We start from the raw sequence: 144,179 nt of genomic DNA, 5'->3' as shown, positions 1-144,179 counted from the left end.
CCAACAACACAACACACACTCCTTGAGAACTCTGTGGGAAAGCCTGGTCTCCGCCGTGGCCTTTCTTAGGGACTCTGGGCTGTTCGGCCAGACTACCTAGGGAACGACTACTACTACTATTACTGTGGATGCGCTCCACCTAGCACAGGTTCAGATACATTACCTGTGTAGGTACTTCCAGTGCCTACAATACTGTCGCAACACTCAGTGAAGGCCGTGGACCATAAGAGGAAGTTTTGGTCACCAAGAAGTGTGTCAACTACATCAGCAAGAGGATGGGTGCCAGGATGAGGAAACTGAAGAAAGAAGTGAGTGAGCCAGTGCCTACAAAAACGGGGAAGATCATCCGGAAAAGTATCCTTAGTGGCCAACGAAAACTAACTGAAGATGTTATCAACAGTCTGCAGAGTTACTTCGGGAAGGCCATACGTGATAACACTGGCAAAGACGTTTAGATACTTCAAAGAGCTGTGTGGGTCAACTTTTTCCACCTGACCTCCTCTGACAGCCAACAGGAAAGAAGTGGTAGGAGGAGATACAGAGATGAAGACGAGGGGAAGAGAGAGGTGGTGAAGACAAATGCCGAAAGGGTTAAGTAAGAAGAAGAGGTGAAGGAGAAAACGAGGAGCAGAGAACGTAAGAGAAGGGGACGAGTGTAGAAAAAAAGAGTTTTAGAATATGTGCGGAAAGGGTCGGGGTGTGACAGAAAGGAGGGAGGAGGTGGAGTGCGGTGAATAGACAAAGAGAAGATGAAAAAAGCGTTAGAGAAAGAGTAGATGGGATGATGGGGTGAGTGAGAGAAACGATGAGAGAGCGAGAAAACGGAGGGGAAGGGTAGAGGAACTGAGGGGGAGACGAGGAAAGAAGCAAGGAAGTTGAGGCAAAAGACTAGGGAGGAGGCAGATGTAGATGGAAAGGGGAGAGAGAGAGAGAGGGAGAGAGAACATCCACCAGCACAAAAACCCAATGATAAAATCCAACCGCAAGGGGAAAGTGAAGGAGAAACACCACCAGCATTCACTCACTCACCTGCTCATAAAACTTGCACCACAAAACAGCTCGTGTCTTCAATGCGCGAGTCACATATTTTCCATTCAGTTTAATGAAGGCTTGCAGGAGACGGTGAGCTCTAGCAGGATAGTGAAAATAATTCTCCTTACTGAAGATGAAGGGACGGACGAAGAATGCCTATTTCTAATTAAGACTTGCTTATGGTATCATGCATTTTTTCTGGTGGATGGAACTTCTCACGATCTTTGTGCATTCATATTTCAACACGAACTGCGTCAGCAAATATATGACAAGACCAGGAAAAATGAACGAATTCACTTTTTCCAAGAACAACGTAACTAGGTGTTGCAATTAATAATGATAGTGTGTTCATTGTTCTGCATAACACATGTACAGGACTCACCAACCGGCTGGGAGAGGAGATAAGAGTGTCCTCCTTGCAGGAATTAGTCTGCTGGATGAAGTAGTAATCATATAGTTTTCGAAAGGCAGCTTGGCAGCAAAGGATATCTGTGCCAGCCTTCCATTGTACATAAAACTTCTCAAGTCGTATTTGGGTTAATGGGCTTGTATAAAACAGTAATAGACAAGCAGAAAGTCAAACACGAGTATTGGTTATCAAAAAGTTTAAAAAAAATACTTGCATAAAGGAAAATGATTCCATTCTTTCAGATCACAAAGAAACAATGCCACTCTCACACCGCAGGCATGAAAAGAAAAAAGTTCTGTTATATGTGTGGTAACGTGTGTGGATAAACTATACAATAGAGCAACACGACAAACGATCTCATTTATGGTTGATATATTACATGCTACGTACAGGCAACATGACAACAAGAAAATATAAAGAATAAAAAACACACTGTGTGCCAGGAAGAAGGGTATTAAACTTATGGAGGCGGGGGTTCGGACGTTAATCTTTCAGGTTGTAACGTTACCAGAAACTTGGTCTTAAAGTCTCTCTCTCTCTTTCTCTTTATCTCTCTGTCTGTCTGTCTGTCTCTCTCTCTATCTATCTCTCTGTCTGTCTGTCTCTCTCTCTCTCTCGACCAATAATCTGAGATACTGTTAGACAAAGACAGGGAAACGAACCAAACTGGATGTTTTTATCTTGGGTTTTCTTTGATGGCCACATTCGCTGTCCGACTGACGGTCCCGTTTTATGGTGTGTGTGTGTGTGTGTGTGTGTGTGTGTGTGTGTGTGTGTGTGTGTGTGTGTGTGTGTGTGAATGAGATGGGCTGAAAAAATATGTATGTGTTTGTTTACGCATGCGAGAGAGAGAGAGAGAGAGAGAGAGAGAGAGAGAGAGAGAGAGAGAGAGAGAGAGAGAGAGACTTGAGAGGATGGGAAGAGATCCGGATAAAATTACTTGGATGGCATGGGAAGGAGAGAAGTGGGAAGGGTGCGGGGAGTGGATAGATGGGAGAGCTCAGGGAGTCGAGAGGGATAACGATGATGAGGAAGAAGAAGGATTTAGAGGGTAAGAAGCTGAGTAGGGTGGGCAAGAGGATGGGTGAAGTGGGTGGGTTAGGTGAGGGATGGGGAGCAGTAGGGCACAGGGGAGAGATGAAGAATGAGAGATGAAGTGTTGTGAGGTAATAGAGACATGGAAAGGAGTGGGGCACTGCTTCGTGAGGATGGATGGGGAAGGTATTAGGCTGGGAAGAAAGAGACAGAGGTACAGAGGATGTGAAAATGGAAAGGGTAGGGCTGAATATGAGGTAGTTGGTAGGAAGTTGAAGGGGTTGGAAGGGGATGACAAAAGCAAACTAACGGGGAGGGAAAGACGTTGGGGGAAGGATGTGAGGTGTGGGATGTGTGTGTGTGTGTGAGAGAGAGAGAGAGAGAGAGAGAGAGAGAGATTAGGAGACTATGCAAAATAAGCAAAGAAAACTAGTAGGGATTATGCAGAGAAGAGAAGGGAATGAAGAGAGAGAGAATGGGAAGGACAAACACACTTGACATGAGTGAAATCTGGACAATGATGGAGGATGGAAATGAGAGAGATGAAAAGGAGAGAGGAAATATAAAAGAAAGAAAGTGGACAGTGAAGAAAATACAGACAGAGGACGTAAGGAATGGATGTATTAAGTAAGAACTAAATGCAGGGTAAAACCAAATAACAGAAGAAAGGAAACATTGAGAGAAGACACGACGAAAACGGAGAATGGAGTATAAAAAGGCGTTGAGAGCCACATAAAAATGATATAAGAAAAGAGAGAGAGAGAGAGAAGAGAGAGAGAGAGAGAGAGAGAGAGAGAGAGAGAGAGAGAGAATGGGGGGATGGTAACATCCAGCAGCACAAAAGCCCAGTGAAGAAATTCAGGTGCAAGGAAGAAAGTGACGGGGGAGACCGCCTGCATCCACTCCCTCACTGACTCATAAAACTAGCAACACAAAACCGTTCTTCCTTCAATGCGCGAGCCCCATTTTTCCCATCTAGCTTACGGAAGTTTTGCAGGAAACTGGGTGCTCTAGGTGGAGAGTGAAAATACATTCCCTCAGTGAATATCACTCGATGCAGAAACAATGTCGAACTCATATTAAGATGTGTTTACGATTTCATCCCATTATTATGGTGGATGGAATTTCTGCTGACTTTTAAGGTTTCTTATTTCAGTACGAATTGCGTCAGCAGTTACACAATAACAACAGGTAATATGATTAAAAAACAATTACCTTTTCCGAAGAAGAACGTTATTACTTCCGTCAAGGAGGCTATGTCTTCGCGGGCGTTGGTTTATTTGTTTGTCTGTCTGATAGCATCATTATTCGAAAAGTTCTGAAAGAATTAAATGAAATTTTGTGGAGGGGTGGGTCATGGGCCACGAAAGAAATTATTAAATTTGGGGGCGAATCCGGATCCGGATCCGAAGTATCCCGCACAATATCTCCAAAAGTTCTCAATGAATTTCAATTATATTTTGTGGAAAGGTGGACCATGGACCAAGAGAGAATTGTTCAAGTTCTGGGGCGGATCCATATCAGGATCCAAATCCTATATGCATGGGTCAGGACCAGGATTCTTTTTAATGGCAATAGCATTGGCGGAGGTATGCGCTTTGTGAGTGCTTTCTAGCTAGGTTATATAATTAGTATCGCAAATAAAAAGGATAGTATATCAATTTCTTTCAGTAACACTTGTGACATAAAAACAAGCTTGGTAGTCAGATAGGGTATCTTCTATGCGTGAGTTGATATGCAATGTGATGTTTTATTAAAATGGTTTAATAAAGGTAACTTGGGAGTAATGGATATCTATATTAGGTTTTCTATGCACACAAATCGTCAGAAAAATAAGGGTAATGTCAAATATGAGAAAAGGCACTCATCAAGCAAAATACTACATGAATATAGAAAAGATCTGTTTCTGTCCCATGACAGATATAGAAAGAAACTAGAGGGGCACTCAGTGGAGCACATCTGTCCGACAAAGGCAACGTAATTTCCAAACCACTCTTCATAGTGAGTTAAGCTATGTTTTCCGGATCCAGAAACTGTAATACGATTTGAATCGGTCCCCAAAGTTAATCGATTATTCCCTTCGACATGGGCTATCTACCCACCAAATTTTGTCCAAATCTCTCTTTTTGTTTTGCGAAGTCCTGCAAGCAGACAAACAAACTAACAAGTAACAAACATACAGGGGTGAAAACATACTCTCCTTGTCGGAAAGAATAATGCCACAGTCTCATACCGCAGACATATAAGAAATAATGCAACACTGCCATAATGCAAAATGTAGTTTGATGGGTAGCTGGTTTAGTCACTATGATATACGTAAGGCAGACCAACCCCTGGAGAAGGAACTTGTCTTGTTCAACAGGCGCCTTAGTTGACATGGGTAAACATACAACTGTAAAGAAAATGTCATGGAACGTGTGTGGATAATGTAAAATGCAGAACAACACAATAAACAATCTAAATTAAGGTAGATATATTAGATGCTATGTCTACGCAGGTGGACAGCAGGAAGACGTAAAGAATCCAAAAATCCATCAGCTGCCTGGAAGGAGGGGATTAACCTTATGGGAGGGGGGGGGTCTGGTCATTAATCTTTCAGACCGTAACTTTACCAGTGCAATGCTCTTAAAGGGTCTCTCTCTCTCTCTCTCTCTCTCTCTCTCTCTCTCTCTCTCATAAAAGCGACCAACAATATGGGCTGCTGCTGGGAAGCGACGCGGAAACGTACAGAAGTGGTTGTATTTTTTCCCCTGGCTTGGGTTTGCTTTGATGGGCACATTCGCTGTCCGACTGGCTGTCCTACTTTATAGGGTCTGCCGTGTGTGGGGGGGGAGGTGGATGGGTTTCGGTGGAGGGGCTGAAAAATATATATGTTTGCTTTTATGCATGAGAGAGAGAGAGAGAGAGAGAGAGAGGGAGGGAGAAGAAGCAAAAGTTATACGACAGAAAATTTTTAATCTTTTTCTTTCTCACCTTGCTATGTATTACAGAAAGTGTAGGATTTGAGACCAAAATATAGTTTCCTTAGAAACGATAGGTGTGCCTGCTTGTCTGTCTTTTTTTTTTTTAATGTGGTTTGTAATCTCATTTTTTTTTTTTTTTTTTTTACTGCCACAGCTTAGGGAAACCTCTTATGAAGGGTGAACAGAGGCAACATTTAACTTTTCCATACCGAAAATCTCTGAATTGATGGTACATAGGCCAAAGACGCAACTGTCGAATATAAAATACAAGAACAGCACGCTGTAATATAGTTCATCTATGTTTTCTTTCATCTACTCGTTCAATTTCACCAAAAATTTACACCATAACTTTAATGCAGACTTTCCTTCCTCACTTTCATCGCCTTTTTATACTTATAACTTTAGCTTGAGCTTCAGCTTCACTGATATTTTTACATCTTAGTTTACCTCTACTGTGGTAGGTGGTGACGATCATCATCCACTCACTTAATGTAGTGCTGCCTACTTCTTCCTTAGCTTTTATCATTCTTTTGCTGTGCCTGTCCTCTTCTCTTCCTATTTCTCCCATCTTTCCTGTCACTTCTTATTGTTTTTCTTTCCTTTACAGGTGGTTTTACGTTGAGTGACAAGCCAAATGGTTTCCTGTAAGTCAAGAAACCATTTACAACGCTCGGTGGTAACCATGTAACCAAACCATACGTGCTCTCTATGTGTCAACAAGTGGATTGATGGAGGGTTAGTGCCCCTCCCCGTGAAACAAATAACTCAAAGTCAAATGGCCACCCCTTACGGGATGATGGCGTCTGGCAATAGGTAGGTAGGTTGGTAGGTTTACCTCTAGCTTCACCTTCACGGCCAGTTTTACCTTCAACTTGACCTTCACTTTCACCATCACAGTTACTTCACCTTCGCCCTTTGGCTACCATGACCTTCATCTTCATCTTCGCCGCCACTTTTGCCCTTGCTCACACCTTCACCGGTACTTATACTTTTATCCTTACTTCACCTTCACCATTACCCTTACCTTCTCCTACACCTTAACCGTTACCATTACAATTACCTTCACCTTCACCATTACCCTTACCTTCTCCTAGACCTAAACCGTTACCGTTGCAATTACTTTCACCTTCACTATTACCTTTACCTTCTCCTTTACCTTAACAGTTACGATTACAGTTACCTACACCTTGACCTTCACCATTACCTTTACCTTCTCCAACACCTTAACCGTTATCATTACAATTACCTTCACCTTCACCATTATTTTACCATCTTCTACACCTTAACCGTTACCATTACAATTACCTTCACCTTCACCATTATTTTAACTTCTTCTGCACCTTAACTGTTACCATTACAATTACCTTCACCTTCACCATTATTTTACCTTCTTCTACACCTTAACCGTTACCATTACAATTACCTTCACCTTCACCATTATTTTACCTTCTTCTACACCTTAACCATTACCATTACAATTACTTACACCTTCACCTTCAATTTCACCATTACCATTACCTTCTACACCTTAACCGTAATCATTACAATTACCTACACATTAACCTTTATTTTTCTCCTTATGTTTACCTTCACCTACCCCTTCATATTCGCCTACAACTCGATATTTACCTTCTCCATTACCTTTACCCAGACCTTCTTCTCCAGCTTCACCATTACGTTTGAACCAGAAACGGCTCAAATTTGAGCAAGTGCTGATGAAACTTTGGCAGGATGGTTGGAAGTGGTTCCCAGATTGGTCAGGTTAAGTTCCACGCCAATTAATATTTTGTGATGGGGTGTTTTGACATTTAATTATTAACCTCACTGGTGTTATATTACAAGATATTTCCGTGGAGTTTCGTATTTCACCACGGCAAGAACTCTCACTTGGACAAGCGCTTCGAGGCATAAATCGTTGGTTGATTGGATGGCTAAGCACAGCCTAGAAACAGCTCACGTGTAAACAAGTGCTCAGCATCGAATCAGCTGTCTGTATTAGTTGGTTTCGAGCAACAAAGGGCGCAGTTGACAGGAACATCATTTAAACACACTGTGCCTGTCCTACGTGTATAGGGTTCTAAACTGTGTGTGTGTGTGTGTGTGTGTGTGTGTGTGTGTGTGTGTGTGTGTGTGTGTGTGTGTGTGTGTGTGTGTGTGTGTGTGTGTGTGTGTGTGTGTGTGTGTGTGTGTGTGTTTAGTGCAGCCACAAATGGATAACGAGTTTTCATGCAACTTGGAAGGATGATTAACATAATGATATTGACTCTCAGGTGGAAAAGTTTCAATTTCATGTCGATTCATATTTCCTGCAGGAGTGTTTTGGACTCAAATAGTGGTCTCCATTGGTGTTACAATATGCTCACGTGGAAAAAGCAGCGGGGCATTTCCATGGAGTGTCATGCATCTTTGGCGAGAGAGAGAGAGAGAGAGAGAGAGACGGGGGGCGGATGGGATAGGGAGTGGAGAGCCATACATCTTCAGTCTAATGTCTGTTACTTCAATGATGCTGCGACCAGACGATTTCATTCAGCAGAAAATGGTTGTGAAAAATTTTTATAGTTCTGGTAAACAAATCGGGGCCCTCTTTTGGGGGCACCATAATGTGAAAAATATTTAATGTATACAAGTCGGTATCCCTGCCAGGTCACCGCTATGTAAGAAATTTCTGGTATTTCCTAATAAACAACTCGTAGGTCGTTACTCGTCCATAAAGTTGTCCTTAAGTAATTCAAACAAGTCTCATAGAGTTAGGTGAAACGTAACTTAACCTTAACTCACCTACAATAACTATTTCTCTTCTATCTCATTGTTAATCCCCCCTTGAATTGGCCAATTGGTAAAGGTTACCTAGCAAGTGAAGAGGGAGTGATCGATAACCGATGACGATGGGCTGCTTAGTGTAAGTTGCTTGAGTTATCAAGCGTCCTGTAGGTGCTTATATACAACTTGCTAGCTTAACTATGTCTAGGAACAGAGTGAGTGAACACGGCAAGCCCCAGCTCCTCATAGAATTGTGGGTTGCCAACTATTAATTAATTACAGTACAAAATACAGTTAGATTACATCATGATATGTACAGGGTGAATCTAACAAATTAATCTTAGTTTTAATTAAACTAAAGTTAAACCAAATATTCCCTTTAACTATGTAATTTCTTAATTCCACATCTGCTTTACACGAAGATCCTTTTCATCCTCGCCACGTCATCTAATGCACAGACGCAGTTTAGGTCAGTGGAAAATTCCACATAATTACATGTATTAACAATGTATAGTTGTCCATGGAGGTTAAAAGCAGTAGCATTTAATTTATCAATAACAAAAATTATTAGAGAATGTAATTTCTGGGTTATTAAAACCGCTTGAACAATTAACAACGGTCTCAAATTTTCCTCTGCTTTCAACCAAGGGCAACTATGATAAAAGTAGGGAGCGCAACTGCTCTAGGGGAAAATATTTCCCACAGTTTTGGGGCCAATAGAAAATGATTCTCTGTATCATGTAACATGACCCTTAGCCAAGAGTTCCCTCGATAGATCTCGAGAACCCTGTGCTGCGGCCCTTCTAGGTCGCGCTTCTTGACTCGTTTGATCTTCACCATCCCCTAGGTCCGGAGTGGCTGCTAACTCAAGGCGTACCAGTTTATCAATAGTTTTTATACTGGTATATCCCCTTCATTTTATTTTTACGAGTCTCAGCACGCCCTCAGAATCTGGGTGTGTGGAGATCACTTTAGTTAATGGCCACTGGGATCTTGGCTGTTCGGTCTTTGCTAAGACCACATCTCCTATGTAAATAACTGATTTGTTGCTGGCAGCCTGAGCTCCATAAAACCTCTCGCGTAGGCTTAAAAGATACTCCTCGCTCCAATGTCTATTCCAAGTATCCAACACCCTTTTCAGACGTTGATATCCCTCCCGAAGATGTTGTCCTAAATCATTTTTTTCTATGTTAGGATCATCAACTTCTTCCTGGATATCCACGGAAGGCATCGTATGGAGCTTCCTGCCATATAACATATGAGCCGGTGTTAACGACTCTAGCGAGACACTAGTGTCACCTTGATAAGTCAGAGGTCTATTATTAATCCTGGTTTCAATTTCAGTTATTACTGTTCTTAAATCTTCTCTTGTGATCTTAGTTCTATGTAATGTTTTCCTCAGGCAGTTCTTGGCAATACCAATCATTCTTTCGGTAAATCCATTTTCCCATGGAGCTCTTGGAGCTGTGAACTGCCAAATACAATTTCGGATTCCCAGCGCCGACTTAACCCTTGGGTCGTTCATCATGTTCAACAGTAAAGGTGTTGCTCCAACGAAATTAGTTCCGTTGTCGCTTATTAACTTGCCAGGACAAGACCTTCTAGCAGCAAATCTGTGAAAAGACATTGAGGAATGTCTCTGAGCTTAGGTCTTCCACTAATTCTAGATGGACTGCCCTTGTGTAGGCACAAGTAAATAAACAAATATAAACTTTATGGGGAGTTTCCTCACCCGTAACAGTTATAGCCCCTGTGTAGTCCACTCCTGTTATATGGAAGGGCCGACTTATGTTCACCCTATCCTTCGGTAGGGCTGGTGGTCCTGGGTAGATATAAGGTCGCTGCTCATACCTCCTACAAATGATGCAGTTTTTGAGATATTTTTTAATAACCTGTACCCTAATGAATCCAGTACCTTTCCCGAATTTTGGCTAAGGTCTGCGGTACACCTTCATGGAGAGTGGAATCATGGGCTTCTTTTATAATAAGTTGTACAAAGCATCCAGTCTTGGGTAATAAAATGGGGTGTTTGGTTTGGATGGGCAAGTCAGCTTTTACCAATCGGCCTCGACATCTTATCAGACCTTTTCCGTCTAAGAACAAGCCTAAATTCTTCATCAGCTTATTCCCTTTCCCAGTGTCTTGGCCTAATAGTTTATATATTTCCCCGTAAGAATTCCTTTGTACTCTTTTCAGCCAGTATTCTAGGGGATCTAATTTCTGAAACCCCACCTTCTTATTCAAAAATTCAACAACCAATTTAGTAGTATTTAGAAGTTGTCTTATTGACGAGAATCGGCTGATGTCAGTTACTTCTGGCTCAGGTACTACAGGATCCAAGTTCACTACACTAACCTCAGCAATACTGTACTGTGTCTGTTCAGGCCAATCCTTAGTGAGTAACCATTTAGGACCTTTAAACCACAAATTATCTTTGATCAGTCTCCTTACGGTCGAACCTCTCGAGAGCAGATCAGCTGGATTTTGTTTGGAGGACACATGCATGAAATTAAATTTGGAAGACAGCTCTTTACTAGTTTTCACTCTATTATGGACGAAAGGAATTTTACTGTCTTCCTTCCCTATCCAGTAAAGACAAATCTCACTGTCAGTCCATATGTAAATATCCTCAAACTGAGTATCAAGAGTAGTGGTTATATATCTACTTCTATGGAAGCTAATTCCATTTGAGGTAGGGTTCTTCCTTTAATTGGCGCAACTCTGGCTTTGGACATAATAATCTTACTGTCCTCTCCTGTTGCGCAATAAGCTACTGCTCCATAGGCCCTTTGAGAAGCATCACAAAATATGTGTAAGTGCGACTTCTCATTACTGTTTATTTTCCTGGGAATACGTATGCTTGATGTGGTTTCAAACTCCTTTCTAATCTGTTCCCATTGTTCCACATATGTCTCACCTAATTCAGTGTCCCAGTCTAACTTTTCTCGCCAAGCCTTCTGTACTAAACATTTGCCCTTAATAACTATAGGACTGACGAACCCTAATGGGTGAAATAGCGTGGAAACTTGACTTAACAAGGACCTCTTGGTGAGAGTGACATCAGAGAACTTAATTGGTTTCAAACTTATTACATCAGCTATTGTATCCCAGTTAAGACCTAACACATTTTGAGTTTTAGGAATGTCAGAATCTGGATAGTCCTGTTGTATTTTATTCCTCGAAAGCGTTGAATTTGTATTCTAGCTCTGTAACGGCAAATTTGCCTTCCCACATTCGGAATTGCCTACTTCATAAGCCTTCAATGCTACCGACTCTGTATCAGCAACACCTTGCAAATTATTCATGTAAAAAGCTTGCCCTATTTCTGGGTATTTGGCATTTTCAAAATGATGCTTTAAAGTGTTGCAAAGTAGGAAAGGACTAGCACAAGAGCCAAAGAGCATCGATCGGAAACAGTAAGTTTTCAATGGACTATCCTCATTTTGAGGATCATGAGGCCAGAGTAATTTTGTAAATTTCCTATCCTCCTCTCTCAGTCCTGTTCTGAGAAAAACCTTACTAATGTCTGCTTTGTAAGCATAATGTTTCATTCTAAATCTTAGTAACACATTCCCTAACTTCTCTGTTAGTGTAGGTCCAGAGTATAGGCAATCGTTCAAGCTAGCTGATCCCTTGGACGCTTTACTACTACAGTTGAATACTGTCTATGGGAGTAGTTACTGAATCCTTGCTTACAGCATGATGTGGTAACTAGTGTCCTTCTTTGTGGCTGACAGAGAATTCTACCTCTTATATAAATTTATTCTTCAATTGATCCTTTATAATATTATCATATATAATCAGATGTTCTGGTTTATCTCTCAACTTTCTTAGAAGAGAATTTAACTGAGCCTTAGCTGCTTGGTAATTTGTTGGTAACTCTGAATGGTTTAGTTTCCATGGTAATCCTACCCAATACTGTCCATCCTTAAATTCCACAGACTGGTTATACAAGTCCAAAGTTATTTTATCTTCAGGGGTTGGTTCCTCAGAGTGTATACCTACACTGTCTAGGTCCCACAATTTGTGTACAGGTTCAATATTTTCATCCAACTAGTCATTTATCTGAGTAGGTTCTAATTCTGCACCTATTCTAGCTACCATCAATGACTGTGTGGGGGTAACAAAGACTGAGTCTACTAGTTTGGCCTCTCCTTTAACTTGTTTTGGAAAAGGCAACTGACCCATAATAAGGTTACCTCCTGGGCTTTTGAACAACTGTACCTTATTCCTTTTGAAAGTCCTATGTAGGAATCTTCCACAATAATCAGAACCAATTATCATTTTTATGGGACCCACAGTATCTGATTCCACATTCCGTTTAGCAAACTTTATCCCTGAGCTTTGTAGATGATCAGAGGTTTCCTTCAGTCCCTTTATGTATATACTAGTCTCCATATTATCAAGCACAGCTGCTGTTATACGGCATTTATATCTGCCTAATTGTATTACAGGTCTAACTAAATCAAAAGACTGAGCTTTCTTAGTTGTTAAGAATCTTGTAATGGCTAGATTTACCTTGCCAATAATAGGTAACTTTAATTTCTTCACAATGTCTGCAGAAATGAAGGTTTTCTGAGCACCCGCATCAAACAGGGTACATACTAAGAGGTTTCTATTCTCAAACAATACTTTCACATCTGCTATTGGTACTGCAGCTGGCATTACTAATGGAGCATTCCCTTTTGTGTCATATTGACGCTTGCAGGTTTAGGAACCTCAATTTTCATCCTAGGGCATAAAGCACTATGATGATGATCTTTTTTGCATTTAAAACAAAGATTTAATTTAGTCTTACAGTCCGCAGCAGTATGTTCCGAGTTCATACAGATTATACAACATCCCAGTTCCTGAAGCTTTCCTACTCTAGAAGCATAATCAGGATACCGTTGACAAGATGCTCACTACAAAATACACAAACTTTCCTTTCTTTTACCATGGAAGGTTTTACTTCCTTAATATCCTCAGCATGTCTATTCCTTGGCTTTAATACTTTATCCTCAGCCTTTAAGGAGCTAAGGAAAGTACCTATCTCTTCTTTAGGCACATACTTAGTCTTCTCTGACTTAGTTTTCCCAACTAGTTGGTTAGTGGATTTTTTCATTATTTCAGTCTTCTATTTGACCTCAGTAGTTTTTACTGTTCCTTGCAAATGTTTACAGAGTTGCATCAAGCCTTCCTCAATCTCTTCGCAGGAGAAATTATCCTTTTGGTACCTACCATACAAAGCATCCTTGGTTTTCGGTGGCAGCTTTAAGGACACAATTCTTGAAGGCACCCAATATGATGCCTTAATATCTTCGTAAGTACATAAGGCCCTTAAGTTACAACTTACTGGAATTCTAAACTTTTGCAAGGAATCAAAATCGTGCCTAGGTACGGGTAATTCTACTAGAGCCTTCAGTAACTGAGTAATAACTTGCTCCCTGTCTTCATAGTTTTGTTTAAGGATAGTCAAGGCCATCTCATAATTGTTATCTTCTACTGGTAATTTTTTTATCAGTTGATATGGTGTTCCTTTGACCTGTCCTAACAGATACGTAAGTTTGCTGATTTTAGGGAGATCTGTTCTATCGTGTACCAAATATTTCCAGTTCTGCTTCCCATCAAACTCCGGAAGCGCTATTTGTGGTAACACAGCTCTACTCTGCTGTGCCACAACTTGTGTTTCCGCGGCAGTGTCAGCTAATTTTGACTCTAGTGTCTTTACTACAGTTCAGTATTCTTCTAATTTGCTTTCAAACTTCGTAGTTTCTGACTCTAAGAGTTCCTTATTCTCAGCCTTTACTATAGCTGCCTCTAAAGTTATGTAACTTTCTTCATACTTTTTCCATCGATCTTTCAGGATATTTAGGAGACTATTTATTTTCTCCTTGGACAGAGGTATTTGGTCCAACGACTGGTTACAATCATTTATGGCTCTAGTTACCCATCCTGCCTTACCACTAGAAGATCTTTGCAATAAAGAAACAGACATGTTGACGGAGTTCTAATTTAATAATTTAATTATGAATTCCAACCACAAATTTACCCCAGCTTAGTAATGATCTTATTATTATAAAATTTGAAGAGGGTAGGGATTAGATCCTCTTTGTGCAAACTGTCCCCCTGGGTTATTAAACCTCTAAGGTTGCATTTATCCCCCCTCTCATTTTCGAAATATTCATTACAGCTCAGCTAATTATTCATTTAATTTTGAGGAGTGTAGGGATTAGGTCTATATTTCAACCTATCCCCCAGGGTTATTCAACCTCTAGGGTTCTATTTCATCCCCACACTCAATTGCCAAAACACCCATATTCCCCGAGCTCAGAATTAATTACCTCAATACTCCATAGGCCCACCCATAGCTTATACAGCATAGAACTCTCCTTTCTTATGTTCTACATAATTTATAAATTTCTGCAGAACCGCTTCCTTACCATGATGGTTCCAATGAATACCATCAGCTTTCAACATTGCTTGAAAGGGCTTGGCATTAAAATGTATGAAATCCCTCCCCTTCCTGATCCGTTGCAACTTCCTGTTTACAGCTCTGCCAATTAATTTATATGTTCCATAACAAACTGGAGAGCCATATGGCAGGTTCCTTGGCTCGAGGAAAGTTATGGCTACTGAGGATTTACAAGAGCCCTCTATGGCTTCCACCACTGCTAAAATATTCTCCACCACATCATTGACCTCCACGTCCTCATGGTGTTAGGACTCCATACAAAGTCTTTATGACAATGGATGTCATTTTCTCCAAGGAACAGGACAGTACGGTCATGCTCCCAATCTAGTATTGCATTCAGCCTTTCATCTTCAGAGAAAGCGCTTGCCTTTCCTCCCGAAGCTCTATAGACACGTACGTCCACGTCTTCCACTTCAACCGAACGTGGTAGTACACTATGTCCCACAAAAGCAACTTTAAACACATTCAGCGCCTCTGCACACATCGGCTCTCCTCACTCGGTCGGAGCACCAAAAAATTTTGAAAATTTTTAGTTCTGGTAAACAAATCGGGGCCCTCTTTTGGGGGCACCAAAATGTGAAAAATATTTAATGTATACAAGTCGGTATCCCTGCCGGGGCACCGCTATGTAAGAAATTTCTGGTATTTCCTAATAAACAACTCGTAGGTCGTTACTTGTCCATAAAGTTGTCCTTAAGTAATTCAAACAAGTCTCATAGAGTTAGGTGAAACGTAACTTAACCTTAACTCACCTACAATAACTATTTCTCTTCTATCTCATAGTTAATCCCCCCTTGAATTGGCCAATTGGTAAAGGTTACCTGGCAAGTGAGGAGGGAGTGATCGATAACCGATGACGATGGGCTGCTTAGTGTAAGTTGCTTGAGTTATCAAGCGTCCTGTAGGTGCTTATATACAACTTGCTAGCTTAACTATGTCTAGGAACAGAGTGAGTGAACACGGCAAGCCCCAGCTCCTCATAGAATTGTGGGTTGCCAACTATTAATTAATTAATTACAGTACTAAATACAGTTAGTTTGCATTGGTGATTTTAATGCGATTGTTGGCAGTAGTAGGGATGGCTTTGAAGATTGTATGGGTAAGGAGGGTGTTGGTATAAGAAACGAAAATGGGGTGCGACTTGGAAGCTTTTGTTTGGCAAATGACCTTATAATTGGTGGAACTATCTTTGAGCATAGAAAAATACATAAGACTACTTGGATTTCACCATGTGGTAAATATTGTAACCAGATTGACCACATTGCAATTAGCAGAAGGCATAGGAGTTATTTGCAAGATGTATGCGTAAGGAGGGGGGCAGATATAGGTAGTGATCATCAACTTGTTGTGTCAAAGATTAAAATAAAACTTAAGAGAAACGTTAATGGTAATTGTACAGGAGGTAATAATTATGATTTGGATGAGCTGAGAAGTGATGAGAGCACGAGGGAAAAGTTTCGTTGAGAATGTAGGAACAGGTTTCTAGTCCTGCAGACTTTGATGGAATCTGAAGACAATGATATTAATCAAATGTGGAGAGAGGTAAAAGAGGTTTTGCATAAGAGTGCTAAGGTTACTATTAAGAAAAAGGGAAAAGCGAGAAGGAAAAAGTGGATGTCAGATGAAACATGGAATGCAATTCAGAAAAGAAAAGAGGCTAAGTTAAGAAGTGAAGAACAACATGTTGATGGCCAGCTAGTTGAAGTACTTAGAGCAAGGTACTGGAGCTTACATTCTGAAGTAAAAAGACTCGTTAGACGTGATAAGAGGAGACTGTATGATGAAAAGGCGAAAGAGACAGAAATTAAATTAAGTAAAAATGACGGTCAGAGCACAAGAGCAGCGTATCAGGCCATAAAGGAGTTAACTGGGACTGAAAAGAGAAGGAAGGAAATACCTGTACGAGATAGAAATGGTAATTTGATGACTAAAGATTTGGATATAGAAGGAAGGTGGAAAGAGCACTTTGGATCTGTTCTAAATAGACCAATCCCAGCTGAAGAGGACATTTTGCCAGCCGAGAGAGATTTGCAGATAGAAACAGGGGATATAACTTTGGAAGAGGTAGCAAAATCTATAAAGGAGTTAAAGAATTTTAAGGCCCCAGGAGAGGATGGAATATTCCCTGAAATGATTAAGGTGGAAAATGATGAGTTGATGAATGCGCTTTTGAAACTTTTTAATGTGGCTTGGGATAATGGTGGAATTCCAGAAGAGTGGAAAAATGGAGTGATTATAAAAATACCAAAAAAGGGAGATTTAAGTGTGTGTGGCAATTGGAGGGGGATAACTTTGACACCTGTAGTTGCAAAAGTCTTTTCCAAAATCTTGTTGAACAGAATAGAGCCAGTAATTGAAAAAATTTTAAGAGAAGAACAAGCGGGATTTAGAAAGGGTCGAGGTTGTAATGATCAGATTTTTATTGTAAGGCATCTAATGCAACAAGCTAATGATATGAAAATGCCACTTAGTATGTGTTTTGTGGATTTTGAAAAGGCGTTTGATAGAATTTCACATGGAGCTATGTTGATAATTATGAGATTCTATGGTATACCAGAAAAGTTTGTAAATATTATTAGAAGCCTGCATGAAGGTACCTTTTGTAAGGTAATGATGGGTGGTTCTTTGAGTGAACCATTTCAAGTTAGGTCAGGAGTGATTCAAGGAGGAGTTCTTTCGCCATTGTTGTTTGTTTTGGTTATGGATTATGTTATGAAAAACGTTGTAAGGAGAACAGGTGCTGGAATTAACTGGAAAGAAAATAAGAAGCTGATGGATTTGGACTATGCTGATGATAATGTACTGATTTGCGGAAGTATTTACGAGATGCAGAGGGTGCTTGATTGTCTGGTGGAGGAAGGAGAAAAAGTGGGATTGGTAATAAATTGTGGAAAGACTGAAATTATTAATATGAACGTGGAGAACCAAATCGATTATGTAATTGGGAATAATGTGGTGAAGAATGTAGAAAGCTTTAAATATCTGGTAACGATTGTATCATCTAATGGATCATTAAACAATGAAATTGATGAGAGGATTAGACAGGCTTGGCGAGCTGTTGGAATGTTGAAATATGTTTGGAATAAAAATATGCTTTCGGTACATACTAAAGTGAAAATTTATAAGTCCATGGTTAAACCAATTTTAATTTACGGGCATGAGTCATGGTACAGTACAATTGCAACAGATCAGAAAGTATTAGGATTTGAGAATAAAATACTGAGAAGGATTCTTGGGGTAAAGTGGCAAGACAGAGTTACAAATGCAAGAGTAAGCGATATTACGAGAGTGGAACCAGTTAATGAATATGTGAGACTGTCTCGCTGGAAGTGGCTGGGGCACATATACAGAAAAGAAGGTAGTTTAATACAGGATGTGCCAGAGTGGACTGCTAGAGGAAGAAGAGGTAGAGGTAGGCCGAGGAAAACCTGGTTGAGGACAATGAAAAAAGAAACAGGAGAGGAGTGTTGGTGGGACCTGAAGGAGATGGCAAGAGACAAATATTGGTGGAGAGAGTTCATTGAGGCCCTATGCATCCCGTGGGGTGCCACAGGAAATGATTGATTGATTGATTGATTGACTAAATACAGTTAGTTTACATCATGATATGTACAGGGCGAATCTAACAAATTAATCTTAGTTTTGATTAAACTAAAGTTAAACCAAATATTCCCTTTAACAATGCAATTTCTTAAGTCCACATCTGCTTTACAGGAAGATCCTTTTCATCCTCGCCACGTCATCTAACGCGCACACGCAGTTTAGGCCAGTGGAAAATTCCACATAATTACATGTATTTACAATGTATAGTTGTCCACGGGCATTTAATTTATCAGTAACAAGAATTATTAAAGAGAACGTAATTTCTGGGTTATTAAAATCGCTTGAACAATTAACAACTGTCTCAAGTTTTCCTCTGCTTTCAACCAAGGGCAACTATGATAAAAGTAGGAAGCGCAACTGTTCTGGGGGAAAATATTTCCCACAATGGTGGTACACGTTGTGGAGGTGGTGAGAGTAGCTACAGTATGATGGTGACTGTGGTGGCGATGGTAGGTATGGTGGTGGTGGTCGTTGTGATAATAGCTGTGATGATGACTGTGGTGGTAGCTGTTATGGTGGTGGTTGTAACTGTGATGATGAAGGTAATGGTGTTGTAGGTGTGATAGTTACGGCGTTGGTGGTGGTAGCTGTGTTTCTGATGGTGTAGGTGGTAGCTGTGATGATGGTGGTGGTGTTGGTGGCAGCTGTGATGATTATTGTAGTGGTGGTAGCTGTGGTTAATGTGGAGGGGATGGTGGTAGTTGTGGCGGTGGTGGCTGTTCAGAACTGGCTCTCATTTAGGTAAGTGTTTTGTGACAGAAATTGCTGCAAAGCGAAGCGTGGTTACCAGCCGCGATAACGAAGTTGGTATTGCTTTCACTTTTTTAGTCTGTGTGTCTGTTAGCACGATAACTTCGCAGCCGCTCAAGATATCATAACAAAATTTTACAGGTATGTAGTAGGGATGAATATCTCTTACGAATTTAAAAATGTTGAAAGAAGGTCAAGGTCTGTGTGTCTCTTCCCACGATAACTTCGCAACCCCTTAAGATATCACCACAATATTTTATATGCGTGTAGTAGGGATGAAAATCACCTACTAGTTCGAAATTGGATAAAGTAGGTTAAGGTCAAATTCCAAGCCGCGCTAAATATGAATCGGCTCGTGGCTGGTGTGATTCCCCCGCTTGGGGGGGGGGGCTTAAGTTCACAGATGGTTCTGTTTTAGACAAGTGCTGGGTGGTTCAACAAGGCCGCGAGGGTCCGTTCACACACACACACACACACACACACACACATACACACACACACACATATATATATATATATATATATATATATATACACACACACACACACACACACAAACACACCCTGCCTGTCCTACGGGTAATGGATTGTGTGTGTGTGTGTGTGTGTGTCTTACGTTCCTCTCATCACACCACAGACCAATCTTTCTGCCATAATGCCACAACTCTGCGTTCCTACGACAACACCACAATGCTTCGTCCCATCTTTATGTTCTTCTCAGTCACGACACAATCTTACGATTATGCAAGCCACACCACAGTCATACTTTTTCTGCCTTGCGCACCTCTCATCCACTTTTCTCACCGCTACGTTTCTATCGGCCATTGTCTAATGCTCCTCCCTTCGCCAAACTCTGCTTACTCTATCGCCCCTTATTTCTGCCTCTCTCGATAATTACAGTATACTGGATTCCTCGGCTACTTCCTATATGATATCCACGTTCCTGACCCTTCCTTTTTTTTTTTTTTTTTTTTTTTTTTTTTGTACTTGCCTGCCCACTTTTGCCTGTCTGTGTGCCATGTTTTCACCTGCCTGAACCGCATTTATACCCGTCTGTGTGCCTGCCTAAGTTTACTGATAGTGAGCCTGCCTGATTACTTATTAGTGTCTGCTTGTACACCTGCTTCTGTGTCTCTCTGATTACCTGCCTGTGCTTACTGACTACTACCTTTCTGGGTGCCTGTGTGATTACCTTTCTGTGCCTGCTTACCTTCACCTTTCTAGGTGCCTGTCTAATTACCTTTATGTGATGTTTGTATGCCTGTCTCTGTTCATTCATAAATTAAACTGGTTGTGTCTGAGGATCTATCTCTGCATGTTCTTATGTCTACCTACCTTTACATGTGTGTATACCTACTTGACTTCTTCCTTGCGTCTGCTTTAAGGCCTGTGCATATTCCTGAGCACGTAGGTGTATGCATGAATGAATTCCTGCTTGAGCCCGCTTGTATATATGTTTCATTGCCCGTTGATGCTGCTTTTGTGCCTGATCATCTACCTGTCTTTTTAGCTCTTCATGTGTCTGGTTGTACATATGTCTATTTGCCTACCTCAGTATCAGCATGTTTGCTGTTTTCTTCATCTATCTTTCTTCCCGTGAGCCCATCATTGCTCTGTCCCTCAGACTGCGGGCATACGGTGGCAACCACGTTCCCTAAGGCTTAGTACGCTTATGCACCAAAGCAGCTGTACAGACGCAGGCATTAGTTCCTTTACATCGTTTCTAAGCTGTGCTGAGGCCTCCTGAGTTTTACAGTAGAAGTCATTAATTCCTTTACACAATCTCTAATCTGTGCCAAAGCCTAATTAATTTTAATGTCGCAGTCATTAATGCCTTTACACCGTCGCCAATCTGTGTCAAACCCTAATGAGTTGTACAGTCGATGTGATTAGTCCCTTTACACAGTCGCTAGTCTGTGTCAAACCCTAATGAGTCGTAAAGTCCTCGTGATTAGTTTGTTTACACAGTCGCCAATCTGTGTCATTGCCTTATTAGCTGTTGCTAATTTGTGTCAAAACCGAACCAGCTATAAAACTGAAGTTAATGGTTCCCTTATACCATCGCTAATCTGTGTCAAAGCCTAATGACTTTTTGGTATACTATTCAACAATATTCATGTAAGTTGAGACCTTGCCTCATCAGTTGAGGACCTCAAATGTGTAAAGTATTTACTGACCACGACTGAACCACATGCCCTCACTCATCATTCATTAAACACAATTACCGGGTTATAGTAGATATATGTTGGAGCTTCTCTATTATAATGGAACGCATGAGAGAGCAATGAAAATTGTTGGAAAAAATCTAAATCCTCCAAGAATTCACTGCAACGTCTGGAACAGGACATGGCTGCCTACACACCACAGTACACACATTCACTCAGCTCCAGAATTTAAACAATATCAGGCACGGATTGACCGGAGGAGGATAATCCCTCCCCAATATTTTTTCACAGATCAGTGATTACTAGTAAGAAAAAGAACTGTATTATTGTCAAAATATATTTAATCAGTATCTAACATAAATGATATCATAAAATCATTTAAATGAAAGGAGAGATTTGGTAATATGAGGAATTGGTAATAAGAAAGCATGATATATATATATATATATATATATATATATTTTTTTTTTTTTTTTTTTTCACTGGACTGAACGTCCCAAATTCTCGAAATTATTGGATGCCCCCCGTGGAGGACTTACATCTCTCTCTCTCTCTTTCTCTCTCTCTGCGTTCTGCTCTATATGCTCCTATTCTGCCTACGTAGATCTTATCTTCATAAATGTCCCACTTACTCCCAACTTGCTCCTTTATCAGTTGACGTCTACTAATTTGTTTATAACCTATACCATGTTAAATCTACCATCATTTTCCTCTGTCTACCCACATACTCTATCTACCTCGTTCTGTATCTGACTCATCGATCCCATGATTATCCCATTGACTAAATACTTCTCTTCCTTCCTCCGTCTCTCCTCATACCGCTTCAAACCTTCTTTCTTTACCCCCATTTGTTCTCCTTCTCTGCCTTCATATTGGTCAGGCTGCCTTCCTACCCCCTTCCTGCCTTCCCACCTGTCACAAGTCGGCTCGTGACATCATTTGGTGGGAAACCGCGAACTCTAGTGGAAACCCGGTGTTTATCGTTCAGTTTAATCGCTACGTATTTACCCGGTCGGGAGTGTTTTCAGAACATTTTTCACTGTCATAAATGATCGTCTTTGTGGGAGACATTAGCACTTCCGCTGAACGATTTATTATGGGCGTGTTTCGCTCATTCTAGCCGTTAGTAATGCGGTTGGACGCTCTCCTCTTTCCCACGATTTGAAGTCAGTAAAGGTTTGTACGCCACGAAAGCAGGTTGGGCCCAGAGCATAGCAGTGCCGCCGTTGTCCAGTTCCTGAATTTCCACCTACAGTAGTGTGATTGGCAAGAGACTTAGTGAGTGCAGTGTCCTTCCAGTAACGACGCCAAGTCATCCGCTTAGTCCACTCTTTGACCAGTATTTCTTTTCATTTTTTCCCTAGATTTAAGAGTTAACTTTCGAGTGAGCGAGTGTGTGCGATCTCCTTACTTTGAATTCATTTTTAAATGTAACATAAATTTATTTCTTTGTAATCAATAAATTTAACAGTTCTTTTTCTCGAGCTTAATGTACAGTAATGTAAACTTGTGTTTTATTTTCCATATTAAGCTTATTCTAGTTGTAGCTCCTAGCTTGCATAAACGCTTTGCTATTCATAACTGGTACTTGGGCCAGTCTTTTTGTATTAAGCTTAAAATCCGTTGTGCCATCTAGGAGTTAATGCATCAGCAAGAATCTGTTATCATTAATAGCATTAGTTATTGATTGTCAGGGGTGAAGTCACTTTCTCCAGAGGCTAACAGTACTAACAAACAGCAATTGTGAGGAATTAGTCTCTGCTGTGTACTGTTGAGAAAGTTTATAAATTCTCGTTCTTAGAGAATCGGCGAAGCAAGCCAGAATAAAGTAATCATTGCTTGATTTTTAGCAAGACAATTCATTGTCCCTGCTATCAGTATTATTAAATATTATCCTTTAATATTATATAATCTTAAAAAACCCCGTGACACTACCTGCCTGTCTGCCTGCTGACCTCATACTTCATCCTTTTCTGTCTACCCACTACTTGTCCTTTTTACCTGTTTTTTCTTGGCGCTGACGAGCTGCCAACATGTGGTGATGCTGTATGTCATGTGTGGAGCAGCAGAGTGTCCACCTAGGAGTTAAACTCCTCATATTTCCCTGCACTTCGCTGTGGGAAGGACCTTGACCTGACTGTATGGAGGCGCATTGCTGCCTAAAAGACAAGACACGCCGGATTCCTGCATGTTGTAAATACTGTACGATAACTCTAGGACGGCTCCACAGAAGCAGTTGCTTATCTTGAGTCGATGGATCAGCTGGGCTAGACAGACCTGAGTTAGGAAATATCAGCACTCTGTGTTTTACCTACTTTTTTCCCTAGAAGTCTTCCTAAAAATGTAGTTACCTGTCAAATATCCCTCATCTTATAAAAACCCCTGCTCTTTTGTTTGCTTACCCTGCTACCATTCTTCCTGCATGTCTACCTCCCTACCTATCGAACACCACATCCTAGTTGCCAGCTTGTTTACCTCCCTTTCTTTCAATTTATCGCCAACCTACCCCTACCTGCGTAGCTGTTCACCTCGTTCCTGATTTGCTACTTGCTTGCGTACCATCTACTGCTTGTTTCTCTCGTTACCTCTATAGATACCTTAGCTCCTGTCCCTGTTCCTGCTCACCTTTCCATTTTTCTGCTTCTCCGTGTATCTAAGTCAGTCCTCTGTTCCTTCGGGTGTACCCGTGAAGTTCTCCGCTTCTCTTTATAATTACGTCACTGTCTAAATGTCAACTTGACACCCAAATTCCTGCCTCTCCTCACATGTCAGGTTGTCTGCCTACCCACCAATCAAAATCTCTGCGTAACTTTCTGACTTTTTACCTCTTTAGATGCCTTCCTCGCTGCTGACATGTTTTTGTCTCTTCCTGTCTTTCTATCTGTCTATTTATTCAGCTCCCTACCTATCTACTACCTTAGTGTTTTTATGTTCTTCTTACTTGTCAAACTGTCTACCCGTCAACCATCCCAGCTTTCTGCGTCTCTAACCTCTACCTTCCTTAGTTCCTGCCTGTCTTCCTCGCTGCCTACCTGCAATTCTGTGGCGTGGCACAAGTGAGCCACGGCTGCAGGGGGTAAGGGAAAACTGTGGGGGTTACCTGCCGATAAAATTACACAGATGAAGGACTCAGAGATGACCCACAGAGAAAAAGATAGAGATTGGTGACAGTGATGGTCGTGGTATTTCATACAGTCTCTTATTTTCTCTCCAAGGTGTTTTTGGTTCCTCCTGCGGGCTCCTTTGATACGTATTTTTGGCTTGGTTTGTTCCTGTCTGTTCTCCCATGTCTGCATTTAGTATTGTGGATCTGTTACGTTATTTGTTTGTCTTCCTGTCTCTTACAGGTGTATAATCATCGTCATAATCAACCTCACTTTTTATCCAAACTAACGATGGAAACAGGATAAGCATATAGACGGATATATAGAGTAGATTAGTAGATAGACAGATATTTGTACATAAATTCCATAAACAATTACAGTGAATTGAATTAGTTCCTACACATATACTAACGACATATTTTTATTTATCTGCATTACTGTCCGTCCTATTTTGTCTCTTCCCTCCCCTGTCTCACTGATTTTACGTGCGTTCTGTTTACCCCAATTATCTTTTGTCTTCCTGTATGTTTAGTTTATTTTTCAGTTTCTTCCGCCTCGCTCTCATTCTGAATACGGTCTATTTGCCTCCATTATTTTTTCCTCGTTATTTATTCTTCTTTCTCATTCTCAACCATAAGCTTTATTTACCTTCATTATCTCTTATTCTCTCCGACAAGGAAAGTATGTTTTCACCCCTGTTTGTTTGTTTGTCTGTTAGCAGGATTACACAAAAACTAAAAGAGATTTGGACCAAATTTGGTGGGAAGTTAGCCCATGCCCCAGGGAACAATCGCCTTTTGGGACAGACCCGGATCATATTACAGATTCTGGATCTGGAAAACACTTTGTGCGGAACCTTAATCAGTGATGAGAAACCCTAACCCATTTTGAAGAGTGGTTTGGAAATTACATTGCCCTTGTCTGGGAGATGCGCTCCAATGAGTGCCCCTCCAGATTTGTTCCTGTATTTTAACTCCTACGCCATAAGGACGTATTTTAAATTTTATTTTTGATAACTCCAGAAACCTTCCTTTAGTGAACACCTCTCAAATCTATCCGTTTGATGAAGCCTATGTCTGATACCCTTCGTTAGGTGGGGACGCTCACCATCCACTCACTCGATGTAGTGCTGCTGTCGGGTGTCTGCCCTTTCCTCTCCTCCATCCTTCTTTCCTTCCATCCTCTTCTGTCTTCCTTTCCTTCACTCGTTCTTTGTCCTTCTGCCTACGGGGAACTTTACACTCCCTCTTCTGTCTTTCTTTCCTTCATTCTTTCCTCTTCCTTCTGCCTGTGGGTGACTCTACACAGAGTGACAAGCCAAATGGTTTCCTGTACACCAGAAAACCGTTTAATACGCTGGGTGGTGACCATATAACCAAATTTTGGCGCCTGGTTGTTTAGTGGGTAATCATTGCCCTCCAATCGGATTGAACCGGTGAAGGTTTATATCCAAGGGATGGTTGGGGTTGATTGCTCATGCAATGCCACTCAGGGATGAGTGAGGCTGGTCACTCTCATCTTAAATGTCAGGACCAACTGCCTAGCCCCAGGCTCCTACGCTCCTCATGGGGCAGTGTAGGATTGGATGATGGATGGATGGAGAAAAATCTGTCCTAAGTCGAGTGAAATTACATGCAGATAGAAGTATAATACCGGTATGTAAATGACGTCTTAGAGCAGAAACGGTTAAGTTAGGGCAATACAACATTTTAAGCAGATAATATTTGCAGCCATAATATATTTATCCTCTGTGAATAGTTGGTATTTATCATCAAATTATTCGTGAAAAACTTAGTCTTGTTTACTCACTTTCGCTTAGGATTACACACACACACACACACACACACACACACACACACACACACACACATGGCTTTCATTATGTATTCATACCCATAAAGACCTAAGCATGTAGCTTATACCCGCTCCCATCTCACTGGCACTCATATTTATTTATTTTTTTTTTTTTAAATAATTGAACGGAGGAAGGAAAAACAAATGAGTAAAAAAAAAAAAAATCCATACACCAGATTACTGGTGTCCTCTGTTCATAAAATATCTGTAACAGTTAGACTTGAAAAGCTGTGGGTTGAAATTTGGATAGAAACAACTCTGGGGAAGCGAGTTCCAGAGAGATGCAGTTCGGGGAATGAAAGAACTCTGATAGGCAGAAGTTCTGCAACATGGTTGAGTGACATTCCATTCATAAGCCCTACCAGATGCCCGTGTTGCACGAAGGAAGGCATGGAGAGGTGGCACCATGGACGCAATTCATCTGAGCATTTGCCATAAAAATATATGTAAAATAATGCAAGGGAGGCAACATTCCTTCTTACTTGCAGGGGAGGTAGTTTATTTGTAATGGCAGGGTTGTTAATAATTCTAACAATTTTGTTCTAAATTTTGTCTAGGTATTTTAATGCAACCTTTCCACATCCATTCCACAAGGGTGAGCAATATTCAAGCTGAGAGTGCACATGACTCTTACAAATTATAGCTAACTGCTCGTCAGTGAAGAAATTACGGACTCTGTACAGTAATCCAAGTTTTTTTGAGGCGATTTTAGCAAGTGATCTAACATGAGAGGTCCAGCTGAGGGCATTGTTAAGTGAGACGCCAAGAATTTCAATACTTTTGGAGATGGGAATATTAGTAGCACTGAAGGTAATGTACGAATCTGGCAATATCTGTCTATTAGTAAATTGTATATATTTAGTTTTACTATGTTTAAATGAGACAAGGTTGTTTTGTCCCCATTCACTGATCGTAGATAGGTCTTGATTTATGGAGATGGCTGTCCTGAGTTGAGAGGTAGAGATATTAGACTTTGTAAATGGGTGTCTGAGTGTGAATGAACTATGTAATGATGAGTCATCTGCATATGAGTGGATGGGATTGTGAGTGACAGATAAAAGATCATTAATATGAACCAGGAAAGGGGTTGGCACCAACACAGACCCCTGCAGCACGCCAGCGTAAATTGAGTGAAAATTGAAATATACATCATCTACTTTTACTCTTATTTTCCTGTCACTAAGATACGAAGAAATCAAAGGAACAAAAGACGTTAGTCCATAGCAAGGGAGTTTGGACAGCAGGGAACGGTGCCATACTCTGTCGAAAGCTTTAGAAATATCAAGAGCTCTTGAAATATTAAGAGCATGAGTTTATCCATGTAGATCAATTGATTGATGGATGGTATGAGTTAGGGGATTGAGTATGTCAATGGTGGATCTTTCGTGGCGAAAACCATATTGTCTATCACTAATTAAGTTGTTGGATTCAAGATGTTTAACAATGTGCTTATTAATTAAAGTTTCAAATACCTTACCAAGAGATGTTGTGACAGCTATTGGTCTGTAATCAGAGGGGTCAGAAGAACTTCTTTTCTTCGGAATTGGGTGGATACTGGCTTCTTTCCATGAATTTGGGAATAAAGAAATTCGCATGGATAGTCTGAATAATTTAGCTAGAACAGAGGCAATTTCAGGGGAACACTTTTTCAACACAACGCATGCATGTAACCACATCATGTACATCCACCTAAAATGCGCGCGCACACACACACACACACACACACACACACACACACACACACACACACACACACACAAACCTTTTTCCAACTTATTCAGAACCTTCCACCATAGACGCGAATAAAAAAATTTTCCTACAGCAGTACTGGGTTTCTCAGTTTGTGAATTTCAAAAGAAAATAGCATCATACAAAAACTTTCTGGAATACTGTAAAAGGTCGAAAGAAGACAACAAGATGGCTGAAGAGAGTATGCTGTTTTATTGAGATAAAATCATGTACTCTTCTTTGAGGCAGGGTGGGCGGGAAAATAATAGTGTTTAGTGGACGGCTGGATGTGTGGAAGAAGTGTGTGTATTTTGGGAAAGTAGAAGTTAGATTGCGGTTTGATATGGAAGAAATAACAGCAATTTGGCCTCGTTATGGTAGGAATAATTTATTGTGATGGCTAATAACACTGCTATTTACTTAATTCAAAATAAAAGAGAATATGCTCAGAGAAATTAATCAGGAGAGAAAATAAACAAAGGCTTTAAGATGAAAGTATATGTTATTTTACATATATACTAAAATAATGGCTGAATTAGCTAATTTTCAAGATGGTTATTAAGTATATTATGAAAGATGATTTTTTTGTTTTTTATTTCGGACTCTGAATCTAGAGTAGAAAGTCAGCTACTTGAGGCCAAACAGTTCTTATGGGTGTTATGTAGATTTGTCAGCACTTAAGTAATTTTCACTCCTAATGAACATATGGTTGTCTTGTGTCCCCTGCACTGTTATAATGATAATACCTGTGTGTTTATGTGGTATATCGGTGCCTTTGTTGTAAGACCTATTAGGTCTGGCGTAACGATTTCTGATCCACACGTTGATCCTTGCCTAGGACCGGGATTTATCTCGCGGTATTACAGCACCCGGGATGAAATTTTGGAATTCAGTATTAATAAAGGGTGAGCAGAAAAGCAATATATGGAGAACATTTCGTCGCTGATATGACATTATTTATAAATGAGTTTTTATCACGTGCTTAAGGCAAAATCAGCTTATCTATGAATCGCGTGCTATTAAGTGATTTATTAGCATATAAATGTAAGTATATGAATATACATATATTATATTTATATATACATGAATTTATTTGTAAAAAATATGATTATCAGATAGATAGATAAATAGACAGATAGGTAAATAGATAGATAGATAGATAGATAGATAGAGATAGATGACAAGACAGATTGATAGATAGATAGATGGATGGATGGATGGATGGATAGATAGATAGATAGATAGACTGATAGACAGATAGACTGATAGATAGACTGACAGATAGATAGATATAATTTGGCGAAGATATCTGATCCTAACTTATACAGTCCATTTGTATCCTATTTATATGACGCTAAGCTCGTAATAGCTATAGCACTCAACTTTTTTCACTGGAGTCAGGTCAGTGTCAACACACTGGTCTAGCGATCTGCTTCTGCCCCGAGTCTTGGATTAGTATACACTAACCTGAAACCTCGGAGTGGGTTGCAGATTTGCAATTTTTGACGATGATTTCTTAATCTGACTAGGCTGGAACTTGTTTGGCCTTCCCATCTGGATGTTCAATGCACTCAGTAGTACGGGATGGAGGCTGACAGTACGTAATAACCAAAAGTGTTCCGTAAGTGACCGCCAAAAAATTGCGGTTTGCACTCCACTTTGCGATTTATTATTTAGGCATACGATCATATGACTCGAATCCCAAGTGCTGGTAGATTTTTATTGGGTGCTGGAGTGTATCCTTCCTTAGCACTGCACATGTTTGCACTTTGCCCACTCGGTCCACTGGTATATACAGATTCTAACACTAATATGGCCATGATAACACTTCGACTGGACTTGCATGACAGTCACTGCAAATATTCTTACCTTTTCCATATATCGTCGTCATTAAAAAATTTTACTTCTGGCTACAACCCTCCATCTGTGATTTTTTTTTTTTCTCCAGCAGCGTACCTTATATGGATTGGTACAATAACAGTAACAAATAGCTTAGTACGATGAGTTCATTTATTTTATGCTACAATTCAGATGGTGAATTTCAGCTGATGGATCACTTGCAGTGGAGGCAGAGAAGAGTTTCCATTAATATTTTCAGTACATCGACGTTTTATATGTTTTATGCCTGCTGAAAATGAAAATAATGTACTCCGCTTGCAAGAGGCCTGTCATGATGTAATAGTTTAAATAAGGCAAGTGATAAAGATAACTATAGTGTGATCTCACATTGATCGGGATGTAATGGTGATGCCGGATAAAACGTGAAAGATGAAGTCGAGCGAAGGAATAAGGAAGTATGAGAGGGGGAGGAGGTGAGAGATATCGAAGGAAGTGGGAGGGGGAGGGATTGTCGAAGGAAGAGCGAGAGTGGAAGAATGTCGTGAGACTTGGGTCGTAACGTGGGAGAAAAGGTTTGGTAGAGGAGGACACGAATAATAGATGAAGTCGAACGCAATAGGTGGAAGGAACAAGCGGGAGAAATGCCAAAACAAGAGGCGTACAGAATAGAAGGAAATTTTAGCAGACGCAGGGATCGAGTGAAAGGATAGGTTGAGTGGAAGATGATAGAGGAACGAGAGCGAGAATTGTCGAGAGAAAAAGAATGATAGGGGAAGGGAAAGTGAATGGTGTTTTGAAAGGTTAACTGGTACTATTTTCTGACTCATCTTTTCTTCACTGCAACATTCGCGGACTTTCCTTTAACTTTCCCTCTGTTGAACACCACCTCTCCTCCTCTAAACCTCACCTTCTCTTCCTCACAGAGACTCAACTATCTGAGGCAACTGACAGTGAGCCCTTCTTTGTATATTCTTACTTTCACTAGAATTCGCGGTTTCCCACCAAAGTTCAATGTCACGAGTTTATTTAGATAGAAAATCGCGCCAACTCGTGACATTACGCCCCATCAAAATCATTTTTTTTTTTTTCCCTCAGGAAAAAAAAAAATTTCAACATAAATACATATAAATCCTAACTCAGTCACACAAGATTCACACTGTGGTGTGTGTGTGTGGTATCCTGCTACAGGAGAAAGTCACTGTCGCCAGTGAGCGAAAAAACCTCGTATTTACGTTAACAGAAGCAAGCTTGAGGAAAAAACTCCATGACAATGGTGAAAAATCCTGTACTCAGGTCAAAGTGAGCAAAAAGTTTGCTACATTTACATTAACAACTAATTGTTATGTAGTGTGATGTATGTAATACATGGTGTAGGTGTAACAGTTATTGTGTAACTGTACCTACGTGTAAAATTACATAATGCAAATCAATAGTAAATGATGATGACGAGGCAGAAGAGAAAGAGGCGGCAGCATGCGTCAGAGACGATCAGCTGTTCTGCATGGCAATGCTGCACCCGCGAGCTGCACCTGCGAAAGCAATCAAGGTGGAGCATCAAAAGTGTCATTTCTTTTTCTCTACCTAGCAATCAGTACTTATGTTATAAAAAGTACACTATTTACATTATTAACCAGGAAACATAGTCAAGGCGTCTCTGCAGGACATCAAACGCTGACCCAGTTTACTGGTTAAACCCTATACCTAATTAGTGAAAAGACTGGGCGTTTGTGCAGTACATCAATGCTGCAGTTTGCTAAATTAACCAGGGAACGTGGTCATGAGCGAAAAGACCGGGCATCTGTGCAGGACATCAAACGCTGCGATTCGCCGATGGAACCCAGTTTACTGGTTAAACTAACTCTACACTTACGATTAGTGTTAGGAAGCTGAGAATCCCTATGCAATCTCGGGCAGGTCACATTTTGATACCCACTGTGGGTGTGAACACTCATGTGGATAATGTGCATTCTCCGGGAATCCTCTGAGAGGCCCACAGCTCGAGACGTTCCACAAGGTAATTCATACACAGCCTCAGACTATCTCTGCAGGGTTCTCAAACTTCCCCCTTAACTTACTTTACATATATATGTACAGGCCTTCGACATACTGTGTCCTGTGGGGCCAACGGGTGAGACGTCAGGTCTGCACCCACATTACCACTGCCCTCTCTTTCAACTGACTCAGATATTTCGGGTGTGGTTTCAAACGGCACAGGAAGGACATGTCCCTGATTAGTGGTACATGGACACATTGCAGGAACGCACGAAACTATCTATCTCTCATCCCATCCCTGGCCAGAAAAAGTCAGCTCAGATACAGCCCTGGGTCTTCCTTTTGCCCAGGTGACCTCCTGACACTGAACAATGACCCCATTCTAACACTGCTTGGCAGTACTTGGCGGGAACGACAAACTGCAGTCGAACCTCGCCCTGGGGTGTTTGTGACTCACGGTACAGCCTTCCTTGTTTACGAAGGAACTTGGCTTGACCTCCCATGAATACTTTATCACTCTACCTTGTTGTTTCTTCCACACGGCAGCAAGTGTCGGGTCAGAGTGTTGTTCTTGAACAACAACTTGGCTACACATCAGATCTTGTGGCGATTCAGTGGTCACCGGGGTGACACGATTTGGAGCCTCAGCCATGGCTTGTGTTACTGTAGCCGAAGTCTGAGTAGCGTCATCTTCAGTGCAACTATCCTTGGCACCGGGAATATTGCCTATGATTAGGTCAAATAAAGGTTCTGGCATGACAACTGCGAGTGTCATACCAGTGTAAAATGGAGATGCCACCTGGATACGTGCCTCAGGGAACAATCTCACTGATCCATCAATAAGGTTAACTTGGATCTGTCGACCTGTGTACTCCTCAGGCCGAACTAGACTCTGCCTGACAGAGCAACCTGAGGACCCATTGTCTCTCAGGACCTTCACAGGAATGGCTCCCACAAAGCCTGGCTGAACAAGGAAGGCACTATCACCTGTGGAAGGACCTGTGGAGGAAGCAGCTAGCCACTGATTAGGCTGCTGAATAAATGTTGCAGCAAACATGGTGCTCTGAGAATTAGATACTTGAGGGGTCGTACTCACTGTCGGGGGAGATGAAGCATTGACCTCCTGTGGCAGAGTGTTCACTGTCACTGTGGGACTAGAGAACTGTGGGGGAGTACCCATACTGGTAGGGACGTGACCACCGTGCTGCTGCTGAGAAATGAAGGCTGCGTTCACCTCCTGCCTCCTGTTCACTTGAGCTGGTGCTGAAAATGACAGTTCTGACCGTCGGTTTCGTGGCTGATACTACTGCTGGTTAGGGTACCTGTTGTACCTCTTCCATTCAGGTTTCTGAGTGTTTTGCCCCTGGTCCTTCCTCTGCGATTTTGGACCTTGGCCATTATTCTGAGAACGGCCTTGTTGCTGGGGTTCAGTCTGAGACGGTTTCCCAGATTTATCATCTTTCCTGTTCCAGGTATGCTGCTTACGAGTTTGATACCCGTATGCTGTGAAGAATGCATCAGCCTTCTCCACCATTAGGCTGGCATCCTTTATCTGGCAGATCTTAAGCTGAGCCATAAGTTCAGTAGGCCACGACTTTTCTAGCTGTGTGCGCAGCATAAGGTCAATTATCCCCTCATGCGTGGAAGGAGTTTCATCTTTCTCCATCCACTCATCTAAGTAAGCAGTAAGCCGGTCAAGAAATTGAACGGCAATCTCTTCCCTGTAAACGCGCCCTCATGAACTGACTCTTGCCGTCATCAACTGTGAGACCATATGCTTTGACGAGTGCAGCCTTCATCATCTCATACGTGAGATTGTCTCCACGAATTCTGTGGGGAATATTGAGGGCAGGGCCCTCACACAGGCTAAGAAACTGAAGCTGCTTAGCTGCCTCATCCAGCTGGTAAAGCTGAGCCATGTCTTCAAAACGAGCTATGTATGGCTCAATTCGCTCGCCTTCCTTGTATGGAGGAAGCTTGATGTGTTGGGCCACCAGAACATGTGCAGGGAGAGCGCTCGTGGAGCTTGGGCCAGCTGCACCAGATGTGTCTGAAGCCAGGGAATCTCGCTTGAGCTTCAACATTTCAAGTTCATGTTTTTCGTGTGCTTCTTGCTGGGCAAATTCATGTTCTCGTTGTTCACGCTCGTATTCACGTTCTCTCTCAAGTTGTTGTAACTCGTGTTGACGTTCTCTCTCGCGTTGTTCTAACTCGAGTTCGCGTTGTTTTTGCTCGTGTTCGCGTTCTCTCTCACGTTCCTCACACTGAATTCGACGCTCTTCGCAAGCATCATTCTCACATTGCTGCCCGTAATTAAACCAAGAGAGGACGTACTCCTTTACTTCTTTGGGGTCTGTAAGCCCCATATCTTTAGCTTCCTGTACATAGACGCTGGTAGACATGATGCTAAGTCAATCTAAGTGAACTAGGGACTAAGCACTGACTGCTATTTTGCAGAGAAAGATGCCAATAATCGAGAATAAAGAATATAGGCACAGGTTAGTGGTGACCAGGTTTATATAGTTAAACTGATAAAGAGAAAAAATTAAACAAATAACTGAGTATGAAAACTATTATGTAAAATTAATAGAACTGAATCAATAATCACCAGTAAGATAGTGCCTATAGACTTTAATGATAAATACCTAAGTATGCATGAGTGAGTATTATCTCGTTAATAACTTCAGAGCTAGGAGTTAATATCCTGGAATGAGGTCGCCAGATGTCACGCGGTTTTTGAAAATATACAATATTAAAGAATAATATTCAATAGTACTTGAGAACAGGGACAAAGAACTGACTTGTGAAAATCAAGCACTGATTACTTTATTTCGGCTTATTTCGCCGATTCTCTAAGGACGAGAATTTATAAACTTCTCGACAGTACACAGCAGAGACTAATTACTCACACGAGCTGTTTATTAATACTGTTAGCCTCTGGAGAAAGTGACTCCACCCCTCACAATCAATATCTAATACTATTAATGATAAGCAGGTTCTTGCTGGTGCATTAACTCCAAGTTGCACAACGGATTTAAGTTAATAATAGTGACTGACCTAAGTACCAGTTATGAACAATGCAAAGCGTTTATGCAAACTAAGAGCCATAAGTGAAATAAGCTTAATGTGGAGAAATAAAACACGAGTTTACATTACATTAAGCTCAAGAAAAGAACTGTTAATTTATTGATTACAATGAGTTAAATTTACGTTACATGTTTCAAAATGAATTCAAAATAAGGAGAACACACTCACTCGCTCACTCAAAAGCTAAACTCTTAAACCTAGGAAAAACGAAATGAAATACTGTCAGTAAAGTGGGCTAAGTGGGATGAACTGGGCGTCGTTGCTAAGGAAGGACGCTGCCACACGCTGAACCTCTTGCCGGATCACACTGAGTGGAGACTTCAGGAACCCGCTGAAGAACGACCTGGTCTCACGGCCCTTCAATCCTAACTGAATTCAAATTGTGAGAGAGGGGCGAGTGTCTGCCACGCTCTTGCTAACAGAATTAATGCGAGCGATCATGCCCATAACAAATCACTCAGCGAAAGCGCTAATGTCGCACGCAAGGACGATCACTTATGAATGAGTGAAAAATGTTCTGAAAACTCTCCCGATCGGGTGAATACATGGCGGTTGACTGAGTGATACTTATTGGAATTCATTAGGATTCGCGGTTTCCCACCAAAATTCAATGTCAAGAGTTTATTTAGATAGAAAATCGCGCCAACTTGTGACACTACTGACTATAAAAAATTCTTCAACCATCTTACTTCTAAGATGGAACACATTCTATCAATTTCTACTTTCTTTGAAATCGCCATTCTAGGAGATTTCAATGTTCACCACTACCTTTGGTTCTCCTCTCCTTTCACTGATCCACTTAGTGAACAAGCTTACATCTTTTCTGTCCTTAATGACCTAGAGCAGCTTGTATAGCGTGCTACCTGTATCCCTGACCACCTTGGAGAGAGTTCCAACATACTTACTTTCTTTGAAATCACCATTCTAGGAGATTTCAATGTTCATCACTACCTTTGGTTCTCCTCTCTTTTCACTGATCTACCTAGTGAACATGCTTATATCTTTTCTGTCCTTAATGACCTAGAGCAGCTTGTATAGCGCCCTACCCGCATCCCTTACCGCCTTGGAAAGAGTTCCAACATACTTAACCTCTTCCTTACAATTAATCTTTCTGCTTATGCTGTTAATTTTTCTCTCCCTTGGGCTCCTCCAGTCATAACCTTATCACCTTAACTTGTTCTGTCGCTCCAGTAAGGCCTGCGGATCTCCCATGAAGCAGTGGGTGTGGCATTTTTGGGCTACAGATTGGAAGGCCTTCAGTCAGTACTTTTTTTTTTTTTCCCTGGAATGATCATCGCCTACATGGTCAAAAGCCATCTGAGTGTGCCATGTGCATTACGGAGGTTATTCTCTCGGGCATGGAAGCACACATTCCATTTTCATATCCTATGACTAATGCAAAAAAAAAACTTGGTTTAATCACGCTTGTTCTAATGCTGTCCACCAGGATAGGGTCTACAAAAGGTACCAGAGCCGACCCAACCCTGAATATCATCTCCTTTCACGTTGTGCCCAGAACCGTGCTAAGTCTGTTCCTCACTCTGCTAAAAATATTTTCATTCGTACTAAATCCTCTTAACTCTTCAACTCAAATTCTTCCCATTCCTTCTGGCACCTTGCCAAATATCATTCTAACAACTTTACCTCATCATCCTTCTCTTGTCTTTTCCACTCTGATATTTCTGTAACTGTTTTATCTACTGCTAATGCAGAACTCTTCACTGAGATTTTCTCCTCCTGTTCCATCTTAGACGATTCTGGTGCTGCTCCTTCAACACTTTCCCCTTCCGACTTCCTCATGGCTGACATTAAAATTTCATCAATCAAATTATCAATCAATCAATCAATCAGTCATTTCCTGTGGCACCCCACGGGATCCATACGGCCTCGATGAACTCTCTCCACCAATATTTGTCTCTTGCCATCTCCTTCAGGTCCCACCAACACTCCTCTCCTGCTTCCCTTTTCATTGTCCTCAACCAGGATTTCCTCGGTCTACCTCTACCTCTTCTTCCTCTAGCAGTCCACTCTGGTACATCCTGTATTAAACTGCCTTCTTTTCTGAATATGTGCTCCAGCCATTTCCAGCGAAACAGTCTCACATATTCATTAACTGGTTCCACTCTCGTAATATCCCTTACTCTTTCATTTGAAACTCTGTCTTGCCACTTTACCCCAAGAATACTTCTCAGTATTTTATTCTCAAATCCTAATACTTTCTGATCTGTTGCAATTGTACTGTACCATGACTCATGCCCATAAATTAAAATTGGTCTAACCATGGACTTGTAAATTTTCACTTTAGTATGTACCGAAAGCATATTATTATTCCAAACATATTTCAACATTCCAACAGCTCGCCAAGCCTGTCTAATCCTCTCATCAATATCATTGTTTAATGATCCATTAGATGATACAATCGTTCCCAGATATTTAAAGTTTTCTACATTCTTCACCACACTATTCCCAATTACACAACCGATTTGGTTCTCCACGTTCATATTAATAATTTCAGACTTTCCACAATTTATTACCAATCCCACTTTTTCTCCTTCCTCCACCAGACAATCAAGCACCCTCTGCATCTCGTAAATACTTCCGCAGATCAGTACAATTTCATCAACATAGTCCAAATCCATCAGCTTCTTATTTTCTTTCCAGTTAATTCCTGCACTGTTCTCCTTACAACGTTTCTCATAACATAATCCATAACCAAAACAAACAGCAATGGCGAAAGAACTCCTCCTTGAATCACGCCTGACCTAACTTAAAATGGATCACTCAAAGAACCACTCACCTTTACATTACAAAAAGTACCTTCATGCAGGCTTCTAATAATATTTACAAACGTTTCTGGTATACCATAGAATCTCATAATTTTCAACATAGCTTCACGTGAAACACTATCAAACGCCTTTTCAAAATCCACAAAACACATACTACGTGGCATTTTTCTCTCATTAGCTTGTTGCATTAGATGCCTTACAATAAAAATCTGATCATTACAACCTCGACCCTTACTAAATCCCGTTTGTTCTCTTAGAATTTTATCAATTACTGGCTCTAATCTTTTCACCAAGATTTTGGAAAAGACTTTTGCAACTACAGGTGTCAAAGTTATCCCCCTCCAATTGCCACACACACTTAAATCTCCCTTTTCTGGTATTTTTATAATCACTCCATTTTTCCACTCTTCGGGAATTCAACCATTATCCCATACCATATTAAAAAGTTTCAAAAGCGCATTCATCAACTCATAATTTTCCACCTTAAGCATTTCAGGAAATATTCCATCCTCTCCTGGGGCCTTAAAATTCTTTAACTCCTATATAGATTTTGCTACCTCTTCCAAGGTTATATCTCCTGTTTCTATCTGCAAATCTCTCTCGGCTGGCAAAATGTCCTCTTCAGCTGGGATTGGCCTTTTTAGAACAGATTCAAAATGCTCTTTCCACCTTCCTTTTATGTCCAAATCTTTAGTCATCAAATTACCATTTCTATCTCGTACAGGTATTTCCTTCCTTCTCTTTTCAGTCCCAGTTAACTCCTTTATGGCCTGATACGCTGCTCTTGTGTTCTGACCGTTATTTTTACTTAATTTAATTTCTGTGCTGTTGCCTTTTCATCATATAGCCTCCTCTTATCACGTCTAACGAGTCTTTTTACTTCAGAATGTAAACTCAAGTACTTTGTTCTAAGTACTTCAACTACTTGGCCATCAACATGTTGTTCTTCACTTCTTAACTTCGCCTTTTTCCTTTTCTGAATTGCATTCCATGTTTCATCTGACATCCACTTTTTCCTTCTCGCTGTTCCCTTTTTCTTAATAGTAACCTTAGCACTCTCATGCAAAACCTCTTTTACCTCCACATTTCATTAATATCATTGTCTTCACATTCCATCAACGTCTGCAGGACTAGAAACCTGTTCCTACATTCCTACCGAAACTTTTCCCTCGTGTTCTCATCACTTCTCAGCTCATCAAAATCATAATTATTACCTCCTGTACAATTACCATTAACGTTTTCATCAACTGATGTATTTTCTGCCATCCATGGCTTCAGTACTAACAAGGCTTATGGGCTGATGGGGTCCTTCGTGTTGTCCTCTAAGACTGTGCTATCTGTGTTAACACCCTGCCTAGGCAAACTAATTCGCCTTTGTCAATATTTTCCTTTCCATCTTGCTGGTAGTTTGCTCTCATTCAGCATGTCCCAAAGAAGGGTGACAATTCAATGCCGTCTAACCATCGCCCAATTGCTCAAACAGAGTATATTAATAAAATGAATTTTTAACAAAAAAATTTAAACTACCTTTGCTATCATTATCTTCATTCTGATCGCCAGTATGGGTTCCGCCAGCGACGCTCCACTGGCGATCTTCTCACCTACCTTTCAGACTAGGTCATCCTCTTTTCGGGACTTTGGCAAGAGTTTATCATTGTACTTGACATCTCAAATGCTTTCGATCAAGTCTGGCATATATCTGTAATTTCCAAACTGCCCTCATACGGTTTCTATCCTTTTTATCTGTGCCTTTATTTTCCTTTCTGTTCGGTCTATAGCTCTTGTTGTAGGCAGACACGGTTCTTCTCCTAGACCCGTCAGTAGTGGTGTTTCTCAGGGTTCCGTCCTATCACCAACTCTCTTTCATTTTATTCATCAGTGACCTTTTTAGCTTTATATCTAACCCTATCCACTCAAAAGCTGATGGCTCCACCTTCACCTTCCGTTTGCATCCAGCAGTATCGATCTCAGCAGTTACTTCAACGAACAAGGGATGAGACTATGGCACACCTACTGTAATGTCTGACTTGGTTTATATTTCTGATTTGGGTAAAAGTAATCTTGTTATTTGTAATGCATTAAAAACTCAGTTCTTACATCTTTCAGCTCTTCAAAATCTTCTGCAGACATATCCTCGAATTTTAACAATATTCAACCCAATCCTGCATCATCTTTAAACATACTTGCGGATTCAGTCTTTCGGGATTTATCTTGGAAAGATCATATTAACGCACTTGTAAAATCTGCTTCCAAGAGATTAAGTGTAATAAGCCGACTCATTCTTCTTTACCCTCGCACAGTTGTTGACTTTATACACAGGTTTTATTCGCCCCCGTGTGGGAGAAGGCTTCCCACAAATAGCTCTTCTGAACAAGGTGGAGTCAAAAGCTTTTCATCTCATCAACTCTTCTCCTCCTACTGGCTTGCTTCAAGCTCTCTCTCATTGCCGGACTATCGCATCTTTATCTCTTCTCTGTCGATACTCCAATGATCACTGCCCCTCAGAACGGTCTGCTTGCATCCCTCCACCACTACTGCGGTCGTGTAGCACCCGTCTAGCAACAAACTCTCATCCCTTTTCTGCCCAACACTCTAATGCAAGAGTTAACCGTTACTCCCAGTCCTCCATGTATGCAAAAGGTCATCTCTGGAACTATCTTTGTCCATCTGTATTTTCTACTGTCTATGATCTCCAGCCTTTCAAACGCACTGTGTCCAGGTATCCCGAACAGATCTTGAATTTGGCTCTCTGTCATCTTGTTTTTGTTTTTTTTCTTGGAGGGGACAATCTTACGTGCGTCTGGCCATTGGTTCGTTCTTCCACTCATTAAAGAAAAAAAAAAAAAAAAACGCCGACGAAGGAACAGAAGGAATGGCTGAAGGACAGAGTTGCTGAGTTAAAGAAAGATACAAACAATGGAACTATCGGTATTAATAAACCGATCGAGAAACGCAGAGGTACTCGTAGGTGAGAAAAAGGGAAAGAGAAGGACAGGAAAAGTAAGGTAAGCGAGTAGAAGAGTCAAAAGAGAACTACAACTGAGAAGAGACGAAGCAAATCAGAAGGGATTAGAGAAAATAGCACTACAGAGAGACAGGTAAAAAGAAGAGATACTGTGAAGTACTGAAAAGAGGCGAGGAAAAGAAAAGTTGAAGAGAAATAGCGCGGGAAAGACAAAGCAGGGGTGTGGCAGGACAATGAGTGGGTAAGGACAACGTGGAAACAGGATGAGATGTACAGTACAGGAAGACAGGGTAGTGCAGATATTGAGGAGAGAGAGAGAGAGAGAGAGAGAGAGAGAGAGAGAGAGAGGCAGTAAACTGAAAGGGAGGAAAAATAAGCTTGTATGATTGCGCAAGAAAGGGAGTTTATTTCCACTGAAGGGAATATTCTTCCTGAACGGCACTGAAGATTATAATGGTACCACTAAGAACATGCCTTCGCTCTAGTACTGGAATGTTTCTTCATCTCTTCAGTCAGAGAACTATGTAGCCTAAGTAAAACCTCTGTAGTCAATATAACATAAATATGACATCACGGAATTGAAGGGGTGAAAAGGTACAGAGGTATCGAGGGGAGGAGATGAGAAGGAAGACGAAACAGAGTGGGCAACAAATGAAGAAATGGTGAAGACGTCAGGCGAGAAGGGTGTGTGCGAAGGGAATGGAATGGATGTAGGTAGAGGGCTGGGTCTGAGGCATAATGAGAGTATTAGGGTGCATAATGTACGAAGGCACGATTTTAGCGCATCCTGATTACATGTTTGGAGCGTTTACAAGAAGTCGAGCTGTTGCACCATAAGTAAGAACTTAGAGACAGATCTGCCCAACAGCGGAAGATGAACCATATATACATGAGATAAAAAGGCTGACACAGGAGGACAGGATGGACTAGTTACATTTAGGTGAGGCAAGGCTATAATTAACACGGAGATGGACGGTTGATATACCTTGTGACATCTACAAAAGTGAAGCATGCTATTGTTAGTACCTAAATGTGCGGGGGAGATAAGTAACCTGGACGGAGTTAACTGATTGTTTCTGGTGATTTAGAAAGGATGTGTCTTTTCAGCACAATAAATTGCTCTCGAGTGGAGGAGAACCAAAAATACAAAGAACTTGGTGGATAATATGTATTTATTTCCTCGATCGTTCTAGGTAACGTGATCGTTGGTACGAGTAAAAGTAAGATGTAATTAGTCGGTATTTGGAGGTTGGACGTTGATAGCCTAACATAGTTATCTCAAATCTGTGTGTTTGGTTTTAGAAGGTGTCAAGAATGTGACTAAGGGAGAAAATTATGTTACTTCAAAGTAGAATAGTGATTTGGGGATGGAATAAAATAGAAAATTGACAAAAAAACAAAAAAAAACAAAAAAACTAGAGAACGCATACTTCTGCAGACGCCGATAAAATTAATTATTTATTCCTGCATATTTATCTGAACCCACCTCAAAATATAACCAGACGAATCCTCTTAGTCTCAATATATTCACTTAATTCTATTGTCTTGCTCTTTCACGTTACACAACCTCAGGGAGCGCATACCTACACCCACGCTAATACAAATTATAATTCATCCCGTAATCCAGAAGCAGACCTGCCCTAAAACTTAATCAACACTTCTGTAACCTATTATCCACATAGCGATTACATCTCGCTGAAATTCATGACAATGTTCAGAGATATTTTGTGCACAAACAGATAACCAGAGACACTAGCGTAAACATAGCTTCCTCCAACTTCGTTGGTGGAGGCAATAAAATTGGAAGTGCACAGATTTTTTTTTTATTTTCGTACTCTTCAGACGTCACAGAAAATGTAAAGAATCATATCCACACTTAGTAACTGTACTCGCTGAGGAGATACAAGAGAATTGACCAATACTGAACTCGAGAAAAGAGCGTCCAGTTACGGCATATGCTGCTGTATCTTCCCAATAAAGTCTTTGCTAAGTGGGTTTATCACTCATCGTATTGAACAAATTATGGCATTATGACAGTGAAATCATAGAAAATGTAAAAAGTACATATGAAAATTTCAAAAAAACAACAACAACAAAACAATAACCCAAAAGCAAAGCAGTCTGATATACCTTCAAAAGCAGAATCATAGAATAGACTACAGTAGAAGTAAATAACATTAACACATACTCGTATATCCCCAGCAACACATAATGAAAATAAACAATATCATTTGTATTTGTTCTGTTGCTTGTCGTGCTGAGTGTCATTGGTGAGTGAATTTTTTTGCAGGAACTGTGGATAACGTGTTACACGGCGTTTCATTATTAAATTCGGGTTGCGGTGCGGTGTTGCAGCCAAGGGCATGGAAGGAAGAGAGTTTTTTTTTTTTTTCTTTTTTTTTCATAATCCAGCCAGGCAAAGCACTATTTCATGTTGACACTGGTGGTGTTGCGGTGTAGCTTAAACTCTTTAGATGTTGCGTTGGTGGAGGTTGGCGGTGGTTAGAGAGAGAGAGAGAGAGAGAGAGAGCATCTGTGTGTGTGTGTGTGTGTGTGTGTGTGTGTGTGTGTGTGTGTGTGTGTCCTGCATAACCATACAGAGAGTTTATATATGTTTCTATATAAGAATTCTTCCTTTAACCCTTGTAGTACAATGAAGCCTTTGGCTCTGTTAATACTTCTTGTACCTGTATTCAACTTTGGAAGATATCCTTCGATTCAGCGGAATAATAATCATCATCATCATCATCATCATCATCATCATCATCATCTGGATCTCCTTTCCCACCCTGTGGCAGGGTGAGGAGTAGCAATGTCCAGAAAGCTCAAAAACGCCCAGTCCATTGGGCCACGCTTCCATTCACTAATCATTCAAGCCCCCGGAATCCAGGCTCTATCGGATGTGCCATAAACATTCACCACGTTTTGTAGCTTCACGTAAACGTATCCGACAGAATCAATCCGGACCCTGTCACGTTAAAAAGGGGTACCTAGCCTCACCGACTTCCAAACCTCTCTTCCTCACGCACTCGTCCACCATATCTCTGCACCTTCTCCTTGGCCTACCACGCCTCCTTCCTCCTTCATATTCTCTCAGATATACCTTTTTCACCACTCTATTGTTATCCATTCTATCCACATGACCATACCATCTCAATATACTCTCTTCGATTCTGGTGTCCACTGACTTCCTCACTCCACATCCTTCACGAATCACATTATTTCGTATCCTATCCACCCTCTGTACTCCACATACATTCCTTAGCAGTTCCATCTCCATTGCTCTTACTCTTGACTTATCATTTTCATGACACACCATAGTCTCACATCCATATGTTAAAGTTGGCACTAACACTCCTTTGTGTTAGCCTCGTGCAGCACTACACTCAAGCCTCTGTTTCTTATCAAGGCTTCATTGCACCAGCCACTTTTCTTCCATGTGTCACTCTACTTCCAACTTCTTTTGCACAGTCTTCTCTCTTTTCTATTACTGTACCCAGATATTTGAACTCTTACCAATTCCAGTCTCTCTCCATTGACTGTAACATCTCACTTGGAGTCACCTTCTCTCTCAGTAACCATCACTTTACTCTTTTCTACATTTACTTTCAAGGCACAACACTCATAGACATCAGCAAAACTCTGCACTAGCCTTCCAAGTTCTTGTCCGGTATTTGCAAGCAGAACTGCATCATTAGCATACAACAAATTTGATATATTCCATCCATCACCATTCATTACCAATGCCAGACCTCTCTCCATTACTCGTGTTTTTACTTCTCACATCACCCCATCTATAGGTATATTGAACAACCATGGGGACATTGCACAACCTTGTCGCACACCCACACCGATTGTGAACCATTCACTTAGGCTAGATGCCCTATAACCCTTATACATGTTTCACTACCATCATAAAAACACTTAACGGCACCTAGCAGCTTACCATCTACACTGTATGTGCGCAAAACTTTCCACAATCCTTCTATGTCCACTTTGTCATATGCATTTTCCAAGTCCATGAAAGCCATTAACACCTTATGGTCCTTCTCACAAGCCTTCTCTGCTATCTGTCTCACTGCAATTATTTGATCCACGCATCCTCTGCCACTCCTAAAGGCACCCTGTTCGTCACTCACTAGGACTTATCTCTCTTCTAATATGCTATATCACTAGCCGTATGTGTGTGTGTGTGTGTGTGTGTGTGTGTGTGTGTGTGTGTGTATTTTGGGCAGCCGAAACTACACGTTCAGATCGCACCAAAATCGGCACAAAAATCGCAAAAAATTCGCTGATGTGAAAAAACTTGGTCCCATCACGATTGAAAAACTTCTACTATATTTAATGAGCAATCAAAGTTTGACCAAAAAACGCCGCTCCCAGCATGAGTGAGTGAAATTGGGGTTGCATTCACCGTAGAGTTTTTGATGGCTTTATATAAACGTGACTCGGATTACCTGAAATGATTGCAACGCTCGTGTGAAGTGCGAGGAAACGAGTGAGAAGCATGAGGAAATAAGTACGATGCACGAGAAAGTGAGCACGCAGCGCGAGAACCCTCTGCAGGAGCAAGTGCGAGAGGGCCTGAAGGGCCCACGAGCGCTTGTACTTTCTCTTTAATAATTCTTCTATATACCTTCCCTACCACACTCAATAAATTTATGCCACGATAATTCTTGCACTCACATCGGTCATCTGTATTTTTGTACAGGGGTACAATCACAGCATTTTTCCACTCTGCTGGCACAGTTTCACTCATTCATGCCTTCCTACATATCTCCAACAAGCACTTCATTCCACTCTCTCCACTACACTTATGCATCTCTGCATACACCTCATCAACCCCAGCTTCTTTCCCATTTTTCAGCTGCTTCACAGCATTCTTCACCTGCGCGAGTGTCACGTCACTAGGCATTGCATTCCTTCTCTGCACGCCCCCCCAAACTCATCAAGTTTACGGCTGCTCTGCTCTCTCTATTCCCATTCATCAGGCTTTCAAAGTATTCTTTCCATCTGGACCTTACTTCATCCCCATGGGTTAATAATCTACCACCTACATCCTTCACACCATCACATTTCTTTCTGCTTTCACTTCTACATTTCAGCACCTCTTTCCAGAAAAACTTCCTATTTTCAGAGTAGTTTGCATTCATTTTTCCTCCTAGATTATCATTTACCTCTTCCTTTTTCCTCTTCACTATTCTCTTTACGTGTTTCTTTCTCTCAGTATATTCAGTTCTGATTTCAACTGAATCCCTGTCCTGTAACCATTTTAACCACTTCTTCCTCTTTTCCTCCACCGCTCACTTAACCTCATCATCACACAATGCTGTACCTTTCTTCTTTATTGTTACTATTGCCACACCACACACCGCTTTATCATTCCTAACTAAGCAATCCCTATATGCATTCCACAGGCTGTCCAGATCCTTTTAATTCCAATTCACTGATTCTAACTCCTCCTCAACTTTGGTCCTGTAATCATCTGCCATTTCGTTGATCTTCAGCTTCTCAACTTTCAGTCTTTCTCCCTGCCTACTCCTCTCTCTCTTTCCTGATCCACCTCACCCCTCTCAGCTTGCTCTTGCATACCACAATCATATGATCTGACAGACTTCCACATCGTCCTCTCACGGCCCTCGTATCAGCAACCATTCCCATCATCGACCTCCCTACGAGCATGTAATCAATCAGGCTTCTTTCAATACGATCCCTGTTCCGTCTATACCATGTATATTTATGTGCATCTTTGTGTTTGAAACACGAGTTACAAATGCACAACTTCCTCTCCTGACACATATCCTTTAGTCACTTCCCAGTATCATTTTCTCCTAATACTCCATTGCAACCCATTATTTCATTCTCAGGACCAGTGCCTACTCTTCCATTCATTTCCTCCATTACGATCACATTATAGCTTCTAGACATTTCTCCCACTACTGCATCCAGCTCATCCTAAAACCTGTCTTTCCCTCTCTCTCACTCGTCCTCACACGGTGCATACGCTACAATCACCGCCAATTTCACCTTCTCAAACTTGAACTTGACATACATGCACCTCGAGCTGACACGTTTGTAGTCTCTCATTCCACTCTGCCACACTTCATTCATCAACAAAGCAACTCCTTCCTTGCATCTTCCTCGCCCATTCATTCCCGATCTTACATATTTCACACCCTCCCACTCCTCCACTTCACACCCTTTCATCTTCGTTTCACACAGTGCCGTTACGGCACATCTCTCACTCTTGAACACATTCACCACTTCCACCCTCTTGCTCTCCTCAATCGCAACTCTCACATTCCACATGGCCATGAGAATCTGCCCATTTGGTTGGGGCCCAGGGCAGGTATTGGCCTGTCTGAGGCTCTCTGAAGCGACTGCCATGATTAAGTGATTTTGGATAGACGAAAATGAGGGACACTTAACCCTGCCAGAAACCCCGGTTATATGTGCAGTAAATGATTTCCTGGGTACAGGAAACCATTTGGCTTGTCACTCAGCATAGAGATCATATGGCATCTCTACGCTGAGTGAGTGGATGATGGGCGCCCCCACCCACCATAAATATAATAATACGATATTAAAAATATCTAGCTAGAGAAGAATAAGGCAAGGATACCATGGAAAGTGTATTCCTCTTGGCACTTTCCGAATTATCGGGCTTGGATATAGCATCCATTGATCCCGTGATAATGAAACGTCATCCGTAATATTAATTGAATAATCTCGATTAAGCAAAACGTTACCTTAGAATCCGTCATCTGTTTTAATTATTGTAGATCTGTATCGTAGATCTCTTCCTTACAACTAATCCTTCTGCTTACACTGTTAATCTTTTTTCTCCGTTGGGCTCCTCCGATCACAACCTTATCACCTTAACCTGTCCTATCACTCCGGTACGGCCTGCGGACTCTCCAAAAAAACGTCGTCTCTGGCACTTTGGAGCTGCGGATTGGGAAGCCCTCAGGCAGTACTTCTTTGATTTTCCCTGGAATGATTATTGCTTCCATGGCTGGGAGCCATCTGGGTGTGCCTTGCGCATTACGGAGGTTATTCTCTCGGGCATGGAAGCATACATTCCTTTCTCATATCCTTTGACTAATGCACGAAAGCCTTGGTTTAATCACGCTTGTTCTAATGCTGTCTGCAACAAGGAGAGGGCCTATAAAAGGTACTGGAGCCAACCCACCCCTGAATCACATCTTTTATACATTTCTGCCCGGAATCGTGCTAAGTCTGTTCTTCGCTCTGCTAAAAATAATTTCATCTGTACAAAATGCTCTCAACTCTCTAACTCGAACTCTTCCCGCTCCTTCTGGCACCTTGCCAAAAACCTTTCTAACAACTTTCCTCATCATCCTTCCCTTCTCTTTTCTGCTCTGATGGCTCTGTAGCTATATCTTCTACTGATAAAGCAGATCTCTTCGCTCAGACTTTCTCCTCCAACTCCACCTTAGACGAGTCCGGTGCTGTTCCTCCCTCACTTCCCCCCTCTGACTTCCTCATGGCTAACATTAAAATTTCTTCAGCTGATGTATTTTCTGCCATTGCTGGCTTCAGTACTAATAAGGCATATGGGCCTCATGGAGTCCCTCCTGTTGTTCTCAAGAACTGTGCTTCTGTGCTTACTCCCTGCCTAGGGAAACTCTTTCGCCTTTGTCTGTCAACTTGTACCTTTCCTTCTTGCTGGAAGTTAGCTCTCATTCAGCCAGTCCCGAAGAAGGGTGACCATTCCCAACCCTCTAACTATCGTCCAATTGCTTTAATATCCTGTATCTCAAAAGTTTTCGAGTCAATTCTTAATAGAAAAATTTTAAAGCGTCTTTCCTATCACAACCTTCTTTCTGATCGTCAGTATGGGTTCCGTCAGGGACGCTCCACAGGCGATCTTCTCACCTACCTTTCAGACTCCTGGTCATCCTCCTTTCGGGACTTTGGCGAAAGCTTTGCCATTGCACTTGACATCTCTAAGGCTTTCGATCGAGACTGGCATATATCTTTAATTTCCAAACTGCCCTCTTACGGTTTCTATCCTTCTATCTGTGCCTTCATCTCTAGCTTCCTTTCTGGTCGTTCTATAGCCGCTGTTGTAGACGGCTATCGTTCTTCTCCTAGATCTATTAACAGTGGTGTTCCTCAGGGCTCTGTCCTATCACCAACTCTCTTCCTTTTATTCATCAATGACCTTCTAAGCTGTACATCTAACCCTATCCACTCATACGCTGGTGACTCCACCCTTCACCTTTCCATTCGATTCCCACAATGTCCATCTCAGCAGTTACTTCAACAGGCAAGGGATGAGGTTATGGCACACCTAATGTCTGACTTGGCTCGTATCTCTGACTGGGGTAAAAATAATCTGGATGTATTTAATGCATCAAAGACTCAGTTTTTGCACCTATCAACCCTACAAAATCTTCCACAGGTATACCCACTTATGTTTAATAATACTCAACTTGATTCTGCATCATCGTTGAACATGCTTGGGGTTTCATTTGCTCGGGACTTGTCTTGGAAAGATCATATTACATCTTTTGTAAAATCTGCTTCCAAGCGATTGGGTGTGCTAAGCCGACTCCGTTCCTTCTTTACTCCTGCACGATTGCTGACTCTATACAGGAGTTTTATCCGCCCCTGTGTGGAATACAACTCTCATGTATGGGGAGGCTCCCCACATACAGCTCTTCTCAATAGGGTGGAGTCAAAGGCTTTTCGTCTCATTAACTCTCCCCCTCTTACTGAATCCCTTCAATCTCTGTCTCTTCGTTGCAGTGTTGCATCTTTATCTCTTTTCTATCGCTACTTCAATGGTCACTGTTCCTCTGAACTGTCTGCATGCATTCCTCCACTTCTACGACGGGTGGTAGCACCCATTCTAACAGCAAACTCTCACCCCTTTTCTGTCCAACTCTCTAATGCAAGAGTCAACCGTTACTCCCAGTCCTTCATTTATGCAACAGGTCAACTCTGGAACTGTCTCCCTCTGTCTGTATTTCCTGCTTCCTATGATCTCCAGTCTTTCAAACGCAGTGTATCCAGGCATCTCGAAACGAATGGATCTTGAATTTGGCTCTCTCTTGTATTTGTTTTTCTCTTGGAGGGAACAGTATTGCGGGCTCATTGCCTTTGGTTCCTTCTCCCTCACATTAAAAAAAAAAAAAAAATAGGAGTAAGAAACTCTATATGAGTTGGAAAGCTGGACAAGAAGATATATACAGTATACGATGATGGTTTGATGGGCAGGTTGGGAGAAGGAATGATGAATGCATGAACACAGGGTAGATTAGGGAATAAGAAGACCTTGAACGGGTTACAAGTAGGAGAAATGTATGAGGGATAATTTATTAACGTTGACAGAATTGCTTGAATGATATTGCGCGATAATTGACACAATACTTCCTTCGATTATTACATTTAATCTTGTTTTTGCTGGGACTGTTCTATTTTAATAGAAAATATTCTTAAATGAAGTTTACTTCGAAATACAAATGCCAACATTTCCCCTCTCTTAATCTTTCTGTAATAAGTTTACATAAACTATCCACGTCAGGTAGCTAAGAATAATATATCCATTGATTCTCTGACATTCAGGTGGGATCTGCCGTGTTACCAAATGCGAGAAATGAATGAACGAACTTTGCCAACATCAGTAATGGGTACACATTATATCTCCTCTTAGCTGAAATAAAGAGCCACAATTTTTTTTTTCATTTTATAAATTCTAGACCTCCCACACTATACAAGACTTAAAGGAAATCTTACATAGTCGTTTGCTTGAGATAATTATATGGAGAGAAGGACAGGAAGAGAACCTGGCTTTCCGCCATTATTATGGGTGGGTCAGCTCCTCACCAAATTAAAGATTCTGAGTAGCTAAAAGAAGGCGAATATGGCGTTGATATTTTACCACAAGTTGTAACATTGGTTTATCATCCGTAATGCGATACAGGATACTTGGTGAGCTTGATCACTCTCAGTACTTCGTGGGGAGTCCACCTCCACCTAAAAATAAAAATAATTAGAAATGAGAAAAAGATTTAAATGAAACTTACCAGGTTAGTTCGTCTGGTTACTTCGACCGTCTGCCATTATATGCACTTTTCCAACTACGTTCTTCAGGGGGCCTAGCCCCCCTCCTTACCAAATTTAGCATTCCATGAATGAGAGAAAAGAGGGCAGATATAACTCTGATATCTTAGAACATGGTGTATAATGGACCCTCACACATAATGCCATATTTGCTGAATGTGACACCCCAAAGATTCTTATGAAGTCAACCCCCCTCCTCAAAATATAAATTATTAGAATTAAGGGGATGTGAGCACATGGATTTCAGAGAAATTGGCATGGATATCGCAAGATTGGTTATACAGTCTCCATGTTTTCTCTAAATGCACAGGAAAAACTGCACATCTGTATTATTCATTTCCTTTTGTGTTTGTGTGTATATTGTATTACTTATAATTAAGTACCAAAGAGATACTAGGAAGCTGGAGTTCAAATACTGGCTAATAAGAAGTAGTGAAAAAAAAGGCCGATGAAATATATATGTCCTTTCTCACCTACACAACTGTCACCTGTACACGTCAGTCTTCACTTCCAGCGTTGGTAGTTGTCAGAGCTCACGCACCCATTACTAAGACATTGCAGTCGATGTTTATTAATGTCACTCGCTCCCCCTTAGCCCTAGCTTGAGGTGCACGGAGCTGTTGGAACGTGGCAAACTAATTTATATGTCGTCCTACAGGAATAAGTGGCAGAGTATTATAGTATTATTAGTATTATAGGCTTTCAGCAGACTAGAACCATCAGCGCAGTGTGCCACCATGTTTCTTTATCTAATACAGAGCCATGGAGAAAATTGCAAGCATAGTTTTCAATAATGTAAATTAATCATTAGATAGAAAAGTCTAAATTTAATTGAACAGTTTTGCATTTTTATTATCAGCACGTCTTTTGAACTGTAGCAGAAAATGTTTACTCTTAGGTAGAATAAATGTTAATATCTATCAGAAACTCAGAAAATTTGATAATGAATTAGGAATGTTTTTGAAAAATTAGGCATCAGTAAAAGCCTAATTCATGATCAAAAGACATTATTGACAATGTATGTTACTTAATATTTCATTAAATATGTGCTCTACATTTCTCATAGACAACAGAAGATATTCATACAGAGGTATCGCATCCTTACAATATCAATATCAAATTCAATATATATATATATATATATATATATATATATATATATATATATAATGAAGTTTATACCCTCATTAAACGTTACTAACTTATGAATTCCGTTGACATGTACACGATAAATAAAAATAAAAAGATAATTCCTGAAGACATGTGAGATCATTGCCCTTCTACGGGCATGTTTCTAAGCACCTAATTTTCACCGAATATGGTGACGAGAGAAAAGTTACAAAGATTTTTATTATTCCCTTGAAAATTACTAATATTGGATATTATGTGCTAGGTGATCCTATTTCTCCATATCCATGAACGTACCACCTGAGTTCAGTGATATGATCAACATAATTTCAGTCTAGCACCCACTAATCCACTTTACTACTCGTATGAAGAAATGCATGGAAGTTAAAGGTATGAGAGGTGATTGCCACCCTAGTACAGTGTTAACTTTGGGCACAGTCAAATCTCCATACGATAAGAGAGAAAAATTAATACATAAATAATTTAATACAGTTACGCCTAATTCATGATTAAAAAGTTATTCGTTCTCTTCTTATAATCTGTTGTGGGTTATATCACTGAGTCAACCACCAGACGACATACTCTACTGGGGAATGCCCCTCCATCTCAAAGAGTTGAGTCATTGTCTTCGAATTTGTAGATAAAATGCTTGAAATATTTACATAAACTGGCTCTAAGCAGAACCACCAAAAAGAGTAGCATAGTGCTTATCCATTTCATCATATAGCATGATATTCCGACTTCCTCTCAATTTCCCCTCTTCTTCATTTATTCACCAACAAGAATCAGACCAACAGAGCCAGAAATATGAAGCGAAGATTAATTCGTTACATGTGCATCGCGGTCTATAATATCAAAACAATCATGAGAAAGCCAGAGGTCATATAATTTGGTATGAGAATCACATAGTCACTTCTGATTCCGACAGCATGCAGATTAAAGTTCTCATTTCATGTTCTGTGTGAGCCATTACTGGTAGACCTAAGTGTGAACTAACGTAGGCCACAACCACGTACAAATTAATGCAGAATATACGCCAAATTACATCAAAAGGCAATCAGAAGGAAAATAAAGCCTAAAATAGAAACACCACAAAACTACGACAGGGACGCAAAGACTTATTTAAATTTCGGACATATCAACAATAAGCAAATCGAAAGCTAATCCATATCTATCATATGTGTCAGCGATTCAAAAGTCAAAGCAAGTTTATCGTAAGAAAACTAAGAACTATATCAGATCCACCACAGGAAAAGAAGCCACATATGGTTTTCTTACTTGCTGGTCGTACACAGGGTGAAGTCCCTTCCCTCGCTCCTGTGTGTGCCATTAGCTCCAGCGGCATCCTGCGTGACTGCGTTATGGGGGCCTAAATGAGATCGGCATTTTTCTCGTGGGATGAGAGTCTCATCTCGTTACACTTATCCAAATTGCTCTCCATTATAAGATTGCACAGAAACCACAGACTTTCCGGGGAGTCCTAACGGAACTCAGACAAAGGCATAATCATTAGTGCAATTAAGACCGATTTTGACGCATTCTAGGGGACGCTAGTTGAAACACATATAGTATCCGATGGGTGTTGAGTATAATTTGTCCTATGAGTCCTCGTGTCTGCTAGGGAGTGATAAAGAATGTTTGGTCACGTTAACAAGTCCTTGCCGCGAGCTCAGTGAAAACTGATAGAGCACCTCATTCCCTGATGATGTGGTCATTCCTTTGCAGTTCTAAGAAATACAACCTGAATGTGCCACAGCTCCAAGCACCCACCACTAATAGACTTTTGGCACCTGTATTTCACCCTTGACTTCATTCCTACACCTTCACAACCGCTTTTTCTCTCTATGCCAACCTGACAGTCATAAATTAAGTCCAACACAAAGGCTACATCCACTATGAACTTACCCATCGGTCATAGGAACTTGACACACTCAACTGCAGAGCGGCATTGGTAAAGATGTCATAGACATATGACACACTGATCAAAAGTATCTTCTGTTTCTTTCTTTCGTATCATTAAATGACACTAAAATCGAAACTAGCCCCTGGTTGAGCCTCACCTCATCCACTAAATTCAATCCATTTCATAGCATAACGCCTTTAGTTATCTTGTTCAAACACAGACACAAGGATCAAACTTTGCCCTTGCCGTATGACATTGACCTTTAAGTGATTGTTCTCAAGGATGAAATCTTTTCGTCTTGCATGACCCTTACTCATTCCCTAAGCTTGGTTCCAATAACAACAAAACAGTTTGAGTTGAACTTGTTCTCTGACCTCGGCATTAGACATTTCCCTGTGACTAATTTAAAGTACTGTTCTCATATATATATATATATATATATATATATATATATATATATATATATATATATATATATATATATATATATATATATATATATATATATTGTAATGCTAGGTGAAAAAGGTCCGACTTCTCGGTCCTAGAACACCTAACGTGTAGCGGGGTCCTCTTTCGAGACCGGGGATTAGTGCAACAAAGAGAGGTAGGACACAAAAACTCCAGGCAATAACCCTTACACGTATATTACCTCAGTCAGACACAGGACAAAACAGCAGATATTACGACACAGTATGTGGTAGAGAAATAAAACCTTAACTAGGATATTAGTATCTCGCAGGATACTGGCTTAACAGATACTGACGCCAACGCAGTAATTCTAGTGCACAGGCGTACTGGGAATACAGGTGCGCGTGGGAGCGCGGGGAGTGGGTCTCACATGGGGGGGGGAGGGGCGAGGGGAGTGACTCGCTGCGGGTCAGAACAGAGTTATAGTAATACTGGGAGGGAGTAAATATTATTGATTCAAACTTAGAATTTTTTGATAGCAAAGGGGTTCTGACAATTGATTCTATTCCTCGTTTACGTTCACATTAGCTGCTGGGAGGAGATTCTTAAAGAGAGGGTGGAGGACACTGGGAATTCACTGTATTTACGGTAATACGGTTGGAAGGACACAAGTCAAGAGTGAGAGCAGTGGAAATGAGTTATTTAAGAGGAGCCTGTGGAGTCACGTGGAGAGACAGGCTGACGAATGAGGATATAAAGGAGCGTTGTGGTGTGGATGTGGATGTGATAGGAAGCGTTATGAGGAACACACTGAGGTGGTTTGGCCATGTGGAGAGGATGGAGGGTGAAAGACTGACGAAGAGAGTGTATGTGAGTGAGGTGGAGGGGGAAAGAGGGAGGGGGAGGCCGAGGATGAGATGGAGGGATGGGGTGGAGAGGTATATGAGAGAGGGGGGTGTGAGTTGGGAGCAGGGCAGTGAAATGGCGGGGGACAGGGCGACTTGGAGGCGATTTGTTTGTGGCCACCCCAAACGGGATTGAGGCGTCTGGCAATAGATAGATAGATAGACAAGCGGGAGAATATTATTAACACTTTTCTCTACTGTTTCCTGTAACAAAGGACATTGGCGTATTTTACTACAGAGGATTTCTTGGGGTAGTAGTCTTACTGGTTTTCTGCAAGGGCGTCACTCATGAGTCTGATTCACCAGAACTTAGTTTCTGCACTCGTCCTTACTCATCCACCCGTGATTTCACTCGCCCCAATATTCAACGTACATTAAGTCACCGTATCACTGTTACACTAATTCTGGGGCAAAGCCACTCTTAGCATAAGTCACTTAACTAATTCTGGGGCAACACCACACTTAACATGATTCACTCATATAGTCAGGGCGGCAGGGAGACACGCCGGCGACAACTCTGCCGGAATAGGGGCACCGCCAGGGGAGGGCATGCCGAGAGGGCACAGGCCGAATCGCAGGGGCTTCCTCTCTCGTCCAGGGTTGCAGGTGGCGAGGGGACCTGTAGTCTCCGGGCTAGGTTCAGGAGTGTGGCCCTCAGGACTGGGGCCAAACAGGTCCAGGAATCTCTGGTTCAGGTCTCGGCCGGAGGTGGAGGTCTTATGCCATCTGGGGCGTGGAGAGATCACACCCGGGCATCCTGGGGAGGGTCTGGAGTGACTGAGGGGGTCCCGAGTCAAGGGGCGCTGTCAGGGAGGGGCTGCGGCACCGACTTGAACTAGGGTCCGTCAGGTGGGTCTTCTCCAGGGCCAGGTGTAGGAAGCGGAGGCCAGGGGAAGCCGTAAGGCCTCGCTGGGGTTCTCCAATGCTGGAGGTCCGGGCTCTCATCTCCCGCTTGGGTAATGACACTGCCGACACCTCTCTCTGGTCGTGGGGCCCGGCAATCGGCCGTGGTTGCCCAAGGGCGCAACTATGAGGCGCCAAGGCCCTGCTACTGGCCGTGGCCTGAGTGGGGGAATCAGCGCGCCTCTGGACACCTTCAGAGCGGCAAGCACCTTCGGAGCAGCAAGCACCTTCGAAGCGCCAACCAGCCGTCTGACGAAGGCGGGAGCAGCCACAGGCCTTCTCCTTCTGCCGGAGGGAGGAGTGGCAATAGGCCGACTCGGGGGCAGCACCTTCGGAGCAGCAATCGGCCATCTGACGAAGGCGAGAGCGGCTACAGGCACACTCCTGAGGGGCGCTGTTTGGAGCTGGATAGGCAGCTCCACCCCAATCTGATCTGGCGGTCCCACCCCCCGAAGGTAGTGTCATCTTCCTGCTAGGGCGACGGTGCGACGGCTGGGTGCTATAGGGGCGCACGGCCCAGGCTGACTTATGCTGTTGTCGCACGGGATCCCATGGTTCAGCTGCGACTACTCCATGGGGTCCGGGTGGGGTGTCGGTGAGTTTCTGGGGGCACTGTGCTGTACATCACGCATTTCACCACTCTCCCTCTGGAAAAAGTCATGTCCCTGTGGCTGGAGGTGGTATACGTGAGTGTCGTGTGTGGCATACACAGGCTGGAGGTGTTGTCGTAGGGCCTGTCAGGCAGCAGTGTAGTGGTTTTTTTCCTGCTCCGCGTCGCAGGTGAGGAAGAGCATGGAGGTGGTGAGGACGGATCGGAGGAGGGTCAGCAGGTGGTGTGGTCCACAGAGCCGGCAGTTCCTGCCGAGGGTAGGCGCCCATATGGCCCGTTACACTGTCATCTTGCTCGGTGTTGGTGCTGGTGTGGTAGGGTGCTGTATGCTGGACACCGAGGGTCGGGGTCGGGTTTTGTGCCGTGGTAATGGGGCATTGAGTCTCTGGGGAGTGTAGGTGGAGGGGATTTGGGCTTGGTGTATCATGACAGTGTGAAGTCGTGGGAAGGCGGGTGATGTAGGAGAATGGGTGTATCGGGTGTGTGGGCGTGAGAGGCTGCCTGAGTGGGTGGTGGTGGTTCTGAGGGTAGGAGTGGGTGGGGAAATGGGCGTGCGGGGTGGGTGGGGTTGGGTAGTATGGGCTGCTGTGCAAATGGGAGGTGCGGTGGGGGATCAGGCCGTCAGAGTGGGCGTACGCAAGGGTGGTGGGCAGAGGGCAGTGGTAGTGGGTTGTGGTGAGGGTATGGCGGCAAGGACGGGACAAGTGGGGTTGGGCGGTGAGGGTGGGGCGGCGGAGGGAAGGGGTGAGGGAGAGCAAGGGGAGGTTGGTATGGCGGGTGAGATGTCAGGTGAGGTGCGGGGGGTGGTGGCGGCTGGGGAGGCTGAGGCGGTAGGGGGGGTGGAGGGGGAGGGTGAGGAGGAAATGTAGCACTCGTATGTGGAAGTGGAGGGCGGCGTGGAAGTAGGGGGAGGTTGGGGGGTGTAGGGTCGGGGTGGCAGAGGCGGGCGTGCGGAAATGGCACATGTGGCGGTTTCGGAGGGTGCGCGGGGTGCCGAGATAATCTACGACAACCTGGTAAGGGTTGGGGACGTGGGTGATTGTTTGGGGCCCCATGAAGCAGGAGGGAAGTTGGGGGATGACGATGGTGTCCCCCGGGCTGAAGGGGTTGGAGGCTGTGTAGGGGCCGAGGTCTAGAGTTTTTGTAGGTGGTGCAGTCGGCCCTTCAGAAGGTGCAATGGGTCTGTAGTGGAAGCGGAGGAGTGTGGTTGCAGGTGTTGGTGCAGTGGTAATAGAAGGGGGGCTTCGCCGAATATCCCTTCATGTGGGGAACCCCGTCTTCTCGGGGGCAGGAATTCATGCCCCATTGAACTATCTTCACATGAGCCGGCCAGTCGTCGTTTTTTGTAGCCTCGATGCGTGTGCGTAATTGATTCATGATAATACGATGGCTACGTTCACATACTGCGTTCCCCTGTGGCCAGTAAGGAGAGGAGCAGGAGATTTTATACCCAAAGGTTCTGGTGAGTTCCTCCCAGATTTTCCCGGAGAATTCAGGGGCATTATCAGAATGGATGGCTTGAGGGATGCCAAAATAAGGGAACACGTGTCGGAGAAGGGCATCGGCGATGGTGACGGCATAATGCTGTTTTGCTGGACAGGCTACTACAAATTTCGAATATGTGTCCACAAAGGTGATCACATATTTATATCCAGATTTGGGAGGGAGGGGGGCCTACTACATCTATCGCCAGGACTAGCCAGGGCTTGTGGGCGGTGATGTGGCCCAAGGGTCCGGCGGTCCGGGTGAAATCTTTTCCAAGTGCACAGGCGTGGCAAGTTTGAATGATTTCCTTGGCAAGGGTGGAGGGGTTTGGCGCCCAGTAGGTGTCATTGAACACTTGTAATAATTTCTTGGTGCCTAGGTGGATGCCGTTATGGGCATGAAGGTGGCGCAGGGTGTCACGCACCATATCGGGGGTCAGGAGGATATGCCCGAACGGGGTTAGAAGGTGGTCACCCTGTCGGCATAGTTTGGTGAACAGGTAGGTGGAAATCCAGGGGGGTCATTCCTTGTGATGCCATAGTTGTAGGAGGTCTGGATCTGGCTGTACCGCATGGATGGGGAGGTGGGAGAGGGCAGCTGCATTGATGTGGAGCTTTCCGGGCCTGTAGGAAATTTCATACTGAAATTCCTCCAGGGTTTCGCGCCACCTGACGAGTTGGGCGTTATGTGAGTCACACTGGCGTAACCAAGTGGAGTGACTGATGGTCAGTGGTAATCGTGACCTGGGTCCAGGAAAGGTAAGCCCTATAATGTTGGAGGGCCCAAATTATGCCGAGGCATTCTCGCTTGGTTGCGGCACAATTCTTCTTGGCTGGATTCAAGGTGCGACTGGCACAAGCGATGATGTGCTCCCAACCGGCTTGTACCTGGGCTAGTATGGCGCCTATGGCGGTGAGGGAAACATTGGTGTAGAGGCGAAAAGGGAGGGCATAATCGGGAAAAGCCACGATCGGGGCAGAGACGAGCTTGTCTTTTAGCTGTCGGACGGCAGCTTGCCTTTCTTCAGTCCAGACGAACGGCTCCCCCTTCCTGGTCAGGTCATTGGTTTCCAACGTTGCCACGCTTGTAAGGGTAGAGGGACTGTGTTAATCCAGATCATTTCCACTCTGGCCGCCACCTGAGATGGATGCTCTTACTCCTGCTACTCGGTCTCGTGTGCTCCACAGTAGAGAAAAAGAACTTATTTACAACATAAATAAGTATTTTTAGGAAGAGAAGGCAAACAGAGGACCTATAATTGTTCCCTCAAAAGCTGTTGATTAGGCCTCCTGGGGAAAACCTCTATAAAAAAAAAACGCGCCTTGACTTTTACCTCAAAGGTGGTGTGGAAAAAAGGGAAATTATAGAGAACAAATAGAACAAGAAAAACATAATGTTGACAGACAGTCAGAGAGAGAGAGAGAGAGAGAGAGAGAGAGAGGAGGAAAAGGGAATGGAGATAAGGGGGATAGGCGGACAGCGAGGAAGGGAGGTTGGTGAGGCCGGAGATAAGGGAGGAAAGGCAAGACGGAGGTAGGGAGGGAGGGAATGTGGTGGAAATTGAATAGGAGCGCAACAAGACAGTCAGAAGGCTTTTCCTCAACCTCAAAAGTGGCGTGGAAAATAAATCGAAATTATAAACCACAAATAAACCTCACACTTTAAGGAGAAAATCACAGTCATAATAAAAAATAATGTTAGAGAGACAGACAGACAGACAGACAGAAACAGAGAGTAGGGGAAAAGGTCATAGAGAAAGGGAATGAATAAGAGCGCAACAAGACAGACAGACAGTCAGTTTGGAGGATTTTCCTCATATTCTAAAAATTCATAAAGTGTATAGACTTTTTATAGAAATAAATCTATAAAAAATGCAATTTCTATATGCAGAGAGAGAGAGAGAGAGAGGAGAGACAGTGGTTTGCTGGGGGGGGAGAGTTGTCATTAGCGCCTTGTTCCTAATCCGATTAAGTTGCCCAGTACAAAGTATTGGAACACCGTGGGCCAGGGACTCCCCAAGAGGGACAACGCCCAAACGCTCTTCATAAAATAGACGGACCATACCTTCCTGTATGACGCAGTTAGTGAGTAATTAAGGCGCTCCAGTTGGACTGAGCGGGTGCAGGTTTACATCCAGAGGGTGGGTGGGGCTTATTGTTCACGTAATGCCACTTACAGATGAGTGAGGCTGGTCACTCTCGTCTGAAATGTCAGGACCAACTTGCCTAGCCCCGGGCTCCTATGCTCCTCATGGGACAATATAGGATTGGATGGTGGATAGATGGAATATAAGCTTTTGAAAGTCTTCAGGTCTTTCAAACAGGCATACATATCCTAAAACTCGGTATACACTTTTCATGATTTCTCTTAATGCACAGAAAGAAACTGCACATCTAAGTAATTGTATTTTTGCTACCTTCCCGAAATTATAATACAACTAAGTTAAGATTTTTCGAGCAAGGGTTGGTTACAATAGTATTAACCTCTGACTTCCGAAAGGTTTTTCTATGTTTAAAGGAAAAGGATCTGAAAGTAACATGTCCAGACTAATAGAATATGGCACCTGAGTAAACAATCTTCTCAGTCCATCACGTTCATCCTTTTCCCTTTTATATTCTTTATCTTCTTTATCCCAACTTTGTTTCTCACCTTGGATTTTATGCAAGTTTTTCCTTCTTACTCCCTTTTCTCTTTTCCTTCTCTCTTTCCTTACTACTTCAATACCTCAGTTTTTCTGCCCAAAAACAACATTCTTCCTTTTGAATTTTTCTCTGTGTTTCTCTTCCTTGCCTTCTCGTTTTCTCTTTCCTCTTTCCAGTCCGGCGTTCCTTTCTTCCCCCTTTTGTCCACCCTTCCTCTCTTCCTGCTCTCCCTTCTCTTTCACTTCTTTTTCCGTACTAGTTCAGTTGACTGTCTCCATTGCCCTTTTCTATTTCTGTTTATCTCTGCTTATTCCCTTTTCGTGTTTATTTGCTCCTTTCCTTTCGCTTTTCCAATTTACTCTCTCTCTCTCTCTCTCTCTCTCTCTCTCTCTCTCTCTCTCTCTCTCTCTTTCTCTTTCTCTCTCCTTGCAATGGCTTGGGGAAGTAGAGAGAGGCCAGATGAGTGATAGGTGTCCACAAGACTGGCACAAGACTGAAGTGAAAAGTGTCTAAAAGGGTGATCAGATCAGCGATGTTTTACAGTGCGGAGATTTTGGCACTGACAAGGTAGGAAGAAAGATTAACAGGAGGGACAGAGACGTGGATATTGAGATGGGCACAGAGAACGGCGCTGCTGAGACATTTAACAGAGAGGTAAGAAGAATAGGAGGATGAGATAGAAGGATAAGGCAGTTTGGAGTAGAGTCACTAGTGTGGAGAATGGAACAGCATGGACTAACAGAGAAGGACGCTTTGGACAGGGTGAGATGGAGACGATGTATAGAGCTACCAACCCATGAAGAGAAACAACGAAGATTATAGTCTTTCATCAGTTAAAGTTTTCCTTCCCTATCTCTCAGAATTTTACCACGATTTATAAGTCTGTTCTTATTTTTCCTGCTATTTCTTCAAGTTAAATTTTTACTTCTTTCTGTTGTCTTTATTTTCTGGTCGGTTCATTTTTCCTTATCTCAAATTTTCTCTCACTACCCCTTGACAACATTTCCCAACCCTCTTCATTGATCAATATTCTCCACTGCTCTGCTGAATATCCCTCTTTCTCTCTCTCTCTCTCTCTCGTTAACCGGATCACGTCATAGCAGACTGCAGGCTCTATAGTCACAAGTAAACTTTAGCCGACACTTCACTGGAAAGGGATTCGTGAATTATTTTTAAGCCATAGCAATATGACTCGCACAAAAGAGTAACAGAAGGATGGATACTCTTCATTATTTTTCAAGCAGTCAAAAAAATATTAAAGGCAGTACACTATCTTGGCAAAGGATTGTCAGTAGTTGTAGTTGAATGTGAATGCGCCATAAAACCAAACGAGCACCGCTAAAATCCTTGCCATAAACGACTATGAATGTCGCCGCTCAATAACCCTGCCCCGACCCAAGCTATTAGGTTGATTTGCCATTACCACTGTTATTTATGTGTGAAGAGACGCAGAAGCACTAACTGTAAATTAGCAACTCTCTGCGTAATATATCTTAGATGACAGTTTTAAGATCCATCCACTTCCAGATGTTAGAACACACTAGTTTTAAAATACTGGAGTTCATAAGCAAAAGGTAATGTAAACTGTGGAAGAAAGCTCTGTAGTCGAGTTTATAAATTCCAATTCCAACTCAGAAAACCAATTCGTTTGAAGCATGTACTTTATGAGCTGTTTAAGAATAAAATAATGCATCCTACACACAAGGCAACAAGTCCTTCATTTTGACAAGAATTCCTAATTAAGTACTAGAAGAGTATTAAAAATAAGTCTCTTACATCCCTTAACTAACGAGCAATGTATCAAAATACTATGGCATAACAGAATACTCGTATATCACGCAGTACGTTGACCGTAATGATCCGGTAATTAGTGGATCGTAAAGAATTAAAAGCCATAATATACTTACAGTTCATTTGTGTATCACTGCAGAATCTTCCAGAACATAGTGGCATAACTTTCTGAAACTGCTCTACAGTTTCCACTAACTGGTGTTTAACAATTCTTTTTACCAGCTCTTTTTCTTCCTTAAGTAAAGCAGGTACATTGATTTGTGGCCATCCACCAGGAATCTACATCTTAGTAATTGCTTCCACACACTCTCCTTCCCCTCTTCTTTGCGCCAATAATAATACATAATTGCATAATTATTAGACCTCCTACTAACAAGAATAGGGTGGGCGTCTGGCCAAAGAAGTGAGTGTCGGGTGGTGAATATAAGGGCGTGGGTGTGGTGTTAGTTGTTCAAGTTCTCTTTCCCGTATCCCTTCGCTCGCTTTGGCTGTGAAGGTTAGTGTGGGACGTGTTATTCTGATGCAGACATTTTTAGTGGAATGTAAGAATTGAATGACGATGAGATGGCAATGAAGAGTGATTAATTCAGCTGTGAAGGCGATGACGATGAAAAAGAATGTTGATATGTAAGCTTTGGATGAGATGATGATGATTACAGTACTGGGATTATGTTTGGGACAGCAGTGCTTATGAAGCTGGCAGCGATGACAGAGAAGAATATAATAAATGTTTGTGTAAAAAATGGTGTTAGAAATATCGATGACGATAACTTTGGCGATACGAAAGCAATGAATGACTGGGAAAAAGAGCAGGAATTCCAAAAAATGACAAAGAATACTGGGAAATAGGATGATGATGATAACTGTGATGATGAAAGTGTGAAATAATGTTTGTGATGATCATGAATGTTGGGAAGTAGGACTGAGATGACGCTAATCATATTTACAGTGAAAACAATATTGATGATGATGGACTCTGAAAGAACAATAATGGCCCCCAGTCCCGAGCAGCCCTTAAATGGGCAGGGGGTGCTAAGAATCTCACGGTTGTCTCAATTACAATCTAATTCCTTTGTTAATGCAAAAAATACAATTAAAATTGGTAACTGGAATGTGAGAAAGCTAAATCATGACAGTAAAATCGATGAGTTAGTGAAGGTTTTTCAAAATTACGGACTTGATATTTGTGCTCTGACAGAAACTAGATTAACTGGAGTCGATAAGTTGGATTTGGAGGATGGTATACGTTTATTGATATCTGGCCGACAGGACGGAATGCATTATCAGGGAGTAGGATTGTTGCTGGGTTGTAAGGCAAATAAGGCTTTATGTGAGTGGGATCCTATAGATGAGCGATTGTTATACGCACGGTTTAAATCAAATCATGGCAACATCAGTCTGTTTGTGTGTTATGCACCTACTAATGATGCACTCGATGAAAGGAAAGACACATTTTATGAAAAGTTGTAAGAAGGAGTAGGAAGGGTATCTAGACACGATGTTTTGATCTGCGTTGGAGACTTTAATGCAGTAATGGGCTGTTCAAATGAGGGATTTGAGGCATGTATGGGTAAGATGGGAGTTGGTAGTAGGATGAGTGAAAACGGAGTGAGGTTTGGAAGCTTCTGTCTAGCAAATGACTTAGTCATCGGGGGCACACTCTTTCAGCATTGCAATATACACAAGACAACTTGGGTGTCGCCGTGTGGAAAATATAAAAATCAGATTGATCACATCGCTATCAGTAGGAGGCATAGAAGTTCTCTGCTAGATGTTCATGTTAAACGCGGAGCGGATATTGGTAGTGACCATCAACTCAGCATTGCAAAAATAAGGTTTAAACTTAAATATCAGAAGAAGGAAAAATCTGGTGTTGGTAGATACGATATTGTTAAGCTTAGAAGGGAAGGAGAAGAAAAGGAGGAATTCAGATTAGAATGCAGAAATAGGTTTTTGGTGTTGGAAATGTTGGAAGAGGGGGAGAGAAGTGTAGATGAGATGTGGGAGGATGTGAACAAAGTTTTGCACGAGACTGCTGAATGTACGATTGGAAGGAGACATAGATTCAGGAGAAAGAAATGGATATCAGAGGAAACGTGGGATATGATAAAAATGAAAGGTGAGGCTAAATTGAGGAGTGAGATGCAATGCGTTGATGAACGAGAGATTGAATTAGCAAGAGCTGCGTACTGGAATTTGAATTCAGAAGTAAGAAGGTTAGCTAGGAGAGATAAAAGAAGATGTGAGGATGAAAAGGTTGCAGAGACTGAAATCTTAATAAACAAAAATGATGGACAGAGTCAAAGAATAGCATATGAATCGATTAGAGAACTGAGTGGTAATGCAGGTAAACGCAAGGAAATACCAGTTAGAGACAGGGAAGGAAATTTATTGACCAAAGATGGAGATATTAAAAATATATGGAAAGAGCATTTTGAGACAGTTCTTAATAGACCAATACCACCAGAAGAGGATATACCGTCTGCTCAGGAAGATTTAAATATAGAAACAGGAGAGTTGAGGCTTGCAGAAGTGGAGAAAGCAGTAAAACAGTTAAAGAATAATAAGGCACCAGGGGAGGATGGTTTATTTCAGGAAATGTTTAAAGTGGAGGGGGATAGATTAATAATGATCTTGACCAAGCTATTCAATAAGATATGGGTGACGGGGTTACTACCATCAGTTTGGAAGAATGGTGTAATTGTTAAAGTTCCGAAGAAGGGAGACCTGAGTGAATGTGGTAATTGGAGGGGAATCTCTTTGTCACCGATAGCTTTGAAAGTTTTCAGTAGAGTGTTGTTAAATAGGTTGGAGCCGGTGGTTGAGGGTATTCTGAGGGATGAACGGCTGGTTTTAGAAAGGGACGTGGTTGCAATGATCAGATCTTTATAGTTAGGCATTTGATGCAGCAAGTTAATGAAATGAGAGTACCGTTAAGTCTTTGTTTTGTTGATTTTGAAAAGGCTTTTGATAGTGTTTCGAGAGAGACTATGGGGAAGATCATGAGAAATTATGGAATACCAGAGGAGTTTGTGAGGGTCATTATGAACATGCATGAGGACACATTTTGTAAAGTGATCGTTGATGGTTGTCTGAGTGATTCGTTTGAAGTCAAGTCCGGAGTAATTCAAGGTGGTGTTCTATCGCCTTTACTATTTATATTGGTCATTGATTACATTATGAAACGCGTTGGAACAGAAACCGGTGCAGGTATACTTTGGGGAGAGAACAGGAAACTTTTGGATTTAGATTATGCAGATGATATAGTTTTGATTTGTGATGGGCCAGAAGAGATGCAGAGAGTGTTGGACTGTTTGGTGAGTGAAGGTCGCAAGGTGGGTTTGGTTATTAATTGTGGAAAAACTGAAATAATCAATATGAATATGGAAAATGCGCAGGAATGTGTAATTGGAGGTATGGTTGTAAAGCAAGTTGATAGGTTTAAATATTTAGGTACTTATTTATCCAAGGATGGTTCTTTGAACTTTGAATTCGAGGAAAGGTTAAAGAAGGCTAATCAGGCAATGGGAATGCTTAAAAATATTTGGAATAATAACATTTTTTTCTGTGCATACAAAAATCAAACTTTATAAGGTAATGGTTAGTAGTATCTTAATTTATGGCCACGAGTCTTGGTACAGCACAGTGACTATGGAAAATAAATTCTTGGTGTTTGAAAACAAAGCACTTAGAAGAATATTAGGAGTTAAGTGGTGGGAAAGGATACCAAATAGTAGAATTAGAGAAATAACGGGAGTGCAGCCGGTCGATGAATATGTTAGGTTCTCACAATGGAAGTGGCTAGGACATGTGTATAGGAGACAGGGAATAGTACGAGGTACACCAGGGTGGGTGGCACTTGGTAGGAGAGGTAGAGGAAGGCCAAAAGAGACGTGGGTGAGGACAATGAGACGGGAAGCTGGAGATGAGTGTTGGGGAGATCTTGAGGGGTTAGCACAAGATAGGATGTGGTGGTGTGAGTTCATCGAGGCCCTATGCATCCCCGAGGGTGCCATAGGAAATGATTGATTGTTAACAAGCGTATAATAAGTAAACGCAGGTGACATTGTTACGCATAAATTATACAGAAGTAGGAGAAAGTAAATTAATGTTTTCATATTTTCAAATCTCCCTCTCTCTCTGTTTCTCTTTGTCTGTGTATTCACCTCTCTGTGTGTCGGTCTGTTTATCTGTCTGCCTTTATTTACAGATCCATCTAGCTATATATATGTCCATCTATTGTATGTCTATTATTCATTTTGTATCTACGCAGTTAATAATCCATCAAGATAACTCGACCTGTTTTTATAGCTGTCTGTATTTTTCAGTATATATCTCTTCTGAACCACTGATTCGTTCGTCTGGGCAACAATTACTCATAAAACTTGTTGTCGTTACCGATCCTTTGAAAAATTAGCTCATGGAAAATTAAACGGTGTCATTAATTATTAAATGTTTGGCCGGATACAGACTCGTCAGTCACTAGGTCCAGCCAAAAACCAATGCACAATCATTTAACCACTCCCAAAAAAGAAATCACCAAACAATTTAAGACACCGAAACAAAGCAGTCAGCCATTTCTCATGCCGAATAAAAATCAAGAAATATTACTTGCATAGATAAATCATTACTGACACATTTCGGTTAGCAAATACTACTGGAATATCAGCACGCAGAAAAATTTGTCAGCTATGAGGAAGATGAACCAATAATTAGATAGAAAAATAGTTATCAGCCATTGATTGCAGGCAAATATATTCATTGTCCAGCAACTGCAAAGGAAGATATTCCTCAACTATTAACTCGGCCATTAAATACATACAAAAATAACAGTCAACCAAAAATGCTCTCATGGTCAAGACAATTCTAGTACTGTATTCCAGGTAAAGCCAAACGATTTGTTGATCTCCGAAAGCGAAAGACTAAATTAGCCCGAAAGTATTAATCCCTATTGAAAAATAGTATTTTTCATCATACTCTTACTCATTTAAGCCAGGGAGTTAACTTCTATTAAATTTGTGTTGCTGCTACAGTATTTAGCCCAGATTAAAAGAGCACCGTAGTACCCACTGTAGGCTATATCTAACCCGTGTACACACACACACACACACACACACACACACACACACACACACACACATTCTTGAGATTAAGGAAATCGTTTCAATATAGCAAGAACAAACATTTGTCCTCGTCAGAAAAGACGATAAGCATCAACCATGAAACGCAGAGAAAAGGAGTCATGAACCCTAAGTCGCCACCTCCATAAATGATAATAATAATAATAATAATAATAATAATAATAATAATATACTAGTTCTACTACTACTGCTGCTGCTGCTACTACTACTACTACTACTACTACTACTACTACTAATAATAATAATAATAATAATAATAATAATGAAAGAAAAGCTCTCGGGAACCGAATGCTAATTGCCCGCCAGAATATGCTGTTGGTCAAGTCCAAGATTTTTGTCATATCTTGATACCCTGAAGGTTTCATGTTGATAGCACAAGCAGTGCATGAGATATAATGGTGCTAAACGCGGGCGATAAAAACTAGTTTACCTTTGGCAACCATTTTGGTGACCTCGACTTTGATCTCAAGTCTCCATTTTCGAACTTGGTCAAGATTTTGGCCAGATCTTGATACCCTAAAAGTTTCGTGTTGGTAGTTCAAGTAGTTCATGAGATATAATGGAAGCAGATACACACACACACACACACACACACACACACACACACACACACACACACACACACACAGAGGCAGGGAAAAACATCGTCGATCTGCCTTCTAGAGAAGGGTGATAATAATAATAATAATAATAATAATAATAATAATAATAATAATAATATATTAGATTTGCATGAGACAGCCAGGAATCAACAATTGCGCGCCGAAAAAAATACTCACCTGAAAAAAAAAAAAAAAAATTAAATACGCCGAAGTAAATAATTATTAAATTAAACAAACTCCCCAACCATAATCATCACCCACTAAACTATATAATAGACACCATGAGCACAAAAATGAAATTATTAGTTTTATACTCCTGTGAAGCACGAGAACGTCATAATGATCTTTTTAAGGCTGCATTCACACGATTGAATTCAGCTTAGGAGAGTCCGTCATGGAAATGGTTAATAGAGGCAAAATGTAACTCCCCCAGTTAGAAGAGTCTATCTTAAGGTGAATAAGATCACCTGAGTTTTTTAGGAATAAAAAGAAAACACATCATCAGATTAATGGGCATAAAGTTACCGAAAGGGGAAGTTATCAGTTAGGAATAGGGAACAAACTGGCAGATAGGCTTTAAGGCTATTAGTAAACCAGTCAGCAGCAGTTAAATGCACTTCTACACACACACAAAAAAAAAAAAAAAAAAATCGTTAAATAAATAAACTCGGAGAAGCAAACATAATCCATTAACTCTCTCAAAGTGGTGTCTTGTTAATTATTAATTGTTATAATTCAACTATCGCCGCGTGACCCATATTTATCTGACAGTGAAAATAGAGGCATGAGTATGCACATAATGCCCACAATAATCATCGCATTATTGCTTTTTCTCTAATATTATGTTCTAGATATCGTCTAGTGATTATAATCTTCTGAGTGAGTCTTTGGGTTCTAAGAGTGATAGTTTTCAGGGTGAAATAATAATAATAATAATAATAATAATAATAATAATAATAATAATAAACAGCAGTTAATAACATAGCCCACCGAAAAAAAAAGAAGAATAATTTCAACAATTTGTTTTACCAAAAAGAGTAAGGAGTAACTTAGCCAATCGAAAAAGTAGTCATCAACAGCTTACCCAAGAAGGAAATATTGTAAATGAATATACCGGTACAACATTCGTCAACAATTAAACGTTTCGTAACTTTAATCACCAACAACTTGGCTCACACACACACACAAACACACACACACACACACGACCATCAAGTGATCCTGACCGACCCGGTGAATTACACACACACACACACACACACACACACTTAAGAACAGGAAAAAAAAAAAAACTGCAATCAAGAGTTTAATGCCAAGAAAGCAGGAGAGGCCATCAAGTCCTTTATCGATGGAAGACAGTTGAAGCAAGAAGGATAAGAACTGGTTCGCTCCATGCGGATAATGAGAATTGATACCACACCTTTTGTCTACAGTACTGGGTACACAGATTTTGTTCGCACTGAAATTTTTTAATGGCTCCTTTTTCTTTAATACTGAGCGTTGTTATTGGTGTTTTTCGTCATGTTTCTGTAAATGCTAAGGGTTGCTGTTCGTCTTCCATTTTTTTTTTTTTTTCACCTCGGCCGGACGGAGTCCGGCGGGGTATTGTTTTCTGTAGTTTCTTTGTTTCTTTGTTAGCAACATCACGGAAAAACGGCGTAATGAAATTACATGAAACTTTCAGGATATGTGGGCACTGGTCCCAAAAGAAAGTGATAAAATTTTGGAGGTAATTCAGTGGCCCTGAAAGGTCAAAATCGAGGTCATGGATTTTCAGAGGGCTATACCTTGAAACCTATGGAAGATAGGGATATTTACTGTCCTCGGCATACAGGAACTCCCATCTAGGCTTTCATTTCGAACCAAGACCTTTGACCTTGAGTGACCTGGAAGGTCAAACTCTAGGTCATGGATATTCGGGAGGCTATAACACGAAACTGATTGCAGATAGATATTTACTGTTACCAACATGGAGGGAGTCTCATATGGACTTTTAATTATTGATACCATGACCTTTGACTTTCAGTGACTCAGAAAGGTCAAACTCAAGGTCACGGTTATTCAGAGGGCTACAGTTCGAAATTGGATGAAGATAGATATTTACTAAAATCAACATACAGGAATTCCCATATGGATTTTTAATCGGTATCATGACTTCTGACCTTAAGTGCCTTGAAAGGTCGAACTCAAAGTCACGGATATTCAGGGGCTATAACTGAATACTGGTTGAAGATAGTGATATTTACTGTTACGAACTTATGGAAAGTCTCATGGGCTTTCCTTTGGCACCATCATTTTGACCTTGAGTGATCTTGAAAGGTCAGAAGCAAAGATCACGGGAATTCAGAGGCCCATAACTTGAAAACTATTGAAAAAAATAAAAAATAAGAGTTGTTGGGCGAGGTTTGTTGTGCCTGGCACCACTTGTTAAGACTAAGATTTGTATGGTATTAATTGTTGGAAAGCTACAATGAAGTTGGCCTATTTCATACATAATGCTGTTGATAAATTATTATTACTGAATCTGGATCCTGTCATTTTTACTTCCTTAAATGCACTCCAGCCCGTGGATGATTTTTTTTTAATTCTTGTAGCTAACCCTAGAGCTGAGTAAGACTTGCTCACGCTATACTGATAAACAGTCCTGCTAGCAAACCTCTAGGCTATTGGAACCACAGCTGTATTTTAAGGTTGTTTTTCTGAACAGAGCTGTTTCTAAATATTCTATTGATTCTCTATCAACTTTGGAATCTCTTGCCTTAATCTCGGGCAAAAAATACTGATAATGAGCTCCGTTGCAGTATATCTTGACTGTTGATTCGAAATTCTTTGTTAGTGATGAGATTTTCTTTGATATGCACTGTTGCAAAGCTTCTTAATATTATACTGTATCGTCATTGATTCATAATCACTGAGTACCACAAAGATAAATAATATCATCCGGCAGTGCTACGAGTAAGCTGGGCAACGTATCAGGACAGTGATTCTCAGTCATTCTTCTGTCATTTACCCTCAGGGCTTGATGTTACCAGACCTTAACCTCCACCCCCAGAGGTAAATAGGCCTAATGGCACCTAATACGAAGATAGAGAAATATCTTTAATTCAAGGTCCCATAAGAAAAACTTACCTTTGACAAAGGAAGACAAAATTCGGTTCACTTATATCATTCAGAATGAAACACAATTACCAGAAATAGTATAAGCGGAAAGGTCTTTGTTGCGGTGTCTCAGTTTACTTATTTAATAAACATTTCAGAAAAATTACTTCATTTCTGGATTGATATGTTTATCCCCAGCTGTAGGATTTTTTACCACTTGGAGGTAAATTTAGCCCTAGTCGACAATCATTGTGACAGGCTATAGGTAATGAGAAGTACAAGTCCAGGCTTTGACTGTTGATTTAGGTGTGTGTGTGTGTGTGTGTGTGTGTGTGTGTGTGTGTGTGTGTGTGTGTGTGTGTGTGTTCTGCAGCTTCTTAGAAAGGTGCATCCTGTGTGCTGTTATTGTTTGATACTTATTCATTATGTTGTTAGTAAACAATTATTATTGGTTCTGCGTCCTGGCATTTTTGCTTGATTTTGTTCCATAAATGCACTTCAGCCTATGGATGTATATTTCTTTTCTTCTAGCTACCAAATAAGAACTCTAATGCAGATTTGGTAATTGGGCTGACAGATGCTGTATCTGACCTCTCCTATTAGAAAACTTTCAACAAGAATGAATGGTGTAAGCTCGTAGTCGAAGACAAAAGAACTTGCCTTAGTCAGGTATCAGCACAGAAACACAATTCTTAAGAACAACAGGGGTTGCCCTGTGAGGACGGTTGGTATTGTAAAAGCTCAGACCAATGCAGGCCGAAAGTATAAGCTGAACAAAACAATGCCGGAACCTTGGTGAACCGAGGAAGGGGATATTTGAGGAATAGCACTGTGATTACATAGATTATAATAAGACTCGAATGTCTGAACAAAATATTCAAGTTTTCTATTTGATTATTTGGTTACCGCCTACCTTAATAAAAGGTGTCCAGGATAACAGGAAATAATTTGACTTGTCGCTCATTACCAAGTAACTTAAAGGCAGAATTTACAGCAAGTGATCATCCACTCACTCGATGTAGTGCTGCTCTCGGGTGTCTGCCCTTTCCTCTCCATCCTTCTTTCCTTCCATTTTCTTCTGTCTTTCTTTCCTTCATGCTTTCCTTGTCCTTCTGCCTACGGGTGACTTTACACTCCCTCGTCTGTCTTTCTTTCCTTCATTCTTTCCATTTCCTTCAGCCTGTGGGTGACTCTACACTGAGTGACAAGCCAAATGGTTTCCTGTGCACCAGGAAACCATTTACTACGCTGGGTGGTAACCATATAACCAAATTTTGGCGCCTGGTGGTTTAGTGGGTAATTATTGCGCTCTAATCGGACTGAGCCGGTGAAAGTTTATATCCAAGGGGTGGTTGGGGTTGATTGCTCATGTAATGCCATTCAAGGATGAGTGAGGCTGGTCACTCTCATCTTAAATGTCGGGACCAACCGCCTAGCCCCTGGCTCATACGCTCCTCATGGGGCAATGTAGGATTGGATGATGGATGGATGGATGGAGTGGATGTTTAGTTCCTCCACCTACCAATAACAGAAATATTATGAAGAGCATCTAAGTGTTAACAAACATAATAATAGAGGTAGTTTTTATTTATGTGGAAGAAAAATCATTTAGCGAGTGTAACACCCTCGCCCTGCAATGGCCGAACCTTTTAATCTCCTCTGTGTCCTTGACCTAAGACTGATTGCTTCAGTAATCAGCGTAGATCCACGAGATCCGGTCCAGATCAGATAAAAAAGACTTCCATATCGATCTGACCTATTGGCCTCAAAAAATAGGGTTATTTCATATTTTGCTAACAAAAATATTCCACTAAGCTTAATCTTAAACAATCTATCTATCTATCTATATACCTAGGCTGCTTCCCCCAAGGAAAGGGAGGTAGCCGAGACAGGACGACTCACTCTCCATTTACTCATCTCCATTTACTCAAACAAATCAGGACTATATAATGAACAAAAATTTTTACTTTGCCTCCAACCAATTGCTTTCAAAATGGACTAATTTCATTCTGTTATGGCCCTCAATCTTCCTCCCATGTTTGGTTAAGATCGGAACAAAGTTGAAAAGTTTACATTATTTTTCGCCCATGACCTTCAAATTTTCTCAGCAAAAATTAATCACATGCTCATTTCATGCTGATCAATCAAGCAAGCAGATTTGGTATAAATCAAAGTTATTTTTTCCCCATAATCTTGCCAATGGACAGAACGACAAGCAGGTAAAGAACCGAAAGCAAACACATAACCCTCTCGTACTTCCACGCGGGACTGTAATAATATGAATGGTCACCCCGTTTGGGATACATGGCGTCTGGCAATGATGATGATGATCATACAACTGACTGTTGCGTCCTCGTCCCACACTGCCACAGGCTCCAACAGCAGTAGTCCAGTGTAGGAAGGACGTTGCCCAGTGAGTTGTTCTTGCTATGGTCAGCCTTTAGGTGTACAGTACACAAGATCAGCTGAGGCGAAAATAAACACTGGCTCCTTAAAGTTGACTGTCTATATTTTCCAAATAATTCCACTTAATGCTTTCCAACTTTACTGTTCTCACAAGCATTGGAGTTATACACACTTTATTAACTGCTATTACACTTAATGCTCAACAACACTTCACATTTATTACACTTAATGCTTGACACATCACTGTTTTCTCAAGTTCCAATGATATACAAACTTCAGTAACAGGTCAGTGTCTGCCACTGTTTTCACAAGTACCAAAAATTATACAATCTTCACTGACACTTCACTGACACTGCACTACACTCAAACCGAACCAAAACCGATTGAACTTCACTCAGACTGACCTTAAACTCGACTGAATTCGTCCTAGTCTCTTATCCATCCTTATATAAACTTGCAATTTACTAGAAACATCTACATTCATCGAGAACAACAGTTACCAATTCAGAGACATCCAAAACATGCAAAAGCTGTCTTACATTACATAACACTCTAAATCATTTACCAAACGAACTTAAATTACATAATTTAACAATCAATCACTTAAATAAAACATTATAGAGAAAAAGAGCAAAAAATTAATGTACAACTTACGAAATAACTACGCTCACAAACAGCAGGCAAACTGGCAACTCTGACTCGTACCCGAACCTACGGTAAATATCGGGAAACGTCGAGAAAAAGCTCCGCTACCTAACTGGCAAATCTCGCTTCTTAACACTACCCCCTCCCTAGTTCTCTGTCGTTCCGACAAAATCACACAGTATATACAAAAATAAACCTTTATCCTAATGAAACATCTAACTATAAAGAAAATAATCCTTCAACTTATCAGGTTTTCTTCTGTGCTGCTTCCGACGATGTCCTTGCTCCTCCACACAGTTCACTCCTTCTGGAAGGTCTTGGTCCTCTTCCTGATTCACTTCTTCCCTTGGGGAACTGTGAGCATCATTTTGCACTTCACCTCCTTGGTCCTCCTTAACATTCTCAGCTGCAGGTGAGCACAGTTCCTCGGAGACATCCCAGCTGTACCGTCCTGGCCCATGGTACTGCCACAGACGGTTCAAGTGCACCACCATTGGGCAAGATTTCCTGCCTCCCCGAATCCGATACGTTACATCTGATAGGTGGTCCAGCACAGTGTAAGGCCCATCCCATGGGCTTTGCATCTTCGGTGACTGTCCCTTCTTTTGCTGAGGATTGTATAACCAAACTTGATCACCATACTTGAAGCTCACTTCACTTGCCTTGGCATCATACTTGCACTTCATCACTTTTGAAAACATGAGGGCTCCTCACACTTGATGATGTACCTCAGCCAGCCTTTCCTGAAGGTGCATCACATAGCCGGTGGTGTCTGTAGGCAACTCGTGGCCCAACATCAGTTGTGCAGGAGTGTAGCCGGTAGACTCACTGGATGCAGACAGGTATGCCATCAACATCACAGGTAATTTCTGGTCCCATTCTGTTTACCCATCACTGCAGTGCTTGGCCAGTTTTTGTTACAGTGTCCAGTTGAATTTCTCCACCATCCCATCTGACTGTGGCCTTAGTGGGGTCGCCCTGGTCTTCTTGATCCCAATAACTTGCAGCACTCACGGAACACAACAGACTCGAAGTTTCTACCCTGGTCTGAATGTAGCTCTTGTGGCATCCCAAAACGACAGAAAAACTGATCAACCACCACCTGAGCAACAGTCGCAGCCTCTTGATCAGGGATAGCATAGGCTTCTGGCCACTTTGTGAAATAGTCCATGGCGACACATATATATTGGTTTCCTCTTTCAGTGAATGGCAAAGGTCCAGCGATGTCCACTGCGACTCTTTCCATCGGTGCACCCACTTGGTACAGCTGAAGAGGGGCACAACCACGTCTCTTGGGTCTCTTCTTGGCACAGCACACATCACAGGCCCGACACCACTCTTCAACATCCTGACTTATGCCAATCCAGTAGAACCTCTGTCGCAGCCGGCTTTGAGTTTTCTTCACTCTCAGGTGCCCACTAGTGAACTGGTTATGGGACCCATCCAAGATCTCGGACCTCATCTTCTTCGGAACCACCAGTTGCCAATACTTGCTGAGGCCATCGGGTGTCTCCCACTGATGCTCCAGTAGCGCATTGTTCAAATGAAGAAGGTCCCACTGACTCCAGTAGCTCTTGGTCGCAGGGCTTAACCTGGAAACTTCTTCCCAAGATGGTCGCACTGTACTATGCTGCAGTCACTCTAGCACTGGTTGTAAATATGCATCCTCCATCTGCATCCTCCCCAGATCTTCATCTGACGCTGGCCTTGTCACTTCAGTACGGCAGCATTTCTTCCTATGATTCCCATTCTTACTACACTCCTTGCTGTCTGTTATTCTGACTTCTCTCACACTGTTCATCAAGGTTCTCCCGCATTTCTTCAGTGATGGGTCTTCTACAGCCTTCTTCTTATCATCCCAACCATCCTGATCCGCAAGTAACTCAAACTATGCATGGTAAGTTTCCCAAGTTATCTATCATCAAATTCTTGGAGTTTCTTTTTTAATTGGACCCCCATTATAGTCATGCACTTCACTGGTTTGAGGCCTAAAAGCTGGGGCATCATAATTAAGTCCAGGACTTAAATTTCCTACATTCTGATTATTCAACCCTGTAATGCTACCTTTAGATGCATGGGACCCGTCAAGATTCACCATACACTGTCCATTCTTTTCATATGCTCCCTGTACACTAACCTGAGGGTCAGCAGTGCAATATTTCTCTACAGCCTCCATTTTCTCATTAATTATCCTCTTATGGTCGACTACATGCTTCAGCTGGTTAATTACATACTGTATGCATTCCGTCCCTATTCCTTCGCTAATCATCAGCTGGTTGTCCACATGCTGTTTGCACCCCGTCACTATTTCCTTACAAATTGTCTTCAATTGGTCATCCATATGCTGTTTACACTCCATCACATTATTGCTTACCTCATGCTTTTGCTGCTCTAGCTTGGCATCTATTTCCTTCTTAAGCTGTTGCTCTTCTTCCTTCATTTCCCCCAGCAATGCATCTAGCTGTCCTTGCACCCTCGGTTGCAATTCCCTCTGTTGCTCCTCTGATGCCTCTTGAAGTTGTTCATCTCGTTCTTTTTGTTCTTCACTTGGGCCTCTAGTTGTTCCCTATTTGCCTTCAATAATACACCTCGTGCCTGTACTAGTTCTTCGAGTTCTTTATAATGTGCCTGTGATTGTTCTTTGAGTTCTTTAGTTTGTGCCTGTAATTGTTCTTTGATTTCGTTTCAAAGCTGTTTATTTAGTGCCTCTAGTTGTTCACTCCGTGCCTGTATTAGCTTCACGATTGTCGTCAGGCAAATTTCCTCCTCCTGCCCAGCTCGAGACCTTGTCTTCGCACCTTCTGGTTCCATGTCGAAGGTTAGACTCATTTGCAGCACTGAAATAATAATCCCACACTCCTGACACCAGTGTTACGTCCTCGTCCTACACTGCCACAGGCTCCAACAGCAGTAGTCCAGTATAGGAAGGACGTTGCCCAGTGAGTTGTTCTTCCTATGGTCAGCCTTTAGGTGTACAGTGCACAAGATCAGCTGAGGCGAAAATAAACACTGGCTCCTTAAAGTTGACTGTCTTTATTTTCCAAATAATTCCACTTAATGCTTTCCAACTTTACTGTTCTCACAAGCATTGGAGCTATACTGCTATTACACTTAATGCTTAACAGCACTTCACAGTTATTACACTTAATGCTTGACACTTCATTGTTCTCTCAAGTTCCAATGATATACAAACCTCAATAACTGGTCAGTGTCTGCCACTGTTTTCACAAGTACCACAAATTATACAATCTTCACTGACACTTCACTGACACTGCACTACACTCAAACTGAACCAACACCGACTGACCTTCACTCAGACTGACCTGAAACTCGACTGAACTCGTCCTAGTCTCTTATCCATCCTTATATAAACTTGCATTTTACTAGAAACATCTACATTATACGAGAACAACAGTTGCCAATTCAGACACATCCAAAACATGCAAAAGCTGTCTCACATTACGTAACACTCTGAATCATTTACCATACGAACTTAAATTACATAATTTAACAATCAATCACTTAAATAAAACATTATAAAGAAAAAGAGCAAAAAAATTAATGTACAACTTACGAAATAACTACGCTCACAAACAGCAGGCAAACTGGCAACTTTGACTCGGTGGTGAACAGACAAGGAAAGTAAGCTCCCAAACATTCCCCCGGAATACGACACGCAACCTACGACACGCAACCGTCGATTTGACATCCGGGTTCCTATTTTTAGTTCTAGGTACAAACAGGATAGGGCAAAGGAGACCGTGCCCAATGGTCTCGCGGTCGACCCGGGAATCGACCCCGGGAACTCTCGCTTGCGAAGCGAGTGTGCTACCATTTCACGATCATTCTCGTACCCGAATCTATGATAAATATAGGGACACGTCGAGACAAATCTCGGCTACCTAACTAGCAAATCTCGCTTCTTAACATGACAAAAGAAAAAACTTTCAAATTTGCTTAAAAGTGCAGCCATGCTCGTTGTGACATCTTCAGTCACCTAGCTCTCCAAAGTGGTCTGTGAATCACATAACTTACTAGATCTTCAGCACCTGTATCAGCTTATCTACGTAGAACAGGAGATCGTTCGTTTCGTTGTGATTTCTGTATAAACAATGATTACCGTACTTGAAGTACGACTGTGTATATACATATCAGTAATTCTTTTGTGACTTTCGAAAGGATATTGTTATGCCAGCCACCACACTTCTGTATCAGTCTTTTAGTATTTGTTGTTCATTAGTACGATGTGCTGTTATTGACATCCTGCCGTCTTCTTCAGTCTGACGTCTGTGCAGTGGTAGGGTTTGTATTGCATGGTGTGAAATAGTCACGCCATTACAGTACTGAAAGGCAAGGCTTGCATTTTAGGTGACTGCTGGCCAAACAGACAGTCAGATGCAGGTTGCCGTAAAATATTCCCTGGTATACTCTGAAAGCTCGTATCGCCATGTTTTATACTTAAAGTATAAATAGTTCTGTACCTTGAGAAAGTTAGCTCTCTTTCTACTTATTTCTTTTGATTATGTAGAAGTTTCGACAGTCAGTCAATCAGTTCAGAAGTTTCAAGATCGAAAACACAAATATAAGTGAGACTGTTTCACAAATACGCACAACAACCACCTTTGGCTCTAAAATATTCGCAGAAATACCAGGATAAAACAGAATAGGAACTGTGGCGGTCATGAATAGCTTCATTTGAGAGAGAAAAAATCCGGCTTAGAGGAGAGATTGTGTTACACAGACTAAATTTGACAGGAAAGACTGTGTGTGTGTGTGTGTGTGTGTGTGTGTGTGTGTGTGTGTGTGTGTGTGTGTGTGTGTGTGTGTGTGTGTGTGTGTGTGTGTGTGTAGTGGGTTTTGCGGCATTGCAAGATATTTATTTGTCTTGAGGTTACCTGATATAATTTTTTTGTAATTGTTTGACAGGAGATTTGCTGTTATTTGTTTTGTTTTTTTTCTTTGTTGGATATTAATTCTTATGTTTTTTATACTATTGTTTCGTGATTGTCTGATGGTAGTTTTTCAGGTTGGCTTTTTGATATTCTCCATCTGTTTTATATCTTGATTCTAGTTAAACCGTTAGTTCAATATCAGTATTGAAGAAAATGAATAACTGTGTGCGGGAAAAGTGTTGAAAGCTAAATTTCTCTGATGTGCAGTTAAGTAAATATCTTGTGTTACACACCTTTGTCTTTCGTCCAAGTCATGTGTATGACAATCTGAATACAAGACCAGGATTTGAAATACAGCTATGATGATCCGTAACACTAGGTAATCACTGGATGGAATATGGCACTCAATAAATTCATGTCTCGGTACTGGATACTACAAATGACGGGAAATCTATCAAACTCATCGATAAATACTGGCAAGAAGGCTTTACAAATGGATTTTTGTAAGCTGTTTTGTTCTGAGTAATGTGTTGGAAAGTGCATGATAAATGGAAGCTCTGTCAAATCATCAAGAAAGTAAATGCTGAAGGTGTAATACTACATTCATCCTCTTATTAACCCGTTTTATGTAATGCAATTTCTCATAAAGCTGCCAGGCTTCTAAAAGATGGACCTAAAAATACTAGGCAGCTGAATCTAAATACTGAACTCTATCCCATACATCCATTCAACTACTGTATATCAAAACCTACGAACACGTAACATGATATATAGAAACATACCTAGAATGGTGCTTGGTAAGAAAATTTAGAAACTGAGGCATTCACTTCATTTGTTGGTGATATATTGAATTTTCTGTGTAGAATGGAATACCTTGTAATATTATGCATTACCGTACACATTAGAAATATTACCGTGATTTCCTTTCTTTCTTCACTGAAGTACCAAACTTTATACCAACGTAAGAGCGTTATTATGGAACGATTTCCAAATAATCAGCAGACCTGAAAATGAATATATGTAATTAATATTCTTCATGCTGATATAAAATTTATTGTCCAGATTCATGGAGAGGCAGTGGGAAAAATAATTAAGTCATTCGTAGAGGGTTCCCTTGACAAATTCTGGTATCACAGGTTGATCATGTGTTTAAAAAATGTTTGAATAACTCTAAATTCCAGAAAAACTTTGCCATGCTAATACGCAGCAGGCGAATATCTAATATATCTGACACTCTCTACGTTTCTCGGGTGAAATATTGCACTCTGAGCAAATGCGGGGAAATCTCTTGGTAAAAAGTATAATGTGTTGAAGGGGAATATCAGTAGATTCTCGGGCTAACTTGTGTACAACGGAACGTGCAGAGTAGCCATAACTTTGTACTTTTTGCACTCTACCTAACTTTCACCGCATTTTTTTTATTCTTGCAATAAAGTTAAGGAAAACAGGGGAGCGGGATAACCGTTTAGCAGGGGAGCAGATGGTTGGGATAAGTGTGGTGTGGTGAGAGGTGGTGTGGAAGAGGCGAGTGTTGTTGTATGGTGTGGATGGGGCAAGTGTAGTATGACGTAATGTGGTATGATGTAATGTACTCGTATTGTGTGTGTGTGTGTGTGTGTGTGTGTGTGTGTGTGTGTGTGTGTGTGTGTAATTTTAGGTGACATGGTGCACTGTAGCGTGTCGTGTTGTAGCCTACTCCGTAGCTTGGTGTGGTGATGTGTGGTGTGGTATGGTGTGTGCTGCAGTATGGTGGGGTAGGGTGTTGTGTGGTGTGGAATGCTGCGCTATGTTGTGTTATGCCGAGCTGTAATGTGATGTGCTGTACTGTGGTGTAGTTTGGTGTGGTGTGGTGTGATGTGCTGTGTTGTGATGTTCTGTTGTGTGGTGTGGGGTTGTATGTTGTGCGGTGATGTTCTGTGTTATGGTTTGGTGTGAAGTGGTCTGAATGGGACAGGCGTGGTGTACTACTGCTGTATCGTGTGCTGTTCGATAATATGTGTTAAAATGATGGATGGTGTGGTGTGGTGTGGCGTTGTGTGGATGATGGAAGTGTGGTGTGGAATGGTGTAATGTAGTAAGTAATGGTGTCACGTGGTGTGGTGTGAGGAGTTGTTGTGTTGGATGGTGTGATGTGGTTTGGTGGTTTGAAGCATTGTATGATTTGGCGTGGCGTGGTGTGGTGATGTGGGTGTTGTGTGGTGTGGTGTGGCAGGGAGAGGCTGAGAGTAGCAGGGGTGACAGAAAATTATAGGGAGAGCTGAGGTAATGGTAGAGAAAGACAGGTGAAAAGAAGAAGTAAAAGAGAGAAATATTAGGCTACATAAAGTCAGAGCTGACAGGAGTCAGCGTGGTTAACAAGAAAGGTGAACGAGAGGATGAGGCAGGGAAAGGATAAGCGATGAGAAAAGGGTGACGAGAAGCAGAGGCAAGGGAGAGGTAGAAGGCAGAATGGAGAATGGCAGCGAGCGACCAGCTGAAGTTAGAGCGGAAGAGAAGAAAACAGAAAAACAAAGGCAAATAAACAGCGAATGGGAGCAAATGGAGAAAGAGCAGGGGAAAAAATGGTAATGCAAGCGGCAGGGAAAGGCACGGAGAATGGCAGTGAAAAGTAAGATTTGCTGAAGGAGCTGGAAGAATGACAGGGAAAGTGACAGGAAGGAGGCAGGAAATGTGGCAGGAAAAGGCAAGGGAGGTAGTTAAGGGCAGAAAGAAACAAGGGGAGCGTGACTGTGAGGGAAAGAGAGAGTTACACAGGAAAAAAACAAAAATCAAATATCTTAGCGATTTTAAGGACCTTATCAGGTAATTTACACAAGGCAGGTACAAAACCAATGATGTCTACGACAAGCACTGGTGACATCTTTCCGTCTTCTGTTATCCAGTTTGTGTTTTCTAAAGTAGCTAATAATGTTCTTTTAATTGTGGAAGCATCTGCTGTGATTTCACTTAGCACATGATTTGTCTTATGTTCTCTTACGAGATCCACAGTCTTATGTAATTCTGGGTTTATATGTGGCAAAAAGTTTATACCTCCAGAGAATTTCTTCAGGAATTCTGCTTTAAACTCATCATATGTCTCAGCTCGAAGAAGCTTATCTGACCTGAGCAAATCAGCTGCTGGACATCTCTCTTGGTTAATCTAGGAGAAAAATATTGCTATTTTCTCCTGTTCATCTGTTACATGTCTCTTAACAAGTAAGTGCTCACATTCGTTGATGCGTGACATTACATCAATGCGGTCTTTATCTGTGTCTGAGAATTTTGGGATGTTTTTCATGATAAACGTAAACATGAGGTGGGGATGTTTGATTTGTGACACTGCCTTCATTATTTATTTTGGGTGGTTGTTTTGTTAGGTTCACTTGGAGTTTTTTTTTATTGTTGTGTGAAGGAATAGTGGAATAAGTTTTACCTGATCTATGTACTCTGTTAAGTAAATTGTCATAGATATGTAAGGCAGAGCTAAAGTTCTCACTTGCTACATCAGAGGGAGTTTCTCAATGATCTAGAAATGATGTATTTGTGTCTTTATTTTTACTTTGTGGAGCGCTGGACTTGTAATCGGGGGATTGCAAGTTCGAGCCTCGCCCGGGCTGCCGTGCCGGGAGGGGTAGCTCCCTCCTGTAACCCTAGCGGGGCTATATAGTCCAATACAGGGCTTAGCTCGGGGGAACTCCATTTCTCTCATTTCTTTACTTTGTGGAGAATTTTGTAGGGTGGGTGTGTTGTCCTACTTGTTGCGGAGTGTTGCAGTGGAGAGGTAAGGAAGAGGAACGGGAAATGTCAGGAGAGTTAGGGGAGTATCAGGGAGAGGAACAAGGAGTACAGAGGAAAGCAAAGAGGAAGGTGAGGTGACAGGAAGTGGGAGAGGGAGGTAATTACGGGGAGGTAGAAGCAAGGGATGTACCACTGTTAGAAGTAAAGAGGGTGGCTCAGGAAGAAGGTAAAGAGTAGACAGATGCAGGGAGTGTGGCAGTGAAGAGGTAAGGTAAAAGGTAAGAGGAAACAGCAGTGAGAGTACCGAGAAGAGGCAGGGTAAATGCCAGGGATAAGGCGGAGAAGTATCAGAGAAACCAGCATGGAAAAGCATGGGAAGTATCACGGAGAGAGAAGGGGAGTATTAGGGCAGGAAAAGAGAGAGGAGGAGGGAGTGGAACAGTGACAGGGAGAGAGAATGTCACTGGAAAGAGGCAAGGAGGAGAGATGAAAGGCATGTGACTAGTGAGGCCAAGGAAGTGGTCAGGGAAAGTACCAAGAAGAACGGCGTCGGTCTTAATTTAAAGCGAGGCAACTCCGATCACGTCGCTTCCTCCACAACCAACCATTCCATCATTATTTTGTCATAAATTTATCATGACCGTGTGGGGGAAAAAGCGAGAATTTCCTCCGCTTGCCTAACTTGGTTGAATTTTACTCGTCTCTTCAGATAGTTTCCTACCGGTCCATATGATGCAACAAACCTCTTTATTCTTTGTCTCACCCTGTCCCTTTTCTCTGGCTGTTTTAGTCTCTCCCTTTCTGTCCACACTGCTGGTTTCTTCATATAATTTCTTCTCTTTCTCTCTTTTTTTTTTATTTAACGGATATTGTTCCGTCCTTAAGTGCTTTCTTCTTTGTTTCTTTGTCTTCTTTCCCTTTCTTGTTTTCATCTTCTGTGCTTTTTCTATTAACTGTCCTGACTTCTTTGTCTGAATTCTTTTTTTCTTCTTCTGCGTTACATTGTCAATTGTTGCTGCATTCTTAAACTCTCATCTTATTTTGAGTCCTTTCTCTCTCGTCCTTCTCCTTATTTTTGTTTTCTTTATCTGTTTCGCTCTATACTCTCCTTATTTTCCTTGTGTCCCTTTTCTTGTGTCCTGCTCTTGTTTGTCTTTCTTCATGTCTCTGTTCCCCTCTCTACCCTTACGTGACTCTCTTCATTCTTCTTCTTTTTTTTTTTTATACTGAGGTAGATACATAATCCTAAACACACACCCATCTACATGGACAAAGCACCGGTTTCACGCTCGAGTCGGTTAATTTTCACCGAATAAAAACGAACCATTCCCACGTCATTAATACTGTTGTGGTTGCATGAAGTTCGCTGATGCATATTTATGAGACAGAAGTGAGTCAAATCATCCCTCAGGGCTGTCAAGATGTAGTACGGAAAATATATCGTTAGGTAGTGAGTGCTACGAAGGCTCCTATGACAGCAATATAAAATTCACATTCCGATGGCCGTAGATTTCAACTTTTCACTGGTGCGATTTTTTACTCGCGTTAGTCTTGCCTTTTCCAATCGATTTTATTAACTTTAAGATAGACTTTTTGAACCAGCGAGGTTATGCTTGTGCTAATAATAGTCCCATCACAAGTAAGAAGGGGGTCTTCTGAATCAAATTCGTTTGGTAACTAAAAGAATGGATTTGAAGAAGGTGAAATCATTCTGCGAAAGTTCAGTTAACTTGTTGCACGTGCTTTATCAGGTCTACTCCTCTTTCTTCCTTCTTGTTATGTTTTCCTTCTGCTTTGCTCTCTACCTGATTATCTATTTGTTCATCTGTCTGTCTGTCTATCGAATTATCAGTGTAACCACCAATCTCTCTGCCTACTCTTCTTTATCTATCGACCTGTCAGCTGTGTCCTTCAGTCTTAAGGAATGTCTATTTACCAATTGTCATGCTTTCAGTTGATCTGTCGGCTTCTCTATCCATCTGTCTGTTTCCCTGTCTGTCCGCCTGTCTGTCCACTGCATCTTACTTATATCTTCTCGTTCTTTCCTCCGTAATGATATGCAGTAGATGCATCAGCCTAAACAAGCAAATATCTATATTGGCCAGCTCCATGCTGCCCTTATTGTTAGTCGCGTTTTCTTTCTTTTTCTCTTTCTTCCTATCATGTATTCTTTCTTGTATTATTGTGGCAGGTACTTGTGCCCTTCAGAATCAACCGATTCTGACCAATCCTGGAGACAGTGACCAGCCTCTGACCTATACTCGGTTTCACGGAGTCTGACGCACTGATTTTGCCAGCCGAGGACAGGCGGATTTGGTAACACTGCGCGATGCACTCGGGCTGTGATTGGTCGATTTCCGTTGTGTTTGAACGTGCACCAAATTGACTTTGTATTCCAACCAAGGCCCTCATTAATTTGTTAGATTCCGGAAAATACAGATACAAATTAAAGCAATGATATCTTTAATGATAAATATGTGCATTTTAAATTACTAGAGATAAACCTGAACGACAATGATAACAAAAACTAAGTAAAGTCGCGACTGGACGCATACGGACAACAGTCAGCGATTGATATATTTGTTTAAATCCATTTCATAATGTTTGATTTTGTTCACACTGCACGCGGTTTTACAGTATTAGAGCAACAGAGTTCAACTATTATTTTCTCATGGGTTTTGCTTTTATCTTACTTTCCATTATTCCACCATTAACAAAAATTCGGTTCATTCTATAATGATTTAATCCATTACTTTCCCGGCTCTCTGTCGAGGGGACAGAGATACATGCTTGAGGAGAATGTGCATGGTGACCAGGGATATGGTGTCCGTCTGTCTGTCTGTATGTTTCTCTTATTATACGAATATGTTGGGGAAAATCAAACACCAAACTTATTCATGTAAGAAATAATTTTGCTGAATCTGACTGGGAATACAAACAAATGCAGATTTTTACAGCTACTGTTACCTATGAAAGTAATGAAAATATGTATGTACACTATATGTATTGAAAACAGCATGTATTGACCCCAGTGAGGTGTGTGTGTGTGTGTGTGTGTGTGTGTGTGTGTGTGTCTCACTCAAATCATAAATATTAGAAGATAAGCTAAGTGTATCTAGGGTCAGGTTGTTTATTAGCAGATGAGGTAATGAAGGGCATGGTGTAGTAGATTGTGACACTTTGTAGTAGTGGTGGGAAAAACATTCGAGACTTCACAGGACCTCGGAACCACCTCGCTGTGTTCGTATGCATCCAGTCGCGACTTTACTTAGTTTTTGTCGTCTTTGTAGTTCAGGTTTATCTCTAGTAATTTAAAAGGCACTTATTTATCATTAAATATATCATTGTTTTAATTTGTATCTGTATTTTCCAGTATCTAACAAAATAATGAGGGTCTTGGTTGGAATACAGAGTCAATTTGGAGCACGCTCAAACACAACGGAAATTGACCAATCACAGCCCGAGTGCATCGCTCAGTGTTACCAAATCCACCTTTCCTCGGCTGGCAAAATCAGTGCGTCAGACTCCGTGAAACCGAGTAGTGTCCGCATCATTTTGGTTGCTAGGCAACTACTCGTTGCCTATCAACGGCCGTTTTAGAGCTGACCATCGTGGCCTACCGGCTTGCCATATTACACGGATAACCCGTTTCCAAATTCCCTTTAAGAGTCCTTGCAATTTTTCGCATGCAGCTTCTCCCAGTCCTTTTTTTTTTTTTTTTTTTCGCAATTTCAGTCTATGCACTTCCAGTCTAAGGCTAATAAACACCAATCATACCTCTTCTCCCATCCTCTTCAGTCTTCTTTCTGTTTTATATATACTCACTTACATATATCTGCCTGCCTGTCTATTTATCATCTGCCACTGTATATATATATCTGTCTACCTGTCTGTGTGTCTGTGCCTGTCTATCTATCTACCATATCAGTTTGTCTGTTTTGTGTATCTATTTACCTTTCTTTCAGCTTCCTGTTATCTTGTGCTTCATACGTGCTTTGCACAAAATGAGTCAGACTAAACCAGCCCCATTCCACGGCTTATGAATTATAGTGGAGGCTGCCTCGGTTGCACCAACGCTCCTCCTGTTAAGTGCGTGAGAATAGCATTGCAATTAAATTTCTGTTTAGATCCATTAATTCAACGGCTGCATCCTCCTCCAGCCCTGAGGATTTAATCGGTATTGTGTGTGCAAATGTTTGTTGGTCCACACGCTGATATTCTCGTTATCTTAGTTTGGTTATCTAAACAACTATCACCTGCCTTGTTCACTTAGTCCGTCTATGTGACTGATACCAGAGTATGAATCTATGTATCTCTCATCCAACCTCGTTTTTACTCTCATCACAAGCATAAAGGCATGGGGCATGGCTGACAAAAAAAAATAATAATAATAATAATAATTCCTCGCAAACCTCTTCGTTGGTTATCTCATGAATAATTTTGTTTTCAAAGATGATGTATACCTTAACACCGTCAGTCCGAATGCTTACCAGTAAAGTACCACAGGACTATGTTAATCATGTTGGAAGGGCTTCTATTACTAAAGGGGTTAACTAAGGCTATATCACATCCCCTTCATTTTAAAAGCAGTCTCTCGTACTGAATAAAATCATCGGGAGATAGCAGGAACACACTGAATATTATATTATTGAAATGAAGGAGCGGAGACTACATTTCCATTTAATGCTACCTACTCTTTTATCGATAGGCGTGCACTGCAGATGTGCTTTGCATCAGATGGTGTGCTCTTGTAAATGGGTTTTGCAAGAGACGGTGTGCACTGCAAATGGGCTTTGCAGCGGATGGCGTGCTCTGCAGAATGGCTGGATGACAGATGACGTGCATCCTAACGTTCTGTACATATAATTCCTCCCAGTAACACAGACAAGAAAATTTAGTGCCATTCACACTCCAATTTTCATCGCATTGCACACTAAAAAAAAAGGTAGAGTTCAGTGTGAAGATGGTGTGGATGAATTCATGTCTTCCGTAACCGTCATGGTAGTATAGTAAATATATTCTTCCACTTTATTTTATTATTATTATTATTTTTTTTTTTTAAACTGGAAATAAGCATGTTAACTTTCAGGAAAATCGTTAACGTACTTTCACTTCCTTACAAAAAGTATGCAGTACTGTAAGCAGAAGAGTTCCATTTCACTGGGCTTGTTTGCTTTATAGCAAGCAGGCTACGGTTATGTATACACAGTTCCGTCAAAGTAAGAAAGTGTCATCCCTTGAGTAAATTCTACCTTCTTGAGTTGTATATATTGGCAGTATTCTTAGGTAATTTGAACACGAAGGAAATTTGATGTTATGTTCGTATTGGATATATTAACAACAAATATTTCCTTTGTACAGTAGGTTATTCAACTCTTTTCATACCTTCCTAAAAGTTCTTTGTATATATTATGACAGGTTGTGGGAAAGTCGCCTAAAATTTCTTAGTATTCCGATACTTGGTATTGTAATTATATACCGGTAAAGTGCGCTTTGTGAGCATGTGACGAGAGATAGAGAACGGCGTGTTATCTCAGTTTCTGATATGTTATATCTTCATGATGGTAGCTGAAAATGAAGAATATACTATGGATGAAATTATTAACACCAGAAATGGGTGATTTCGACATCAAAACATAGCAAAATCGTTAATATAAAATAATATGCGAAATCTGCCATACTAACTTACTAGAGCCGATGCCAAAAAACACAGTGTTACGGTGGAAAATCTTTTTAAAAATTTATTTCGTAATCGAGGCGTTTACCGATTAGAGGCGAACACTCCCTTAGAAAATTCGAGATTCGAAGGGGTTCTTCCTCCTTTATGGGTGAAATTTTAATTTATAGAAAAAATATATATATATATATATATATATATATATATATATATATATATATATATATATATATTGAATGAATGCGTCACATGCAGAAAGAATTTCAACTCTATTTCACATAGGAGTGAAGTTACGAGTATTAGCTTCTGCTTAGCGTGACGGCCGGGTCGACCCAGGCCGGTCATTTCCAAACTTAACTGAGAGTATACATTGCTCGCTCGCTTTTCTCGCTCGCTGGTTATTATATCATTTTATCGCAAATTAAAAATAACCGTATAACCAGAGAGTGAAGGAAAAATGATTTATTCCAATGTCTGTCCATAGAATCTAAGGAAATGACGAACTATGTTTTATTTACTAAGTATTTTGATTGAAACTGTGCATTGACTAATTTCAATTGTAACTTAATAAGTTGAGTTAAGGAAAAGGTTAATAGCAACACAGTCTCTTTGAGCAGTCCATAATGTTTCCAGAAATAGCAAGAGCCCGAATGCTAAGTATCAGACAACGAATACATGCATGGTAAATATTCCTGCCTGCTGGCTGAACTTTGCTGCCGACAGCGAGAAGACGATGACCTGAGCCTTAAAAATGGATGCGGCTGAACTGCGAGCAGAAAATAAAAAAAAAAGAAAATGAAAGAAAGTATGGTCTTAGAGGAAAGTGTAGATTGGCTTACGGACGTGCATGTGAGCAATTTTGCATTTGTCCTTCTGTGTGTGTGTGTGTGTGTGTGTGTGTGTGTGTGTGTGTGTGTGTGTGTGTGATGCTACTATTGTATTTATATGTGTCACGTGATGGTGAATGTGTAATTTTATATTTGGCTCGTCGTATCCACCCACGCACCACCATCTCTCCTAGTCTTACTACTCTCTTTTTGTAGGTCACCCACGTTTGACTTGAATTTTACAGGGCATCCAACAACATGCACTTCCACTGGATAAACATACCCCCCCCCCACCAAAAAAAAAAAAAAAAACACCACTCACCCCCCTGCCATCTCATCACATTCATTTCTTTCTACCCACACAAGACATTTTCTGCTCTGATGTAAGCATTAATTTATGACTGCCTGCACTACCAGCTCAATTACAATGCCCATGCAGGCAAAGTATACTTACTCTATCCTGGCTCACAACCAAATGCCGTCTCAGCTCATCACATTCACTAATCTTTACCCATCCCATCCAGTACCTGACTAATCAGACCTCAGCCATTGTACCATTACTTTCCTAGGCATGACCTGAAGTCTTCCTGCACTGACTAAATTATCAACTCAGTTTTTCAAAACAACAAGAAAATTTGCCAAATCAAAAAGAGATTACGAACATGCATGTTCTGATTTTGCCCAGTGCTTATGAGTATGGAGTTAAATTTCTCATCATTTTACGTATGATACTGTCATGGTGTTCAAAACCATTAGGACGTGATTATGTTTATGACAATGATCATGAGGTAGTGTGAACGACCTTGTGATGTTTATGACCATCAACAAGAGGAGTATTTTTTTAAAATAATAATATGACGGTGTTTATGGCCGAGCGGTGTTTACGACCTTGTGGTGTTTACAGCCATGTTAAGGTATTACTGACTTGCACTGGTGTTTGGCTAAGACTGTGTGGTGGTACATATTACCATGTTGTGGTGTTGTTGACCATGATCAGTTAGTGTGCTTTATGACCACATAATAGCGTAAAGGGCCAATTATTTCAGTAATCATTACCACGTACTGTTGTTTATGACAATGACCATGTGGTGGTGTTCACAATTACATTGTGGTTTCTATAACAATTTGATGGTGGTTATGACAATAGGATGGATGTTTGGGCCAAAGAGAAGTGTTAATGGTGTTGGTACTTTGGACCACAGTGTGCACGAGCAAGTGGTGATGATGTCTGTGTGATTGTGCAAATGGCTATTATGATGAATTTTATAACCAAGGCCATGTGGCACACATTTCTGGTGTTGATAACCATGTGACTGAGTTTACAGTCTTCTTATAGAGAAATACTTATGATCATGTAATGATTTTAATAATCAGACAAATTTGGATTCATGGATCTGTTTGAGATAACATTTTCCGTGTTTGTAAACAAACTGAATGTAAAGAAGATCTGCGATGATGCTATATACCATTTGGCCTTGCACTCATGACCATCAGCGAAAAAACTGTGTAAAGAATAACCTTAGATCAGGGCCGTGCACATGGTGGTGGTTTTGGGAGTTTAATCCCCCCATTTGGAAAGAATGAAAAATTCGAATGAAAATAATACTAAAATTTCCACCCATTAAATTAATTTAATCCTGTTAAGAATGTTGCGAGATAGAAAATAATAGAAAGGAGTTAAGAAAATCTATAATATATAAGAAAGAGCGAATTAAGAAGGCTCACGAAGTTCCTAGAATGTTCTGTTACCGAAGAGAATAAACGAAAGGTCATGGAAGGCTACTGAAAGAAATGGAAGTTGGTAGAACGTAGTGAAAATTTCTAGAATGTTTCATAAGGGTATATAAATATACTTCTGTGTAGAGTGAGTTAGTTTACGGTTAGGAATCAGCGAGTATAGAAATGTTTTCTCTTGTTTTTCCTGTGCTTTTCAGTGAACGATGTCAAGTAAACGACCGAATTCTCTGTTTCAATTCCTAGGTTCTGTAGAGTATGTAAATAACCGTGAGTTTGTATCCTTTCAGTATTTTTTGCCAGTTACAGTATCTAAGATTACCGCCTTGCGTTACTTAGTTTAGTGGGTAATTAAGGAGCACTAATCGGATTGAGGCTGTGCAGGTTTACATCCAAGGGGTGACTGAGGTTTATTGTTCACGTAATGCCACTGACGGATGAGTGAGACTGGTCACTGTCATTTTAAATGTCTGGACCAACTTACCTAGCCCCGGGTTCCTACGCTCCTCATGAGTCAACACAGGCTTCGATGATGAATGAATGTGTGAATGAATGAAATACAGTGAAAAGACTATGTTATGAATGAAAAGTGTTGTTTTTCAACCCCCATCCCCTTCAAAAAATCCTGCGCACGACCCTGTCTTAGATGTATTATTTATAGGTGTATTGGTTATACATATTGTACAGTTATGGAACAGACATTACAAAACAGCTAAACCTTGATTCTCCTACATAAATTACTATATTACATTTGTGTCACATGATGAAATAAAATGGGGGGAGGGAGATCTGTGCCAACCACGAAAATGAGCGCGACACTGAAAGGTTAAAAGCCCGTTTTATAACTTTTCTCGTCACACCATTTCCGTTGCTGATCGAACTTAAGCTACTACTCATATATCAAATCAGCAGTTACTTATATTCCTTCAGTTTGCTGTCTAGTACTCTTTCTTTTTCTCCAGTTCTAGTCTCTTCACCATCTAAGGTAATTCATTCACAACCGCATGTGTGATATGGTAGCGGTGGCAGTGTTTTGTTTTGTGTGTGTGTGTGTGTGTGTGTGTGTGTGTGTGTGTGTGTGTGTGTGTGTGTGTGTGTGTGTGTGTTGTAGAATAGCCGACAGTACGGCATGGATAAAGAGATTTTTTTTTTTTCCAGAATAATTGGTCAGAGTTTAAGCTCATAAGGCTAGGTCAAAGAACTGACCCTACATTTCGACCTATCTATCTATCTATCTATCTATCTGTATTTAATATTCACTCGATCTGAACAAAACTCGGTGGAATGGTTGAGGGCAAAACACAGATAAACAGATTCAGGTTAATGATAATTGGTCAAAGATGAAGGTCACATGGCAAGATCAACTTATATACTCTTGGTTCAGTTTAGTCTGAACGAAGGGGAATTGTACTGAGTCAGACAAGGATGACGTACGATGTTGATAACAGGCGGTAGAAGATGAAAGGTGTCGGGCAGAGTTATATTTACCCCTCAGACCAATAATAATGTAGGTCGTAGGTGTAGGCTAATACTCTCTGATTACTCATTCTTACTATCCATTGGAGTTCTTTCACATATTCCTTTCATTTATTAGGTAACTTACACATACCTCAAGCTTCCACCAGCATAGTCTCCAATACCTCATTCAACCCTCCACTCGCTACCTCTTCTTCCTCAAGTTTTCGTAGTTTTGTGTCAGAAGAAATATTGGGAAGGAATCACAGCTTGACATATTAAGGCAGTTTGGTGAGGCGGAGTGAGAAAGTGTTGAATGCGCCCGTCTAGTTTGTTGATGAAGGGATATGTCAGTTGGGGGAAGAGAGACAGAGGATGAACCTGTGGAGAGAGAGAGAGAGAGAGAGAGAGAGAGAGAGAGAGAGAGAGAGAGATTGGACTAAGTTGATTATACTTCTTTTGAAAGTTGCCCATCCTTAACCATAGAAATAATCTTGCTCACCTACATATGCCTCTCTCTCTCTCTCTCTCTCTCTCTCTCTCTACCAAACTGATGTATCTATTTCTTTACTCCCACAAATTCAGTGGTCACTGCCCTGCTGAATTGACTGCTTCCTTTCCGGCGGGTGCATAGCAACCATGTCAGCTTATCCTCACACCTTTTTTGTCGAACCCTCTAATGGAAGCGTTTTCTGTGCCCGTACGACAGCTATGGAACTGTCAATATCTGTGTGTAATTCTCTCTGCCTTTGAACGTCAATCTTTTCAACACAATGAGCACAGGCATTTCGAAGTGAATCGATCTTGGATTGGGCTGTCTTGTGTATAGCTTATATATATATATATATATATATATATATATATATATATATATATATATATATATATATATATATATATATATATATATATATATATATATATATATATAAAGAACGCTTTACAGGCTTTTATCCTTTGGCTCATTCTTGTCTTTTTGTGTTTAAATATGAATATTGATGCTTACAATACGGTCTACCATTACTTCAGTGGCTGTCCGCTCTTCATAGCTATTCTCAAACCCATGAGCAGTAAATCTAATCAGTCTTTGCCCATTGCAGAGTAAACGAATTGATCAATGACAGTTGGTGCCTCTGATCCCGTTGCTACTTCAGCTGGTATTTTTAGAGCACTGGAGTTTCATTGAGTATCAGTGCGTCATTCTGCTTTTTTGTGAGCATTTAATGGCAGTTCTTATTTGCATAGTTAGCTGTCACGGTCTAATGACTCGATCTAAATCAGGGGTTCTGAACTCATTTACTCTCACTGTCCACATTATTTGTCGGTTCTAATCTTTTTATCCCTCAGTGGCGCCGAATGTAATCAAATCGGAATACAATACATAGTCATACAATAGTTTTAACACAACTGAATGGCCGCCTTCGGAGGGCCTCCACTTGATGTCAATGGGCCAGAAATTAGTTACAACTCGGGAACCGGTGGCCCGATTGGACTGGAAGTTGTCCTGATCTTCACGTTAGATCATTTTAACGGTACGTTACTCTGACAAAAATTGTGCTACGTTGCGCCGTTTTTGTTCTGTTACGGTAACAAAGAAACCAACAAACATATAGAAATCGGATCATTATATTATAGATTCTTATATCACACAATTACTGTATATACAGTATTATGAACATATTGTACAAATATAATCAGTACATGACTAATGCGAAAATCGCTAAAGGGGAATGCAAAATTACTTCAACATTTTAAAAAAATGCATAAAAATATGAATTTAGCTTCAGGTAATTTACAATATAGTGTTGCTTGAATTCATGGAAACATTGTTTATCATTAACAAGATTATTATGTAAGATTTTACATGGCAAAGCCAGAGATGTACTGTACCTTTTAAGCTCAAATATCATGTAATGAACACGAAGCGGTGCCAAGGCACAGCACACCAGTTTCCGGCAGTCATTTTATTGCTGACGTTTAAACACAACAGGGTATCTAGTCAAAGACGTCACATATCAGATTTGGAGTAAATTGGGTGAAAATTTGCAATTTTATTCCCATTTGAAATTTCAGGCCGGATCCACCTGACATTGACCCCCATAATGCTAACTGGGGGGTGACCCCTCTGACGTAATGAGGCATGTTATAGGACACAGATTTGAAAGATGTACCATTAGGTTTTGGTTTCATGTCCATATGACGAATTTTAAAGGAGTTATGGCGAAGAAACTATTTTTTTGTAACATTTTTGAGGCCAACGGCCTGGTCGTTCGCCCAGACTTGAAAGGAACAAAGCAGTTGGCTAGCTCTAGCGACAACCGTCGGCTCTTCATACTTGATACGTTGTTTATGAAGGTACTTAACCCTTCAATAAATATCGAAGCCAAAGATATAAAAGCATTACCAAGCATGAGGAGATCTGCACCAGGACAACACACAGGCCCAACTGTTTATGTCAGCAGCCACTGGAACTCAACAACCAGTGCTGGAACCTAATTTAGCCTCACCTCTGATTCGCCACCCAGGAATATAAAGATCCTCACTGACCACTGCTAACTATTCCCTAACAGGACTACAACCCTAGTAAGAACTTCAGTACAACAGGCATTGGAGAGCCGAAATTCCAGATTTCGAGGTCAAACAACTACATACATCACAGGTGACACCACAACAACCAAGGACATGACCGTCAAAGGAATGAAGATCGCTAGGCTTCAGCGAGAAGCCAAATAAGCCATCAGTCAACGAGAAATCATTGCAAAAAACTTAAGTAATGCAAAATTGTGATTGCTTTTAATAATAATAATAATAATAATAATAATAATAATAAAAATATATCTATCTATATACCTAGGCTGCTTCCCCCAAGGAAAGGGAGATAGCCGAGACAGGACGACACACTCCCAATCCACTCATCGACTCAATCACATTCATTCGCATCTTAGCCCCAAAGGGTAGAAGGGACAGATCCTCACCGCACAACACCGCACGACACCGCACGCATAATAATAATAATAATAATAATAATAATAATAATAATAATGACGATAATAATAATAATAATAATAATAATAATAATAATAACAACAACAATATATTCATTATTAGATCCATTCATCGCCCCCCCTCCATCGTGCTACCCCACTTTCCATCTCCACCCCAGTTTCTTTTTCTCTCCGTTCCATTATTAGCATTTACCTTCTCTTCCACCCCCCTCCCCACTCCTCCATCCACATTATCGTCAAATATTAAATTTTTCCTCAAATCCATCATGACTTCTCTTGCACATTAATTTTATGCTTCACTCCTTCACCTCTTATTTCTCTCTGATCATTCCATCCTCTCATTCCTTCTTCCGTTCATCCTCCATTCCTTTCTTATCCAGCTTCACATTTCACGCATTCACTCATTCATTTATTCATTCTTTCGTCAATCTTCTTCACATTTGCTTCCGCCCTTTCTGTTTCATCTTCTTTCTCTCCACTAAACATTCCTTCTATCATCATCTTCGCCTCCAACTTCCTCATCTCCTCCTTTCCCTGCAGCTTGTTTTACTTTCTATTCTTCTGGCACCTTCACATACTTCCCCCCCTTTCTTTCAGGTCGCACCGATTCCATCTTTCCATCCTCTTCCAATTCCTTCAAGTATCTCCCCCCCCCTTTTTTTTTTCGTTCTTTTTATATCAGCGTTGCCTCCACGTTCCCTCCTTTCCTTTCTTCCTCTCCCAGCTTCTCCACTCTTCCTCCTTCCCTCACCAACTCCTGATCCAACTCCTCCACTATCTCTGCTTCCCTTCCCTTCCCCTCTCCTGTCCCAGCTCCTCCACTGTCCATCCTTTCCTTCCATTCCTTTCCATTCCCATTTCACCCGTCCCAACTCCTCGACTGTTCCTTTTTTTTTTCTTTCCCATCCCACCTGTCCAAATTCCTACACTGTCCCTCCTTTCCTTCCCTTCCTATCCCACATATCCCAACTCCTACGCCGACTCTACTTCCTTTCCCTTTTCATTCCATCGATCCCTGTCACTTCACTGCCCCTCCTTCCCTTCTGTCCTCTCCTCTTCCACTTATTCCACTTTCTCTCCTTGCCTTCCCTACCATTCTAATACATTTCTTTCCTTCCCCCTCCGGCTTCTTCCCTCCTCTCACAACACCTTCATCACCCTTACTTTGGTTCCTTCCTTCCCTACTGCACCGTCTCCTTTACATCCTCAGCTCATTCAGCCCTTATTATTCAGATTTGCCGAGTGGCGCAGAAGACCCCCGTTGGGATCTGAAGGTGTCTCATTACACAACCTTACTCTCAAGGAGACTGGACTTAATATAACTGGCTACTTGCGAGTCTTGGACGACAAGGGAAATGAAAATATTGATAGTGATAATTGTCGTAATGCTGGTACAAACCACCTTTAGAATATAAAACGACCTCGTGGAAAAAACTTTAACATACGTGCTGAACAATGTCATGCTTCGGCCGAGCACAGTGTTTTAGAAACAACAGATAAATAACATTACAGCTAAATCTAGGTGTAACGCTTTTCAGCAAACACTTGATACAATGTCAAACCTATTTTCACTCGGCATTTGTCTTTCAACGTGATTGATGCAAATAGTACGAAAATTTCAGTGTCGGTATTTTCAAATGTCTTATGACCTATATATATATCGAAAAAAGGCCAATTATTCTCATCCAGACTCTCTCCTCGCATACACTAAAGAGAATTTATTCATGCCAGATTACCTCGTGAAATTCAGTGCATGATCTTGTTTCCTTTCTTGCTTTTTCTCATTATATATATATATATATATATATATATATATATATATATATATATTCTCCCTACGTGTCAAGTGGGGTTGGTGGAGGATTAATGCCCCTCCCTGTAAAACAATTAACTCTAAGCCCTTGACCACCCCGTTTGGGATACATGGCGTCTGGCAATGAATGAAAAAAAAAAAAAAAAAACCAATATATATATATATATATATATATATATATATATATATATATATATATATATATATATATATAGATAGATAGATAGATAGATAGATATAGATAGATAGAGAGATAGATACATTCTTCAGATTTCAATATTTACTTTATTTATATTATTATATATTCTTGTAAAGCTTCGCCCTATTTTAGTTATTACTTCGTTTTTTTAAGTAGCACTACACCCATCTGACTATTTTCTTTTTATTGATCATTTATATTATCTGATCATTTTTATTATCTTCTTCAGAAATTCCAGTCACTATTCTTTCCAAGATGCTTTTTTTAATAAATCCTTTCAAGCTAGAAACAATTAATGAAGCAATGTCAAGCGCTATTATGCTTGCCTTAATTACTGATGCAGCTTCAGAATGTTGCAATTAACCCAGTTTAGAGTTTTTTCTTGTGTATTTTCTTAATTCAGGTCATTTCAGGACTTGGTATTCGGCTATCAGTCATAGACCTAGAAAAGGATTCTCAGTTCACTCTTTTATCGGACTGTATAGAAACATCGAATTCTAGAGAATGCCGCTATTTTGATTTACACTGAAGTTATTACTGAATACACATCATACACTGATCATGTTAGAAATATGAATAGATGAACAGGTAGATATAAATAGAAAAATCGAGGAAAACATAGAAAAACAGATAAACGGATACAGACAGGCAGAAGGATAGATAGATAGATAGATAGATAGATAGACAGAAAGAAAGATAAATAGACTGACGTATATAGTCCGAGATATAGAGCAGATAGAAAGATGGATGGATGAATGGATGGATGCAGGAATTAGATATATAGAAAGATATGTTAACAGACTGACACATACAGACAAACATCACCACCATCATCATCATCTTCATCACGATCACAATCTTGTTGTTGTTGTTATTGTTGTTGTTGTAGTTCTTCTTCTTCTTTTTTTTTTCTTCTTCTTCTTCTTCTGCTTCTTCTTCTTCTTCATCCTCGGTTCATCAAGTTTCATTATTATTTACTTCCGCCAGTAGGTATACGTTTTTGCCCGCGTTGGTTGGTTTGTCTGTTTTTCTGTCTGTCAGTTAGCAGGATTACTCATAAAGTTATGAACGGATTTTGCTGAAATTTTTTGGAGGGGAAGGGTATGGGCCAATGAACAATCGTTTAGATTTTGGTTGTAATACAGCAATGTGTCTTTGTTTTTTTCACACCATATCTCCAAAAGTTCTCAATGAATTTCAATGAAATTTTTTGGGAGGATGGGCCCTCGGCAAAAAATGAATTGATTAAATTTTGGGGGGGATCCGGATCCGGATCCAGACGCTACCAAACAGTTTCTCCAATTGTTCTCTGTGAATTTCAGTGAAATTTTGTGGAAGGCTGTGCTATGATCCCAGAAAGAATTATTTACATTTCGTGGCGAATTCGGATCCGGATCCGGCATTGGCTTAGGTATGTGCCCTCTGAGTGCTTTCTAATTAACTTTACCGGCGTTAGTTAGTTTGTTTGTTAGCAGGATTACTACAAGAAATTAAAAGAACAGCTTTTGCTGAATTTTTTTTGGAAGGGTAGGGTATGACCAAAGGAAAAATCCATTAATTGTTGGTGGTGATCCGGTTCATCATCCGGATCCACGAAATTTTTGTGTTTGTCCACACATTATCTCCAAAAGTTCCTAATGAATTTCAGTTATGCGCCATGGGCCAAGAAAGAATTCATTAAATTTGCGGGCAGATCCCGATCCCGATCCGGATCCTACAATGGCATTGGCGGAGGTATGCGCTCTCTGAGTGCATTCAAGTTATCATTGTTATTATTATTACTTCTGCCAGGAAAGTTATGTTTTACCAAGCGTTTGTTTGTTTGTTTGTTTGTTTGCCTGTCTCTCTGTTAGCAGGATTACTCAAAAAGCTATGAATGGATTTTGATGAAATGTTGTGGGTGGGCCACGGTCCAAGGAAGAAACTCTTAAATTCTGGGGCGGATCCAGATCCGGATCCAGGAACCCCACACAATATCTTCAAAAGTTATCAATGAATTTCAATGAAAGTTTGTGGAAAGGTGGGCCATGGACAAGGAAAGATTAAAAAAATTTGGGGCCAAATCCGGATCCGGATCCCGATCCTATATCCACGGATCCGGATCCGGGATTACCCAAAAGTTATGATAGGATTTTAATAGAATTTTGTGGAAGGATGGGCCGTAGGCCAAGGAAGAAATTACTAAATTTGGGGGTGGATCTGAATTAGGATCCTGAGTATCCCGAACGATATATCCAAAAGTTCTTGATGAATTTCAATGAAATCTTGTGGAAAGGTGGGCCATGGACCGAGAAAAAAATTATTAAATTTTGAGCAGGATCCGGGTCCGGATTCTGTATCCACGGCTCCGGATCCGGATTCTTTTTAATGGCAATGGCATTGGCGGAGGTATGCGCTCTAAATGCCTTCTAGTTATTATTATTATTATTATTATTACTGTTGTTGTTGTTGTTATTATTATTATTAACCTTGCAACACTATTATCCGAGCCACGTACTGTAACAATGTCGTCCAACCTGACACCCGATTTTGGAGAATTAGTAAAAAATATAAAATGGAATTAATTTATAAAAAAGAACATTAAGATTCCTATAATGTAATATATTCCAACTCTATATTAAATGCCCCAATAATATTAATTTTAAATGATTATAAGTGGAAGGTGGTTACTGAAAGAAGTAGCTAAAAACTCCATTTCCTTTGTACATGTCCTCAAAAATAATCACATACACAAAAAATAAGACACATAGAGTGACAGACTCTGGACTTGTTATCTTTCACTGAATGCTCAGTTACATATCCAGTTTTGAAGTCCATAGAACCTCTGAAACACTCATGGTAAGTAGGGCAAAGAAGGGGACAACTAAGTTTTTGAAAAAAAAAAAAAAAAAAAAAAAAAAAAAAAAGAGTGGGGTGGAGGGATATGAAAGGATTGTATGTGACAAAGCAGTTTATATGTATGTTGAATATTAGTATATTAGCAGTTTATTAGTATCAATTTGTTGCAAGTTGAGGCCATATCCTGTGTGCGTTATTTTATCTGAAACAAAATTATACTTTGTTGTAGTATATGCAATTTAAACACAGCAAATACAATGTATGGGAACACACTAAATATGTACATGAAATTTTTCTAAAATGACAAATCAAATACACGCAATAAATATATAGGTAAATACATAGCTGCAAGCATAACTACATACGAATACATACATGCAGCTGAAAACATAGCTATATTGCTACTAACATTGCAACAAACATAGCTACACACATAGTTATGAACATAGCTACGAACATACATATATGCTTTGTTGACAACCAAGCTGCGATGTTTGTACATCGTAATTCCCGAAATTATGCACTTATTACTGCAGTCCAGTACAGGGAATCGATTTGCCATTCTATACTTATCAGTGTCGTCCGATATGTCGGGTAAAAAATGTTAAGAAAAAAAAAAAAGAGTGGATGAACAACTCACCCTTTCTCGATGAAAGACAAACAAAAAGTGAGGCTACTTGAACACTCAAGTGCTGCTCCTTGCGGAAGCCTTTGACATCACGTGATGAAGGGCGAGTGGGTCTGTCATATCGGACGACAGTGTTCTTGTTCTAAAAGCTCCACATTTTGTGGACTTCTTATTGATATTGTAGATATTTATTTTTGGAGGGCGGGATGGGAGAGAACCAAAATTCTAGCATTCCACAAGTGCTCGTGGGCCCTTTGGGCCCTCTCGCACTTGCTCCTGTGGAGGGCTTTCGTGCTGCGTGCTCACTTTCTCGTGCATTGCACTCATTTCGTCGTGCTTCTCACTCGTTTCATCTCACTTTTTTACAAAAACGTGCGCCTCTCTTCGATGCTTTTCGCCGTGGCATAATAACATCCACCAAGGCAACAGCACGGGAAACGCACAGTAAAAACGCTCAATTCGGCGGCTCTGATCGTCTAAAAAGTATAGGGTCCTGGCACATTTCTCGAGTAGACTCGATTTCTAAAAGTCCCGGTACTGAATGAACTGTTTTCCTACGCAAGCTGTGATCGCTCTTAACTCTAATAAAAAATCATCAATCGAGATGGGACCAAGTTTCTTTACATCAGCGAATTATCTGCGCTTTTCATACCACATTTGGTGCACGAGAACGCCTACATACCGAAGAAAGGCGCCCTCACCTCGCTTAGGGAATGGAACCCAAGTTGTCAGCATGCAAGTCCGAGATATTAACCACTTGACTACGGCAACCGACCGGGCACCGGGAGTGGTGTTTTTTGGTCAAAATTTGATCGCTCATTAAATATAGTAAAAGTTTTTCAATCGTGATTGGACCAAGTTTTTTCACATCAGCGAATTTTTTGCGATTTTTGTGCCAATTTTGGTGCTATTTGAATGTGTAGTTTCGGCTGCCCAAAACACACACACACACACACACACACAAAAACACACACACAAACACACGGCTACTGCTATAATATATTAGATGATCATTCAAGATAGAGACTTGAAGTTTTCACAAGTGATTTATCTTGGTTGCAGGCTTCTTTTGGCACATTTGTTTTTCCTAGCATAAGCACCCCACTACCACCTGCAGTATTACATTTTATTTTTCACTTTTGCTTTCCTGCACAACAAAAACTTCTGAATCTATTGCATTGCAAATATTCCACCATCTAGTCGTTAGCATATGCTATTGCACCCGAGTTTTGATACTGAGACTTAGCAAATACTTTTTGAGCTATTTAGGAAAATCAAAATGGCCACAAGTGGGGTTGGTGGAGGATTAGTTCCCCTCCCTGTAAAACAATTAACTCTAAGCCCTTGGCCACCCCGTTTGGGATACATGGCGTCTGGCAATGAATGAATGAAAAAAAAATGGCCACCTCATGCCTGGAGTACAAAATTGGAAAATATTTGGCAGATTTTGACCAAAGTCGGTGGAAATGTAGTGGGTCATGAGTGAACATGATTTGCATAGTATGATCTTGATCTTGATCTCAAGGTCACAGGTGAAAATCCGAGAAAATGTTGTCATACGAAATGTCCCTTGAAATTAGGTCAACAGTGACAACAAAAGCATTTTCATCTGAAATGTGGAGATCTTCAAATATTGCTTCAGCAATTTCAGAATTCTAATTATTATTATTATTATCATTATTATTATTATTATTATTATTATTATTATTATTATTATTATTATCATCATCATCATCATCATCATTATTATTATCATTATTATTATTATTATTATTATTATTATTATTATTATTATTATTATCATCATCATCATCATCATCATCATCATCATCATCAGTCATTCATATTAATGTCATTTTTAAACACCTGTGGCATCATTCCCCAAGTCACTGATAAAGTGTCTCTGTCATCCTCAATATAATTTTCTTCAATCATGCCGTCAAAAAACCCAGTCTCACACACGCTCTGTCATTCTTCTTCCTTTCTGCATGATCCAGCCACCAACCAAACCCTCCAAGAAAGCTTAATTCACCCTAAGGTTCTCATTTATTCCAGCGAATCCAATTAGTACAATTTCTTCCAGCTTGTTCCACCCATGTGTTCAGTGTGTTAATTTCCGATGAGAGGGACGGATGGAAAGTATGTGTCTGTGAGAGAGAGAGAGAGAGAGAGAGAGAGAGAGAGAGAGAGAGAGAGAGAGAGAGAGAGAGAGAGAGAGAGAGAGAGCAGGAGGAAAGAAGGGACAACAACAAGGATTATGAGGTATCAGAGGGAAGAGCGGTTAATCAGGATGAAGGAGAATGAAGGCGAGAGAGAGAGACAGATAACGACGATAAAAAAAGGAAAGAAGAAACGAAGATGACCAGTGAGGGAGGGAAAGGAAACAGGACATAAAGTCAGCCGGGGATAGCGAGGGACCTGAGAGATGGGAAGGGACTGAATGATTGAGAGGGGGATGAAAGAGATATGAAATGAAATGGTGTTGCTTATGAGAGAGAGAGCGAATCTGAACGGAAAATATTAGAGGGGTCAAGAAAGAAGACAGCACGATCAAAGGGATGTAGAGGGAGACAGACAGGAACAGCACAGGGAGAATATGTTAAAGCTGATGGGCAAGAAGAGATTATAAACAAATATATGTAAGGAGAGAGATAAACGAGTGTTTATTATATATATATATATATATATATATATATATATATATATATATATATATATATATATATATATATATATATATACCGGTATAATGACTGAACTGGAAAACATTAGTTAGGATATTGTAGGTTTGAGTGAGACCCACAGAAAAGAAGAAAAAGTAATTCAGCTCGAAGACAGCAACCACCTATTTTACTATGGGGGAAGGCAAAATGAAAGAGTTAGTGGTGTAGGATTTCTAATTAACAGAAATCTTGCAGACAACATTGTTAAATTCAGCAGTGTATCTGACAGAGCAGCAGTTGTTGTAATCAGACTGTGCAAAAAATATACCCTGAAAATATTACAAATATATGCACCACCTTCTCAGAGCTCAGATGAAGAAATTGAAACATTCTATGATGACATCTCCCAGATTATGGAAGAGGAAAAGACCACCTATACTATACTCATGGGAGACTTCAATGCAAAAGTTGGAAAATCAAAAAATGGAGAAGCATGTATGGGAAAATTTGGAGTGGAAGGAAGGAATGAAAGAGGCGAAATGCTGGTAAACTTTGCAGAAATGTTTAACATGAGAATAATGAACACATTCTTCCACAAAAGAAAAGGGAGAAAGTGGACCTGGAGAAGCCCAAATGGAGAAACAAAGAATGAAATCGACTTCATTATAGCAAATAAGAATAACACTATCACAAATGTCACAGTTATCAACAAAGTAAATATCGGAAGTGACCATAGAATGGTGGGTTGCACAGCAAGATTCAGTTTCAAAAGTGAAAGAAAGAAGATGATTAAAGATAAAAAGATATGCCCAATAAAAGTAAACGAAAACAAAGCAGCCTTTCAGTTGGAAATAAGGAACAGATTTCAGGCTCTCAGTAATGCTGAATGTGATATTGATGAGTTGAATGACAGACTAACAAAAGTGCTAAAAGAATCAGCGGAGGTAGTAGGAAAACCTAATACAACCAAAGCCAAGAAGTATTCAGAAAAGACACTTGAGCTTATGAGAAATAGAAATGAAATGAAAGTAAAAACAAAGAAAGATGAAATAGAAAGAGCGGAATTAAATAAGCTTATCAACAAAAGACAAAGGAAAAGAAAAAAAGAAATAGAAGCATGGATCAAATCAAAGAAACGATTAAAAAAGGAAAAAGTCTGAAACAGGTCCGAAGTAAAATGGCACTTGAAAAGCAACAAATTACATCACTAGAAGACAAAAACGGTGAAGCCATTAAATGCAGAGATAAGATGTTGAAGAGAGTTGAAGAATTTTACAAAGAACTGTATGCATCAAAGACAGTAGTACCAATAGCTAACTTTTCAGTTGACACAAGTGAAATACCTGAGGTAACACCAGACGAAGTAAATAATTCTCTCAAAAATATAAACAGAGGGAAAGCTCCGGTAGAAGATGGAATAGTAGCAGATTTACTCTTGGATGCAGGAGTAGAAGTACAAACTAGGCTTGCTTACTTGTTTACTCAATGTATGAAAAGGAAGAAAAATCCCAAAACATGGTGTAATGCAATAGTTATTTTACTTTACAGAAAAGGTGACTCAAAAGACCTTAGTAACTATCGACCCATTAGCTTGCTATCAGTCATTAACAAACTCTTCACTAAAGTCCTTACAAGCAGAATAACTGCAAATTTGGAGGAAAATCAACCTCGTGAACAGGCAGGATTCCGAAGCGGGTACTCAATTACTGATAATCTACACACAGTGAATCAGCTAATTGAGAAAACTACAGAATATATTAAACCACTGTCCTTAGGTTTTGTTGATTACGAAAAGGCTTTCGATTCAGTGAAGCACATAGCAATTATAAATTCACTGCGAGAACAAGGAGTGAATGAGAACACTGTAAAACTGCTTGAGAACATATATAAAGAGGGAACTGCTACAGTTAAATTACATAAGGACTCAGAAAAAATTAAGATTGAGAAGGGGGTGCGTCAGGAAGATCCAGTTTCACCAAAGTTATTTACAGCATGCCTAGAAAGTATTTTCAGAAAGCTAAACTCGGAAAACAAAGGAGTGAACATAGATGGAAAAAAGCTAAACCATTTTAGACTTGCAAATGACATTGTCCTAATCTCTGAAACAGCAGAGACATTGCAAGAAATGTTAAATGACCTGAACAGAGAAAGTCTCAAAGTAGGACTAAAGATGAACCGGAGTAAAACTAATGTTTAATCCTCAAACACCAAAAAGCGTCATCAGAATAAGTGGAGAAATTCTTGAAGAAGACGAGGAGTACAATTTCCAGGGACAAATACTAATATTAACGAAAGATCATGATAGCGGAATAAAAAGACGCATTACAATTGGATGGAAAGCTTTCGGTAAACATAGGGACATTGTGAAAAGTAGCTTGCCAGATTGTATGAAACGAAAAGTATATAACGAATGTATAATTCCAGCTATGACGTATGGTTGTGAGGCTTGGAAACTGACAAAATCGATGGGAAATAAAATAATTCGTTCTCAGAGAGCAATGGAAAGGTCAATATTGGGAATATCATTAAGAGAGAAGAAAAGATCAACTTGGGTAAGGGAGCAGACTAAAGTCAAAGATTTTAGAGAAGTTATAAAAGAAGAGAAATGGAGGTGTGCAGGTAGTGTAGCAAGAATAATGGATAATCGATGGAGCAAGAGGTTGACTGACTGGAAACCAAGAGATTGTAAGCTTAGCAGAAAGAGGCCAGACAGGAGGTGGAGGGATGAGATAGAGAAATCTGCAGGGAAAACGTGGCAAAGATTGACTCAGTCAAGGAATTCGTGGAGAACGCTGGGAGAGGCCTTTGTTCAGCAGTGGACTTGTAATGGCTGATGATATATATATATATATATATATATATATATATATATATATATATATATATATATATATATATATATATATATATATATATATATATATATATATATATATATATGATTGAAACATAAATACATCTGCATTATGATCTTCAAATGCCTTAAAATTATCTGACTTCAGACTTCTCATCCTGGTTCAATAGTGCTTTTTTTTTCCTTTTTTTTTTTTTTTTAAACAAAAGGCTCTAGTAAAACGCGTAGAGAAGCTTGTCTCTTCCATTTACCATGTTTCATATTCCATGTACAGTGTGCAACAGTAGTCGTGTCGCTGTTTTGTCCGAAGATTAAATGTAACTCGTGAAACATTATGAACCGTCCGTATGACGGACGGCGGAATGTACCAGACGCTTAGCCCGTTAGCTTATGTTTTCACCAAATTTCACGACACGATTATTGTTGCTTACTGTACTTTATCAAGCGATTTAAATACTCAGTGACAGGGTATATAAACACTTTATGTGGACCATGGCACCAGGTCAACAACTAACAGGAAATAAGATAAGAGGGACATTATGCGGGGGCTGCGGTGCTGTAATCCACCAATAGGACTCGGGGGTAAAAGGAGGGAGGTCAGCACTTTGCCTCACACTTCGTGTGGGTAGGAACAGGGTGGGATGACTTGATGATCGCGGATTCCCAACATCTTTTTTTTCCTCTGACTTCTTCATATCTATGTTTATTCTTCTAATTTTTATTCTTATCACACAGCCCTACATCATGATAAAAAATCTGCTGCTATGGTAACAACTATTGATCTTATATATATTAAAGGTGCTGATTTCACAAATAAAGTAGGAATTAGCGTAGAACCTCAGTTTCATTTCACAAAACAGTAGTAAAAAAATTAAATTACTTTTTTTTAATGCAGTTCTGCAACGGAGTGAATTTCCTTTGATGTCGACACAACCTCTTTGCAAGTATCGGCAGTAGTTGGCCATCACGTTTGTGTCTCATCTCCCTTGATATAATTATTTTCCCATTGTCATTCAATTCAAATGGAACCTCTCTCCGTGTCCTTCATTTACTGCTACAAAGTTTTAAGGAAAAAAGCTGGTAATCACATGTAATCCAGTAGTATGTAAGTATGTTCTACCAGTAGAACCAAATAAATTGGTGAAACTCTCTTGCCAAAGCCGTAGGTGACAAGCTATATGATTATGTAGGAAGTACACTTTGACACTCATCTTGTACCCTAGTTTCTGGACGTTCCTGAGTAAAGATTCAACAAAGTGGTGATAATTTTCAGCCACAGTAAATCGAAGAAAATCAGATACAACTCCTGCAAATACTATCTAAGTATTTTCTTTCCCCTGTTTTCATTAAGTTCGGGAACTGCTGGTCTTTCATCAGTAGTCTTATCTGAGGGTCATCAGATTTACTAGCCTACTGTTTTTCATCTGTTATTGCAGGGGAATTTCGAACATAAGAACTGAATACAGTCTCCTTCTTTGCCCTAAGCTCTCACAAATTGCTTCGCCAGACTAAGCTTAATGTTCAATGGTGGAAGCATGATTTTCTCCGGATGAACTAAAGGCTCATTCTAGGTGTTTTTCTCTCGAACTGTGATTTTTTCTTCAAGCCACATTTTTTCCGAGTGTTGACTCCTTGCGCTGCTGTCCCAAAAACGTAAATATCAAGGATATGTTTGGTAGACACCTTGCTACCCCAGAAGCGCTGACAACATTCTTATACATTTCCGCCAATGATCCAGCTGTATTCACTGTATTTTCCTTATTCCTTTTTTTCATATTCACATTACGTTCCCTAAATTGAACTTAATGGCCAATCGGAACCGGAGCAAATTTATTTCCATCATGTAGTAAAACAAACTTGATGCTTCTCTTTGGGCTATGAATAAAAAGTTTTAATTTATCTGTCTAATACTAATTGCTTCCAAAACACGTTTGATGTCATCAAAAAATATAAATTGATACTCCATTTGATAAAGTGCAGTAAATCCCTTTCAATGGTTCTGAAAAAAGAAAATTTTATTTCTGGAGCAAGCATTTTTTTTTTTTTTTCATTCAGTCTTGACCCCAACAATTCAGCACACTCCTCTAGCAAATCAAGATCTTGCACTAAATTACTAAACAACAAAAAATGTGGTGTCGCAAAGTCAAGAGGTGGATCACTGAAATCCCGATCCTCATCACCATTTTATTCAGACAGACATAGATCAACTACATCTTCAGGAAAACTTAATGAAGACTGGAACAGGTACAGTACTTCATCGGAGTGTGGGATAGGTCTTCGGGCTGATGGGAAGTTAGGGTATTTTATGGCTTTTTTTTTTTCTCGATACTGAATCCTGAAGAAATGACAAGGCAACAAGAGCAAACATCGAGATAATTTTGCAGTTCTCACTAGACCAATGGAATCTCAAAGCCTATGCTTTTTCTTTATCCTTCGGTCCATTGTCTAGGGTTTTCATCACATGATCGGCAGGCTGAATGAGAGGCCTTAGGGTTATTTTCTATCTATCTATCTATCTATTGCCAGACGCCTTAATCCTGTAAGGGGTGGCCACAAAAAATCGCCTCCATGTCGTCCTGTCCCCCGCCATTTCATTGCCCTGCTCCTAGCTCTCACACCCCTCTCTCATATACCTCTCCACTCCATCCCTCCACCTCATACTTGGCCTCCCCCTCCCTCCCCCTCTCCACCTCATCCTTGGCCTCCCCCTCCCTCCCCCCCTCCACCTCGCTCACATACACTCACCTCGTCAGTCTTTCACTCTCTGTCCTCTTCACATGGCCAGACCACCTCAGTGTATTTCTCCTAACGCTTCCTACCACATCCACATCCACACCACAACGCTCCGTCATTTCCTCATTTGTCAGTCTCTCTGTCCATGTGACTTCACATGCTTCTCTCAAATAACTCATTTCCACTGATCTCACTCTTGACTTCTCTCCATCCAACAAGGTCCAAGGTTCACTTCCATACGTTAGAGTTGGTATCACAATACTGTCATGTAACTTTTTCACTTCCATACTCATTTCCCCGTTTCTTATCACTGCTTTCAAGGAACCTGCAACCTTTCTTCCTTGTTGTACCCTTTCAAGCACTTCACCCTCTAAACTTCCCTCCTTGCTCATCACACTACCCAAGTACTTAAATGCACTCACATTTTCCATTTCCTCCTCATCCAACCCCACTGTATATTCACTTACTTCACTTCTCTCGAAGACCATAACTTTACTGATCCCTACATTCACCTTTAGATTTTGTTTCTTACACACTCTCCCAAACTCATCCACCAAGCCTTGCAGCTCCCCTTCATCTTCAACTAATAACACATTATCATCTGCAAACAACAGTACAGGGAGCTTCCAAACACAGCCCTCTCTCACTATGGCTGCTCCAACATCCACTGGCCTACCCTGTATCTCTTTTATAACCCCATCCATAACTGAACAACCACGCGTAGGCGTGACACATCCTTGCTGCAACCCAACCTTCAAATAGAAAAATTCACTCAGTTCACTATCCACACGCACTGCAGCCTTAGCACTCTCATACATACTCTTCACGGCCTTCAACAACTTTGCATTTATACCATATATTTTTAATACTTTCCACAATCCTTGTCTACCCACCCTGTCATATGCTTTCTCCAAATCCATGAAAGCCACATACAACTTCCTTACCTTCCCTAGAAACTCATCCACTAAAGATCTAAGAATGAATATCTGATTTACACAACCTCTTCCCTTCCCAAAACCTCCGTGTTCTTCTCCAACTAATTCTTCTGTTATTCCCCTAACTGTCAATAATATCCTACCATATACTTTTCATATTACACTAAGAAGACAAATGCTCCTATGACTACCACACGCTTTTTTTTTTCCATTTTCCTTTATACAAGGGAATTATTATACCTGACTTCCAATCCTCCGGGACTCTACTTTCTTCTGAGGCCAATCTGCACATTTTCCACATCCATTCTACTACTGTCTCTCCCCCATGCTTCAGTATCTCACCACACACTCTATCAGTTCTTGGGGCTTTCCCCATTTTAACTTTCTTCATTGCTTCCACAACTTCCATCCTACTGATTTCTTCCTATCTTCTCACATCCTTCCTTCTCCCAGCCATTCCCCAGCCACTTATACCCGCATTACTTTTCTTCCCTGTGTTCAACAATTCCTTTAATGTTCTCTCCATCTGCTCACCTTTTCTCCTTTATACGTTAGTAATCTACCGGTTTTATCTTTCACTCCCCAGTTAAATTTTTGTACCTTGTCTAAGTCTCTTTACCTCTTTCCAAAAAATGTACTTACATTCCCTCCACTTTACACTCAAATTCCTTCCAAATTCGTCATCCACTCTCTGCTTACTCTCTCTTACTAATCTTTTCACCTCTCCCTTCCTCTCTACCTACAACTCTCTCCTCCGTCTCTCAACTTCTTCCACGGCCCTGTTTCTCATGCACTTACTATATGCTTTCTTAATTTGTGCCACAGCCTCTCTCACCTCTTCAGTCCACCATGCTGTTCCCTGTACCCCCTTTCGTCTTCTCTTCACCCCACATACCACCTCACATGCTGCACAGCTTATTTTCTTCTGTGAATATCTTGCACACACCTTCCACGTCCCCCATCTGCTCCAATCCATATTTACCCAATCGCTCCTCCACTTCCCTCTTATATTCTGCCTTTTTTTTTCTATCCTCATGTAACCTTTCCACCCTCCTTATATGACCTACTTCCTCCTGTCTTTCGAGTCTTCTATATCTCCATTTCATAGAAGGTCCACTCTCTCAACCTCAATATACTCTTGCATCCATTACACACCTTCACATCCCTTCATCCACACACACATAATCAATCATTGCCTTCCGTTCATTCAGTTCTCCATCCACCCTTCTCATCACTCGCCATATATAATTATGGATCATTTTGTGCCGGAAGAGTCTATAGACTATCCCCCTCCTGGCACAAACGTCCACTAAAGCATTGCCATTCTCATTCATCTCTTCAGGCACACCCCACTCACCAACTATTCCATCCCCCTTCACATTCCCTACTTTTCCATTCATATCTACAATCAAAAACACTCTCTCATTCCTTTCAAACTTTTACATGCACGCTTCCACATTTGTCCAGAACCCTTCTCTCACTCTGCTTGCACGATCTTGCATTTGTGCATACACGCACACAATCGCCCACATTTGTTGTCCAACTTTCAATCTTACCCACACAGACCTTGAGCCAACTGACCCATACTTTCCTATATTCTCCTTCCATCTGTTACTCACAACAATTCACACTCCTTCTTTTGCCCTCTCATTCTCACCTACTCCCGCGCATATACCCCATCCATACTCCCATTCTCTCAGTCTCACTTTACCATTTAATTTCAGTTAATCCACATTCATCCACTTTCGCGCCCTCAAGCACCTGAACAATCTCTCTTTCTTTCACCTCATCATTTACACCCCTTATATTCCATGTAGGTATCCGCACCATGTCCTTTGTTCGGTCCATAGTCGTCACTTTTTGGTCAGTCCTGGTCCGAGGATTCTTGTTCGTAATCTTAGTTGTTTTCCGGGGAGGGGCACTAACCCTCCGCCAACCCACCTGTTGTCAAGTAGGGAACACGTGTTGGTTGGCTATAAGGTTACCACCCAGCGTTGTAAATGCTTTCCTGGTTTACGGGAAATCATTTGGTTTGCCACTCAGTTTAGAGCTACCCTAGAAACAGAGTACTACTGCACAGAGTGGGTGGATGATGGGCGCCCCCACCTAGAATGAAAAACAAATGAGCAGTGCAGTAACATGGAGCTACCGGAGCTAATACAGCAGCTGACAGTAGTTAATAGAAATAATAAAAATTATTGGAATAGCATTATATCATGTACAATATGCATAAAATATATCGCAGTCAATAAAATTAACATAGAAATAACAAACAGCTAATAGAAATAGAATTATTAATGAGCAAGTGAGAGAGTCATGCAACCAAATTGTTTTTCCAGTGAAATGTGATATTTTTCTGCTATGCGTGACGTGCTAGGTAAGAACTGTGCTATTCTTTCCTCCATCTGCATCGATTTCTTCTTCTTCATCTTCTTCTTTCTCATAGTTTCTCCTTCTTCTTGTTCTTCTTCTTTTTGTTCATTATCATCATCAACATCATCTTCTTCTTCTTCTTCTTCTTCTTTTTCTTCTTCATCTTTTTAGATTCATGTTCTTCAGGATCTTCATCATCATAATTTTTTTTCTTCATTATCCTCCTCCTCCTCCTCATCATCATCATCATCTTCATTCTTCTTCTGCAAATGCATCATCATCATCATCTTTGTCATCATCATTTTCATCACCATCATCATCATCATTAAAATCATTTTCTTTTTCTTCTAATACATCATTATGATCATCATCATCATCATTCCATTCTTCCATTTCACTTTCCATTGTGTGTTCCTTTCCCCCCATCCAAATCTACTTCTCACTTTTCATAATTTTCGCCTCTCTTCATTTTCTTCTCATTGCCACCTACTGCACCATCCACTTCTCTGTCTTCCTCTTCATCATCTTTCTATTCCTTTACTCTTCCCTCTCTTGTCATATCTCTCATCCTTTTCCTCCTCTGCCTCCCTTTTTCCTCTGCCCTACCTCTTCACCTCTCCTATATCGTCTCCACCCTTCTCCTCATCTTCTTATCTTTCTTCCCATTTTCTTCCTCTCCTTTATCATTCGACACTTCAATTTTCAGTCTTGCTCGTCTTTTTCCCCCTCCCAGTCACAACAAATATTATTCGCACATACAAGCATCAATCAGCGTTCCTCACATCTCTTTCATCGGATCGAAAACACATACGGGAGAGAGAGAGAGAGAGAGAGAGAGAGAGAGAGAGAGAGAGAGAGAGAGAGACTCCTCTAATTCCTTGCGCGAAAATTGCATGCTGACTTTGAGTACCAGCTGCTAGTAAAACCAGGTGTTTGTGTAGGTGGCACTTGATGATTTACACTACGAAATATGTTTATATACTTTATTTATATCAAGAAGCAGGGAAGAGGGAGAAGGTAATAAAAGCAGGGAGAGAAAGACAAAGCATGAGGACAAAAGGAAAGGATATTAACCTCTTCAGACCGAAAACTCACGCTTTCATCTTATTCGTGCTGCCTACAAATAACTTTAATTAACTTAGGACAGATGTGTTGTAGTCCGAGGTTCATTCAGGGCTCTGTCTAAATCCTCTATTTTGAATAGTGTACCCTGAGGAGCGTAAAGTTGCCAGGATGTAACAAGAACAAATAATGAAATACACCGCCAGATTCGAGATGTGAAAATGGAGAATGGAGTACCTTAGTAAAGCAGAAAAACCAGAGTGTATATGGAATGTGAATGAAAACCAGTAAGAAAGGAAAAAGAGCAAATGTATGAGATACGACATGGCTGTGAAAGAGAAAAAAGTGTTAAAGAAAGGGTATGTGAATGGAAAATAAACAAAAAGAATATGACAGAATGGATAAGGGGATAATGGAAGAATGAATAAAGATAAGAGAGAAGACAAAGTAGCAATAAAATTCTGCAGCACTAATACACAACAGGTAATTATGAAACCTAGAGGAACACAGCAGATGCAAACAATGCCGTAGTTAACCTTAAAACAATTCTGTAACAATACAATATTTAGAACTAAAGAAGTTTTCTTTCGCTCCCGAATAATTCATGGATGCTAGGTAACGCTTTCGATTACAGCATGACTGCCACTTCCTGCTCTTCCTCCTCCTCTTCGTTTTTCCCTACACGGAAAAATGCAGTGCCTTGCCCAATTTATAACAGGAATAAATGAGTAAGGACAATATTAGGAGAGAGAGAGAGAGAGAGAGAGAGAGAGAGAGAATGCGTGCCGGAAAATAAAACAAATGTGAGAGAGAAGGAAAGAAAGAGAAACAGATCAGAGTGAGTAAGAGGGAAAGAATTAAATACAGCTATGAGAAGACAAAACAGTTACAGTGTAAGACGACGAGTGAGAGAGCATGTGAGTGGGAAGGAGAGTGCAGGAGTGTGAGAGTTTCCTGCACTGTTTGCAATGGGCCGGGCGTTATTTTGAATACATCGGAAATAACTCGATAGGATGATGAGGCAAGGGAAACGTCGTTGTTTGCCACGACCCTCTCACACCTTCCTTCACCTTGTGCCTGTGGGCTCGCTCCCGTGTGTGTGTGTGTGGGGGGGGGTATGGGGTAGGCAGCAAAAAGGAAGATGGGAAGCAGGAAGGCAGGGAGGTTAGTTCAGAGGTGTACTGAAGTAACAGGGAATCTGGACCATATCCTTGTCGGAACAGGAGACTGCCACGAGCGTCTTTCTTACTGTTTCACTTATATACCAATATATGGCATGTTGGTATGTCTGTATTATTCTGTATGTCAGTGATTCTCAACCAGGGTTCTGCGAAACTCTAGGGTTCCGCAGACCATCAGGAGTTCCGCAAGAAATCATGTAATAAATATATAAAAATAAATAAACTAAAATATAGTTTTAATAAAACTGTCAGGCTCATATCCAATAAATTTTATTCAGTAACATACAGTGTATGTTAGTGAATAAATTGTTATAAATGTCATGAAAAGGATTATGAAACATGCGATTTGTGCAAAATATACTTCTGAGAGAGAAAGCTAGGGTGCCTTGAAAGTCCATCAGAATGCGCCACCCTTTCACGATCATTGTCCTCTAATTTATTTATTTTATTTCATTTATTTATTTATTTTTCTTTTGCGACTGAGCATAATCACCTGCTGTTATCATGAAATATGTTATCTCATTGATTCTATTAAAGGCAACTTTTAATCAAGATAACTACTAACCATATGACTAGTGATGAAAATCACTTAAAGTGCGTCTGAATAAATTACGTAAGTGTTGTACACGTCCTTAACCTTGAACGCATTAACGATTTCATTCAGAGGACCCCACTGGCGTGTGAAAGGTTAACAAGCAGAGGCCAGTAAAAGAACTGGTTCGGACAATGAGGAGAGGAAGGTTGAGAATGAAGTGGAACGAAAAAGGAAGCTCGTAAGTGAGGATGCATTCTGGAAGGAAGTGATGATGACAAGCTGTGACGGAGAAAGCTTTAGGAGTTTTTGTCGCTTCATCTAGATTGATACATTAATTAAACGTTCTTAAGACAGACATCCAGGCAGCCGGAGATATATAAAGAGAGAGAGAGAGAGAGAGAGAGTGTATTGAAGTATTTCACTGCAGCGGGCGACGGAGTGCAGTGGCAGGTGTGATATAAGGGGGTCGAAGGTGTGAAGTTGGAGGAGTGAGGTGACAAGGATTATGGCTAGGGATTACGGGGTGAGGGAAGGGGGTGAATGTATTTAGAGAGGAAGGTGAAACTGTAAGTGGAGGATGGAGACAATGACGAAGAACAGGGATGACGGCGCTAATGCAGGGAAGTCGATGTGTGAATGGAAGAGATGACGGAAATGACGCGACTGACTGGGGCATGTGGAAGTCAGTTGCGACGGGGACGAAAAGGTGGGGGTAGGAGCGAGATTGAGCACAAGTACGTGAAGCACTGAACGCAATAGCTCACACAGGATCACACATATTGACACAAAAAAATGTGTGTGTGTGTGTGTGTGTGTGTGTGTGTGTGTGTGTGTGTGTGTGTGTGTGTGTGTGTGTGTGTGTGAGAGAGAGAGAGAGAGAGAGAGAGAGAGAGAGAGAGAGAGAGAGAGGTGTCAGTAGAACCTCAGATATAAAGATAATGTGATGGTGTTCTCGAACACATTTGTCTGTTTCGTGAAGCGCATCCTGTATTTGAATGTGTTGGTCTGTCTCGTGAGGTGCTATATTTGAATGCATTTGTCTGTCTCGTGAGTGCTCTTTTTGAATTGTTTCTCTCGTAAGGTGCTCTGTTTGAATGCGTTTATCTGTCTGGTGAGGTGTATGTTGTATTTGAATGCGTTTGTCTGTCTCGTGAGGTGCTCTATATGATTTTTGTTTGTCTGTCTCGTGATATGATGTATTTGAATATGTTTTTGTCATGTGAGATAATGTTCTTGAATATGTCTATATAATGATATATTGCATTTGAATACGTTTGTCTGTTTCATGAGATAATGTATTGAAATATTTGTGTCTGTATAATGATATACTAGTATTGTATTTGAATACGTTTTTCCGCCTTACAAGATGCTGTATATGAATGCGTTTATCTGTCTCGTGAGATAATGTATGGATATACGTTTGTCTGTGTAATGATATACTTTATTTGAATAGGCATGTTTGTCTCGTGAGATACCTTGTCCGACTGTCAGTAGACACTCTCTTAGGATGGCGCAAAGCGCCCATAAGCCTTAAGAAATATAATAATTCTTAACTCCTAACACAGATACTCGTATAATAAACTTTTAGAATCATCTTGTCTTAGTCTTCATGCTTTGCTATACCTAAAGCAACTAAAGCATCTAAACCATGATGCCGACACACCGGAACACAAACAACAAAATCCCCAAATCCTCTATATTCTCCTTGTTGTTCTTTCTCTCCTTTATTGTACAGCTCGGGCTCTATAATGGCAAAACTGATCACTTTTTTTTTTTTTATAGTAAAGTTTAATTCTTCACTGAGTTGAAGGCAGGGTCTATACTGCCCTATCACAAGGCGCGCTCCCTCTCTCTCTTCATCTTGTTATTTTTTCCAGGAAATTTGAATAACTCAACAGAGACCTTTCGAACTGGAGTGGGTCAGCCAGAACTTTCATTAATCTTTTGACTACTGCGATGTTAAGTTGAAAACTTACAAATCATTCGGAGCCTTCTTACACAGAGGTTTTTTAAGAAAATGAGTAGTACAAGCATTGAAAAAATCAGTTAAATGAATGAAGATGTTGGGATGGAAGTGCGTTAAAGAACATGGGACAAGATCAGCTCTGTAAAACTACTTGTATCCCATCCCTACATTCTTTGAACGCGCCTTTATGGTGTAGCATAAGTGCACCCGAATATTGTCATGATAATGGAATAACTATTAACCAACCATGTCTTTAAAAAATGTTGGGGTGAGATTTCTTGTAGTTTTACTTACATGACCTTATTCCGATCGTTTTGATCAAACTTCTGTCCCTGCATCTTCATACATTCATTTTTTTTTTTTTTTTTGAATGTTTGTTTCCTGATACTCTATTAGAACACGTTTGATATATGATGAGATCCTGTATTTAAATACGTATATCTGTTTACAGGCAACTGATTGTATTTCTCCTTGTAAGAGAATGAAATGGGAATTGCAAATACTTTGAGAGAGTAACATATCGGGTCAGCATTCCTGTTGCTCTGATTGTGTTTGCGCAAGTATGAGTATAATATATATATATATATATATATATATATATATATATATATATATATATATATATATATATATATATATATATATATATATATATCCCTAGAACAATAATGTGAGGTTGAGGTGACCCCCCTCCCCAGGAGGTGACAACGCGATCATGAGGAGATAAGGGGCCCAGGTTGCTGGGTCTCCCAGTACCTTCATGCCACTACAACCGCTCTTGAAAGGAGGTAGTGTGGTGCAGCTCGCTTGTATTTTGTGTGCTGAAAAGTATGCTTGGGGTTGGCTCAACTCCACGTTAGTTTTTATAGGTATTAGTTTTTTTGGGGGAAAATAATGACAGGATCATAATTATTTTGAGATTAGTACATCTGTACACCAGTACATACATTGTACACTCCTATGTACACTTGTACTTATCAGTTCAAGTACAGGATATATGGTGTAATATAAGATTATAGTCTTCATTTTGCATACGGAAAATTTTTCGTTTTTCAAAGAAAAAAATATAATAATCCAAAAGAATTCTTTTGTAATCAATGGCTATAGCCTTGGCGATCAATAATATGTAGGTGTTGTTCATTTACAAGGTAAATATAGGTAAAAAAAAATTCATTGCACACTAGGCGTTCTTTGACTCTAAAAAAAACAAAAAAACAAACTTTTTTGTCCCTCTCCCACACAGTTCCTGGTGCTGCCCAAAGGCCGTGGGTATGTTAGCTGAGGCTCCCACGACCAGTGTGTTTGTGTGTCCACATCCAGCCCACAGCTGGAGTTGTTTCCGTATAGAGTAGTCTTCAGCATAGTCATTAATTAATCTTAGTGTTGTTACATTTTTTTTTTTAGTTATCCACCTTAGTGTTCAGATTCAGTTTCAAGTCATTGGTTTTTCACTCAGATTGAAGAACAAAGGCAGTATTTTCTATGTATGCCAAGGAATTGAAAACATTCTAATTTTGACTATTCTTCATTTTCGAAAATGGGGTTCAGTCAACCCCACGTTAGTGTTGGTGTAAGTCGAATCGGGGGTTGGTGTTCCAGGGATATACTGTGTATATATATATATATATATATATATATATATATATATATATATATATATATATATATATATATATATATATATATGCGCGCAGTCAATTTTTGCCCAATTTTAATTATACTTGGTGGGAGAGTTGAGGATCAGCCAATGGTTTTGCCGATCGATTTTTAAGAACAATGCGTCGAAGGCCAAAGTTACATCTCAAGGTCAGCTTAAACACCAATATGCAAATTTAAAAGCATGTTATCACAGGTTACAGGATAAATTTATTTTGTTTTACTATTACGCAATCAGTTATCATTCAATTAGCTCTTACCTTGGTTGATAGATTAAAGGTCAGCCAGAGATGAAGGGATTTGGTTCTGAGAAGAATAGGTTATAGATCAAAGACAATTCAGTTTAATATCTTTGATCTAATTAGCATCAAAGTTGGTGGAATAGTTATGGATCAGAAAGAATGAGGTACTGTAATTTCATTTCTGAGGACAATTCTTAAGTAAAGGCCAAAGGACAAAACAAATCATCAAACCAATTATTGGGCATGAGTGTTACTCTCTAGCTGCTCCTTGGATCATATACTACTTTGCTACCACGGATGTAGGTAGCGTTCATACTACAGATGTTTGTACCTACAACAGTAATATAGCCTTTGATCTATACATATCGGTTAATGTATTCTCTTTCTTTCTCGGTATGTTCCACATTATCAATGGCAATTACCTTGGCAGAGCTATGATACTCGTACTTTTTTAAACTTTAACATATGACTTTACCTCGAATTTATTACAATAGCCATAGTCAGAATGTTCAGACCAGGATTCATCATGTTATATTACATCATCTGATGTCAATGCCTTCACCCATGCTGTTCCATGCCCTATTGTATCACCATGCTACTGTCATGTGATTATATGCAGAAAAAATTGTAATGAAAAGAATAATAATATAATAGTGAAGGAAATAATTATGGCAGGGTTTTAACTTTTGACTTCTTCTCGCTTCTATAAAACACAGACACACACACACACACACACACACACACACACACACACACACACACACACACACACACACACACACACACACACACACACACACACACAACTAAAACTTCACCGTATTTCCAGCAGTAGTCTGTGTTTCGATCCATCTGTGTGGGCCAGTTCACTTCGCTTAACCCATTCACGATGTGGCCGTTATTCCGGTGCGGATCATTTATCAGAGTCCCTATTGCTCTGAGCTTGCCCAGAGAGATATATGAAGCCTTGCTTGAATACCGGGACGTGGGGAACGTGGCAATATTGGTTCCTAACAATACTCTCCTTGTTGTCTCACTCAGCTGTCCACCCCCTCCCTCCCCCTTTCGGACCTGCACTTCTCTCTCTCTCTCTCTCTCTCGCTCTCTCTCTGGGGGGCGCGGTAGCACAGTGGTAACGCGCCGAGCTTGTGATCGGGAGGTCGCAAGTTCGAGCCTCGCCCGGGGCTACCGTTGCCGGGAGGGGTAGCTTCCTCCTGTATCCCCAGCGGGGCTATATGGCCTTAGTTGCCTAGCTCGGGGAATTCATTTCTCCATTTCTCTCTCTCTCTCACGCCTGTTTTCCCTCAGTCTTTTCCTCTCGCACTATCTCCTTTTTGACTTCTCCCCCTTCTCTCCTTTTCCACCACTTTAATCCCCCCTCTTTCTGTCTCTTGGTCATTCTGTAATTGCTGCCGTTCGTCTCACCTTTCTACCTGTCACGTCAGCTCTACTATCTCTCTATTATCTCTCTACCACGTCCACTTCTATCTCTAGCCTCATCACCTAATACCTTGCACATCCCTCGCTCCTCCCGTCTGTCTCCGCTGTCCACAAAATATATCAACTTTCATCGTAATTTTTTCCTCATCGTACGTTCACTACGCCCATCAGGACGTACCCAGTCTCCTCCAAACCATCTCCCTTTTTCACCCTGTAATTATTTTCTAGCATCCGTCTTACTCCTCATTTTCATCACTTTGTATCCATTGTTTCTCGCTGCACCTCCCTTTTTCAGTTCCTGTCTTGTGTCCAACCACGATAATCATCATTGTCCTCATGCCCATTACATGTAAGCACCTGGCTCTGATCATAGATCAGAGCAGCCAGCTTCCTATAAGGTCAATCAGTTTTACAAACCGCAGCTGCTGGTTACACACATTTCATGTCCCCTCTTGGGTGCTAACAGCCACTGATCATATGAACAGATATTACGGCTGTCTAATTTCATTCATGCGTGATAGTATTAGGAGGGGTGTTTCCTGTCCCAGCCTAGAATCGATCACGTATCCTTCCAGTCACTTAATCCACTAATCCACATGTTTTCCGCCGCCCATCGCCTCTCCGTTATTATCCTTCAGTACCTTCATAATCCCTCCCCTACCCCCAACTCATCCACCCTCTCCGCTATCAACTTCGTTTTTTGCTTATGCAATGTACGCAGTTCAGTGACATTTCCTTTGAGTTCCACCTCTGGTTGTATGACTCCTTTCATTTCTCTCCTATATTTTCCTCCCGGCTATATCCTTGCTTAGTTTATAAATCTGTTCTTTTCCTCACTGGCACCTCGCTCCAGTTCCTAACTTCCGTCCGTTAGTACGTATGTCGTATCTCTCAGACTTCTTTGTTTCTTATACCTCTCATCACCTTTTTTGTTGCTGCTCTTTTACGATACATTTCTAGGTTCCTGCTTAAATAATCATTAACTGTTTTATATTTTTTACAGGTAAGTGGACTTTTATTATGCAAGGAATACGGAACTAAAGGCCAGAAGCCTGCAAGATTGTTTGATCCAAGAAAAAATAAAAACAAAATAACAGAGACCAAAATTCGAGATTCGCTCATTTCGAAATGCGTGGACACATTCCTCTTTAAAGACTGCAGGTCAAGGCAGTAGAAAATACAAACAGTGAAAGACAATTCTAGAGCTGAACTTTTGCATATGTTACCGGCAAAGTGGGAAATCCGTCATTGTATAGAATGCCTTGGTATTCTGTAGAATGCCTAAAACTTGAAGACACGTTATAATATAAAATAATCTGTACACATTTCCTAGGTATTCTGTAGACTACCGAGTTTGTTTTAGGCAACGTGTGAAACGTCCAAACTGCACGAAACAGGCAAACTGTGAAATCAGTCATTTCATTTACGTTAGATTAATGTAGGCTGTGGTTAGGCTAGGCTGGGATAATCTAGGTTAAGTTTAGGTTACATAAGGCGAGGTTAGTAAGGTTATGTCAGGTTTAGATAAATGCTTAACATAACTTTGCATCCATCTATATTAACCTAACCTAACGTGACCTAACCTAGTCTAATCTAACTAAAACCTAGGCATTCTATTAAAATCCCTAGATAAAGTATATCAGGTCAGAAAAAAATAAGTTTATCTCATACTTTGCCAAAAAATGCTAGGCATTCTATACAATACCCTAGTTTCACACAATGCCGGTAACACATACATAAAGGAGAGGGAGTAACGGATAATTCCTGCATTAGGGAGTTGGGCAGAAAAGGGATGAAAGTTTGCTTTTAGATCGGTACTACGCTCCCACCGTAGCAGTTGAGAGAGACAATTCAGAGGAGCAGTGACCATTAAAAAAGCGATTGAAAACAAGTAAAAATGCAACAGACCCGCGAAAAAGCAGAAGTTGAAGGGAGCCAGGAGCTGGAGGAGAGTTAATGAAACGAAAAGGCTTTGACTCCATCTTCTTGAAAAGAGCTGTATCTGGGGAGCCTCCCCACACATGGAGCTGTACTCTACACAGGGGCAAATAAAACCCCTATACTGAGTCAACAAATTTGGAGGAGTAAAGAAGGCACGCAGTCCAAATAGCGCACCTATTTTCTTGGAAGCAGAATTTACAAAAGAGAGGTAATAATTATGATCTTTCGAAGATAAATCTCGAGAGAATGAAACCTTAAGTATGTTGAAATATGATGCAGGATTGAGCAAGATTTTGTAAAAACAAACAAACAAACAAACAAATTAGTGGATAGTCCTATGGAAGATTTTGACGTGTCGGAAGATGTTTGAATTGAGTTTTTGATGTATTAAAAACAAAAAGATTACTGTTACCCCAATCAGATATATAGGCAAAGTCAGACATTAGGTGTGTCATAGCCTCATCCCGTCTCTGTCGAAGTAAATGCTGAGATGGACGCTGAGGGATGCGAATGGGTAGGTGAAGGGTGAAGGCATCAGTGCATGAGGGGACAGGGTTGTACAGCTTAGAAGGTCATCATTGGTGAACAGAAGAAAAAAATTGGTGCTAGGACAGAGCCCTGAAGAACAACAGTACTCTACTAAAAGCTCTGGGAGAAGAAAGATGGCAGTCTCCAACAACAGCTACAGAATGACCAGAAATGATCCTTGAAGTAAGAGCACGGTAGACGGATAGAAACCGAAAGAGTACAGATTGGAAATTAAATATTTACGCCAGACTCGATCGATAGGCTTTGAGATGTCAGATGCAATGACAAAGCTTTCGCCAAAGTCCTGCATTTTTTTTTTTTTTTACGTGTCCGACTCTGGGCAAAGGCTTCAGGACCTATTTCTTGGGGGCAGTGAACTATCCCAAGGCCCAGCAGTCTTTCTACACCTCCACATGTCACCACTTCGGCACTAACACCCATCATCCAAATTGAATACACGCTAGGGCTGTCTCACACAGGACTGGTGTATTTGTATGTCTCACACAGGACTGGTGTATTTGTATGTCTCACACAGGACTGGTGTATTTGTATGTCTCACACAGGACTGGTGTATTGGTACGTCTCACACAGGACTGGTGTATTGGTATTAGCGGAGGTATTTTTACGACATGTCGGTGGGTCATCTTGTAGATCAGGAAAGTCTGCTTTTTAGGAAATTCAATTCCTTAAACTGTTCCCTGCCCCAGCCGGGATTCGATCCTGGTCCACTAGGACTGGAGGCCCTGGCGGAATCCATAGTGGCCATCTGAAACAAGGTTCTGATAGGAAAGGTGTTTTAAAAGCTTTCGGTAAGAATTGGTTCAAAAACATTGGTAATACAGGATTCCAAAGCAATTGGCCGATAGTTAGAGGGCTTGAAATGGTCACCCTTCTTTGAGACAGACTGAATGTGAGCAAAATTCCATCAAGAAGAAATTTTACAGGTCGATAGAAAAAGGCAAAAGAGTTTACCCAGGCAGGGCGTAAACACAGACCGACAGTTCTTGAGGTCAGTAGGAGGGACCCCATCGGACCCATATGCCTTGTTAGGAATGAGGCCAGTGTTGACAGATAATATATCAATGGAAGAGTTTATAATAACAGTCATGAGGACGTCAGAGGGTGGGGGGAATGGTTGAGGAATAGCACCAGAATCGTCTAAGGTGGAATTGAAGGCAAATGTATGAGCAAAGAGTTTCGTTTATTCAGTGGAAGAAACAGCTACAAAACAATCACAGCGGAAAAGAAGAGGGAAAGATGATGAAATAAAGTAGTTAGAAGGGTTTTTGTTATGGGGCCAAGAGGAGCAGAAGAATTCGAGTCGGGGGTTTGGAGGATTGTATCCAAGTACTGTAGATTAGTCTCTCTCTCTCTCTCTCTCTCTCTCTCTCTCTCTCTCTCTCTCCTAAATTACCAGCTGTCAACAGTCTCTAAATGCGAATATTGCTGAATAGATCATATACCCTTTTCCCTTGTCGCTTTAACTTGTCTTTGTAACGTCATATTTTCGACGCTGAAGTATATTATGATGTGGATACTGAAACTGCAGACTTACGCTCAAATCTTCATTATATGCATATGTAGATGAGGGCAAAAGAGAAGCTAAATTTGTCAAATTGTATGATGTTTTTGAAGGCTTGAAAGGTTCGAAAACAGGTAGTCTGCAAAAGCAGTCCTTCCAGAGAAAATGAATACGAATAAACCAATTTAACGATGCGGTGTCTCTGAGCTGACAGAACGCATTACACATAAAACACTGGAAGCTCAGACAGAGGGAAAAAGAGACTGGTGATGACAGTTCTAAAGGTGGTCTGTTGTGTCCTTGAAGGAATATCAGTTAACACTTCGACAGGCATGGAGCGCTAGTATGTGTGTGGATGAATGCTACCTACCCTCAGCAATCGGTAGGCGATGCAGGCAGAGAGTTCAGACGATAAGTGATTAGAAAGATAGCAGCTAAATCGAGATTGGATATAAGTAAAAAAAAAAAAAAAAGGAGAGGCTGAAGTGAGTCAGGGAGACGACAGGAGTTAGTGATGCGATAGGTCTGTAGCTATGCTGTTTTGATATTCTATATGTAAGGCAAATATGGCACTCGCACAAAAGTATATTAGTATAATCGATTTAAAGAAAACACAATCAGTTCGCGACACAAGTTCCGGGGAGCTCATTTTGCAAGAGGTGTACGACAATTCCAGTCGGATCACTGGAAAAAGAAGCATCAGGGAAGTTAAGAGACGACGAAGAACTGAAATGTATAATGTTGAAGAAAAAATGATTGTGTTGTGAAATGTTCTGGCGAACAGAATGATAAGGAGAGTAAGTTTGTGTGTGTGTGTGTGTGTGTGTGTGTGTGTGTGTGTGTGTGTGTGTGTGTGTGTGTGTGTGTGTGTGTGTGTGTGTACTACAGGGGACAAGGCTTCTTTTGTACCAATTATTGTGATGGACACTGTCTTGGTTCGTGGAAAAATGAAAGATGAAGCTGCCACCTCCTAAGGTCGTTGATGAATAAGAGGAAGAAAGTTTGGTAAACGACAGAACTGAGAACTTCACATTTGATACTGTGAAGGGGGAAAAGTGAATAATTACAACAGGAGGTACAAGCCAACAATTGAAGAAGTTAGATGAATATTTCAGATACAGTGACTGACACCTCTGAAGGGAATGTTGGAAGTTAATGTATATAAGGCAGATTCTGTTGAATACCATTTATGGTACCGGTATATACCATAATTGCAAATGTTTCACCGAAATTTCGGAAAGCGGGTGACCAGGAATCTAAAAGGGCTATAAAATCATTACCCGCAGTGTCCATGATTGAACCCACACTTCGTTAAGAAAGAAGGATGTGAGAAGAAAAGTGTTATAAGACCTCCTTCGTGAGGACAAATAAAAAATAAATGAAATGCAAAAGATTTCAGCATTTGGGTAATAAAGGTTTTTGTGCTGCCACCCCTTTTCAAGGCAAGCTAAATGAAGGTAAACTTCCAGTGAGATGTAGAGGAGCATGATTACTGATAAAGACAAAAGACTTACCTGGGTAATGTGGCTGATCAGAAGCGTATTTCAAAAGAACAAGAGAAGGTATCTCATTAGGACTGTATAACTTATCAGTATTGCGATCAGATAGGGCTGAAGGTAGGCTACACCTTATGAAAACATAGGCAACGCTACGCTGTTGCAATCCTCTACCTGACCAAGCACACGTGACCACCCACTTGCACACCTAACCAAGCGCATAACAGCCCTCACCCCATTCCCATCTTTTCTTTTATAGGTGGGCGTAAGGAGAACGCCTTGAGGGCATGTAACATGGGCCCTTCATATTCCTTTCGTAGGTTGGAGTGAAATCTCTGGAAAAAAAAAAATCTTCATTTTTTTCAAAAAAACTGCTTAAGACAGCATTCAACCTATCAGTGGGCACCAGTTCACTATAAGACACATAACTATGTCAGATTTCATGACTCTATGGTGAACATTTTCTGAGTTCTGGCCCAGAGACGAAATCTCTACACCTGGCCAGCCGCCCTGCAGCCCAACTCTATGGACGGACACCTATTGATCCCAGTGATAACAACACCCTCCTCTGACTTTGCCAGGTGGAAGGTAAAAAATATTAGAGGCCAAAAGGCGAAGAGTTTAACGGCTCCAAAATCATTCAGAGAAGAGTGTGTGGAAAAGGTTTCTGCACAGGTATCAGCTTTGTCACAGGACCAAACACCAGCCAAACCATTAAAAAAAGGTGGGAAAGAATGTTTTCGAAGAATGTGACAAATAGTAGTGTATGGCTTATTGCCTAAAAAATAAGAGAAGATTTGAAGTCAGCGGAAAGTGATGTTTACAAGACTATACTATATATTGTTTTTTACCCGTCTCCGCCCCGGAGAGGCACGGGGAAGGGTATTGTTTTCACTCGGTTTGTCAGTTTGCTTATCTGTTAACAACTTTACGCGAAAAGTACTAGCGCGATTTTGACTAAAATCACAGAGATGATGGGCTATGACCTTCTGATCAACTGATTAAATTTTGGGCCAAATTGGACCAAAGCCCAGGTTGTTGGCCCAAATAATGTAAAAAAAAAAAAAGTTTTCTCGCCATAACTCCTTTCAAATTTGTCATATCGACATGAAACTAAAACCTAAAGTATGCATCTTTCAAATATGCATCCTACTGTGTAACATGCCTCATTACATCAGGGGGGTCACCCCCAAGTTAGCGGTTGGGATGTCAATATCAGGTGCGTTTGGCCTAAAATTTCAAATGGGCGTAAAGTCGTCAATTTTCACCCGATACACGCCAAATTTGATATGTGACATCTTTGACTAGATATCTTGATGTGTTTATAGGTCAGCATTAAAATGACTGCCAGGGACGGGTTTGCTGTGTCTTGGCACCGCTTCTTGTTAAAGAAAGCGTTCTCTAATTTACGTATACTGTGTGTACAGTCTGAGGGGTAGGTTATGTGCATACGAGTGAGCGTATTTTATTTTCAGGGTAGCCTAACTTAAACAGTGAACGCCTAATGAAGTGAATCAATGACTCATCCTCTATCCAAAGAACATGTTCCACAGTAGCTATTTGTACTTATGTTCCAGTGGTTGGCCGTTGTGCAGGATAGTGCTCACAGTTAACTGTAGGCGAGGACGTCGAGGGGAAGTTGCTTCTATTGTGCTTTTCGTAAGCCAGCAGATCACCAAATAAACTGCCACAACTCTATTAGTCCCAGAGGGTGAGTTGTGTGATACATGTCTTCTTCCTGAGGTAGGCTGGGGTCATCAAGCAGGTTCGCCTGAGACTGGTTCTCTACTTGTCTTATCTGCTACCGAAAGAGTCCTGTCTTTCACAACCAACCTCATGGTATGACTCCATCGAACGGCGACCTAAACTATTTGTGAGAAGAAAATAGAATTTCTCTGCTGGACAGTGCCCACAAAGAGTTCAATAAAGTGACAGAGTCAGGCAACCGTTAAGGCAGGAACTGGTTGAAGGATGAAAAGCCGGTGTGTGGTTGCACTCGTCGCATTACTGATAAAGCAAGACTCAGTAGCGTTGTAAAATCAGGAAGTGGCAGTGTCTTTGCTGGCCATGCTCGGACCTTCTCATTTGTCTGGCCTGTGGGTTTTTCTTTCTGCGTTATAAGAACATGTCTAAAATTGAGAAGAAAAGCAGCTGAAGTAAAAGAGGAGTTAGTTAGAACGAAAAAGAAGAGAAGCAGGAGAAAGAGGAGGAGGAGGAGGAGGAGGAGGGAAGCTGATGACAAACACAAAAAAGTTAGTGACTTGCTACCTAATCACGAGAGTAGAAGCTTGTGGCTGACAGTGTGTGTGTGTGTGTGTGTGTGTGTGTGTGTGTGTGTGTGTGTGTGTGTGTGTGTGTGTGTGTGTGTGTGTGTGTGTGTGTGTAACCAACTTTACAAAGTCGCCTAGTTTATCTTGAAATAAATGATTTTGCAGCTGAATATATTTGTTGCTGCATCTTGAGTAAATGTAAAGGAATCATGGACTAGCATCATTCACGAAAACGTCAAGAATGGAGAGTGATACTCAATAAACATTCTTTGGTCTGACCAGCGATGAGACATGAATGATACGCCAAATATATATATATATATATATATATATATATATATATATATATATATATATATATATATAGAGTATATATATATATATATATATACTGTATATATATATATATATATATATATATATATATATATATATATATATATATATATATATATATATATATATATATATATATATATATATAGTATATATATATTGTAATGACGAGATGGAACTAAGGGTCTAAATGACTGCCGGAAGACTACGTCAAAGTAGTCAAAGTGCACAACGAAAAATTTAAGAGTTCAAAGGTTAAGCATTAGGCAAAAAGTAATTCAGTTTCCAAAGTTATCTATGGAAGTTCAGCGTCATAGCAACAATGTGAGGGTAAATTTTCAAAAACCAAGATCACAAAGTAAAGTATAATATTCGGCCATTAGACCGGTTGGAGCGCGTCTTTGATGCGCTCTCTGAGAGCTCCTTGTCTTCTTTTTTAGTCTTCGTTCTCTCAAGAACCTTCTTCCATTTTGTTTTTACTTTTTGCTGCCACATTTACCTCCTTTACCAATATTCTTCCATTTATCCTTTTCTGTCTCTTTCCTTAAACCCCATATTCGTTCTTATATCACATCTTGTATTCTTCCATTTCTCTTTTTGTTCGTATGTTTTTTCTTCTGCGTATTCTTTCCGTTTCTTTCGTTTTCATAATTTCATTAAGTTTTTTCATTCATTTCCAAATTTCGCTTTTCCAATGTTCCGTCATTTTACTCATCTTTTTCTTAAAAGTGCTTCGTTCTCTGTTTTGATTTCCCTATTTTTCTACTCTTCTTGAATTCTTTTCTGGCTTATCTGTCTCGTTTACAGACCTCATTTACTTCTTTCCTGTCTTCTGCTTCATGCTGTTTTGTTCACATTCCCCCCCCCCCTTTCTTGTCATTAACTCTTCTCAAACATTAACCATCATCATCATCATCTTCATTAGCATAGTCTCCTTCCCTTTTCACTTCCCTCTCTCTCTCTCTCTCTCTGTCTCTCTCTGTCTCTCTCTCTCGTTTTTTCTTCGTACTTCCTTTCGATAGTTATCTTTCACAATTTCCTTTATTTTCCCTGCATGCATATTGTTGCTTGCTTGATTGGACTTTTTATTTCTTTATTCCTTATTTCTGCTCTTATTCCTATCTTCTTTTCTGGCTTCATATTTGCCCCGACTATCTTTTTCGTTCCAGTGCTAAGACATTTTTGCCTTGCTTTCTTACCTCTCCCGGAAGGAGTCTCGCGAGGCATTGTTTTTGGTTGTTTCTTATTTTTCTTTGTTTCTTTGTTTGTTAGCATTATTACGGAGAAACGGCTAAATGAAATTGCATGAAAATTTCATGGTACATGGGCACTGGTCCCAAAAGGATGTGATTAAATTTTGAAGGTAATCGAGTGAACCTAAAAGGTCAAAATCAATGTCACGGATTTTCAGAGGAGTATAACTTTAAACGGGCTGAAGATATACTTACCATGATCAGCGAACAGGAACTCCCATATGAGCTTTGATTTGGCATCAAAGCCTTTGACCTTGAGTGATCTTGAAGTGTCAAACTCTAGGTCACGGATATTCAGGGAGGCAATAACTCGAAAGTGGTGGCAGATAGATATATACTATTATCAACATATAGGATGTCCCATATAAGCTTTTAACTGATACCATGACCTTTGACCATAAGTGACCTTGAAAGGTTATTCCGGGGACTACAACTCGAAACTGGTTGAAGAAAGATATTTACTGTTATTAACATACAGGAAGTCCCATATGTGTTTTTAATTGGCACCATAACCTTTGACCTTAAGTGACCTTGACATGCCAAACTCAAGGTCGCGGATATTTAGGGAGCTATAACTTGAAGTGGTTGACGATAGAGATATTTACTATTATCAAGATATATGAAGTCTCAGATGGGCACTGATTTCCCACCATGACCTTTGACCTTAAACTGATCTTGAAAGGTTAAACGCAAGATCACGAGTTTTCAGAGGGATATAACTTGAAAACGGTTGAAAATAAAATAACTGCTCTCGGGCGAAGTTTGTTGTGCCTGGCACCACTTGTTCCTCTTTGCTTCATTTTTTTTTTTTTTTTTACCTTGTGCTCCCTAAATGCTTTTTATCTATCCTGTTTTTCCGCTTCACTCTCTTTTCTGTTTCCTTTTCTCCCATTTTTATCCATGTTTATTTTGCCATCTGCTGTCGATGCCATTCCATATATTTTCATGTCACAGGGATATCGTTTTATTTTCATTTTCGTTTTATCCGTCTCCTTCGTTCCGTTTAATCTTTTTCTCAGCATTATTCCCACCTCTTTTCTTTTCCACGTCCTCCCTTCTTACTTTGCTTCCTTCTTTATTTCCACCTTCCTTTCTCCTTTCATTGGTCCATCTTTCGTTCACCTTCCGTTTCTTACACCCTTCCTTTTTTCCTTCTTTCCCCTCCTACATCCTGTTTTCCTTTTTTTCCTTCAACCATTCCTTCCTCTTCTCATCTTTTATTTCCTTCCTTCTATATTATCTCAGTATCCTTTTACCTTTCTTGGCTCCCCTCCTCCCCCCTTTCTTTTCTTCCCTTTTCCTTCTTTTTTTCCACTTCATTTTTACTCCTGTTTTCCCTTCTCCTTTTCTTGTTTTTTTCCTTCCTACCTCCATTTCTCCTTCTCATAGTTATGCCGTTTCAACCACTTACCTTCTTTAGTTCCACCCTTTCTTCATCCTATGCTGCTTCTTTTCCATCTTTCATCATTCTCTTTCCTTCGTTCAGCGATTTCTTTCAGCCTGTTATCCTTCCTTTATCTTTTTCTGATTATTGGCCCTAATCGCTTTATATATTATCTCATATTATCCTTTTTTTTTTCACCTCTTGCTTTCTCTCTCATACTGTATTTCTCCTGTGCAACATCCAAGTTTTACCTTTTGTTTGTGCTTTTAGTTTTATCTACCTATGTCGTAGCCGCATTTCTTTTTTCTTCTAAGTACTGTTGTCTTCAGTCATCTCTTTTTTTCTTCGTTTTCATACTTTATCTTTTATTGTCTTCCTCAATGTGATTCTAAATTATTTTTCTCTTTCTTCTTTAATTCTGTTCCAACTCCATGATTTTGGCCACATTTATCATTCTTTTTTTTTTCCTTCCTGCTTATTGTCTCTTTTCACATAGTACTGTGTTTCGTTCCCTCACTCCCCCATCCCCGTCTCTTCACACACACACATACAGACACACACACACACACATACACACACACACACACACACACACACACACACACACACACACACACACACACACACACACACACACACACACACACACACACACACACACACACACACACACACACACACACACACACACACACACACACACACAAATAATTGTCCTTTTGCAAGACTTTATACTTAGTTTTGTTCTGTTCTACACGTATCCCCTCTCCGATATTTATTCTCTCATAGCCCCCTTTCGATCCTCCTTACTTTCCTCTACGCTAATCTGGAATTCACTTTTTCTTCTTTCCCTTCCATTTCCTCTCCTCATTCATCCATTATGTCACTTTCTTCTTGTCAAAGATTTCCTTTCTCCTCCTTTCTCCTTCATCAACTCTACTCCTTTCTTTATTTCCTCTGCCCTTTCCTCTGTTTTCTTCTTCTCTTATCTCTTCTTTCTCCGTCGGCTCACTTTCTTCTTCATCCCCTCCCTCGTCCTCTTCTATTTTCTTCTCCACCCCTCGTCCACCATTTTTTTCCTTCTTCTCCCTTCTTTTTTTTTTTTCATTCCATCCTCTCCCCTCATTTCCTCATTATTCATTTTCTCTTCTGTGTTATCTTCTCATTCACAACTCCCTCATTTACTTTTCTCCTGTCTTCTCTCTTCCGCCATATCTCCTCTCCTTTCCCTCCATCCCTTTCTTTCCACTCATCTCCCTGTTATACTTTGTCTTATTCCCTTGCATACCCTAATGTTCATCTCCCTTTCATTTCCCCCTCCCACCCTCCTACACAGTTCCATAAAAAAAAAAAAAAATGTCAATTTCCGTTTCCTTTTCAAGCTCTCCTTATCATTCTCTCAGGCATCCCTTCTCACCTATTCCTTTTCCTCTCCTTTCATTTGAGCTCCCTTTCTCATCCTCTACTGACAGTCCCACTCATGATTCCCTCCTTTATCTCGTGCATCACATCATTACCTCTTCTTCCCCTCCCGTCTCTTATCTTTGCGTCTTATCTTCATCCCTTCTCCTCTCCTCCACGCTCAGCTGATACAGTGTTTCATATGAGGATTTGATGGTCTCTTGCGACATTTTTCCTTTCCTTGAGTACTCCTTCCGTTTGTTCTTGCTGCAGCCTTGAAGTCACCTCAGATGTTTTCTCTCCTGAGTTCTTTCATTACCTGCTGACCTCATCCAAGGACGTGTGCTTGCAACCCCTTGCTATTATTTATGTACGTAAATGAAGGCATCTGTGTACTAGAAGTGTGCGTGACATTTCTTTCATATTCATTCGCAGGTAACAGTACATGATGCTTTCCTGTCTGGGAGAATCATCATTCTCCCTGCAGACCAAAGAACGAGGTTTCACGCATCTGTCATGACGATTTTCGAAGTAATGCCTACATGTCTGAAAAGGAGATACGTGTACCTTTAATGCAAGGAAGTAATGGTATTACCTAAGGTACTTGATGGATGCGTTAATGGATGTGGGGTGAATAAACAGTGAAACTACTTTCCGAGAAATTAAATGCATACATCAACACAAATCACTTGAATGAGTTCACTTTAAGATAGGCGAGATAAATAGCTGATATGTCTGCCATTGGGCTTTGTTATGTGAGTGTGTGTGTGTGTGTGTGTGTGTGTGTGTGTGTGTGTGTGTGTGTGTGTGTGTGTGTGTGTGTGTGTGTGTGTGTGTGTGTGTGTGTGTGTGTGTGTGTGTGGAGGGGGGGATGTTGCTTTTCCTGGGAGTGGGGGATAGGCTTCCTTGACCTGCAGAAGTAGTCCAGGGTAAAAATATGGGACCTACTATCTCCCGGATCCTTTCTCGATTCTGTGCTCAAGAAAGAATACATAGGAATTTGATTTTAAACTGACTCTGCTTCCCAACTTTTTTCTACAGATACCTAGGAAAAATCGCAATCTAATACTGCTGCGGAAATGAAGGTGAAAAAAGAGAGTGGAAGGGAATTGCAGACAAGGAAAGGAAGGGTCTGATATCATACAGTGGTTGAGAAAGAGAAAGGAAAAACTGAAGCTGAAGGAGACAGGGCGATGAACAGATGTATGAAGGTAGGACTAGATGGGAAATTGTAAATATGAAGGGAAGCGGAATTGACAATTGCGAGAAAGATACTGAGAGAGAGTGAGAGGGGGGTGGGGCAGGCAGAGAAATTGACAGAGGAGAGAGAAAACGTTACATAATCGAAACACCACCTCCTATCTCATACTTGCTTGACCATCGCCCCAACTGGTGGCCCAAACTAGGCCAACCGAGGGTCAGTGGAGCCACCGTTAGCCTCTTTTTAAAGCTGCTTGGCCCTCTCCTTAATCCAAATATGCTTCATTAATTCAACCTCACCTACTTTGAGGCTAAGGAAAGATTATAGAACAGAGATTCTGTACCTGAATTGGATAGTTTCGCCCACACTATGCAGCTCTATAGACTATAATAATACCGCATTATTATGAGGAAGAAGGCTCTTTCAAATCCACAAAACCTTCCAACCAAAAGTGGCAACAAGAAATGAGGAGAAACACATGAAATATATTTAAAAAGGAGAGGAAAAAACTTGCGTGAGCATTTTAAAGGAAGTTACGATAGTAAAGCACGTACAACTGCACTGGTACCTAAAATAAAAAGTTGTCAAGATTTTGTTCTAATGACTTCAACAAATCTTAAACTCATGCCTTCCCTCTCATATGTCTACCAAGCCTACTTCTGAAACTCAGTTGAAAGAGCACCAGCCACACCAGTTGATGATTAATTATATTCTTATAATCTACTCCCTCACCATCTCATTGTATCTCCTAACGAAATGGAATGCTACTTACTTGAAAGCGTTTCCTCAGTTTATTTAAATCTTACAAGAGATGATAAGTGCGTGGCGTAAGATACAAAGATTTAATTATAGACAACTTAACACAGTCATTTTTTAACATAATCCCCTTACGAATTTTCACATTTAGTCCTGATCACATGGAGCATTAGGATCCCTTTTTTGTTGATGTTGGCAACTTGGGCCTCCAAAAAGTGATCTACAGCATCAATGGCATCATTATGAGTGGCAAAATGGCGACTGCTGAGCTCCTTTTTCATCTTAGGCAGTAATCTGAGGGATCAGGTGAATAGGGCGGGTGTTCGACAGGTTGGAATCCACATTCATGGATAGCAGCAATAGCCACAGCGGACTTGTGAGCCAGAGCGTTGTTTTGATGGAAGAGCACTCCTCTTGTCAGCTTCCCACCCCGATTCTTCTTAATTTGGTGTCATAGCCGCCTCAACAGATCAGCGTAGTAGACCTCGGTGACAGTGTGACCCTTTTCCAGGTAATCCACCGGCTGCACTCCTTCTTCATCCCCCAAAATGGAGGCCATCACCTTCCCTGCAGACATCACCGACTTGGCTTTGGAGCCGGAGATCCTGCATGTTTCAACTGTTTTCACTGTTCTTTAATCATTTGTTGGAAGTGGTGCTCCCAAGCTGGTCACGAATCGCTGGAGAAGCCTCTCGGGATCTGTATAAAAAATAGCAAGATTGTCCTTTGGTATGTTGTGCCGAATCCACCTCTCATCAGGTCCAAGGAGCTTCAGGATCCAGCGAGCTGAAATCTTGGTCATTAGGAGTTCATTGTGGATAACTGCATGGACACATACCTGGGAGATACCCAGCTCTGTGGCAGTGTAACGCTCTGTTATTCACCTATCTGCCAAGACCATGTCATAGATTTTGTCATCAGTTTCCCGTGTGATGACAGTGACAGTCCTTCCTGGACGAGGGTCATCGTCCAGGCTTTTCCTGACTCGTTAAAATTCAGCAGCCCACTTCTTAACCATGCTGTAGGAAGAGGCATCCTCCTTTAGCATCGCAACCATGTCCTCGTGGATCTCCTCGGGTGATAAGCCCTTGATACCGAAGTGGTGAATGATTGCACGATTGGCGATATTGTCCATTTTCTCAAAAATGGCTGACTCTTGAATTTCAGTTATCTGGAACAGAAAAAAAAAAGTTATGAATTTCAAACTTCCTGTGTAATCATTGAAAGAGTTGAACTGTGTGTAAATTTAGTTAGAACTGTTTTGTTCATCTCCTTGTACCTTAGGCCATGAGCTTATGCACTGAAACACCTCAGTTACATTCCTTCACCATACGACTTTCTACAGTGGTAAGGGCAGATTCAACTACTGAGTCCTTCATATGCAGTTCCTAATATATCGTTTTCGCCACTGTTCTCCGCACACTTTTTCAGTGAACATATACATATGTTGCACTGTACGGACGCGAAAACTGCTCCATAGAAATCGTCAGACAAACAGGATAAACTGTAGTATTACTTTGCATGTAATTTTACTTACAGCACTGAACTGAAAGTCTAGGATTTTGTTTCCTTTAATTTATATAACAACACCCGTTTCTCGTGGTGATTGGCCTTTGCTATCCGTGACCCCACATCCTTTTCACACTGTGATAAGGCCATATTATGGAATACAGTAGCCTGGCTGGGGCCCTAATGCGTCCGAAATACTCTGCGGGACGAAACAATTAATATGTATTGGAATTTACCGTCATCATCATATTACTAAACATGGTTAGCCAACATTAACTACTTTATGTTTTTGTTCATATAGCTTTATTAGTCAGTTCTTTGATACCTGTATGCTTAATAACATAAACAGTGTACGTGCATCATAATTCGTAACTTCCATAGAAGGGAAATTAACAGTTATACTCGTATATATGGAAATGTTGCACGGGAGAGAGTCACAGGTTAGAGCTTGAGTGATTTATTTTCTAACGTTTCAGACAACACAGAATCAGTCTCTGAAGAAGAAGTGACAGAGCTGAGACATTTTTACCCCTGGAAATCCCCCCCCCCCCTTTCTCGTGTATCAGACTGATTGGCTACCTCTAGGAATATTCCGTCTTCCTACACCACGCCTGATTGATATTAGTGCTATTCTTTCTGTACACCCACATGGGCTAAAAAATCCATCCCCATGCTACCTTCAGACTGTTTTATTTGAATTAGAATAAAGTTCTCAGCTGGTTCACTTAGATATTAAATAAGCCCTTAAAGCCAGAGGACTTTCCAAGAGTGAATGAAACTGTCTGTTAGGTAAGAAAAGTACAGTAACAGACGTCAGCAGTGTAATGAGATTCGCCAAACAAAAACAAGTGTTAGTTAAGAGATCTTCATATGAAAGAGGGTAAATTGTTTCCCTTCAGTCCTTACCACCCACACCTCCCTCCCCTCCCCCCCCCACCAAAAAAAAAAAAAAAACACTGAGCTCCAAACAATGACTGCTTACACAGAACTTGACATCACATATCTTCCTTTCAGACAAAATCTTCTGAAAATGAGCAATTACCTCGCGCGGACCGAGTCTGACAAGGTATTTTTTTTGTTCGAGATTCTTTGTTTGTTTGTTTGTTTGTTTGTTAGCAACATTAGGGAAAAACCTCTGAATGAAATTACATGAAAATTTCAGGATATGTGGGCACTGGTCCCCAAAGAAAGTGATTAAATTTTGGAGGTAAACGAGTGACCTTGAAAGGTTAAAATCAAGGTCACGTATTTTCCGACGGCTATAACTTGAAAACGGTAGAAGACAGAGATATTTAGTACTTTGAACAAACAGGAACTGGTAATATGGGTTTTTATTTAGCCCTTGGCATTGAAAGGTCAAACTCAAGGTCACGGATTTTCGGGGGGCTTTAACTAGAATCTGGTTAAGATAGAGTGATGTTAATTTTATCAATAGGAATTCCCAAATGGGTTTTTAATTGGTACCTTGACCTTTGAAGTGACCTTGAAAGGTCAAACTCACGGTTACAGATATTCAGGGGGCTATAACTTGGAACTCGTTGAAGATAGAGATATTTACTATTGCCATGATATAGGAAGTCTTATATGGGCTTCCTTTTGGCACCATGACTTTTGACCTTGAGTGACCTTGAAGGGTCAAAAGCATTATCACAGTTTTTCAGAGGGCGTAACTTGAAAACATTTTCACCATTACTTTAGACTTTAATAAATGTGCACTGATACCAATTGGCAGAAACGAGTCAGTATTTAACAGCAATTAAATAACAGCCGTCGGGCACCACTTGTTCATTACTTATTCTTATTCGTATGAAGATGTTTCACCTCTCATCCATTATTACAACAATCTACTTATCATCATCATCATGAAAGAGTAGCCTTCATTGTTTCCTTTCAAAACAACCACCGAGCTCCAAAATATACATTCTTACACAAAACTTGACACCACGTAACTACATTTCAAACAAGATCTTCTGACAATGAGTAATTCATTTTTTTTTCCGTTAATCGTACGACAGTGTTTCGCCTCGTCCATTTTTACAAAAATTCTCTTATCATCAACAGTTGGTTTGGCAATAGAGTAGTAGACGAGTGGAATAAGCTACCTAGTACTACTGTATAGTTGCTGCCCCTTCCATTGAGGGCTTCAAGCATAGGCTAGATAAGCATATGACAAAAGTGGTAGGATTAAAAAAAAAAAAAAAATCTTCGTATAGCCAGTACTAATTTATTCTTTTTACTTTTCAGGCGACACTATGATAGACCATTTTTCTCCTTTACATTTTCATATAAAACGTCCACGCCAGTTTTTCTATACTGAGTGGCGTTCCTTCTGACTTTCTTGCCGGTTTCGGCTGGAGGATTTGGAGAACGGGGGAGAGCCTACTTCTTTACCATCCTTATCTCATTCTAGTAGTTCCTTTAGGTTACTCTTTTAGGAGCTTCCTAGCATCGACCAACTGGCCTACTGCAGTTATCCTCTCTTCTTATATTCTCATGTTCATCATCTTTCATTAAATCTTCTTGCATTTATGTATCCTGTTCTGCATGATTCCCTAAACCTACTTCCTCCTCTTTCTTCTCCTCCAACTCCTTCTCCTATTCTTCCCCGTTCTCCTATCCTTCTTCCTCAATTTTCTGGTCCTGGTCACTCATTTCCTTCCTTTCTCTCTCATGTCTCGCTCCTTATCTTCCTCCCCTCTTCCACTTTCATTTTCTTCTTACCCCCACAACTGTTGTCACCCTTACCTCTCAGTCGCAACTTCCTTCTGCTGCTGCTGCTGCTGCTGCTCCTCCTCCTCCTCCTCCTCTTTTTTTCTTTTTCTCCTCTCATTACATACCTCTCTTTTTCCCTCCACACCCCCACCTCTTCTCCAATTTCATTTTTCATCATCTAGTATAACCTTCTTCCTTTTGCTCCCCTTTCTGCCGGTACGTCCTATATTCTCCCCAACCCCCCATATTCTTACCTTATCCTACACCCTCCCCCCCTCTCCACATTCCTCCCCACCTCTGCTGGCCTGGGTGTGTGGCTGCCTCTGATACAGCCGGACCAGAATGTCAATATTCGCAACCAGTCACTCTGTGTTATTGGCAGTGGTCGGTGTTTCCTGCCTGCATAGCCAACTTAATTATCCCAACAGCCTGACTCATAAGCTCACCTGAAACATGAAAGAGAGAGAGAGAGAGAGAGAGAGAGAGAGAGAGAGAGAGTGTTCCTTGTAAAAACTAGCCAAAATATAGCACTGTGTAAAATTTGGAGCACAAAGTTAAACCGTTGTAACCACTTAGTGTTTTTGTGACAAATAAAAATGCAATATATCTAAACTGAATGTAGAGAAAATATATATTTATGAATCACTTAAAAGGTTTGTACAATAAATTAATAACGCACAGGCATATGTGAAGTATGAACAGAAAAAATTAAGCCACACACACACACACACACACACACACACACACACACACACACACACACACACACACACACACACACACATTCACACCCTCGACCACACTCTTTTATATTTACATATAACAAAAGCGAGGGTGTTTGCAATTGGTGCTCAAGTGGTGTATTTAGATGACCAACAGGGGGAAGGGGGGGAGGGAATGGTTTTTGGGAATGGATGAGAGCCGAGAACAGTTGATACGGGAAGAAAGTAGGGAAGGCGTAAGGGGATGGAGAGGAGAGAGGAGGAGCAATATCAGTGTAAGTGAACAGGAAGATGAAGATTAGTTGGTAAATTAAATTTACATCTGTCGACTGCACTGAAATAATTAAGGTAGCTATCAGCATTAGTTTATAGTGAAGATGAAAGCGATGGAGAAGGTGTGGTGTAAGCACGGAAGGGAAGTTGAAAATATCTGGGATGGTTGCGTAAAAGGAGCCCGTTGATGAAGATGAGACAGAAGAGGAAGGCGAAGACTAAGAGTGAACAGAGAGTGGGGAAATAATGAAGTTGAGGAAGACTGTGAAGCTGGTGGTGAGGGCGAGGATGAGAAAGAAGCGTGGATAGGCAGAGCCAGAAGGAAGGAAGTGGGTATTATTGTAACTGTGGGTGAGGGAAAGAGGAAGTCAAGGCAGCTGTATGGTAACTGTGAAGTTGAGAATGAGGCAGACTGCCGTGTTCCTGTTAGCTAAGGACTTCCTACTTCCACTTTTTTTTTCTTTTTACAAAGCCTCCAAAGATGAATACGGACATGAGAGTCAGAATGACAGAGAATGTGAGAATGGAAGCAACGATGAGAGTGAGAGTGAGGATGAACAAGGATGACAGAGAGAAAGGTGGAGGTGGAAGAGGAAAAGGCGGGACACAAAGGAGCGTGTAGGTAAGATTCTGAACACCCTGGGCGGCTATGTTTATGAGCATAATGGCAAGTGGGATGCAAGGAGGGCTAAACCCCTCTCACCTCCTTCGTCTACAAACAACGCTTATATCCGGCTGGGGGTGGGGAGGGTACACAGGGGTGGAGAAGGACTGGGTTGGGAACATACAAGAGAAAAAGAGTGATAAGGAGAGGAGAGGGATAGGAGAGCTGACGATAGAAATAGAGCTGGAGAGTGTAGCAAAGGCAAAGAAAGGAAAGAGGAAAGAACGAGAGCGAGTAAGTGAGCTGGAAGAAGGAATGAAGAAATTAAAGGAATAGAAAATGAGTGAGCTGAGGGAAGGTGAATAGATGAAGAAGCGGGGAAGAAGCGAAAAACAACATGGGGAAGGAAAAGTAACTATGCGACGAGAGTAATGAATATGATAATTTAGGAGGAAAGAAGAGAAGGGATGAGAAGACAGGAGGAGAGAGGGTAAGATGAAGCTGGTAATTTATAAGCAAGACTAGAAGAGGACAATATGCATGGTTGTAGAACTCACAGAGAAGGATGGTAGAAGAAACTGAATAAAGAGGAAATAAAAGTGGCTTGGCTAAGAACGTAAGAAAAGAAGAATGGAAATACAGAGAGGAGAGTGGTAAATAGAAGAATCGCAGGTCGGTAGGAGAGGGGAGAAGAAAAGAGAAGAGGAATGAAATAAAAGAAGCAGAAGCCATAAAAGAGGAGAGAGAGAGAGAGAGAGAGAGAGAGAGAGAGAGAGACTGGAAAGTCAAAGAGGTGGAAAACAAACAAAGAAGGCCAGTATAAGGAAATTAATTGCTAAAAATTATATGAGAACAATGTAGAACAGAGAGACGGAAGGGAAGGGAGAGGACCTAGCAGCAGAGACAAAGATTGGCGAGAAGAAAAGTAGGAACTAAGAGGAAAAATATCGACGAGAAAATGAGAAATAAAGCAGAAGATGCGGAGACAGGGAAGAGAGGGGCGGAGGCAAGAGAAAAGGCAGTTTTAATATAAAATAAAGGATGGGAGCTGAGTGCAGCACGAGAGCATAAAAGGGGATGGGAAAAACGATGCTACTAATGAAATAAGAAAAAAATGCAAGAGGGAAGACGTAAGGAGAGATGAAGAGCAAAAAGAAGAAAAGACTAAGGAAAATAGAATGAGAAACAATAGCTAAATATATAGGTAGCGCAGATAATTAAGTGAGATATAAGACTACGAGTAGAGAAAAATAATAGGGAGAAAGACAGCAAAGGAGCTGGGAGAAAGGACAGACGAGGGTACAGTGCGAGGATAATGATAGGAGTGAAATGAACGAGATATAAAAGGGTGATAAGCGTCAATGAATAGGAGAAGAAACGGAATGGAAAGAAATTATGTGGAGAATATGAGGATAAATCTGAGAGAGAGAGAGAGAGAGAGAGAGAGAGAGAGAGAGAGAGAGAGACGTAGCCTACTCAGAGCAAACGGACTTTACGTTCCATACAGGGTGTTCCGTACTTGATACTGAACCATACACTTCCTCACAGAAGTAGGAGAAAAGACAGTACAGCAAAATGCTCTCACCCCCTGCCGCCAACCCCCCCAACAATTGTCGTGAAGAAAAAAATCAACTGAGAATTATATCTCTGGATTAATGAAAAGACTAAAGGAAATTTCCCAAGTTAGGCATCATGTAGTATCTCAATGGCATTAGAAAAGCAGATCAATCAATTACATAAGAACAAAAGACTGAAGCTATTACTGCACTTCCCTTGTTAATTTTTTATAACAGGTTTGAGCCTGACATTCTTATCACCTTTCTAGCTTGATTACATTATTTTGATAATTACTGCGCATATAAAAAGGCATGCTCATATTTACATATGTATACATACAATCACACAATCACACCCTTAGTGCAAACACACACACACACACACACACACACACACACACACACACACACATATATATATATATATATATATATATATATATATATATATATATATATATATATATATATATATATATATATATATATAATGATAAAGAGGTACAAGGTAGGGTAGTGGATGTTGGAGTGGCTCTGGTGAGAGAGGATAGTGTTTGGAAACTCCCTGTACTGTTGTTTGCAGATGATACTGTGTTGTTGAGTGAAGACGAAGGGGAGCTGCAAGGCTTGGTGGATGAGTCTGGGAGAGTGTGTAAGAAACGGAATCTAAAGTGAATGTAGGGAAGAGTAAAGTGATGGTCTTTGAGAGAGGTGAAGTCAGTGAATGTACAGCGAGGTTGGATGGTGAGGAAATGGAAAATGTGAGTACGTTTAAGTACTTGGGTAGTGTGATGAGTAAGGATGGAGGTTTGGAGGGTGAAGTGCTTGAAAGGGTACAGCAGGGATGAAAGGTTGCTGGTTCTTTGAAAGCAGTGATAAGAAACAGGGAAGTGAGCATGGAAGTGAAAAAGTTACTACATGACAATATTGTGATACCAGCTCTAACGTACGGAAGTGAAGCTTGGACGTTGTTGGAAGGACACAAGTCAAGAGTGAGAGCAGTGGAAATGAGTTATTTAAGAGGAGCCTGTGGAGCCCCATGGAGAGACAGGCTGACGAATGAGGATATAAAGGAGCGTTGTGGTGTGGATGTGGATGTGATAGGAAGCGTTATGAGGAACACACTGAGGTGGTTTGGCCATGTGGAGAGGATGGAGGGTGAAAGACTGAGAAGAGAGTGTATGTGAGTGAGGTGGAGGGGGGAAGAGGAAGGGGGAGGCCGAGGATGAGATGGAGGGATGGGGTGGAGAGGTATATGAGAGAGGGGGATGTGAGTTGGGAGCAGGGCAGTGAAATGGCGGGGGACAGGGCGACTTGGAGGCGATTTGTTTGTGGCCACCCCAAACGGGATTGAGGCGTCTGGCAATAGATAGGTAGATAGATATATAATGATCATCATCATCACCATCAGCTGTTGAGTGTCCACTCCAGGACTGGCCTATCCCGACCGAAGTGGGGACGGTACAGTCTATGTATCTCTACGAAGTGGCTTAGGCTGCCTGGTATGATGAGAGGTGCTTGTAAGTGTGATTGTACTGTTGGAGTGGCTTTGGATTTGTGTGTAGTCTGTGAACCAAGTGTAATCGGACCGCACACGCCGACTGGGTGCAAGAATACTTTATAATATGTGACACTAGTTCAACCACAGCACCCTTTATGTCCACCAAAGCAGTACATGGCCGGAAGAATACTCCCAAAGTTTCTTACCATGGAGGGGCATGATCCCTGGTTATTCCAAGTATGAAGACGCACACTTTACCACTAAATATCACAGAGGCTCCGTATATATATATATATATATATATATATATATATATATATAGAGAGAGAGAGAGAGAGAGAGAGAGAGAGAGAGAGAGAGAGAGATGTATATATACCCGGTATATATATATATATATATATATATATATATATATATATATATATATATATATATATATATATTATTTATATATATATATATATATATATATATATATATATATATATATTATTTATATA

The sequence above is a fragment of the Coenobita brevimanus genome, chromosome 100 (genome assembly GCF_032717465.1).
Source record: "Coenobita brevimanus isolate Jiangsu-jjx chromosome 100, ASM3271746v2, whole genome shotgun sequence".
Lineage (NCBI taxonomy): Eukaryota > Metazoa > Arthropoda > Malacostraca > Decapoda > Coenobitidae > Coenobita > Coenobita brevimanus.
Note: the sequence above shows the minus strand (reverse complement) of the source record.